A 121,031-nucleotide genomic window follows, 5' to 3' on the forward strand; every position below is an offset into this window, starting at 1 on the left:
GGTGCCTGGAACGTAAGCACTCAAGTTCATGTGGCTGCTGTTTTTATTATCATTATGGTTTTGATTACATTACATAAGCGCCCAGGAAGTTAGGGCGGAGGCTTCAGAAGTCCTCTCCCAGCCCTGACATCTTACAAACGGGATAGCTGAGGCGTAGACACGTCGTCTAGCAAAACAGTAGAACCTAGAACCTCTGGCAACCAGCTAGTGTGTGAACATCTTTATTACTCTCCCTTGTCTGTGAGCTTTTCAAGAAAAGTTACTGAATTGTTCCACCATCGCTTCTCAAAGCCTAACACAAACCCATGGAAGGAAGGGAGAGGGGGCGGCAGGGAGGACAGAAAGCTAATTCTTGACTGGTGTTAGAAAGTGCAAATTTAGACACAACCATCACAAGTGTTGACCCTCTTAAAAGATAGTGGCTCTGACCCTGGCCGCAGGTGGCAGACGTAGGGAAAAGCCCCACTACAAATAAATTTCTTCAATTTTGCCATCAGAGAACTAGTCCCTAGTATCTTTAGATCCTTTCACTGTTCTAAGCATCCTGCTCAGTTACAAAGAGCCTTGTAGGAGATGTATTAGAATGGTGTCTTCACCCTGGGCCAGTGCTTTAAATGCACCCATGTTTGTGTTTGGTTGCTTCAGTCTTGTCTGACTCTGCAACACTATGAACTAAAGCCTGCCGCGTTCCTCTGTCCATGGGATTTTCCCAGCAAGAATATTGGAGTAGGTTGCCACGCCCTCCTCCAGGGGACCTTCCCCACCCAGGGATCGAACTAACATCTCCTGCATTGCAGGTGGATTGTTTATGGCTGAGCCACCAGGAAAGCCCGTTAAATACATTGGATTTAGTTTATTGTCCTCTGGAGAAGAAAATGGCAACCCACTCCAGTATTCTTGCCTGGAGAATTCCAAGGACAGAGGAGCCTTTCCAGTCTGAAGGGGCCCTTCCTCTACATAGCAAAGCTTAGCCTCCCTCTCTGCCACCCTGGACTGTCTTTAAGCAGGGGTCTTCTGGTAAGAACTGTGTGGAACAATACAGTCACCACTAGCCATGTGTAGGTATTTAAATTTAAATTAAATAAAATTTAAATTCAACTCCTGAGTTCCTCAATACAATTCAATTCCTCAGTCTTGCTAGCCACATTTCCTGTGTTCAGAAGCCCCATGAGGCTAGTGACTTTTGCATTGTACAGCAGAGAAAGAAAATTCCATGATCACCTAAAGTTCTTCTGGAACTTTCTTTTAGAGAACATAAGATGCTAATTTCTTACACCTTGCTCTGTCCCTTTTCATCAGCTGTTCCCCTCACTTGGAGATGCCTCCAAAGTGACTTCTAATAACTGGATAAGGTCCTTGAAAGGAGATAAAGTACACACAGCAGCCACAGCCTAAGGGAATCAGGGAAAACTTTCCCTAGAGGAAGTAGTTGTGTTTAAGCTGAGAGCTGAATTCTGAAAGGAAAGTAGCCCAAGTGAAGTGGAGAGGAGAAGCATTCAAAGAGAAAAACTGTAGATGTGCACGGGCCTTGAAATGAGATCGAGGAGTGAGGTGGTTTCAGTCTGGCTAAAACTGAGAGTGCAATGGAGGGAGAGGCAAGGGATAAGGCTGAGGAAATATTTTATTTGGTTCCTTTCTTCCTTCTTCCTGGGAACTTTTCTCTAGCCAGAGCTTATCTCACTGTCTGCGATTGCTAGAGCCTCCTGTTGGTACTCACCCACTTAGAGCAAAACAAAATGTGATGTCCAGCCTCTACGATTGCCCCCAAGATCCTTGCCTCCTGGAGTTCATGCCCTAGTGTAGTCCCCCCCCACCCAGGTGAATCAGAGCAAGTCTGTGTGAACAATAAGTTTGGTCGAAGGGATGGCATTTGACTTCTGAGGCTAAGTCATAAACTGTTCTCTCTAGAGGAAGCCAGCTGCCATGTCACCAGAACATCAGAGCAGCCTGCTTAAATGCCCAAATGGAGAACACTGATGACTTTAACTTGAGTCTTCCCACCCCAGGTAATCTGCAGCCCCAGCTGGGATCTGGACCACAGCCTTGTGAAGGATCCCAAGCCAGAACCGCCCAGCTAAGCTGTGCCTCAAGTCCTGATCCACAGAAACTATGAAAGATTAAAAATGTTTATAATTGTTCTCAGCTTCTAAATTCTGAGATAATTTAATTACATAGCACTAGATAACTAATGCAAAAAGGAGAATATTAATAGTAACTAATAATACTTAATAGTAATTAATATTAATAGGTTAACATTAAGTATTCTCTACGTGTCTAGCATTCTTCTAAGCACTTTAGAAAAATATTTAATTTAATCCTTGAAAAAATTCTATAAATGAGATTATGACCCCCACTAAAGAAACTGAGGTATAAAAATGTGAACTAACTTGTCCAAGGTGACACAACTACACAGGCAAGTGACTGACCCATGATTCAAACCTGGACTGATTTCAGAGCCTGAGACTCTGTGTTGTACTCAACAAGGTTGCAAACGACCAGGGGAAATAAGACAGAAGTATTGACTGATGCAAAGTAGAAGGCAAATACGCAAACAAATGGTCAGAGGCCTGTGACATCTCTTCCAGGCAAGGATAGAAGTTACCTTTTGGAAGAGACTAACTTAAAGATGGGAAAATATTTCTACCACAAGAGAAGAGATTTTCAGGCAAAGGGGATGGTATCAACCAGGCAAACAGTGGGTGAGGGCTTCCTCTGTGTTGCAGAGAAAATGTGTAGAATCTCTTCCTCGCACAGAGACTGGGTATAATGGAGGAGATGTCCCTTCAATAAGTGTGAATCTGCAAGAAGACTAGCCCGTTCCTCTGGGGGTACACAAGAAGAGGAGATGGAAGATGGAGACAAAAGAAGAATGGGAAAGAGAAAACAGCTGAGACTGTGTCAGAAAAACATGTGCAAGGATCTTTTTGTAACCCCAGAGAGAATGACTTGGGTTTGGGCCATCCCTCTGAGATGATCCTGTGGAAAGCGAGAAGAGGAGATTGAGGAAAAGAACAGAAAATCCCACACACCATCTACAAAGGCTGAAGGGCACAGAACAGGCTGGCTTAAAATGCCAAGAGAGACTTGGAGGCTCTTTGATGCTCATGGTCTCTTATTCATGCTTTTTAGTCCTTATTTGTAGATCACAGTAGGTTCCAGAATGAAGCTGAGGTAGGGGAAGGTGGACAATAAGGGGGAATCCAGCTTTCCAAACAAATAAGAGAAAGCGTCACATATCATCAAGGTTAACTCTTTCCCAGAGACTTTCAAAATCTAAATTTAAAAAATGTTTTATTTTATAAAGAAATATAGCCAATTAATAATGTGATTGTTTCAGGTGCACAGCAGAGTGACTCAGCCATACATATAGATATATCCATTCTCCCCCAAACTCCCCTCCCATACAGATTTCCGTGTTGTATACAGTAGGTCCTTGTTGGTTATCCATTTTAAATATAAAGATTGTGTGTGTGTTTTTTTTAATTAGAAATAAGTGCAACAAAAAGTCTGCTCTAAAAGACCCAGGGTTGTTTTCTGTGATGCCACAATGGTGGGGTGGCAGCTGGCAGCCATGCAGGGGTGAAGACCAGAGTTAGGAAAATAGACTGGCAGGTACTGCCTGGGTGGATGGCTTCACGAAGTTTGCTGCAATCCTGGGGGTGCATTTCAAACTGTGTGAATGAAATGGGAATTTATGAGGAGGGAGAGGTACTCCATTGGGCTTCCTTGGTGGGTCAGTGGTAAAGAATCCGCCTGCCGGTGATAAGATGCTGGTTCAATTTCTAGGTAGGTAAGATCTCCTGGAGAAGGGAATGGCTGCCCACTTCACTATTCTTGGTTGGAAAATCCCATGGACAGAGGAGCCTGGTGGGTTACAGTCCATGGGGTCACAGAGTTGGACACGTCTTAGCAACTAAACAAAACCAGGGTAGTCCGTAGGATCCAGGACTCTTAGTTCTGGAGGCCAGGAGTCTGAGATCAGGATGTAAGAAGGCCCACAATCCCTCTGCAGGCTCCACAGAAGAGTCAGTTCTTCTGCCTCGCCCAGCTTCTGCCAACTGTCAGCATTCCTAGACATGTGATTGCATGCATCGCTCCCATCTCTGCCCCTGTGGTCATGTTGCCTCTTATGTCTATCACATCTCTCTTGACCTTACTCTTAAAAGGACACTAGTTATTGGATTAAGAGCCCATCTGGATAATCTTGGGTGATCTCCTTAGCTCAAGATTCTTAAATTACATCTACAAACACTCTTTTCAACAGGAAGGTAACAATAACAGGTTCCAGAGATTAGGATGTGGACATATAATTTGGGGGACTACTATTAAGCCCATGATAGTAATTTAAATTGTTTTATGAGAACTGTGAAACTTTGCAAATATTCCATTTCTCATCAGATTTTCACTCTCAAGTTTTCACCTCAATTGATGTTACTTGACTGAACTAATTATTATGTGCATGCTTTTAGGCTAAGTTGCTACTATGATGGAGAATTCCCTTGTAGTCCAGTGGTTAGGACTCTGAGCTTTCACTGCAGAAGGCCTGGGTTCAGTCCCTGGTCAGGGAAGTAAGATTCTACAAAGCTACTTGGCAAGACCAAAAAGGAAAAACCAAAAAAATCACTATGCTGGTTGCCAAATGGTAGTTTTCTAATTCCATCAATCTTTTTACATTTATCAGGTGGCTTCCTATGATAAGCAAAGAGTTGTCTCCTCTCATTTATTCATTTTTTTAGTTATAATAATTTTGACTCACTGATTCCTATTTTATCCAGTGGGTTATTTCACTCCTATCATTAATTGCTACCTAATTAATCTAGACTTGGCCAGTGAGACCTTCTTCAAGCTGGCTCCTGCATCCTTTGGACATGTCTCCATCATTCTTGGAGCACTTCTTTATTTTCTGGTACAAAAAGGTATTCAAGGCTCATCCTGCATTTCCCTTTCCCAGCCCTGGAAGTAAGCATTTCTCCCAGAAGTCCCAGTTCCTTTTGGTGGAGAATGCTACTTAGGCATCTAGTTGAGGCTGCTAGGGTGTTCATGGCCATTGGGATGTCATTGCCGGGCCCTCTGGGCACACGGATAGATCTATATATTTATTTCTATATCAATATCTATAAAACTAGGAGTTCACAGCTTCCAATTCCAATCTAACACTGGAGGATTCATTTTAGTTTTCTCCTTTTCTATACACATCACTGTCCAACAGTAAACCTGGTTGTCATTCTCCTCAGTATATTCTTTTTTTTTTCTTTGTAGGTTAAGAACTTAATTAAACTACAACAAGGTCAAGGGCAAGAATTGCAAATCCATGTTTGCAATTCAGAGATTTACACCAAGCTACCCTTTTAAATTAATACTGGTTTACTGTCCCAATGCATAAGAAATTCACTGACTCCATAGACATTTGTTTCTATACTGAAGCCATGTCAGGACAGATCAAAATCAAATATTCAGGTGCCTACTACATACCAAATCCTGAGTGAGATACTTCATGGGCTTTTCCCACATTAAAGGTTTATAACAGCCTCAAAAATGATTTTTGACAAACTCATTCTTCACTCTCAGTACATTCATTTATTCTATCAATCTCCCTAATACTCAACCGACCAATCAGCAGTCCCTGTAACAGGTTCCTTTCTCACTTCCCTTGGGCTCTGACACCCTGCACCAGGCTACTTTCCCTCAGCCCCTGGCAGATACCTACTTTTCTTGGCCACACTTAACTGGTTGGAGATTGAATTATTCCAGAAAAGTGAAAGTTGCTCAGTTGTGTCCGACTCTTTGCGACCCCATGGACTATATACAGTCCATGGAATTCTCCAGGCCAGAATAGTGGAGTGGGTAGCCTTTCCTTTCTCCAGGGGATCTTCCCAACCCAGGAATCAAACCAGGGTCTCCTGCATTACAGGAGGATTCTTTACCTACTGAGCTATCAGGGAAGCCCCTATTCCAGAAGGAAGGGTAAATATCATTAGTATTTATAATAATAGTAGTAATTTAAAATTTTTTTAATGTCTGATAAATAGTATTTTATCAAGCAGTTCAAAGACTACAGGGCGAGTGAAAAGTCTCTTGAGATGTTCTCCCCCACCCCAATAACCCGCCACAGCTAGGTGGAGCTTCATGAGTTTCTTGTGAATCTTTTCAGATGTTTATTATGTGTTTACATGTCTCACCTGTTGTATTACAGCTGTTCTTCTGCCTTCTGTCCTGGTTGTTCGGTCACTGAGTTGTGTCTAACTCTTTTGTGACCCCACGGTCTGTAGTCTGCCAGGCTCCCCTGTCCATGGGATTTCCCAGGCAAGAATACTGGAGTGGTTGCCATTTCCTTCTCCAGGGGATCTTCCTGTCTCCTGCATTGCAGGCAGGTGCTTTACCGCTGAGTCATCAGGGACCTTCCAACAATTTATTTTCAACAAAAAATTGTTAGTCGCTCAGTCACATCCGACTCTTTGCGACCCTGTGGACTGTAGCCCACCAGGCTCCTCTGTCCACGGGATTCTCCAGGCAAGAATACTAGAGTGGGTTGCCCTTTCCTTTTCCAGGGAATCTTCCCGACTCAGGGGCTGAACTCTGGTCTCCTCCTTGGCAGGCAGATTCTTTACCATCTGAGCCACCTGGGAGCCCCATTTTTAACACAACTGCCAGGGTTTTTAATAAGAGCCTGTCTTGCTCCACCCAACTAGTTACATTCCACTCAGAGTAAAAGCCCGGAGAAGGCAATGGCATCCCACTCCAGTACTCTTGCCTGGAAAATCCCATGGATGGAGGAGCCTGGTAGGCTGCAGTTCATGGTGGCGCTAAGAGTCGGACACGACTGAGTGACTTCACTTTCACTTTTCACTTTCATGCATTGGAGAAGGAAATGGCAACCCACTCCAGTGTTCTTGCCTGGAGAATCCCAGGGACGGTGGAGCCTGATGGGCTGCCGTCTATGGGGTCGCACAGAGTCGGACACGACTGAAGCGGCTTAGCAGCAGCAGCAGCAGCAGCAGCAGAGCAAAAGCCACAGTTCTTGCCATGGGTCCTAAAAACACAATCTGCCACTCCCCTGCCCCATCTCCTACCGTCACCCCTCCTCCCAGCCCTTCTTCAAGTCCTCTGGCCTCACTGACCTTCATGATGTACTCTTTAAGAAAAAAAAAAATCATATTTTTTTATTTCTGCCTTTGCTGGGTCTTCATTATTGCTCGGGCTTTTCCTTAGTTGTGGCGAGCAGGGGCTACTTTCTAGTTGTGGTGTGCAGGTTTCTCATCGCAGGGGCTTCTCTTGTTGCAGAGCGCAGGCCCTAGGGCACAGGCTTCAGTAGTTGCAGCTCGGAGGCTCAGTAGTTGCAGCTCCCGGGCTCTAGCGCACAGGCTCAATAATTGTGACGCTTGAGCTTAGCTGCTCAGCATATGGGATCTTCCCAGATCAGGGATTGAACTTGTGTCTCTTGCATTGGCAGGTGATTCTTTACCACTGAACCTCTAGGGACACCCATGATGTACTCTTAATCTGTGAGTACACTCCTTAGGAGGGTGCCCAGCTCTTCTATCTGCCTAGATCCCTCTTCCCTGGGATATCCATGTGGCCCTCTCATCCCCTTGAAGACCATCTTCTCAACAAGACCTCCTTAGGCCTGTCACTAAGTGACATTGCACTTTCCACCTTCCCCTGAACTCCCGACCACCTCCTTTTGTCCATTACCCCACTGTTTTCCTCCCAGCTCTTTTCATCTCATATCATGTCATTTCCTTTCAAAATTATGTGTATTACATTTTTCTGCATCACTGGAACACAAACACCCCAAGACAGAAAACTCTTTTGTTCACTGGTTTTTCCCAAGGTGCCTTGAAGCCTTGTGCAGCATCCATACACCATAGGATCTCAGTAAATAGTTTGTTGCATAAACATATACTGAAGTAGTTCTTCTTGGCTTAAATTCCTCTTAAAAGGGAACATAGTCTTCTACAATTTTTTTGTTTTTACTTTTTACTCAAAAATATGTCTTGGGGGTTTTCTGTTTTATTTTAGAGATCTTAAAATCTTGCTTTGCTTAGTACTTTGACGTATAGATAGAATATTATTTAAGCAGTCTCTATGAATCACATATACAGCTATCCAGTTTTTCTCTATTGAAAACAAGATCTTCCGTAATTCAAATCTCAGTGTCCTTCTTTAAAAAACAGAGGCAGTATTCATCTCATAAAAGACTGAGGATTAAAAGTGATCCTAGGGTAGTACCTGGCAAATCTTTTATTATGTTTTTATACTATTATTACTAGCTGTGTGGCAGCAGCTACTACCACAAGCCTCTACATGACCATTTCTCTGAAGAGTAATTGCTGGGTAGGAATATTTTTAAGCCATACTGCCAGTGGACCTCCTTAAACAGTACTGTCACCTTCTGAAAGTATGTGACTGTCCACGCACTTGTGGACTCAGAAATTGTCACCAGTCTGAGGACTAAGCAGAAAACCTCTGTGTTGTTTTGATTTTCATTTCCAAGATGTATTTGTTAGTTGGAACATTTTTTCCTTTTTTTTTTTTTTTTGCCAAGAGTATAGTTTCATCTTTTATTCCATCTTAGTGAAGCTCACAAACTTTCCAGATAACTCTGAATCACGTTGATTGGATCTATCTTCTGGGTTGACACAAGGTGTATCACTTCTGCAATGGCCTATTTGCACGTGGATTTTGTTACTGTCATCACTCAGAAATGTGGAATAGAAAGGTGGGGAAGGGGTCAGCTTCCATCATCAAAGTCACAGACTTAGAATCTAAAGCTGAGCCCAGGAAATTCCTTGAGTATTTTAGGCCAGGAACTGGTCTATAGAGTTAGTGGTGAGCCATGCACACAGGATCCTTGCCCTCTTGGATCTTACTGTCTAGTGGGACAGAGAAACATGAAGGAAGTAGACTACTAAGTAAAGGCCCAGGATTTATAGATTGTAGTAAGTTCTAAGAAGGAAATATACAGGATAATATGGTATGAAAGCCATGTAGGGAAGCCATGTTGAGTGAGGTGATTAGAAGTCTCTGAAAAGACAATGTTTCAGATGAGACTTGAAAATGAAACTTTGTACATACCTTTAACATCAGTTCAGTTCAGTTCAGTTCAGTTGCTCAGTGGTGTCCGACTCTCTGCGACCCCATGAACCGCAGCACACCAGGTCTCCCTGTCCATCACAACTCCCGGAGTTCACTCAGACTCACGTCCATCGAGTCAGTGATGCCATCCAGCCATCTCATCCTCTGTCGTCTCCTTCTCCTCCTGCCCTCAATCCCTCCCAGCATCAGAGTCTTTTCCAATGAGTTGTAGGAGCATGAAAACATTTTTTTAACCAAAATCAGAAGGAAAAATTCATTTTATATTGCAACCCAGTAAACATACACTGATATATAACATAAAATATGATTACATCAAATCAATAAAACATATGACTTTGTAAAATAATACCTATCTTAATATGCATTCTGATATTCTATTTTTTTAAAGCTGGCTGTGACTTTTTAAGCCGTTTGTAGCATGAAACACACAGCTTTGGTACATATTTCTCATATGAAATTGCAATTATTTTTGTATTTATCTTCTCACCTAAAGTGTAAACTATGTGTAGGTTGGGGTTGGATCTTATGAATCATGTGTCTCCAAAGCTTACTAGGGCACTTAATAAGACAGTCAATAGATATTTATTGAATGAATAAATGAATACAAGGGCCTATAGCTTTTGATTGTCCTTTTCCGATATTGATCCAAACATTAATATTTAGCTAAACACAAGTCACTTGGGTAAATTGTTGAATCAACTGGATGCCTGTATGGAAATCAATGAGGGTTAACTCTCTCCATACCTGAAACTTAATTCAAAATACATAGTGCATCCTCACATGACTGAGAGAGAAGTAGTGTTTCTTGTGTTTCTCCTTAAAAAGGCATTAATCTACCCTCATGACCTAATTGCCTCCCAAAGTTTTAACACCTTCACATGGGGTTTAGGATTTCAACATATGAATTTGGAATGGGACATAAGTATTCAGTCCATAACAGTATAAGACTTAAAACTATAAAATTTCTGGTAAAATACACAGGAGAAAAATCTTTGCCACTTGGGACAGGCAATCGTTTTTCACAACATAAAACAAAAAAGAAAAAGTTGAGAAATTGAACTTTACCAACATAAAGTCTTTTGCTCTTATAAAGACAAATTGAGAAAATAAAAAGACATGACACAGGCTAACAAAAAATATTTGGAACATATGTATCAAAGATTTGAATCCAGAATATGTAAAGACTCCCCAAACTTAAGAATAAGACATGAAAGACCAAAATTTTTAGAAATGGGCAAAAGGTTTGAACAGATTTTTTTTTACCAGTGAAAACATCTGAATGTTAAACAAACACATGAAAGGATGCTAAACATCACTGCGTGCATGCGTGCTAAATCCCTTCAGTCATATCCAACTCTTTGTGACTCTATGCTCAGCAGGAAAATGCAACTTAAAATGAGGGACTACCCTGGTGGTCCACTGGTTTTCTAAGACTCTATACTCTCAGTGCACGGGGAATGCTCTGTCCCTGGTCAGGGAACTAAGATCCCACATGCCTCGTGGCACAGCCAAAACAAACAAACAACAAAGACAACAAAAAATAAAGCCACACTAGACTGGCTAAACTTAAACAGACTGTCCACACAATCTCGGCAAGAAACCTGGAGAAACAGGAACTGCTAGTGAAAAAGTTAAGCAGTACAACCAACTTGCAAAATGGTTTAGCAGTTTCTTAGAAAGTTAAACATACATTTACCTTGGAACTCAGACATTCTAGTCCTAAATTTTACCCGGCAGAAATGGGAAAATAGGTCCAAAGACATGTTCATGACTTGTTCACTTGTTCGTGTCCATAGCAGCTTTAATTTGTAATAGTCAAAAACTGGAGACAAGCAAACCCATCAATAGGAGGATAAAATAAAAAGGAATGAACAATACATGCAACAATATGGATGAATCTCAGTTATGCTGAGTGAAAAAGGCCAAGCAAAATAGAGTACATAATGTATGATTCCATTTGGGGCTTCTCAGGTGACACTAGTGGTAAAGAATCCGACTGTCCGTGCAAGAGCACAGGAGACGTGGGTTTGATCCCTGGGTTGGGAAGAAACTTTGGATAAAAAAATGGCAACCCACTCCAGTATTCTTGCCTGAAAAATCTCATGGACAGAGGAGCCTGGCAGGCTACATACAGTCCATGGAGTCACAAAGAGTTGGACATGACTGAGTATGCACAATTATTAGTCATGGTTCCATTATCCAAAATCCAAGAACCTCATAAATAGCTATCATTTTAAACATTTAATACACCAAAGTAGATATCCATCCTTTTATTCTTTTCTTCAACTCTGTGTGTTTGAAATCATTTCTTTTTTTTTTTCTTTTGGCCACATTCCCTGATGAGGGATAGAATCTTTGCCCTTTACAGAGAAAGCATGGAGTAATAACCACCCACTAGACTGCCAGGAAATTCCTTTCTTTTTTTTTTTTTTTAAACTCGTGTCTTCTATTTTTTTTCCAATTATTTCTAATAATAGTCATTTAGATACAAGAGAACTCAACTTCCTAATGTGACATTTAGACTCATTTTTTCACTAGAGCCAAAGCAGATATCCTGAAAAAGAAGATGCTATTATTTGGATAAGATCTAAATGCTCAGTAAAGAGACAGGCACAGGTATTCCTAGGAGTCTCCTTACAGTCACAGCCTAAGAAGACACACTCACGTGTTGCCTGGTCGCCTCCACAAGTCTATGGGGACCTCGGAGGTGGGGAATGGTGGTAAAGCACTCTTGCCCAACAGTTAATGAGATTGTATCCTCTTTTCTCCACTTCCCACCCCCCACCCCAACTCATTCATTCATATTGGATTGCCGAGTCATTTCTGGCATGAAGGCTTTATTTGCTTAATGGCAGTTCTCAATGAGGGAGGGTGGGGTTTGAAGGAAGGATGATGCATTCTCATTAACCATTGGGCAAGAGTGCTTTACCATCATCCCTCACCTCAGTTATTTTAAAATATACACCAAGGGAACAATTTTCTTGATATGTTGACCCATGTTGACAATACTGTTTTTCAGTTGGACACAGAGACCATGTATTTTTCCACAGTTGAAATGATTCTATTGGAATGACATGAAAATTTTATGGCTGGAATCCTAGAAGGATGTATGGTTTTCAATAAAATATTAATGAAAAAAGCATTGTTAGAGTCACACACTTCCCTTGGCATCATTTAAGCCTTTGAATCCAGAGCTATTTCTGGGTTTTTCACTCACATGAGCCAATGCATTCCCTCTCCCTCTCTCCCCCTGTACCAATTTGAGTTGTATTTGCTGTCACTTGCAATTTAAAAAGTTTTTAACAATACAGAAATTGGCACCAGGAGTGGGGTTGTTTCTAGGCAGTCAAAATCCCACAAATGTCCACAACAGAGACATAAAAGAGAGATTATGGAAACACAGAGCATTCAAGTAGAAAGGAACTCAAACATCATCTGACCTGATCATGTCATTTTATGGACAAGTAAATAAATTTCCAAGGAATTAAATAAATCACTATACTTTCAGTGAATGAGACTTTAAAGGATAGGTTATTACAAATTGACACACAAAGCATTTGTAGGAGAGATAGCAATAGTTGTTGAAAACAACACTCAAAATAAATATAGTATGTTTTATAGCTTCACTGATAGGAACTGGTCCCAGTTCATGGTGCAGCAGAATCACTTATTTTCATTTAATATTCTTGGAGCACAAGAAATGCATTAGCCATTAAAGTAGGTAATGCAGAGCACGGAACAAGATCAGCAAGAACTGTACCCTCAAAGAACTTTGTATCTAGTGCAGGAAGACAGAAAATTAACTCAGAGTTTTACGCAAATAAGTGTTGTTGCTGTGATAACACATACTGCAAAGAAAAAGTCCAGGATTCTATGAGGGAATATGAGGGAGAAAGGCCTTTATGTGGGGGATCCAAGGAAACTTCCACAAAGAAAGGAAATTTAAACTGAACCTGAAAGATAGTAGAATTTGCCAGGTGAAATTTTAGGGTGAATGATTCCAAGCAAGTGTAAAGCCCCTTGATGGGAAAGAGCTTGGCTTCCTAAAGAAACAGAAAAACAAATGCGCATTAGTGTTCATTAGTGAAAAATTAGTGAAAACCTGAGTTAACTAGTGGAGTGAGAAAGAACTCAAATGCAGCCAGGGAGATAGGTAGGAGGTAGATGTGCAGAGACTTTTTGAGAACTTTGGAAAGGAGCGTGGACGTTATTCTAGGAGCGAAGAGGGAAAACACGGAGAAGCTTTTCGCAGGATGGGGGTGGTTTATGGTTTGGAAAGTTCCAGACTGAATTCAGAGCAATAAAAAAAGGCATTAAGACAACAATCCAGGTCGGAGAGAACAGAAATACAGGAAGTTACAGTTTGAGTAGAGACAACAATAAAAAGAGAGGAAGTTGACTCAGTGACTATTCTGGAGGTAGAAACATACACTTCCTTTTGCACTAGTTTAGGTTGTTCATCAGAGAAGGCAATGGCACCCCACTCCAGTACTCTTGCCTGGAAAATCCCATGGACAGAGGAGCCTGGTAGGCTGTAGTCCACGGGGTCGCTGAGGGTTGGACATGACTGAGAGACTTCACCTTGACTTTTCACTTTCATGCATTGGAGAAGGAAATGGCAACTCACTCCAGTGTTCTTGCCTGGAAAATCCCAGGGACAGGGGAGCCTGGTGGGCTGCCATCTATGGGGTCGCACAGAGTCAGACACGACTGAAGTGACTTAGCAGTAGCAGGTTGTTCATCAGAGAAGACAATGGCACCCCACTCCAGTACTCTTGCCTGGAAAATCCCATGGATGGAGGAGCCTGGTAGGCTACAGTCCATGGGGTTGCTAAGAGTCGGCCACGACTTCCCTTTCACTTTTCACTTTCATGCATTGGAGAAGGAAATGGCAACCCACTCCAGTGTTCTTGCCTGGAGAATCCCAGGGATGGCGGAGCCTGGTAGGCTGCTGTCTATGGGGTCGCACAGAGTCGGACACGACTGAAGTGACTTAGCAGCAGCAGCAGGTTGTTGGCACCATCTATCACTTGCAATTGGAAGAGACGCACAAAAATTGGTTACCACGAGTAGGGTGCTTCAGTGGGGACATGATGATTTAGTGATGAAGGAGATATGAAATGAGAGAGAGGGAAGGAACAAGAGTAATGAGCAGGTTTCTAGGATAAGGTATGGGGGCAGGGGGGTAGATGTTGGTGACATTGACAGACTTAGGGACTAATGAAGGTGGAGAAGGATGCAGGACATTATGACATCATGAACAAGGTTAGGAAGGCTGCTTGTGAATTATGTAAGAGCTAAAGGGTGTGATAGGAACAGAAACAGGGTAGCTTTGGGAATGGTAAAAGCACTGATAGTGAAAGTTGCTCAGTCGTGTCCAACTCTTTGTGACACCATGGACTGTAGTCCGTGGAATTCTCCAGGGCAGAATACTGGAGTGGGTAGCCTTTCCCTTCTCCAGGGGATCTTCCCAACCCAGGGATCAAACCCAGGTCTCCTACATTGCAGGCAGATTCTTTACCAGCTGAGCCAGGGAAATCCAAGAATACTGGAGTGGGTAGCCTATCCCTTCTTTAGCAGATCTTCCCAATCCAGGAATTGAACCGGGGTCTCCTGCATTGCAGGCGAAGCGACAGATAAAGCTTTTCCACCACTCCAGTACTCTTGCCTGGAAAATCCCATGGACGGAGGAGCCTGGTTGGCTGCAGTCCACGGGGTTGCAAAGAGCTGGACACGACTGAGCGACTTCACTTTCACTTTACTCCTCTAAAAAGACAAGAAAGGCAGAACTTCAGCATGTGGACCCTCTGGTGAGTAAACATCTAATCCCATGACAGATTAATACATAAAAATGCCATGTTTTTCAATCTGATACTCTTTAAAAATCCATCAGCCATTTGTTTACTGGAGGCAAGGGAGCCACAAACAAAGAATTTTTGGAATTTTGAAATTTCGTGCTTTTGTGTTTGTTCCTCACAACAATCTGTGAGGAACCACTGGCCCTGTTCCAGTGTGTGAGAAGTCTGAAGCACTAAAACAGTCAAAAAGTTTGCCTGGGAACCTCCCTGGCTACCCTGTGGTTAGGACTCTGTGCTTTAAATGCAGCAGATGCGGGTTCAATCCCTGGTTGAGGGACTGGGATCCCGGATGCCGGGTGACTTGGACAAAACAAAGCTGTCTAAGTCACAATCAGAAAATGACTGAACTAGGATTTAAACTCAATGCTGTCTAAATATAGAGCCTGACTCTCATATCTCACATAATTATTTGATGTGAGGTCCTAGTTATTCCAGAAAACCTTATCATATCCAGATACCTTAGCATTTTTAAATGTGTTAAAATATAAGGAGGAAATTCAGTAAATGAACAAAATACCTTCTGACTTTTAAGAGTCTAAGGATTAGGGATTCAACATTCAGAAAACGAAGATCATGGCATCCAGTCCCATCACTTCATGGGAAATAGATGGGGAAACAGTAGAAACAGTGTCAGACTTTATTTTTTGGGGCTCCAAAATCACTGCAGATGGTGACTGCAGCCATGAAATTAAAAGACGCTTACTCCTTGGAAGAAAAGTTATGACCAACCTAGATAGTATATTCAAAAGCAGAGACATTACTTTGCCGACTAAGGTCCACCTAGTCAAGGCTATGGTTTTTCCAGTATGGATGTGAGAGTTGGACTGTGAAGAAGGCTGAGAGCCGAAGAATTGATGCTTTTGAACTGTGGTGTTGGAGAAGACTCTTGAGAGGCCCTTGGACTACAAGGAGATTCAACCAGTCCATTCTGAAGGAGATCAACCTTGGGATTTCTTTGGAAGGAATAATGCTAAAGCTGAAACTCCAGTACTTTGGCCACCTCATGCGAAGAGTTGACTCATTGGAAAAGACTCTGATGCTGGGAGGGATCGGGGGCAGGAGGAGAAGGGGACGACCGAGGATGAGATGGTTGGATGGCATCACGGACTCAATGGATGTGAGTCTGAGTGAACTCCGGGAGATGGTGATGGACAGGGAGGCCTGGCGTGCTGCAATTCGCGGGGTCGCAAAGAGTCGGACATGACCGAGTGACTGAACTGAACTGAACTGAAGGATTAGGGGAAAAAAAAAACCTTTATACAGACTCGAAACTCTTGGTACGTTATTTTTTCATTATGTTACTAGCTAGTGGTTAAAGCGTCTGCCTGCAATGTGGGAGAACCTGGGTTTGATCCCTGGGTCGGGAAGATCCCCTGGAGAAGGAAATGGCAACCCACTCCAGTATTCTTGCCTGGAGAATCTTGCCTCCCTGAATCCTCCCACGGAGGAGCTTGGTGGGCTACAGTCCATGGTCGCAAAGAGTTGGACACGACTGAGCGACTTCACTTCACTAGTAAGTCAGATTCAGTTTTTGCAAAATAAAATTTAAGAACATGAGAACTATTTTCACATTTTCTGATTTTTCTTCATTGTATATCAAACACCAAGCACCTTTAAAATGCAAATAACATAACTTCCAGTGTGGTATTTTATAAACAAAGAAGATTTTTAATGATTTTTTTTTTAAAAAAAGGCAAACTACATGCTAAACCAAATTTCTTTACTGGCTGAAAGGACTTAAGTATTACTATTTAATATTATCTTACAAAAGAAAAGAAACACACTTCCAAAATAACACCAAAAGACAACACTTTTTAAAAAAGTTTTAATTAAAAAAAGTAAAACAGGAAATGGCATTTAAAAATGACAAGATAGTAAGTAAATTGTATCAGTCCTTTTAATTTGCTGTAATAATTCCTTTTTTATTTGGAGTGTTCTTTATCATGCTCATTTTGTCCCAAGGAAAAGTCACTAAAAATAAGTTTTCCAACATAAAAAATGCATTCAGGTTCTCCTTGGGAGCAATAAACAATGGGGGCACTTTTCAGTGACAACACAAACACATAAAACTGATGAAGCAGAAATTGCACTGGATTCTTACATGTTCGTGCATATGATGATACAAACACAAGTGCTTTTATCTTGAAGACTCAAGAGAATATTTCCAGTTTTGACTTGTGAAATTTTCTGCAGTTGCCAGAGAAATCTCATTAGCTTTATTGGGTTGGCCAAAAAGTTCATTCAGGTGGTGTTGTCTTTTGGGGGGGTAGTAACCCAATAAATGCCAGCGCAGCAACTGTGAAATGATTTCACCTCAGGTGTCACTATCAATGATTCTTCAATTCGTAGAGCACAACAAATGCTGGGTCTTTCTTTAAAAAACATGTGAGGTGTGTGTGTGTACATATATTGTGTGATTTTTTTTTTTTTAAGTTTTTGGAAAACTGTCACCATAAAGATTTGATTTTAGGATTAGAACTTAGTTCTGTCCGCACAGGGATCCCCAAGTGCCGTGGCTCTGCCACTGATGCCAAGCATCTTGGTCCCACTGAGAAGCTAACAACAAAGGCAGGAAGGGAAATGCAAAAATGAAAAAGAGGAAGATGAAAAAGAAGGAGAGAAACGAAAGACATAAAAATGATTGCTTCCCATACTAATAAACGAGGACATCATGATTTGCACTCTTACGACATTAAACATAATTCTGAATTCAATAATGAAATCATGTTCATGTTGGTTTATCCAACACATGAGATTTATCTTTTCTGTATAAATATTAAGCAGTATTATATCTAATCCTAAGTTTGTATGTAGTGCCATCTTCAGGGTGGGTTGGAATGATTACTCCATTATTAGATCATTATTCTGTGACTGTGAATAAGGTTTTGTATGGTTTGCTTGTTATATAAACATCATAACTGCAATGAAAACAGTACAAACCTCTACAAGTCCATATAAATATCCATGTCGACAACAAATTCAGGAAAAGTCACAACCATTTGAAGTGGAAGCACTGAATATGGAATAGGCATTTCAAATAAATAGTTAAGCCTGGAGCAATATATCCTAAATGCTAAATTGTCGTTTTGAAAGTTGAAAGGAAACTTAGATTTTCTAGCCAATTTTTCAAATATTGGAATTTCTAATGTATGTCATAATTTCTGAGATTTATATTGGGAAAAGAAAAATTCAGCAAGAAAAATATGGTCGGAATTTCTAGTGATTTGCTATTGAAAGTCTCAATATCCATGCACACAAAAATATTACATTTTGCTATTAGAAAGTGTTCTTGCATTCTCCAATGGTACTCTGTAGTCATGTGTTAAGCAGAATTTTAAAGGAAACCAGAAAAGGACAGGACAAGATAGGAGGGTAGAAAAAACCCAGTTTCAAGCTCATCCCACAGATGAGCAATGTGCCAGATGGGGCAGTGTTCCCTTATGGCAGACTTCAGACCACAAGTTTCAGGAGACCGCTGTATTAAAATCTGTGGTTATCATATTTCAAAGGTGTTAATGTAGTAGTTTTATGGAAATTATCAAAAGTAGAGAAAATACTGCCACATGGGTAACATGCTAACTATAGAAAATAATTAGCACTTTTAGGCAGTGGGGATTGGAAGATCAGTTTTTCTAAATTCTCCACCAAACTCATCTAACATTTTTCAGAATACAGCAAAGGAATTTCAAAGCAGAAAACCACACCAAATTCTAAGAATTCATGGTCTCATAATGCATCATTCTAGAATGTTCTTGCAGAAGGCAATGGCACCCCACTCCAGTACTCTTGCCTGGAAAATCCCATGAATGGAGGAGCCTGGTGGGCTACAGTCCATGGGGTAGCACAGAGTTGGACACGACTGAGCGACTTCACTTTCACTTTTCACTTTCACACATTGGAGAAGGAAATGGCAACCCACTCCAGTGTTCTTGCCTGGAGAATCCCAGGGATGGGGGAGCCTGGTGGGCTGCCGTCTATGGGGTGGCACAGAGTCAGACATGACTGAAGCGACTTAGCAGTAGCAGTAGCAGAATGTTCTAGAGTCTTATCACTGATCTTTGCTTGAAATCCTATTGTGTATCTTCAATAGAACCAATAATTGAAAGTTGTCGGTAAACCTGGCTCATACAGGAAAATGCATTGCTGTATTTCAGGTATTTACAAGCAGATGTTTTTGTGGGACTTGCCAAGAGAGGAAAGAAACTACTTCAGGTCTATGAGCCACCAACAAATCTGAATGGCATTGGTGGGCGTTATGGGCCACATTGAACAAGCAGGAAGAAAATTTGAATGGAAGTCAGGGAATCATCTCACATCCTGGCTCTTTCACCAAAACTCCATTTGTGGGTATACAGGATACACTTTCTCCATCCAAAAGACAATCCAGAAATTCTCCCACAGGCTTTAGAAATCAAATAATGAATGGTGTCACCTTTAGTGGTAAAATGAGGAAACAGCAAAATACAACAGCAAAGATAGAGTTTCACATCATAATGGTAATTTCCCGTAACATAAATAACAAACCACAGGCCATCCAGCTTGTCAAAAGGAAAGTATGGGTTATTACTCAACCATTTTAGATTTAAATTTGTTACTACTGTACACTGCTGCACACTAATGTTGATTGATCCTGATACATTCTTTGGTAGTGCTGAGGTTTTTGTATTTTTTTTTTTTTCATGGTAAGACTTTTCCTGCTGTTATAGAACCCATCACTCAGTCATGTCCGACTCTTTGTGACCCCATGGAATGTAGCCTACCAGGCTCCTCCGTCCATGAGATTTTCCAGGCAAGTGTACTGGAGTGGGCTGCCATTTCCTTCCCCAGGCGATCTTCCCAATCCAGGCATCAAACCCGGGTCTCCCACATTGCAGGCAGACGCTTTACCATCTGAGCTGCCAAGGAAGCCAGCCCTATGATATCCTATTGCCTTTCAATATATAGGATATCTATTATATTTGCATTACCAAAACAAAACATTTTCCTTTTAAACCTTCAGATAGCTGTCTGTCTGTGATGAAAAATAAAAATTTTGTTCCTCAAAATTTCTCTGTAAAACAGGATGTATCTTATACATATCTATGCGTCTTATAGAACAGTAATGATACCGGATATGTTCCTTGTATTACAATTTCCTTATTTGCCCAGTGCAGATGATGCAGGTCCCTACCAAGTTCATTAGGCTGTTGCAAACATCAAGGAGGTCAATTATACACATGTTGGTAGAGATAAATAAAGCATTATGCAAAATGCCCTTATGCTAATAGCAGCTACTAGGGATTAAGTTAGATCCCTTTGGGCAAAGAATATAGAACTTCCTGTACTGTAGCTAGGTGATAAGACCTGCCTGGTTCCTTGGCTCACAGCTAGATAACCCTAGAGAAGGAAACAAAAAAAACCAACTGAGATCTTTCTAAGGCTGGTAGGAAGATGAATTTTCTTGCCAATGGAATCCACTGAACTGTTTATTCGTACATATTATATTCCAACTTGGCCTTTAATTTCCAACTATTGCCCAAGAGTTTAAAAAGACATGGCCACACCTACCAAAGAGATGAAATGCTTTTGTTTCTGGGTAAACACAAAATCACATCTCTGCTAAATAGACTCCTTAGGTTTAACAGCAGTACTGAATTTCTCCTTTCAGAAGCTGAATAGACATGTCTTATGACTGGGAAAAAGATGCCTGGATAGGATCACTGACTCAATGGACAGGAGTTTGAGCAAACTCCGGGAGATAGTGAAGGGCAGGGAAGCCTGGCATGCTGCAGCCCTTGGGGTCGCAAAGAGTTGGACACGACTTGGAGACTGAACAACAACAAACAATTTTTCTTAAAAAACAAAAAACCCAGATATGCTTCACCCTTTATCACTGCCCAATTAGCTAAAATTTGAATGCTCCTGCCATATTATTTTTTAAGTAGAAAAGGATAGCTTTATTGCTTTGCCAGGCAAAGCAGGACATAGCTGGCTCCTGCCTGAAAAGCTAAGTGCCTCAGCCTTAAAGAACTGATTAGTGGCTACAGCCCATGGGGTCGAAAAGAGTCAGACACGACTGAGCGACTTCACTTTCACTGTCTTTATAACAATGGTTCAAGGGTGGGAGCTCTGACAAGACTAGGGTGTGTGCACAGCTTGCAAACCCTTAATCTCATCTCAAGCGGTCTCCTAATCTTGAAGGGCTTCTTTGTCCCAGACACATTTTAAATAAAGCACTGTAAACATAATCATTTTGTCTAAATTTTTAGCCTCCTACATAAAAATCTCAGCATAGGGTTCAAGCTTTACTTAGACTACCTGTTTTAGATACGTTTTATGATGGAAAAAGACAAGCGGCAAATAAATACAGAAGTAGGGGGAAAAAGGCTACACTAAAAAATCTTTTCCCTAGTTGATAGGATTATGGCTGATCTCATCTTGATTTTGGTCCACTGATCTATAGATTCCTCTAAAATTTTTAAAAGTTTGTTTGCTTTATAATAAGCATGTATCACTTTTATAGCAAGGGGTGGGGGGAACCAGTTGCATAGAAAGAGTCTCAAGAAAATTGGATAAAACGCCACAACAGATGTCACTGCCATTGTCTCCAACACTTGGGAACTGGAAGGCCCGTGAGAGTTCCTTTTCACAGCTAGCTCAACATGCTTCAACAACGTTAAGTGAGCAGTAATACCATCAAAAAAAAAACAACAGAGAGATAAATAGCATTTTAGGAGAAACCTAAAGCACATTTCCTTTTAGGGGCAACTAATTTAGCAACACTTAACAAGGCTTTTAAAACTCAACTGTCATAGAGCACCATGAAATATTCACATAAAAGAGACCCAGGCAGCTTGAGGATGAATATTTCCTCGTTCATGAGATGCCTAATTGACTTGTGACAACATGAAGTACTCAGTGCATCTGGTTGGGGCCAACATGGATGATGACGTGTTTCTCATAGGCCCTTTTCATTGTTTTCTCAATTTGCTTCAGAAAAACTTGTGGAATTCGTCCACATAAAGTGTGCACAGTCTCCAAAAACTTCAGCTGAAGAGGGTAATACATGGATTGAAAGAGATTGTCTTGAAAGGGAAACTGAAAGATGAGTGGGGGAAAAAAAAAGGAAAAGTTTATTTTAGTTATTCAAATGCCATTTAAAAAGGAAATAACTTACTGGGAAATGACACAGGGAATTACTGGAAACATGCAGTCACAGTTGGTATGTTTTTAGATACAGTGGAAAGGACCTCTAAGGACCAAAGTCCAAACCCTGATTCAATCCTGTACAACCCCAGGCCATCATTTACCCTTTTGGGGGCTCAGTGTCTTTACTTTAAAAACAAAAAAAAAAAGATGACTTATTTGTGTTCTAAAAGCTTTTAAAATTTAAGAGTTAAGTATTGGGTTGGACAAAAAGTTCGTTTGGGCTTTTTCCGTACCATCTTATGGAAAAGCCCAAAGGAACCTCTGACCATCCCAATGTATTTCCCAGAACAGGGTATTCTATATACCATGCTCTTGCTGAGTAGATCAAGATTTGAGTATAAACAACAAGATCTTAACTATACAGCACAGGGAACTATATCCAATATTCTGTGACAAATATAATGGAAAAGAATAAGAAAAAACCCCCACATATGTATAACTGAATTACTTTGCTGTACAAAAGAACACAACATTGTAATCAACTACATTTCAATAAAATCGAAAAAATTCAAGTAGATACTTGAAATCTACTACAATAAAACACTGAATTCTTCGTATTTCTTTGCCTTTATAGCAATCTTAATAAAGGAACTACAGTGATCTTATCAAGTCCAGAGTTTAACAACTACTAGTGAAATGTATCATCAGTGAATTTTATTTTAGTAATTTAGGTACTGAATATTTGTTGTTGGTTTTATCTCACTTCATACTTTAAAAAGATTATCCTGCTTTCCTATGGAATATGTCTGTATTCTCCCAAACAAATCTTTCAGACTACCTAATTATGAGCATGAGTCAAGTTTTATTACAATCTCAGCAAAAGGGAAAAGGCCTCCCGTTAGGTCAAGTCAAAGATTCACTGTTGGCAAGGACATTTTAAACAAAAAGACTAGAGAAAGGGGAAAAAAAAAAAAAAAAAAGGAAAACAAGAATGATGAAAAGTCAGAATACTGTTGCCTGACAGCAGAGTGGGTGGGTGTGTAGTTTCCCAAAACAAGTTTTAATCCATTAAAGTTCATCAGAAATATTGCTTAAGCAAGTTTATCAGAAACGTGATTTTCTTCCCAAAAGGAGGTTAAGGTTCTGTCCGAGACTATGTTTGGAACACTTTTTCTTTCACAGCGCAATTTAGACCACTGATAGACTTCTGGGGTTTTCCAGACGGCTCAGTGGTAAAGACTCCACCTGCAGATGCAGGCAATGCAGGAGACGCAGAAGCTGGTTCGATCTCTGGGTCGGGAATCCCCTGGAGTAGGAAATGGCATCCCACTCCAGTACTCTTGCTGGACAATCCCACGGACAGAGGAGCCTGTCGGGCTACAGTCCATGGCATCACAAAGAGTCAGACACATTGAGCATGAACGAAAACTTTCCACTACTGTCTCCCCCAGTGACAGGAAAAGAATAGGTCCAAACAATGGATTCATCTCTGATTCCTCTCTTTCCCCATATCCTTCATCTAGTCCATCAGCAAGCGCCGTCAACTCTGTCTCCACAACGTATCTGGAATCCAGCCCCTTCCTCCCATCCTCCTAATACCGCACAAGTACCTGCCGGCCCCATCTCTCACCTGGATGGTGGTAATCAGCCTCATAAGTAGCCTTTGAGTCTTCACTGTTGCAGCCCTTCCACCAGTTACCAAGCAGGTATTTTTAAAGCATAAATCAGAGCACATCATTTTCTTGCAGGGGCTTCCCACTGCAATTAGAATAAGGTTCAAACTCCTCTCTTTCCCCAAAGGTTCAATGAGATCTGGAACTCTCTATGCTCATCTCCTGCTCTTTCCCCTTTTCTAGTCATCCTGGTTACTGCAGCCTCTTCCCACAAACTTATTCCTGCCCCAGGGACTTTTCCACATTATTTCTTCTACTTGGCAGGATCTCCCCCTAGATTTCCCCAAGGCTGCCTCCAGGGATCAAGGCTCAGGCTGGGCAGAGGCATCCCTGAGGACCTGAGCTTGTGAATCCTCCTCTCCATCCAGGATGGCCATTACTCTGCTCTGGTCACCTTTTAATCTCTCACTGTCTGAAAGGACTTTTATTATTTCTTGGTTTATACGAATATTGTCTGGCTTTATCCACCCAGAATATATGCTTCATGAGAAGCAGGTTTTATCAGTCTTGGTCTTGTTGATTTCTGAGTTTCCTAGAACCTAGACTGTTCCTATGTTAAACAGGCTCTTCACAGATGATTGTTGAAAAAATCATGGCAGGATGTCTGCTTGGTACCTAACTTTCCTTGGGTCATAGTGCGAGCAGATCATACTTCCGCTTCACAGAAACATACACGCAGGGTTAGGGTGTGTGAATATGAGTTGGGGGGAGAAAAGGAGAGGGGATGGGATGGGAGAGGAGGAGGGAAAGAAAGAGAAGGGAAGGAAAGAAGGAAGAGGGAGGAGAGGGGAATATTTTCAGAGAAGAAGAAAGCAAGGAAAAAACTGAGAGGTAAGGAAAAAAAAAGTGTGAACCTGTTATCATGCAAACAACTTCTACTGTTGAGCACAACTCTACATCAGGCACTGTACTAAAAAGTGTAAACACCATCATTATGTTGAATTCCAACAACACCTTTTAGAAAATATTATCCCCATTTCACAGATGAGGAAACTGAGGCCCGGTAAGGCAAGAAGAGGCTTCCCTGGTGGCTGAGTGGTAAAGAATCTGCCTGCCAATATAGGAGATGTGGGTTTGATCCTTGATCCAGGAAAACTCCCCTGAAGAAGGAAATGGCAACCCACTCAAGTACTCTTGCCTGGAGAATCCCATAGAGTCTAGAGTACTATAGTCCATGGGGTCGGAACAAGTTGGACATGACTTAAAGACTGAACAATAAAAACAAAAGGCAAGAACAGAGAGCTAGTAACTAATCACCAGAAAGTGATAATATTGGGATCTGAACCCAGGTCTAGTGATGCCCAAAGCCAAGCCCTGACCAGGTTGCACTGTAGGGCACAGTGGTTGAGTGAAGAAATATGTCTTTTTATGATGAAGTCTGTCCATATTTACCGAAGTTTCAGGATGGGGTTAGTGACAGTCCTGATTGAAATGAATGAGAATTGAAGGAGAATTGTCTTTTTAGGTCCAACTGAGGAAAATCAGTTAGTGTATTAGCCAGGATCCTTTATGAAACATTTATTTGGCCTATTTTCTGATCCACCCAGAAAACAAACAAGACAGACTGTAATTCTAGAAGCACAGTTGATCAATCCCAGACCAGGGCTGACAGACCACAGAACAACTGAAGGCGTGGTTCTGATGTCCACGTCTGCGGCAGTTTTCTTTAACTTCCATGTGCACTCCTGAATGGGTCTGCACCTGGAGTCAGTGTCTGAATACCTAAACGTGATATCACTAAGTACAGAACACATTTTCTATGTAATTAAATCAGCAGGAACCTGGGGAAGAAAGAAGTATTAGCTTATAGGTACATGAAATATTTTCCCTCCACAGAAGACAATTCTGGAGATTCTAGAATTGGAGTTCTCTGGGATTCTCTCTGCGTGCATGCATGTTAAGTGGCTTCAGTTGCGTCCGACTCTTTGTGACCCTATGGACTGTAGCCCACCAGGCTCCTCTGTCCATGGGATTCTCCAGACAAAAATACTGGAGTGGGTTGCCATGCCCTCCTCCGGGGGATCTCCCTGACCCAGGGATTGAATCAGTGTTCTCTTATCTCTTGCTTATTGGCAGCTTTGCAAAATGCATATTTTCATACATGCAAAAATGTATGAAATATTACTATATTGCAGGGTTCACTCCCACTTCACCCCTACCAAAGCCCGTTCACGAATCATAAGGGTTCTTGGATACTCAAGAAAAAACCCTCTAATAAAATCTATAGGCTGTATGTCAGGGGTTGGCAATTTTTTGCTGTAAAGGGCTAGACAGTAAATATTTCAGATTCTGTGGGTCATACAGTCTATCACAGTGACTCATCTCTGCTTCTGCAGCATAAAAGTGGCCACAGACAACACATACGTGAATGGCTGTCACTATGCCCCCACACAACTCTATTTATGAATCAAGAAATGCGAATTTCATAAAACTTTCTTATGTCACAAACTATTCTTCTGTCCATTTTTCCCCAACTCTTTAAGAAACCATTCTTACCCCACATGTCTTGCAAAAACAGACCAGATTTGGCCCAATAATTGGCCCAAGTTGGATGACCCCTATAGTCCTGTTTTTGGGAATGAAAGCTTCAAAAGAGAAATCTCTGAAAGTAGCTGTTGCTGGTTTTCCCCCAGGAACTTCAAGGTGAAAGGCAATGTGGAAGGCTACATTTCCAAAGTATGTGAGTTATAGCAGGCAGGACTTGACTGGTTACTTCAGTTTGGCTCCTTGCCTAACTGACCACCTAGACACTTTGTTCGTTCAACAGGCTGGAGCTGGCGACCAGGCAACATGCTTAGCTTGAGTTGAATAATATAATTTTATTTTTATTGTATTATGTTTACCCTAACCTATGATCCTTTATTATGGCAAATGGCACAGGGTTTCTCTTTCTGATAGGACATTTCCACCTTCAGTGAACTTATTTCAGGGGAAAAAATGAGTGACTTATTTGGAAATAATAAGTCAAGAGTGAATAAGGTATAGGATCAGGTAGCAAGAGGCGTAATGTGACTGACATTGGGGAAAACTGGTGTAATTCAATGCTTCTGAGGAATTATTTGACCCTCAAAGGGATGGGTGACCAAAGTGCGTGCTCTGCATCACACTGATAAGCCTGCTGAATGGGGACGAGAACACACTTACATCTCGGATCGCCTCATAGAGTGCTTTGAAAGTTGGCTGCTTCTCGTCATGGTAGACACCTCGATTCCCATGCAGGACAGACACACCTTCCCGCTCTGCCTCTCTGCAATTGCTTCCATACATGCAGTGATCAGGACGGTAGTTCCACTGGCAGGGGAACACGTAGAGACACTCTGGAGGTGCCAAGAGAAAGACACGATCAGTGCCAGTGATGAAACCCACATTTCCATAAACTGCACACCACACAGGATCTCAAGGCACGTGAGTGATTGGTGACCCGTAGCCCAGGTTTTGCCATGTTTGTTAACAGTCTGAGTTCAGGAAATGAAGGATCACGCATTAGTGATGTTGGAGGCCTTACCCCGAAGAGGAGGGTAATACAGCAGCTTGGACAAGAAGGCAAACAACGGCAGCAGACAGCCTGGGACAGAAACCCAACTCTGCGGATCAGAAACAGTGCAACCTAGGTCCAGTGACTTAATCACCCTGTGTTTCAGTTTCCTCATCCACAAGATGGATGTAATAGGATTGCCCCGTTATTGATGATTCAGTTTTTTTAAAGCATGTGTAACATGCCAAGCACTCAGCTGTGGCCTATAGCGTTAGCAGTTACAATCAACTCTTTGGAAAGGTTTTGTGAAATAGACCAACCTGAAAAATTAGAGTCAAGAGTGAGGCAAAGGTTCCTCTTCAGATTAAAAAGCAAGCAACCGATAGAAACAAAATGAAGGAAAACAAACAAAAGACTACAATAGCAAAACAAAAAACAACCCATCCAACAAAAAAGCAAGCCAAAAAGAGTTCCCCAACCCCCCAAAAAGAAGTCCCCATGTCCCGGTGACTATGTACACTGAGGGTGAGCATGTCCATTGTGTACTTGTGTGTCTGCATCTCTAAGTCACAGGTTCTTAGCCAGGGGTGATGCTATTCCATCTGGCAGTGTCTGGAGGGAGACACTGGTCATCACAGGTGAGGCTGCTATTGGTGTCTAGTGTGTTGAGACTAGGGATGCTGTAAACATCCTCAATGAACAACACAGCCCCCACCACAGCAGCAGTGCCAAGGTCAAGAAACTCAGCTCTAATCCTGTTGGATTCAGTAAATTTCCTCTTGGTGACTAGGATTACAAAATTAGCAAAAAGTTCATAACCCTCAAGCTTCCTGGCTCCTCCTTCCTGTGCCTTTAAGGGCTGGGCCTAGAGGAGGATGAATGAAAGTTCTCTGCAAACATGCGTCACTCATCATGAGAAAGACCTTTGTGAGAACACAGGAGGCCTGGAGCAAATCAATTACCCACGTCAGAAAAGCATTATAAAGATGTGTTCTTGGTTAGGTTGCTGGTATTTCCTTCTTACGGAAAGGACTGCTGCTTAGAGGTTATTTACAGAAAGCTTCAACATGGAAAGCAAAGAATGAAACCATCACTATACATCCCCTCTGGCAGACGGTGTGTAGTATTTCTACCTCTCAAAATTTACAGGCCACTGTGGAATTCCCTGGCAGTCCAGTGTTTAGGACTTGGAACTTGCACTGCCAAGGGTGCAGGTTTAATCCCTGGTCAGGGAACTAAGATCCTGCAAGCTGCATGGGGCAGCCAAAAAAACAAAACAGAATGAAAAAGTTACAGACCACTGTGACACCGAAGCACCTTCTAATCCCTAATTGTTCACAAAACACTGTGAGATTTTCCTTTTCTTGGGAGAACTCCATTCCACCACGATGCTCCTCTTACTTGCATTCACCTCCATGCTTGCACATACGTAAGCCACACCTGGGGGAGAGTGGTGCTTATCCTGAAATCATACTATCAGGATGTGAATCCCAATTCCTTTATTAGCTGTGTGACTTCCCTGTACTTCAGTGCAGAGACTGGATGTGAGGATGGTGGGAGTGAAAATATCTAAATGTACTTTTGTGCTTCTGCACTGCAGCCTGATGCCAGCACAATAGCTGCCCCTTTTAACCCAAAGAGTCACTTGACTCCTTTCTGGTACCTCCCTGGTCTTTTGGATTTGCAGCTCCTGCTTAAGCACCTGCCAATAATCTCTGCTGCATAAACTTCCCTAGACCCTATCTCTGATTTGGTAAACACATGGATTGATGGAATCAACACATATTTATTGAATGCTTGCTATATGTACAGGTCCTGCCTTCATGGAGTTTAAGGTTGGTGATGAATGCTTTTGCCTCCTCCTAAGTAGTGAAAGGACTCTACTACTACTACTGCTACTACTACTACTACTACTACTACTACACACACACACACACACACACACACAACCCCCCCAAACAAACAAACAAAAATCCCCCAATTTTTCCTTTCTTTGCAGCCTTAGAAGACGAAGCATTGTTCAAAGGTGAAAAACAAACACACGGAGGCTAAACAATATGTTACTAAGTAACCAATGAATCACTGAAGAAATTAAGGAGGAAATTTAAAAAATACCAAGAGACAAACGACAACGAAAACACAATCCAAAACCTATGGGACACAGCAAAAGCAGTTCTAAGAGGGAAGTTTATAGTAATACAATCTTACCTCAACAAACAATAAAAGTCTCAAATAAATGACCTACTCTTACACCTAAAGCAACTAGAGAAAGAACAAACAAAGCCCAAACTTAGTTGAAGGAAAGGAATCATAAAGATCAGAGCAGACATAAATGGAAGCAGAGATGAAGAAAACAATAGCAAAAACCAAGACTAAAAGTTGGTTCTCCGAGAAGATAAAAACAAAACTGATAAACCCTAAGCCAGATTCATCAAGAAAAAAAGGGAGAGGATTCAAATCAATAAAATGGGAAATGAAAAAGGAGATGTTGCAATGAACACCACAGAAATACAAAGGATCATAAGCAACTACTATGAGCAGCTATATGTCAATAAAATGGACAACCTAGAAGAAATGGAGAAATTCTCAGAAAGGTACAACCTTCTAGGACTGAACCAGAAGGAAATAGAAAATATGAACAGACCAATCGCAAGTACTGAAATGGAAACTGTGATTAACAATCTTCCAACAAAGTCCAGGACTAGATGGCTTCACAGGCGAATTCTATTAAACATTTAGTTTAATATTTACTTAAATATTAAATATTTACTCTAATACATTTAATTTAACGTCTGCCCTTCTGAAACTTCCAAAAGGATTTGAAGTGAGACAGATCCATACATTCAGTAGGTTCAAAATGGACTTCTACCATCTTCTAGCTCTAAAACCTTGGGTGATTTGCTGAGAAGCCTGACTTCAGTTTAGGAGCACTTGTTGTTGTTTAGTTGCTAAGTCATGTCTGACTCTTTTGCAACCCCAGGGACTGTAGCCCTCCAAACTCCTCTGTCCGTGGGATTTCCCAGACAAGAAAACTAGAATAGGTTGCCATATCCTTCTGCAGGGGATCTTCCCCACCCAGGGACTGAACCCTCGCCTCCTGCATTGACAGGCAGATTCTTTGCCTCTGAGCCACCAGAGAAGCCCTTATCATTTGTCACTCACAACCTAAAAGCAGAGAGGCTGAGAGCAAGTTCTGGAGTCAATCTGTTAAGACTGAATACCGCACTCTGCCATGAGTTGCATGAACTCAAGCAAATCACACAATTTTTTCTGGGCCTCAGCTTCATTATCCATAAAAGGGGGAAGAATTGTAAGTATCACTTGTAGGATTTGAGGGCGTATTAAATGAGTTCATGTCCAGAAGTACTTGGAACAGCGCTCAGCACATAGGAGGCACACCGTACATGTAAACTGCAATCATTACTATTAACACTGTTATTGCTATAACAAGTACTACCTCATTAGGCTGCTAGAAGGATGAAGCAAGATAACTTACATGGAACGAGCCTAGCATAGTTCCTGACACATAGTACATGGGTGGCAAATGTTTTTTAGCAATTGCCTCTAGACCTGCAGGTGGCCAGGCTTTCTTAACCTTTTAGGAGTCACAGACCTCTCTGGGAATCTCATGAAGGCTTTAGATTCTGCCTTTGGAAAAATATACGAAGAATATTTGCTTACAAGTTTAGGGTTGTGTAGATCTTCTAAAGACCAGCTAAGAAACCCAGCTATTGAAAGCCACATGTGAAATTTGGCCCAGGCAGAATTCAATTAACCTGTTTACCTTCCCTTCAGAATGTTCCAGGGAAAGAAATGCAAAACACATTGAGAATAGAATTGAAACAAGTATTTGTTCACCACAATGCAAGGCACTGGTGTCACTGGGTGATAAGGCGCTGCCTCTGCCCTTGGGGAATCTATTCTCTTGTAAGGGAGATAGTATAGAAATGAACACGTTTTATCAGAGTTCATAGAAAGGAAGGCATTTCAGTAAAGCTTTATTTAAAGTCAGACATATAGTAAGGATAGGATTCTGACAGAAATAGAAGCTTGCAAGAGCTTTGGAGGAGGAGAAAATAGCCTGATGATGGTGAAGAGTTGGGAAATCAGAGTGTGTTTTAGAAAAGATAAGGCATTTAATTTTTCAGAGCAACTGGATTTCTGCAAAAGGGTAAGGTAATGGTAGGAAAGTTGCCATATAAATAGACTTCTTTAACCTAAGATAGTCAAGAAATATAAATCTATGTATTAGGTTGCAAGTAACCAACTATAATTCTAACTTGTGAGGCAAAATAGTTTTTTTTTTCCTTTGGAAAGAGAGGAGATAGCTCATTTAAAAAAAAAAAAAATTGGGTTTCCCTGGTGTCTCAGATGGTAAAGAATCCACTTGCAATGCGGGAGACCCGGGTTTGATTCCTGGCTTGGGAAGATCGCCTGGAGAAGGGCGTGGCAACCCACTCCAGTATTCTTGCCTGGAGAATCACCACGGACAGAGGAGCCTGGTGGGCTACAGACCATGGGGTTGCAAAGGGCAGACATGACTGAGCAACTAAGCTCACACAGCACAGCTCATCAAATCAGAGAGAAAGCTGAACCAGGGCAGTGAGTGGGGCAGCTCCCGGGATGCAGGACTAATGAATGTCAGCTTCTCAGCACTGCTGTCAGGATGAACCAGCCTTGCCTACTTTCTGTTCTTGGATTCCCAGACTCAGGTTCCCAGGAGATGGTCTGATGGTTTACTGCAAGCCAGGGGCAGGCACGGTTCTAAGACTGCATGGGATGGGGGAAGAGTTCCCTGAGAAATTCCCCTGAGAAAACTGGGTGCTGTTAGTAAAAGAAAGGGCAATCAAGAGTGCACAGGCAAAAATAACAGATGTGCAGCCTGGGTGGGAGGGGAGTTTGGGGGAGAATGGATACATGTGTAAGTATGGCTGAGTCCCTTAGCTGCTCATCTGAAACAATCACAACATTGTTAATCAGCTATGCGTGCGAAGTCACTTCAGTCATGTCTGACTCTTTTGTGACTCTATGGAGTGTAGACCACTGGGGTCCTCTGTCTGTGGGATTCTCCAGGCAAGAGTACTGCAGTGGGCTGCCATGACCTCCTCCAGGGGATGTTCCCGACCCAGGGATCAAACCAGTGTTTCTTACGTCTCCTGCATTGGCAGGTGGATTCTTTACCATTAGCGTCACCTGAGAAGCCCATAATCAGCTATATCCCAATATAAAATAAAAAGTTTAAAAAAACCAGATGTGTTTTTTTATTCACAGATACATTTGATGTGGGTTACACTGTGAAACCTCCAAGTAGTTGATGTGTGACCAGCATCCTGGGGTGGGTTGAAGATGGTAAACTTCTAAGACCAGCTGATGAGCATGTCGTATGGATTACTCATGGTAATTTGGCACATAATCAATAACTATTCCAAAATGAATCTAGTTTAAGCAAGATTATCACAGCTGTCAAAACCTAATGTTTAAAAAAATGACAGCACCATGAAATGTGCAAGTTATTTTTTTCCACTGTTGAGGAAATAATACAGTGAATGGTTTTTAAATTCCAAATCCCCAATGCTTTAAACTCCTGCAATTTATTAAAAAAAAAAAAAATTCCAGCCACTCTCTCTGGGTTTTTGCTATTTTTCCTCTCCATTTTATATAGATAAAGCAGGTCATTAATTGATTATTTATGAGATTAAAATCCCTTAGTGATCCCTTCAGGAGTCTATATTTATTTCCACAGCCTTCTAACTATTTGTAAAGGACTATGTGAATTGATCGCTCCTTAAATTTCTGATCATTTCCTACTCTTGGAGTCTCTAAGATGATCGAAAAGCTTCTGATCATTTTCAACTTCCCGGTGAAATAAGCTTGCTACTTACTTACTATATTCTGTCAACAGATCGGAGGCTGTTTGCACTCCTCAGAGCAATTTGTTTGTTGTCTTGTTTTTCAATGTCTTATTCTGAAACTAAGCTTTCCCAGCCTCCTCTTCTTCCTTCTTCCAAAATGCACCTTGTTCGAGAAAAGGGCAATGCGTTCCTCCATGAAGTCACCTTTGATCACACGATCTGAAGAAGCAACCTTTTCTCCCCAGCCCTGACAGTGGCTCGCTCAACCCCACACTCGTTTCCTTCACAGTATTGATCACAATTGGTGATTCTGAATGACTCGTTTCTATTCTCTGCAAGTCGATCTCTCCCAATAAAAGGTAGGTTTGGTAAAAGGAGGAACTCTGTCTCCTGGCCCTGGGGCTGGCACCTGGTAGGTGCTCAAAAGATAGCTGCTGAATGGGAGAACAAAAGCTTATACCTTCCTCCAGCCTCTGTATCTCTTCTCTTTCTCTGCTTTCTTCCTCTCCTTTCTCTCCCCACCATCCCTTCCTCTCACATTCCTGACTGTGCTCTTTCTCTTTGATTGCCTTCCCCTTTTCACTTCAGTCTATTAATCCCATTCCTCCAACCAGTCAATACACCAAACTCCATTTGGTCTTCAAAGCACCATTTAAGGTGCTAAGACTCGCACTGCCATCACTTGATGAAGACAAAGTAGACACAACTCTCTCACAAGGACCCAACAATCTTCATTCTTGCACTTCAGATCAGAGTTCATGAACTTCCCAGACAATGATCCGTTATCAGTTTCCAGGACAGGCTTAAAACCAAATTGCTGGGCCTGTCCACCCCAAAACACACTCATAACTGCCAGCTGCTGGGTGTTTTGGGTGAGTGAGTAAATAGTGGGGTTGTCCACCAGGTGCAAAACTCCAGTGACCCAGACGGGATGAGAGAACAAGGCCTGACTGGGCCTTTGAAGAAGCTTGTTCCATGTGACTGTGTGTCTTGCTCCCTGTGGCCCCAGAAGATCCTCCTGACTCCTTCGTATCAGATTCAACTCATGGACGATCTATGTATATATTCCCCTCGTGTTTCAGCTCCTCTCTCTCTTCCTGGACAGAACCCTACCACTTCTGCTGTGGTTGGATGTCCTGCCTTGTCATCTGTACTTAGCTGGTTTCATTTCCTTTCCTGCCCACATGCACTTTTCTAGAAACTGTTTCTGAAGAAGGGACATATCCAGGTAGTCATGTTTGAGAGAGAAAAAAGGCACGTGATCTTGTTCCTCTGGCTCCTCATGACTGGAACAAGGGCAGTCTCCTCACCCAAAAAAACAAAACTGGTTTAGAGCTGGCTGGGAATCAGTTGATAGGCTGGACCAGAACAATCTCCCTCTCTATCTTTCTCTCCTTCAAGAATCTAAGACATTAAAAAAAAAAAAAAACCTATCATCATTGGTATGGACTTATAAGGTTCTGTTGACCTGATGTTGGGCCATGCACAAGCAAAGAATACTGCTAGAAAGATGGAATGGAATCAGATGAGCAGAAGCAATAAGACGGATACCCTGAGGCCTCTGAGGGATGAAGAAATCAGCTTTGGTCCTGAGCAGCTGCCTAGAGATGGTTCTCATGAGGTCTGGTATGATTTGACCCATGTGTTCATGGGACTGACACCTGGACCCCTACTTAGTTGGTCTGAATAGAATTTTATTCCCTGAAACCTAAGTATATTTGAATCTAAGCACATCTTTCTAAATAGAGTTCTTTGTGAGCTCTTGTCAAATTTATCCTTTCTACAGAACTCTGCTCTTGACTCAAATTCACCTATAAAGATGTGAGTTCAGTCGTCCATTTCTTGATGAAACTGCCTCAGCTCACTGCCAGGAAAAGTCCTGTGGGATGTTACCTGTGTGTCTCCCACGGGTTTCAGCTGTCACCTCGTGAGTCAGTCCAGTACTCAGCACGACAATTACACACCCACAGGCATTTACTATCTAACCATAGCAAGAGTTTCACAACATTTTTAAGCTAATGACTTGTAAACCTGTTTTCATGATATGATTGGCTACAGGAAGCTATAAGAAAGCTATATGAAAATATTCTAAATATGGGCTCAGGTTTTGTGTGTATTGCTTCACCCATAGCAACCCAGAGAATCATAACAATAAGCATGTTTATTTCCTGAGTCATGGCCAATTTTCTCTTCCTCTCTCCTTTCCAGGGATAAAGGTAACACCCTTTTTTTTTTCCTCTTCAAATACTGTTTGTTCTGGTTTATAGAAAGTGCTCCCAATCAATATAAACAAAGAAAAACCTTTAATATGATGGATATCACTGGATTTCAGGTCAAAGAGCTCATGTTTGATAAAGGATCTGAATAAAGCATGAAAGATCAAAGGCAGGCCATACAAAGAACGCTCAAAGAGACACCTAATACTTACTGACCTAAAGTTAGGAAACTCAGTTATTTACTTGCTACTGCTCAGACTCAGGATTCAGAACAACTTCCTAATTATTTTATAAAATCCTTGTACTCAATGGATCTAAGATGGGCAGTGGAGCGCCATTAAATTCAGCTGGTTTTCAGATTAATTAAAGACACGGGTCTGGGTCTAATGGCAGAGCTGCTTGTGACCGCCTTTAAGTATTATTTACTCACTGATCATGTCCTCAAATACTCTGCAACAGGCTAAGAGGCTATCTGGGGAGGCAACTGCGCAGATCTTTTGAATCCCTCAGTTTGGGAATATGGACAGATAGGCTACGGAAGAGACTTTAAGCCACACAACAGAGAAGGAAAATGCAATAAAGCAGTGGTCCCCAACCTTTTTGGCACCAGAGACCAATTTTGTGGAAGACAATTTTTCCATGGACCAGGCTTGCTGGGGTGCGGTTTTGGGATGATTCAAGCAGATTACATTTATTGTGCACTTTATTTCCATTATTATTACATCAGCTCCACCTGAGAACATCAGGCATTAGATTGGAGACCAATCCAATGGAGACTGGGGACCACTGAAATAAAGGGCAAAATAATGCAGGAGAGAGACACATTTGGGGAAAACTGCACAGCTCTTTAGACACCCCCCTCAACTAGGGGACCTTCCCCTCCCCTACAAAGGCATGGGGCTGGAGCTGGAAAGGCCTGGGCTTGTACCCCGGCTCTGGCACCATTAGCTACGCCACAAATTATTTAACTCTCTCTCATTTGGTACCTTTGTCTGTGAAATGGGGATTCTATCAGTGTCCCTATGAAAATTAAATAAGAAAATGCTCAGAACAACACCTGACACGCAGTAAATAATCAACATCAGTCGTCATTCCTTAGCTTCAGGCTCTTGGCCAACATGCTGCCAACATCTGCTTCCTCCCCGCCAGGAATTTGGAAGTGGGATGAAGTTAGTCTTTCCTTGTGGCTGGACCTGGAGTGTGAAACTGTGGTATTGTGCTGCGAGCACAGATTGAGAACCTTCGAAGAGGGGAATGCACAGCCTCAGTGGGAGAAGGGAAGTCCAGCCTGGGCTGCTCAGCCTTTTCCCTTCCTTGCCTGTTTCAGGTCTTCCTGCTCTAGGTTTCTACAGGACACCAGTTTGCTCATTTAAAAACGTATCCTTTGTGTTTAGACTAATTCCAGGGGCCTTTTATTTGTAGCCAAGAGTCCTACTCACTATAACTACACCTAGAAAAAAAAGACGGAATCTGCTTAAGAAGAAAAAGGAGGAGGGGCTAACTTTAAAGTCCCTGTTGCCATCAGAGTGAAATGGATTAAAACACGCCATAAACCAACAGCCAACACACCCCCTTCATCACAAGAGTTAGTATCGGGAATCTTTCCCAGAAATGAAGTCCATTACCTATCAACCTGCTTTTTTCCTTTTCTAGGATTTGCTCCTTTTTGATTCAAAGACATATGAGATTAGGATTTATTTCAGAATTTTGTTAAAAAACCAAATATAGGTACATACAGAGACAGAAGTCTTAGAAAACAGGAGCCTCTATTTCAGGATTTTTTTTTTTTTTTGGTCACATCGCTTGGCTTATGGGATCTTAGTTTCTGACTGGGGATCAAACCCTGGTTCAGGGTGGTAAAAGCCCAAGTCTTAACCACTGGACCACCAGGAAATTCTCTATTTCAAGATTTTTAAAGACCAAGGAGAGTCCTAAGTAGGTTATGGTGAGGAGTGATTTTTTCCCCCAGAGATCTTTCTCAAAGAGAAAACATGGTTTTGATTTCAATCACATTAAGTAAGACTGTAGTAAAGATGAAAGAAAAGGCAATGTTTAGCTTTAGGCATCAATGTAAAAACACAGACCAGAAACTTACATCCCCCTTCCTTCCCCAAGTCCACCAAATCACTGACTTGAAGAATTTCTTTGCCTCAGGTGGAAAGAAAGAGGGATATGTATTTGTGGTCCCTCTTCTACATTGTTTTAACCCTGAACAAGTCCCTTCACTGTCAGGATCCCAAGAATCAAGTCCCGTCAATCTAGCAATTGTTCAGGCTATGGAGGGCCTTGCGCTTAGACTATAATGTTTTCATTTAGGTCTGTGCCACTCACTTATTTTGCCTGTAGTTCTTCAAAGAATGGCATGGCAAAACCCAAAAGATATTCTTGAAAAATGGAGCCCACTGTCGGAGGTTTCAACATTTGACCTTTTGTGTTGGCAGTGAGAGGACGGCCCACATGAGACCCCAAGGGCGGATGAAAAGGCCCCCTTTGCAGGGGACACAGGCACAATTCAGGGTCTGCCAACACAGCCCAGGCTGGAATGTGTTCTGTGGGCTGAGGTGGGCGAACTCCTCCATGAACCACATTCTTGAAAGAGAACCTACCTGGGTTGAAATAAAAAATAATATTTAATAAGTCCTGGTCTCCCCACGTGATGGCATTCTTGTACTTCTGGTAGAGAGGGTACAGCATGTCCTCCCAAGCCAAGCCTGTTGAAATCATGCTGTTCTGGAAAAGACAAAACCATCACAGTGGCTACGGCATGGCAAATACATCTGATCTGCTGAGTATCGGTGTACAGGGACGAGTTCTCCCCTGTACTTTCTGCCCCCCAGAGTGAAAATGAAACCAACAGAGGAAGGGTCCTGCTGGCCTCAAGGCATAGGACAAAGCAAAACTAGGCCTGGAGCCTGCAGGTGCACACATGGATGGCAGACGAACATGGAACTAGAAGCGGGCCTATGGCTTCTCAGAAAAGCAGGCCCCAGATCAAACCTTTCTTTGTTACACTAAATTCTTGCCTCTGAAGTGAAGGAACAAAATACAGATACCATAATCAAGGTATCTTAAGGAAAAATACCCTTTCCTTATCTCACAACAATTATTTATTTTTAAGATAAAAGCAATATATTCACACTAAATATTCAGACAGCACACAAAGATGTAAAAAGTAAAGATATTTTTTCTTCTGCTTCCTACAGTTCCCATTCCCACTTTCTCTAGATAGAGCCACAATTAATGGTCAGTTTCTTAGGTATTCTTCTGGAAATTTCTAAGGCATAAAAGGAATCACACCCTATGGTACCATGTTTTGTTGCATTTAAATTTTTTCACTTAATATTTTTTTAGAAATCTTACTTATCTTGTAGATTTACCCTTTAGTAGGAGGGTAATTTTTTTTTTTTGACTTGTTCTCTACTGATGTTCACTTAGGTTCTTCCAGTTCTTTGCCAAGATAAAAGCTGAGGCCTTGTTCATTTATCTCTGTATATTTATGTAAATTTATCCCTAGGGTAATTTCGAGAAGTTCTCCAAGGTTTTTGAAGGCTGAGATACACACAGGGTTTAAAGATGGAATTCAGAAATGCAACGTAATCTTCCAGAATAGTAACTCTGTTGAAGAGTGTTAAATTCCATAATCACCTGGGATTTTCCTAAACCAACAAATATTCTGTAACTTTCCAAATGCCTTTCTCTTTCCTGGCTTCTACAAGCCATCTACTTCTAAAGTCAATACACTGACACTCCAAGAACGTCACGCTGAGAAGACAAAGTCTTGATGTTTAAAAAAGGAAATATAAACTACTTTCTTACCTTGAACTGGGCACTTCTTATCCGAGTTAAATTCATTAGCATGACTCCTGAGTTAACTCCCGCGGAGCCATAGAAAGGGTGCCGGGCAAAGCGGCTATACCAGCCAATCTTGGGGATTTCATGCTCGGGGGCCATGGCTGCAAGCTGCGTTGAATTAAACTGCCTCAGAAGCTTCCAGATGTCATCAACAGGTCTCAGAAAGAGAACATCGGTGTCCACGTAGAGAAGGGAGTCCACATCCTTTAAAATTACCTTTGTATGTATTGGGTGAGGAGGGAAAACATGACAAGTCAGAAACAAAGGAAGTGGCCTGAGAGGTCAACACTGACACTGATTTCACTGATTAACGCAAATTCTACAAGGGGTATCACTCTTAGCCCCCATTCCTTTCTTCTCCTTGGACTTCAGGGAGAAGCGTCAATCAAACGGTAGATGCTCAAAGAAAGATCAATCTTGACCCAGACTGGTGCAGTTCCAGGACTCTTGACTATATTTGGCAAGGATTAAAATTCCCAGGAGAAGGCAATGGCACCCCACTCCAGTACTCTTGCCTGGAAAATCCCACGGATGGAGGAGCCTGGTAGGCTGCAGTCCATGGGGTCACTAACAGTTGGACACAACTGAGCGACTTCACTTTCACTTTTTACTTTCATGCATTGCAGAAGGAAATGGCAACCCACTCCAGTATTCTTGCCTGGAGAGTCCCAGGGATGGGGGAGCCTGGTGGGCTGCTGTCTATGGGGTCGCACAGAGTTGGACACGACTGAAGCGACTTAGTAGTAGTAGTAACAAACTTCCCAGGGAGTGAAAATATCAGCAAATGACTACTTTCTTCTTCTTCTTCTTCTTCCAGGCTTTCTTCTTCCATCCTCCAGTAAGGCCATCTGTCTTTCTCTTTTAGTTTTTTTTCTTGGAAAATCTAGGGCAGGCACTAGAACACTTGAAGCTGGACAACTAGACTAGTTCATGCCAGGCTTTAGGGTAAATACTCTGTCTCTGGATCCACTTCTCTCACTATTGCTGGGTATGGCTCTGCATCTTTTTGAAATAATATTTTCAACTAAGGTTTAGACTTGGAAATAGGCAAAGCAAGTCATTGGCCAGCTTTGTCTGCAGGGATTGGCAAATGCTTTTGTCTACATGGCTAGGGAATAATATTTTAGGCTCTGTTGCAGCTACTCAACTCTGCTGTAGGATAAAAGTAGCCATGGACAGTGTATAAACAAATGAGCATGGGTGATTCAGTAATACTTTACTTGGGAACACTTAAATTCGAATTACATATAATCTTTAGATGCCGCAAAACCTTCTTCTTATGTTTCTTTCATCAACCATTTGAAACATAAAAGACATTCTTGACTCAAGGGCTCTGGTTTGTCAACCTCTGTTGTAGATCATTCAAGTCAACCACCTTAAGTAAATAAGTTCTCCTTTGCTAAATGCTTATTCACTTACCAGAATTGTGCCCTGGGGTCTGAGACTTCAAAGACATTGTCATTATAGTAATAGGGTTATTTACCTTGTTTTGTTATTGTCCCCCCCAAATTTAGAAGTAGCTTAACCAAAGAAGGATCATCATCCTAAAACCATAACAACACTTGTTACGGCCTGAGTCTTTCTAAAACGCATATGTTGAAGCCCTAACGCTCAATGTGATGGTATTTAGAGATGGGGGTCTTTGGGAGATCATTACGGTTACTTGAGGTCCTGAGGGTAGAACCTTCAAGATGGGATGCGTGTGTGCGTGCTCAGTCATGCCTGACTCTGCGAACCCACAGGTGGTAGCCCACCAGGCTTCTCTATGGGATTCTCCAGGCAAGAATACTGGCGTGGGTTGCCATTTCCTTCTCCAGCAAGACGGGATCTGTGTCCTCATTAAAAGAGACATCAGACAGCTTGTGTCTGTCTCTTACTCACTCACTCTTGCGCTCATCTCAGTCTCGCTCTCTCTCTCTCTTTCTGCCATGTGAGAGCATAGTGACAAGGGCAGCAGTCTGCATGCCAGAGAGAGGGTTCTCACCCTTATCTCAGACTTACAGCTTCTAGAACTGTAAGAAAATACATTTCTGTGGTTCAAGTCACCCAGTTATGGTATTTTGTCATGGCAAGTTAAGACAACATTCCACTGAGATCCTAATATTTAAAATTGATGAACACCATATGACACCGGCATCATGGAGATTTCAGTTTTGAATAATTTAAAAACTTACACGATTAGTTGTAACATTTATCTTTCCTTCCTCGTGTCGTAGAGGAATAGAATTTACATGTCAATAAAATGAAATAAAAAACAATGATCATCTGCCATGTCACAACAGATTATCCAAATTAAAGAAATATACGTAACCTTGTTAAATACTTTGTAAATACATTAATCATTGCTGGGAATTCCAGCACTTATCCGAGGAAAAGTTCTGTTAGTAACAATACTGCTGCTGCTGCTGCTGCTAAGTCGCTTCAGTCGTGTCCGACTCTGTGCGACCCCATAGACGGCAGCCCCCTGGCTCCCCTGTCCCTGGGATTCTCCAGGCAAGAACACTGGAGTGGGTTGCCATTTCCTTCTCCAATGCATGAAAGTAAAAAGTGAAAGTGAAGTTGCTCAGTCGTGTCCAACTGTTAGCGACCCCATGGACTGCAGCCCACCAGGCTCCTCCATCCATGGGATTTTCCAGGCAAGAGTACTGGAGTGCGTTGCCATTAAATTAGAGAGTTTAAAAAAAACGTGAACTGAGATATTCAGTGATAGATATACAAGAGATTTTAAAGACATATTAACGACATTAAAAAGCATGTCAAATATCTCATTATGATTTTATAATGATTATAGGTTGAAATGATAAAATTTTGGATACACTGAATTAAAATGTTATTAAAATTAGTTTCATGGTTTTTCTTTTTCAACACAAATGCTACCGACTGAAAAATTACATAGCTGTGCAGATACATTTTCCTTTTACACTACAAATGGTAGCATAGGACAAACAATGTCTCTAGTCTTCTTGCTTTCTTTTTTTAAAAACTTTTTATTTTGTACTGGGGTATAGCCGATTAACAATGCTGGGACAGTTTCAGGTGAACAGCGAAGGGACTCAGCCATACACGTGCATGTCTCCATTCCTCCTCAAACTCTCCACCCATCCAGGCTGCCACGTGACAGTGTTGCTTGCTTTTTTATTAACCAAAACAATACATGTCGGAGGGCTTTCCACTCAGTACATAGAGATTTTATCTACTTATTTTTATGTATAGCGTTCTACTGTGTGGATCTACCATAATTTTTTTAATCATCTGAATAGAACATTTAAGTTCTTCTCAAGCTTTTGTAATCACAAACAAGGTCACAATGAAAAAAAATCCTCATCTTAATTCATTTCAAGTATACAACACTTTGGTGGGCTCTTTTTGGTATACAGATCATATTTCAAAATAGACATCTAAAAGTAGACTAATGATACATCTCAGGGACAGCACGGCGGATAGTCCTTAGGAATCTTGAGTCTGGCATTCCTGAGTTAAAATCCAGGCATCATGAGCCCTGTGACTCTGAATGAATTCCTCAGTCTTTCCAGGCCCCAGTTCCCCATCTGTAAAAAGTGGAAAGCAAGACCTCTGCCACTACCACCCCTGTCCCTGGATTGTCACAATCATCCAGTGAATAAAAGACACAAGGAACTTGGTACATAGTAAGTACTCAATAAATAGCCGCTCAGCCTGGGGGGAGAATGCATACATGTATATATATGGCTGAGTCCCTTCACCGTTCACCCGAAATTATCTTGTTAACAATCTATTATACCCCAATACAAAATAAAAAGTCAATAAATAAATAAATAGCCACACTGCTACTATAAGGAGTTTCTGTGCTTTTTCTTTGAAAATGTTGACTTTAAAAAAAGTCACAACCTAATGTTGAGAGTTATGTTTTATTCGGCAGAAATTTCTAGGACTAAAGCCCAGGAGGCAGCATCTCAAGTAGCCCTGAGAGAACTGGTTCAGAGAAGGTGGGAGGATGCAGCGGGGGGCGGGTGAGCGTGGGGTGGGCAGGAAGGAATCAGGTTATACAGAAGTTTGCAACAAAGCCCACGTAGTTTGAATATCAAAAGAATTTTTGTGATTTAAAGAAAACCACGTATCTCAAATGAAGGAATTTAGCGGTTTTCTATATATAGGAAGATGCAAGAGTCTGGGCTCACGGAAACCATTCCTTTCATATGCATCTCAGCTATCTGGGGCCAGTGTCCTGAGTATTTCCCATTCTGAGATCCTCAGTGCTCACCTTAGGGCGTGGTTGCAACCTGAGGGCTGCCTGATCTCTCAGGTATTCTCCTTCCTGAATGCCCATAGGGCTCAGATATTCACATTTGGAGGGCTGGAATGGCTGTTGACTCTGACATCCTTGCTTACTGATATGGCAGGAAATACTCCATTTCTCAAAAACTTCAAATGTAGTTAGTTACCATTCGCATCAGTGGCCACAGTACTTCAAAGCATATGTTGACCATAAAGTGTTTTTATACAAAGTCTAGCAGAAAAAAAATGGAAGAGTTTGAATCTTTCTAATATAATCCACTTATTACCTTGACTGAAAACAAGAGCACAAAAGGCCTCTTTACTCTTTATCTGAGAAAAAAAAAATAAAAACAAAACAGGAGAAAAACCCAACTCCTTCTATAACATTGCATCTCCTGAGGCTAATTCTGCAGCAATTATTGGTGGTATTAATTTGAAGAGGATCACTGTGGCCACGTTTTAATGGGCAGAGGAATACTTACCGAAAGGGTATAAAATCAGCCATTCTAATTCCCTTATGGAAATTAGCACTAGAAATGAGGCCTTTGGTTTCTAAGAGAAGGGCAAAAAGAGGCATAGGCACAGATAATAGCTATTTGTATACAAAGCTGCTCTGGTTCCATTCATCATCCCAACCTGGGCAGCTGCCTCGGGGAACCCTGCTGGCTCTCTGTGCTAAGTAAGGATCAAAGGCTGGCCATGGGCAGCAAGATTATCAGGGGCCACTGGCTCTCATTCAAGTTCATTACTTGCTCCAACCTTACTCTGACTTTGACAGCACAACTCTGGCTGGAAGTTTTGGCTTTGAAATCTAATTACTTGTGTTCAGATTCTGTTTCTACTACTAACTATGGTCTTGGGCAAGCTGGTTCAAGCCTTCTAAGCCTTATGTTCCTTATCTTGTAGGTGGGATCAGTCACTCACTTTAGAGTGCTGTCGGGATGATTAAATGAGATAACGCATGTGAAGCCCCTGGCACACACACAATGAGGACTCGACAAATGCTATGTGATAGTCTTTCTGTCTCACGCTCAGGAGGGCTAGTTCCTTGACTCACAGCCCAGTAACTGGCTGCTATAGTGGTAGCAGTAGCAGCAGTAGCAGCAGTAGTAAAAGAATGAGGCATATTATCTGTTCTCAAGGAAGTTTAGTTGGGAAGGCAGATAAAGCAAGTAAGAGGTGCTAATTAATGGTAGGGGTAGCACAGAAGCACTAAGAAGGTCCCCCTAAACCAGTCTGGAGTGAAAACAGGGAAGGCTTCCCAGAAGAAGTGACATCTAAGCCAAGAAATTAGTAGTGAAAAACAGGGCAAAGAGTGTTAAAGATAAATAGAACAGCATGTGAAAAGTCCCAGTAACCAGGAGAGAACAACGCATAGGCAAGTTGGCTGATGGGCCCGAAGCTTAAAGCAGGAGAGCCAGGAGCCAGGGGCGGGGAGAGATTAGGCTGGTCAAGTGGGCAGGGGCCTGATCAGGACCTACGCAGACAAATTTGAACTTGACCCTGAGAGCAATGGGGAGATGTGAAATAATTTGAACCAGGAATTGAGGTCTGATGCTTCCTCTCCTACCCTCATCGCTCCCATCCAATCCTCAGCAAGTCTCACGCACTCTTCCTCCAAAATACACCTGAATTTGCCCATCTCTCTCCCTTTCCGCTGCCTCACCCTCAGTCCAAGGCACCATTATAGCTCTCCTAGAATTCTGGAAAGGTCCATTCACTGGCATTCCTCCTCCAACCTATTCCTAACAGAGTAGCCAGAACAATTTTTTAATCTCCAGTGTCATTTCTTCTTGGACCCATGGGTTATTTACAACGGGGTTGGGGTTGCTTAATTTCCAAATATTTGGGATTTTCCAGATATCTTTTTACTATTCGTTTCTAAGTTAACTTCCTTATACTCAAGGAGCATACTCTGCATGATTTCAATCCTCTCCCTTTCACTGAGACTTGTTTTATGGCCCAGCATTTGGTGAATGCGGAAGGTTTATCCTGCAGTTGTTGGGTGGAGCATTCTATAAATTCTATAGCTACCGTTTAGGTCAGCTGGTTGATAGTGTTGTCAAGGATTTCTAGGTCCTAACTGATTTTCTGTTTACTTATTATAACCACAGGAGCTCTATGGAGTTCTATCTTCAGACACAAAGAAAGAGTGGAGAAATATGAAATTACTGCAAGTTCATTTACATCAACAGATATGATTTGGGAGCCATCATTAATTTTCACACTAACAAACAATTATAAAAAAGGAAGAGTGCTGAAGTCTCCCACACTGACTGTGGATTTGTGTACTGCTTCCCTGGTGGCTCAGAGGTTAAAGCATCTGCCTGGAATGCGGGAGATCCGAGTTCGATTCCTGAGTTGGGACGATCCCCTGGAGAAGGAAATGGCAAACCCACTCTAGTACTCTTGCCTGGAGAATCCCATGGAGGGAAGAGCCTGGTAGGCTACAGTCCATGGGAGCCTGGTAGGCCCCAGTCCATGGAGTCACAAAGAGTCGGACACGACTGAGCAACTTCACTTCACTTCACTTCCATTTCTCTAAGCATGGGTTTGCTTCCTACAGCTGAGAGCTCTGTTATTAGGCTCCCAGGTGCAGACTCATTTAGAGTGGAATATGATCCTGATGGATTGAGCCTCATATCATTACAAAAGATCCAGAGGGCTTTTTTAAAAACTAATATTAGATGATACCACTTTCATCTTTAAACCTCTTCAAGACTTTTCACTGCACTTTCATTACACATGAACCATGGTCCCTAAAAGATAGACATACTCTGACCCCGTGGGGCACCGAGTTCCTATCAGTGGTGATCTTTCACCTCCTAGCACAACACTGGCTTCAAGGCCTTCAGCTTTTCATTATGGCTCAATAACTGCCAAAGTCAAAGGGCAGGGAGCAAAACAGACTTAATAGGAAGCCAACAAACTTCCATTTCTCTTCCTGCCTATATATAGCCAGAGTTTCCACTGTCAGAGAAACACTTACACCTTTGCTTAGTTAGAAACTAACACATAAGTCCACCACTTTCAAAAAGAAAACATAAACTAGGAACTATCCTGTTTAACAAAGGAATAATCTTTTGGAAAAGGATTTTTTTGTTTTTTGGTTTGTTTGCTTTGTTTGTTTGTTTTTGGCCATGCAGCATGGCTTGTGGGATCTTAGATCCCTGACCAGGGATTGAACCCGGGCCACAAAGCCCTAACCATTGGACAGCCAAGGAATTCCCAGGAATCATCTTTTGGAATGGTCTCTCTCACTTTATTCCCTAAATTCAAAGCACCCAAAATGAAGAAGATAAGGTGCTCAAATCTGCTGAAAAACAGTGTATCTATAGTTTATGAAATACGTGTGCAGCTCTGATGCTTTAGTTTCAAGGTTTGTGAGCTCTTGTTTTAGACAATTGCTTAAAGTATCAAAACTATGATTAGCGTGAAATTAATGATGCCCCCAAATCATATCTGTTGATATAAATCAGTTAACAGTAACTTCACATTTCTCCCCCTTTCCTTGGCTCTGGAGATTAAGTTCTAGGGAGCACCTGTGATTTAGGATAAACGTCATCCCAAGCCTGTGAGCAAAGTGCTACCAACAGATTGCCGCATGTGAGGCAGAGCTTTCCACTTACTATTTTTGAATGCCCAGCTCTAACTCAGCCTGCAGGTATAAGCTCAGGTGTGACCTCCTCAGAAATGCTTACCCAAGAGCCTCCTTCCTCTTGCCTTCCAGCCTCTCCATCACACCACTATACTACCTCTGTCCAGAACCAAATTATTTTCCCGTCTGTTGCTTGCCTTCCCCAATTAGAATAGAAGTTCCATGAGGGCAGGGACCTTCTAGGTCTAGTGAACTTCTAAAGTTTGTGGGCCTAGTGCAATGCCTAGTAGACATATTAGGCATCAATAAATATTTATCCAAAGTAATGACTTCAATCACTGAGCTGTCTCAAAACCATTGTAACTTTAAATATGCTTCAAGGCTGATTGCAGAAGAAAGGACAGGTCCTGAGAAATGAGAAGGTCTGTGAATAGTTGAAGAATAAAAGAACCATGTTCCTGAAGAGAAAACCAACGTAACGCCAACTGTGCTAAATATCGTTCTTTTGCTGGTGTGGTCCAGGGTGTCGCTCTCCAAGTCTCTGTTAGTGGGGCAACTAAGTTGCTAAATATGTATAATATCCCATTTCCTTACCTCTCCAGGATTTTATTTTATTTTTTTCTCCAGGATTTTAAAAAGACCCTAAGAACTGAAGGAATAGAAAGGGAGCTGGAAGAGGCTAAATGGAGCAGGAACCTATGGTTCTTGCCCCCTGTGACCTCTGCCTGCCTTCTGTCTGTGAAAAGAGTTTAGCTAAAGAATAAGTTTAATCTGAGAAGTGAGAAAATGCAGAAACAAAGGAAAACAGCCCGATGAGCTGAAATAACTGTTTCGTCATTAAGCATAATTAAGGATATTTAGTTCCTTCTCAAGGCCTATAGATAATATTTTGAGCTATATCCTGTGAGCTGTCTTCCAGACACTGAAACCTCCACCAGGTGGGAGAAGTTAACTACATCGTGACCAGACTGTGGTCACGACAGAGGCGGCCACAATTCTTAGAGATGGCCTCAAGGAAATGGGAACAAACAGACCCCAGAACTAAAGATAAACTGTACTTAACACTCAAGGTGACACTGCTCAGACCACTGATCACCAATTTCATGATGACTGTTAGACCAGACTGTGCAGTTTCTGCATGCCCCTCTCTCTGTCTATAAAAGCCTCCCCCTGCCCACAGCCCACCATTGCTGGCATCCAAAATAAAGCAAACTTTCCTATTGGCTTTTGAGTGGCAAGCAGTGGGACTCTCCATTGCTGGTTACAAAGGGAAAGGGCAGAACTGAAGCAAAAGCAAAAAAAGCCATGTAGATTTCAGCAGAACTGAATTCCAAAGGGGGGATCTTTGGTAGACGATGTTAGTGATAATCAGGATAGGGTTAAAGAGAGTTAAAGGAGAAGATGGAAACAGAAAAGAGGAAAAGACATCTCAAGCAAAAAAGAAACACATCTTTTATTCTAACCAATGGAAGACATTTACATTTATGAAAAACAGAGACTTGAATATAATTAAAATAGCAGCAATTCATTTGTACAGTCTAAAAGTCACAGTCTCCATATACACTGTTAGATCATGACTAAACGAATGATGGTCTCCATGGAAACACACAAGAAATGCAGACATTGTTTAACTCTGGGAAGATGAAAAAGTTCTGGAGATGGTGATGGTTTGCACAATGTACTGAATGCCACAGACCTGTACCTTAAAAATGGTTAATTAAAGCATTTTACATTATATATACCTTGCTGTGTGCTTAGTTGCCCAGTTGTGTCTGATTCTTTGTGACCCCATGGACTGTAGCCCGCCAGGCTCCTCTATCCATGGGATTCTCCAGGCAAGAATAGTGCAGTAGGTTGCCATTTCCTTCTCCAGGGTTCTTCCTGACCCAGGGATCGAACTGGAGCCTTTCACGTCTCCTGCATTGGCAGGCAGATTCTTTACCACTAGTGCTACCTGGGAAGGGGTTAGATTCTGGGGCAAATGTTTGCAGTCCCCAAGCCCTTCTCATTCTACGAAAAGATAAACTGGATAGAAGAGGATTTCTGGGGCTATTTGGACTTTTTCCTCTGGAACCAAAATTCTTGTTTCCAAATCAAAATCAGAACAAAAAGGAAATTTTACATTTCAATATATATATGCAACTTGATCAAAATTAATTCCTTTTTCTTCCACCATTCTATCATATTCTTTTTCAAAAAATCTACATGGACCTATCTTGAAGCTATTACAGGGAAAATAATTTTGGGTGAAAGGGAGAAAGACAGGTAATGACAAAGATGTCCACTGATGGCTGGGTAACCTCTAAGAGATCCTCTAGTAAATAGAGGTGGCAATCTAAGATAAGAATTCATGATTTGGAATAATGCTGAAAAGTTAAGAAGTGAACTTGTTCAGAATGCACAGGGCCCTGAAAAACCACGCTGAGGGGTTGCCCCGACTTGATCCTATAAGACAACAGGGACTCTGGGCTGAGAATCCACATGAGAATATCATTCAAAAACTAAAAAAATCCAGGAGTGGCATGCACGAGGGAAGGGACACAGATAGCAGGGAAACAAGAAAATAGATCAGTACAATCATCCTTTTCTCTATTATAATTGTAGCATTTATTGTTTGTTTTAATGTAAATACACCCAGAACCAGAATACCTCATCAGAAAGAGGCCAGCAACTTCTGTGATCCTTTGTGATTCTGGCATGTCTGTATATCCTTGCAAAGGTGAATAAAAAGTTTCCATACATTATGAAAATTATTTGTTTCTCTTTCTTACTGGTTTGCCATTTTAAAAACTGTATAAATTATACAAACTCATGCTTGAGTGTTATAAAAGTATGGACAATTCAGCAATCCACAGCATAAGAAATTCAAATAGTTCTTTTTCTGCCTCTCCCCAGCATCCCATCACTCCATGCTCTTATACCCTTTCTTCTTTTTTAGAATTAACTAACCATAACCATTCAATGAACTTCACCCCACCTCAGGCAGTTTCTGCATATTTAAATATATATATATATATATAACCCTTCCAGGGCTTCCCTGGTGGCTCAGTATAAAGAATCTACCTGCTAGGCAGGAGACGCAGAGGACTTGGGTTTGGTCCCTGGATTGGGAAGGTTCCTGGAGGTGGGCATGGCAACCCACTCCAGTATTCTTGCCTGAAGAATCCTCTGGGCAGAAGACCCTGGCGGGCTACAGTCTACAGGGTGGCAAAGAGTCAGACACGACTGAAGCAACTGAGCACACACACGTGACCTTTTCAAGGCCAGGAATTCAGATCTCAACCCAACTGCGGCCTCCTCAGACAGCTCCACTCCCCATCATTCCTAAAATGCTTTCATTTTTTCTCATTATGCTTACTACTATCTGAAATTAGTTTGGGTTTGATAAGTATTGTTGAATGAACGCTTTTATATATGATGTTTGTGTATGTATATATACACACACAAATGCACATAGTTTTGGAGTTTCTAAAATTAAATTAGGGTTGATTTACAATGTTGTGTCTTTCTGGCATACAGCACAGAGTGATTCAAATACATATATACACACATAGTCTTTTTGTGTGTGTGTGTGCGTGTAATAAAGTTTTATTAAAGTATAAAAGAGATAGAGAAAGCTTCTGACATAGGCATCAGAAGGGGGTAGAAAGATACCCACTTGTTAGTGTTAGCAGTGAAGTTATATACACTCCAGTAAATCCAAAGAATGTCTGAAGGTTGTAAAGACCTCACCAGACCTACTCCCATAATTTACATTTTAAGATAACAGAATTAGCCAGAAGGTTTAATCCAGAGACTGTCCTCAGGCATAATACATTGTTGTTATATAATCCTAAAGAATGTAGAGAAGGAAAAAAGTTTGTCCTTTCTCCCTCCTTGAGAATTCCAGACCCCTCTCTCCTTGGAGACCCCTAGACTTCTTATCAACCTGCCTAGGAAATGACTCTCATTCCCCCCTTTTCTTTTAGGAGAATTATGTTGCCTAGGGAAAAGGGGCGTCGTTCTGGTTCCATAACTGCTTCCGAGCTGAGAAGGGGCATTGTCCCTAAACTGGGGAGGCAACATATTCTCCTAATCCTCATATTGAGGATATCTGATCCAGGGGCCCCAAAGAGTAGTTGGAGGAAGGTGTAGTAGTAGCAGGAGTTTGAGCAACCATTTGTAACTTAAAAGCTTTCATGCGGCTAGAAACAAATCCAGTTATACAATTACAGATGTAAGGCAACACAGTCATTAAAACAAGTTAAAATCAAAATTAAAAGTCACATTAAGTCCATAGTTAAAGTTCAACATACTGCACCAGTCCATTTTAGGTTTGGTAGGTGTCATCAGATGAAGAAGAGGCATCACATGTAATTGTTGTCGAAGGTATTCACAGACTTGGAGAAAGTCCTTTTTTTGAAGTGGAGATGTCTACCACGGGAAGCCTTCCACTGATGAAGAGAATCTTTATAACCTCCTTAGCCTGTTCACTATGACAGAGAAAAGCCTCAATCCATCCAGTAAAAGTATCTACCCAAACTTGTAAGCAAGAATATCCATTAGCTTTCGGCATATGAGTAAAATCAATTTCCCAGTCTTCTCCAGGATACTTCCCACTTCGTTGTAATCCAGATTTTGCTTCCAAATCAGCAGTCACCACGGCATAACCTGCTTTGCGCTTTCCATCCCGAACAAAAGAACTGCCATCGTGGCCATGCAGTATCGCATAGGAAGACCAGGTGTGTCTTCTTTAAGCCCTTGGGATCGAATCTATCCCAGTTTTTCAAGATACAGTTCAAAGGAGTGAGGCTGAAATTGTTAGCTGCCATCTTGTCCTGAAGGATCCCGGACCAGCCCCCAAGATGAAAGGTTGTTGTTGAATCACGACGCCGGGATTCTTGGCCCCCAGAGGAGAAGAACTCAATCCGGGGCCAGAGACGAGGCTTGATCGCTCAGAGCTTTTGTGTAATAACATTTTATTAAAGTATAAAGGAGACAGAGAAAGCTTCTGACATAGGCATCAGAAGGGGGTAGAAAGAGTACCCCCACACATAGTCTTTTTGACATTCTTTCCCATTATAGTTTATTATAAGATATTGAGCACAGTTCCTATGCTAGAGAGTAGGACCTTGTTGCATATCTACTTTGCATACAGTAGTTTGTATCTGCTAATCTCAACCTCCTCATTTGTCCCTTCCCACCTCTTTCCCTTTTGATAACTAACCATGTTTGTTTCCTATGTCTGTCTGTTTTGTAAATCATTTCATTTGTATTGTATTTTAGATTTCACATTTAAGAGACATCATATGATATTTGTCTTTCTCTGACTTACTTCATATAGTATGATAATCTCTAGGTCTATCCATGTTGCTGTAAATGGCATTGTTTCATTCTTTTTTATGACTGAGTAATATTCCATTGTATATATGTACCATATCTTCATCCACTCATTTGTCGATGGACACTGAAGTTGTTTCCATGTCTTGGCTCTTGCAAACAGTGCTGCTATGAACATCAGGATGCATGTATTTTTTCAAATTAGAATTTTCTCCATATACATTCCCAGGAGTCAGATTGCTGGATCTTATGGCAACCCTGTTTTTAGTTTTTTAAGGGACCTGTATACTGTTTCTCACAGTGGCTACACTAATTTATATTCCCGCCAACACATACTTTGTAATTATCTACTTTGAGATATGTCCCCTTAGCTATAGATGTGCAGAAAACAAAGAACTTTCTGTTTGACGCTATATGTTCTCAAATATCCTTTATACCATTAAAATAGTTTAAGATAAGGGAGAGAATAACAAACACTTGGAAAGTATCATTCCTCTATAGCTTTCTTTTGTCCTGTTTCATTGCAAATCTGTACAAAAATAAAAATCCACTCGATTAATTAGTGATTCACCACTTACACTGTTTTGAGATTTTAAAAGAGGATCACTAAATTGCTAGCTTAAAATGCACAGGAGATCAGCTGGGTGCTCTGTGATGACTTAGATGGGTGCAATGGTGGTGGTGGGGGGTGTGGTGGTGGTGGAAGGTAGGTCCTGAGGGAAGGGGTATGTGTATAGGATACACTTCCTTGTACAGGAGACACTAACACAACATTGTAAAGTAACTGTACTCCAAGGGGGGGGCGGGGGGGAAGAAAGCATTATAATGCCCTCATTCTGAAAACACAAAACAAAACAAAACAAAACACGATAACTTATGTACCAAAGAGGTCATTGTGCTTGTCTGAAAATGACAAAAATGTTTTAAAGGTGTCATGCCAATAAATAAATAAATAAAGCATACAGGAGAAAATTAAAGTATAGCAATTTTTATTTTTGCTTCTGTTGTGCCCTCTTGTGGAATGACATATAACTTGCATATTCATTTTTGTTTAGTTTTAACAAAGAGCAGATTGTACCTGTGTCCTTGCTACATTTACACATGTTCCTGTTAGGTAGTTAGAAAAAGGAGTCCAAGATGGCGGTTGGAAGAATCACATAGAAGGCAAACAAACAAAAAGCCCAGGAAAGAGGAAGTCAAGAACCAGTGCCAGAATCTACAGTGGGGAAACATGCCCCCTTCCTTGATTGGCCTTGAGTGTATATCTATTTGCATTCCCTTCCCTGGTTGGTGGCAGGTACAAGCCCTATTTAGCATAAGGCTGGACCAATCAGGCTCCAGGGGGAGGTGACAGAAAGTATGAAAGAGGAAAGCTAACAGAGGTGGAGGCCACTCCTTTGGGATCAGCCTGTTTCCTTTGGAGTCAGCCTACTCTCATGTCTCAAGGGTGTACTATCTGCTGCTTAACAAAATTCTGCCTGCTTGAGCTGCAGCTAGTCTGTTGTTTCACATGTTTGCTACAAGGAGATAAGAATCGAGGGAGAGAAATAAACTGCCTTGACATTCCCATCAATGAAGTAGACTCTTCCAATCAGTTTAATCTTTGATCACTATGCAAACAAGATTCAGATTGCCTCTGAGTTGAGCAAATCAATGATAGCTTTGTTCAGGATAGTTCTCCTAAAATTCTGGCTTGTCAAGCTTGTGTTTGGTCTTCGATTTCATCATCTCAGCTGTGGGGCCAACTGTTCTAACTGCATGCAGGCCGTTTTGCACAGGCCTTGCATTCCTGAAGGTGTCTGGTTTCTCTGGCGTGCTCTGAGATACTGGCTCTCAGATCTTTCATCTGTTCCCATCATCCCTTTGGCTTGCTTCCTCCTCTTATCAGGTGTTGCAATCCCAGCCAGCAAGTACATACTATCTTCTCTTGCTGGCTGCAGACATCCTGTTAGCCATGGCAACTGTCTTTAAAGCAGAGTCCAGTTTCTGAGTCAGATGGTGCCTTCTCAGAGACTGTACCCTCTGCTAGGGAATTGCTGGAAATAGGATCATTGGTTTGCAAGCAACTATAGTTCTTCACTTGAATTGGACTGGTTTTCAAAGGATATTTTCCTTTTCCTTGTATATGAGAATGAAATTCAATTAACATTTACTGAATATTTACGGGGTTCAAGTCTGGGCACTTTATAAGCACTGAATCTTCAAATCCTCTCTAGGATGCTTTGATGAACTTTGTAAAGCCCTGTCCACTCATTCATGCATCCAATCATCCAGCTTCCCTCCTTCCCTCCCTTTCCTCTATCCTTCCTTCCTGCTTTCCTACCTACCTTCCTTCTCATCCATACCATCCAAACAGTTTTACTGAGTACCTTCTGTTAATATGTGCAGTGCGCTATGTGTTGGAGATCAAAGACTTTTCCCCTGGTAGGACTTAGATGCCAGTGAGAGGAAGCAAAAAATAAAACAAGTTAGTAAAGTATAGATGAAACTTTGAAGACAGTAGCAGAGAAGGAAAAATATAGTGAGGGAGGGGAGCAATTTTAAATACAATAGCCTCACTGAACAAGTGAGTCTGAACGAAGACATGTGTACTATTTTTATACCCAGTTAACAGATGACGATGGAAGATTCATGGGAATCTTCCAAAGGAGGTAGTTTGGAATATCCTGGGAATCTTTCTATAAATACAGAAGAAAAATTTGGCATTTAGAAATTGCAGGAAGTTGGACAGAATGACTACACTATGGGATAAACTTGGGCTTCAATCCAGGCTCTAAGATATACCCCAGGAAAAAAATAAGGTAAACTTCCCTTAACTTCAGTTTCCTCCTTAGAAAAAAATGTTACAAATCAGTACATTCCTCAAAGAACTGAGAAGGGTTGACAAAATCATCAATCCGAGGATCTTATCATGTGTTTGTATAACAGTCACTGTGTGGTCTTTGTGTCACTGTGTGGACCACCTATAGAGTTCCCTCCTTTCAGTGGCACATCCTGAAGACCTATCTTAAAGCCTCATTTCTCAAAGTATTTTCAATTGTACCCCACAGTAAGAAAGGCATCTATATCACAATAGTATCACAATACTAGAATGTGCACATATAAATACATAAAACAGAAACATTTTCAAAAATATTATTTGTCTTACTATAGTAATGCATGTCCTTTATTCAATTCTACTCTACTTATTTAATTTTTAAAACAGCTGATTATTATCTACAAAATTGATTTCAGGAATTACTAGTGGGGGACTTTCCTGGCAGTCCAGTGGTTAAAACTCCAAGCTCCCATTGCAGGGGGAATGGGTTTGACCTCCTGGTCGGGGAACTAAGATCCCATACACCAGGCAGCATGCCCCAAAAAACCCCCACACAAAAAGAGTTACTAGTGGGTAATTTTCTTAGTTCCCTGACCAGAGCCCTCAGCAGTGAAAGCAGAGTCCTAACCATTGAACCAGCAGGGAATTCAGTAGTGGATACATTTCTACTAGAATCACAGGGGTTGAGCAGTTAACGATGGCTTGGTAAGTAATTAAATATAGACAAACAGATATATGGACAAATAAATAAAAAATATTTATCCTCCCACATTTCCTCCCTCTCACAGCAAACAATTCCAGTTCTTTGAGTATGTACCTTCACGTCTCTAAATAACACACTAAAGGAAAAAAAACTTAATTCTTTGAATTTACAGCACTTTGACACCAAATGTACGGGGCTTTTCTCCACACCAACTAATTTCCCAGCACTTCCTTTGGACACCAACTGAGTGTCCTACAATTCAATTATGATACTATCTGAATTAGTAAGAACTACCATAGTTAGTTACCAAAGGTTAAGGGTCCAGTCCCACAAGACTGCCCTCCCCCTTCAGATGCTAATCATAAGTAGTGGTCCCCAGGTTGCCTACACTTCTGTCTGACTTGACTACAAATCGGAGGTTCCCATGATCCCCTCCTCAAGTCTGATGATTTGGTATAACGGCTCACAGAATTCAGGGAAACACTTATTTTTATGGCTTGTTGTACAGAATATAAAAAAGGATTCAGATGAGCAGCCAGAAGAAAAGGTACATAAGGTGAGGTCCAGAAAGGTCCTGAGCCCAGGAGTTTCTGTCTCTGTGAAGTTTGCACCACTGTCCCAGAACACGGATATCTTCATCAACCCAAAATCTCCCTGAACCTCCTTCTTTACATATTTTTATGAAGGCTTCATCACGTAGGCATGATCAATGATTAACTCAATCTCCAATCACCCTTTCCCTTTCCTAGAGAAAGGGGTTAGGGTTGGAAGCTCCAAGCTTCTAATCACGGCTTGGCCTTTTTAGTCATCAGCCCCTATCCAGAAGCCCACCAAGTCATTTCATTAGGACAAAAGACATGCCTATTACTCAGGAAATTCCAAGGGACTTAGTGTCTGTCTACAATGTGGGAGACCTGGGTTCGAGCCCTGGGTTGGGAAGATCCCCTGGAGAAGGAAATGGCAATCCACTCCAGGACTATTGCCTGGAAAATCCCATGGACAGAGGAGCCTGGTAGGCTACAGTCCATGGGATCGCAAAGAGTCGGACACGACTGAGCAATTTCACTTCACTTCACTTAGGATCTCTAGGGAGATATTTCTTACTATGTCAGATACGTCTCATCTATTGACTTCCTACCTTAGAAGAGAATTCAGATCCTTTCCACAAAAACTATCAACTCCATAACACCACTCACATACACATCTCATCTCCCAATCTAGCAACATCAAAATATCATTTTGATCAACACACAATATTATCTTATGATGATTATTTAACATGATTTCCAATTAAGCCATGGAGCAAACCATGTGACTTTCCCCTTCAGAATAACTTTTTTTTCCCTGAAATTAATAACTGTTTTTTTTTTTTTTTTCCTGTTGTGAATTTGCTTAGTTGTCTATACTTTAGGCAAAGTTTCTTCCACAGCTTCCTGATTCCCTCTGATCAGGATGTTCTGCATCTCCCTTCCCCTGAGACTCCTCTCAGGCCTCCTTTGTGTGGGATTGTCTGCTTCCTGGATCTCACATCTTTATCTTTCTGAATGTACTCCTTCATTTTGGTGGAGCACATTATTCAGAGAGAAGACTGATGGGGGTAAATATTTTGAAACTATGCACATCTAAAAATGTCTTGATTCTACCCACATGCCTGATTTGTAGCTTGTCTGGTAGGGAAACTAGGTTAGACATAAAACTGCCTCTGAATTTAAAGGCATTGCTCCAATATTTTAGCACTTCCTCCACTGCTGCTGACAAGTTTGAAGCCCTTCTGATTCCTGATCCTTTGATGTGAACATCCCCCAACCCTCCACCTTAATGACACCTAATACATTCTTCTTTTTCTCACTACTGTTCTGAAAATTCAAGTTTTTGTTTCACTCAATCTAGTCTGCTGTTGAACCCCTCCATTGAATTTTTCAGCCCAGTTATTGTATTCTTCATCTCTGTGAGTTCCATTTGGTACTTTCTTATATTTTTCCTTTTTGTTCAAAGTCTCACTTTGTTCATGCATTGCTCTCCAACCTTAGTGAGCATCCTTATGACTACTACATTAAACTCTTCAGTTCAGTTCAGTTAAGTCGCTCAGTCGTGTCCGACTCTTTGCGACCCCATGAATCGCAGCATGCCAGGCCTCCCTGTCCGTCACCAACTCCCAGAGTTCACTCAGACTCACGTCCATCGAGTCTATGATGCCATCCAGCCATCTCATCCTCAGTCGTCCCCTTCTCCTCCTGCCCCCAATCCCTCCCAGCATCACAGTCTTTTCCAATGAGTCAACTCTTCGCATGAGGTGGCCAAAGTACTGGAGCTTCAGCTTTAGCATCATTCCTTCCAAAGAAATCCCAGGGTTGATCTCCTTCAGGATGGACTGGTTGGATCTCCTTGCAGTCCAAGGGACTCTCAAGAGTCTTCTCTAACACCACAGTTCAAAAGCATCAATTCTTTGGCGCTCAGCCTTCTTCACAGTCCAACTCTCACATCCATACATGACCACTGGAAAAACCATAGCCTTGATTAGGTGGACCTTAGTCGGCAAAGTAATGTCTCTGCTTTTGAATATGCTATCTAGGTTGGTCATAACTTTTCTTCAAAGGAGTAAGTGTCTTTTAATTTCATGGCTGCAGTCACCATCTGCAGTGATTTTGGAGCCCCCCAAATAAAGTTTGATACTGTTTCTACTGTTTCCCCATCTATTTCCCATGAAATGATGGGACCAGATGCCATGATCTTCGTTTTCTGAACGTTGAGCTTTAAGCCAACTTCTTCGCTCTCCTCTTTCACTTTCATCAAGAGGCTTTTTAGTTCCTCTTCACTTTCTGCCATAAGGGTGGTGTCATCTGCATATCTGAGGTTATTGATATTTCTCCCGGTAATCTTGATTCCAGCTTGTGTTTCTTCCAGTCCAGCGTTTCTCATGATGTACTCTGCATATAAATCAGGTTAATTACTTATCTACATTTCATTAAGGTCTGTTTCTGGAGTTTTATCTTTTCCTTTTGTTTGGAGCGTATGCCTCCGTGTCTTCACTTTCTTTGACTCTGTGCTGGTTTCTGTGCATTAGATGAAACAGCCATCTCTCTGCCTTTTTTAATATATATTTATTTATCTGGCTGCACCGGCTTTATAGTGTTGTTCAAGTCTTTTATTCCCTTGTTGATGTTCTGCCTACTGCTTAATCCATTATTGAATGTGGGGCATTGAAACCTCCTAATATCATTGGTGAAGTGCCTATTTCTTCCTCTAATTCTGTCGGTTTTTGCTTCAAGTACTCAGGGCTTTTACATTTTACATAAATGCAAAAACAGTGCATAAATGTTTACAACTGTTATATTTTCTTAGTGGATTAACATGCGCATGGCAAAATATGCCTGTTTTTCTCTACTAATGTTGCTTTTTAAATTCTGCCTTATCTGATGCTGGTATAGCCAGTCCAGCTTCCTAGTGGTTGCTGTTTGATTGACATATCTTTTCCAACTTATTTGTATTTTGAACCTGAGGTATGTCTCCTGTAAACAGTACATAGTTGGATTGTATTCTTTATCATCTGTCTCCGGCAATTTCTATCTTTTGATTGGACTTCTACCCATTTTTATTTAATGTGATTATAGACAGAGCTGAATTTATGTCTCCTATTTTTGTCTTCAATATGTATCATGTCTTTTTTCATTACTCTAGTCTTACTGTTTTCTTTTGCACTGAGTATTTTTGAATTTTAATACATTTTAATACATTTCTTTTCGCCATGCTTTTTGAGATGTTTCCTTGGTGGTTGCTCTAGAGATTATCATATATGTCTTATCAGAATACACCTCAGATTTACACTACATTCCAGTGAGATATACAAATGTCAGTATATCCTCTTCTTCATTTTATAACATCATTGTATTACATTATATTATCATTATTATATTATATTACATCAATACTGTTATAAGCCCAACAGTATAATTGCTACTTCATATAATTTTATGTGTTTTAAAGAAGCTGAGAGAGGAAGAAGAACAAGTATATATTTATGGAGTTTGTTATATTAACTTTTTCATATGACATTTTTAATTTTGTTCATTTGTTCCTGTGGATTCAAGTTACTATCTGCTGTCATTTTCTTATTCCATATAATTTTTCTTCATCTAACCTCCTTTGTGCTATTATTATTAAATATATTTTAACAGTACAAATCCAAAATATAAACATAACGTTTTACACAATCATTTTTAAAATCAATCAAGAGAATAAAGGGTAAGAAACACTCATTTATACTTTCTTTTGCATTAATGCCTTTGTTATACTCTTTTTTAAACATGATTTTTTAATCACTGTCTGGAGTCATTTGCTTTCAGAACTTTCTTTATTCTTGTGGTTCTGCTGTAAATGAATTATGTCAGATTTTGTTAATTTGGGAGTGACTTTATTTCACCTTCAACTTAAAAACTATTTTGCTGGATATAAAGTTTTTGGTTGAGGTTCTCCCCATCTTTTGGCACTTCAAATAATGTTATCTCATGGTCTCAGGGTATCCACAAGTTTTTGCTTTTTCACTTTATGGCCACACCATGCGGCCTGTGGAATCTTAGTTCCCAGTGCGTGAGTGCTAAGTCGTTTCGGTTGTGTCTGACTCTGTGCGACTCTACGGGCTGTAGCCCGCCAGGCTCCTCTGTCTGCGGGATTCTCCAGGCAAGAATACTGGAGTGGGACGCCATGCCCTCCTCCAGGGAATCTTCCCAACCCCGTGATCAAACCCAGGTCTCCTGCATTGCAGGCAGATTCTTTATCGTTTGAGCTGCCAGGGAAGCCCAAGAATACTGGAGTGGGTATCCCCTTCTCCAGGGGATCTTCCCAAGCCAAGAATTGATGGTAACTCAGCTGGTAAAGAACCGCCCTGCAATGCCGGAGACCTGGGTTTGATTTCTGGGTTGGGAAGACCTCCTATAGGAGGGATAGGCTACCCATTCCAGTATACTTGGGGCTTCCCTGGTGGCTCAGATGCACTACCAGGGAAGTCCCCACAATTTCTAACGAGAAGTCGGCTATTAATCTTATTGGAGTTGCCTTACATGTGACAAGTATTTTTCTTTTACGGCTCGTAAGACTTTGTTTTTGTCTTTCAGGGTTTTTACCATGATTTGTGTGTGGATCTCTTTGAGTTTATCTTACTTGGAGTTGATTTTCCATGTGTAAATTGTATTCATCAAATTTACAAGTTTACAACCATTATTTTTTCAAAAATTTTTTCTATTATTTCTCTCTCTCCTTTCCTTCTAATGTTGCCATCATACGTGTCCTGGTGGGTCCAATGGTACTTCACATCTCCAAGTCTCGCTCAATTTTATTTGTTATTTTTGCCTGTTCTTCGGGTTGTATAATCTTAATATTTGATTATTTTCAAGTTTACTGATTATTTCTACTTTAAGTTCAAATAAATAGCTGATTTTTTCACTTCAGTTATTTTACCTTTCAACTCTAGAACTTCTATGTGGCTCTTTTAAAAAAAATTAAATTTCTTTACTGACAGTCTCAATTTTAAAAAACATCATCATCATATCTTATTTTACTTTTTTAAGCACAGGTTCCTTTTATAGCTTGAATATATTTGTAATGGCTTCTCTGAAGTCTTTTTCTACTAAATCTGACAGCTGGGTCTTCTCACCAGTCAGTTTCTGTTGCCTGCATTTTTTTCCTGTGAATGAGTCACACTTTCTTCTTTATTTGACTGCCTTATAATTTTTTGTTGAAAAAAATTTAGGTGATATTTTTAGCATGTTAATATATTTTAGCTTGATAATACATTTCAGGATGTCTTAGCAACTTTGGATAACTCTCCCCTGCCCACACTATACCCCACTAGAAAAAGTGCAGGGCTTGTGGATGTTGTTTATTTGTTTAGTATCTTGACTGGACTATTTCAGTGCAGTCCACTTCATCTTGTGTGTGAAGTCTATAGTGTTTCCTCAGAGGATGCAGCCTATAAATACCCACGGTCACCCAAGATGACAGTGGTTTTTATCAGGGCTCTTTTTGATTGACTATTCCTCTAATCTTTCTCATAAGCTGTTCACCACTGTTGGTATTATAACCAGCTGTTCAGTTCAGTTCAGTTCAGTCACTCAGTCGTGTCTCACTCTTTGCGACCCCATGAATCACAGCATGCCAGGCCTCCCTGTCCATTACCAACTCCCGGAGTTTACCCTAACTCATGTCATTGAGTAGGTGATGCCATCCAGCCATCTCATCCTCTGTCGTCCCCCTCTCCTCCTGCCCCCAATCCCTCTCAGCATCAGGGTCTTTTCCAATCAGTCAACTCTTTGCATGAGGTGGCCAAAGTATTGGAGTTTCAGCTTCAGCATCAGTCCTTCCAATGAACACCCAGGAATGGTCTCCTTTAGGATGGACTGGTTGGAACTTCTTGCAGTCCAAGGGACTCTCAAGAGTCTTCTCCAACACCATAGTTTAAAAGCATCAATTCTTCGGTGCTCAGCTTTCTTCACAGTCCAACTCTCACATCCATACATGACCACTGGAAAAACCATAGCTTTGACTAGATGGACCTTTGTTGGCAAAGTAATGTCTCTGCTTTTTAATATGCTGTCTAGGTTGGTCATAACTTTCCTTCGAAGGAGTAAGCGTCTTTTAATTTCATGGCTGCAATCACCATCTGCAGTGATTTTGGAGCCCCCAAAAATAAAGTCTGACACTGTTTCCACTGTTTCCCCATCTATTTCCCATGAAGTGATAGGACCAGATGCCATGATCTTAGTTTTCTGAATGTTGAGCTTGAAGCCAACTTTTTCACTCTCCTCTTTCAATTTCATCAAGAGGCTTTTTAGTTCCTCTTCACTTTCTGCCATAAGGGTGGTGTCATCTGTATATCTGAGGTTATTGATATGTCTCCAGGCAATCTTGATTCCAGCTTGTGTTTCTTCCAGCCCAGCATTTCTCATGATGTACTCTGCATAGAAGTTAAATAAGCGTGACAATACACAGCCTTGACGTACTCCTTTTCCTATTTGGAACTAGTCTGTTGTTCCACGTCCAGTTTTAACTGTTGCTTCCTGACCTGCATATAGGTTTCTCAAGAGGCAGGTCAAGTGGTCTGGTATTCCCATCTCTTTCAGAACTTTCCACAATTTATTGTGATCCACACAGTCAAAGACTTTGGCATAGTCAATAAAGCAGAAATAGATGTTTTTCTGGAACTCTCTTGCTTTATCGATGACCCAGCTGTTAGCCTTCACTAATTCCAGCTGATTGCTCTTCTGTTTTTGACAATGGCCTGAGCATGAGTTGCTCCATAGGATGATCCATTAAATTCAGGCACATCTGAGGAGACAGTTTTAGGAGCTGGTCTTTGGACTTTGTTCTGACCAGAAGGGCACTTTTTATATTTCTTCCCCTGGTTCTCCCTTGTAAACTAACTGGCCTATAGTTTATTTAGCTTCTTGCTCTCATGAAGCTTTCTCTTAATGAACGGAGCCTCTGAAACCTTGGCCATTTTTGCCTGGAATTTAAGCTTCTGAAAGACACTGCTGGTAGAGATGAGAAATGCTGCACCCAAGAAAATACCAAACCCCTCAACTGGGTGCTGTGGAGGAAAGGATTCCTATGTTCTTGACTGAACTGAGTTGGGTTTCCACCATGCTAAGCTAGAAGGGGAGAGGGAGGGAGTGGGTCATGGCTCAACTGGCACAGACTCTCACTCTTTCTTATTAAGTTTTAGTAGATTTCTTGAGTAAGAAATCTGTTTCTTCATTTGCTTAGGCCATTAGGACAGTTTCCAAAGATTCTAGATAGTTGTTTTAAAAATAATGTTCTGGGACTCCCTGCAAGGTCCAGTGATTAAAACTTTGCCTTCCAATGAAGGGAAGGTCTCATAAGCCTCAGGGCCAGAAGCTGCCATTTCAGATGTCACCACCCTGCCAGACTCTTTTTTCACTGCGGAGAAGGCAATGGCACCCCACTCCAGTACTCTTGCCTGGGAAATCCCATGGATGGAGGAGCCTGGCAGGCTGCAGTCCATGGGGTCGCTAAGAGTCAGACACGACTGAGCGACCTCACTTTCACTTTTCACTTTCATGCATTGGAGAAGGAAGTGGCAACCCACTCCAGTGTTCTTGCCTGGAGAATCCCAGGGACGGTGGAGCCTGGTGGGCTGCCGTCTATGGGGTCACACAGAGTCGGACACGACTGAAGCGACTGAGCAGCAGCAGCAGCAGCAGCAGCAGCAGCAGCAGCAGCTAAGTTTCTAGACCATGATTCTCAGGCTGCTTCAAGCAATCATCATTCTCACGGAGTGAGCCTAGTAAAGGACTACAAGAGAGACAGAGCCCTGGCGACATTACAGCAGCCTTTGGATCTAGTTGTGCTTGAGATCAGTCCTCTGATCTGGACGCCACAGTCAGATAAGTGAACAAACCGCCTTTTCTGCTTCAGTTCAGTTCAGTCACTCAGTCGTGTCTGACTCTTTGCAACCCCATGGACTACAGCATGCGAGGCTTCCCTGTCTATCACCAACTCCTGGAGTTTAGTCAAACTCATGACCGTTGAGTTGGTGATGCCATCCAATCATCCGATCCTCTGTCATCCCCTTCTCCTCCTGCCTTCAATCTTTCCCAGCATCAGGGTTTTTTCAAATGAGTCAGTTCTTCGCATTAGGTGGCCAAAGTACTGGAGTTTCAGCTTCAGAATCAGTCCCTCCAATGAACAGTCAGGATTGATTTCCTTTAGGATGGACTGGTTGGATTTCCTTGCAGTCGAAGGAACTCTCAAGAGTCTTCTCCAACACCACAGTTTAAAAGCATCAATTCTTTGGCACTCAGCTTTCTTTATAGTCCAACTCTCACATCCATACACGACTACTAGAAAAACCATAGCCTTGACTAGACGGCAAAGAAAGGCAATGCCAAAGAATGCTCAAACTACTGCACAATTGCACTCATCTCACACGCTAGTAAAGTAATGCTCAAAATTCTCCAAGCCAGGCTTCAGCAATACGTGAACCGTGAACTTCCAAGCTGGTTTTAGAAAAGGCAGAGGAACCAGAGATCAAATTGCCAACATCTGCTGGATCATGGAAAAAGCAAGAGAGTTCCAGAAAGACATTTATTTCTGCTTTATTGACTATGCCAAAGCCTTTGACTGTGTGGATCACAATAAACTGTGGAAAATTCTGAAAGAGATGATGGGAATGCCAGATGGGAATGACCTGCCTCTTGAGAAACCTATATGCAGGTCAGGAAGCAACAGTTAGAACTGGACATGGAACAACAGACTGGTTCCAAATAGGAAAAGGAGTACATCAAGGCTGCATATTGTCACCCTGCTTATTTAACTTCTATGCAGACTACATCATAAGAAACGCTGGGCTGGAAGAAACACAGGCTGGAATGGAGATTGCCGGGAGAGATATCAATAACCTCAGATATGCAGATGACACCACCCTTATGGCAGAAAGTGAAGAAGAACTGAAGAGCCTCTTGATGAAATTGAAAGAGGAGAGTGAAAAAGTTGGCTTCAAGTTCAACATTCAGAAAACTAAGATCATGGCATCTGGTCCCATCACTTCATGGTAAATCGATGGGGAAACAGTGGATACAGTGGCTGACTTTATTTTGGGGGGCTCCAAAATTTGGAAGTAAAGTTATGATCAACTTAGACAGCATATTAAAAAGGAGAGACATTACTTAACCAACAAAGGTCCGTCTAGTCAAGGCTATGGTTTTTCCAGTAGTCATGTATGGATGTGAGAGTTGGACTATAAAGAAAGCTGAGCCCCAAAGAACTGATGCTTTTGAACTGTGGTGTTGGAGAAGACTCTTGAGAGTCCCTTGGACTGCAAGGAGATCCAACCAGTCCACCCTAAAGGAGATCAGTCTTGAGTGTTCATTGGAAGGAGTGATGCTGAAGCTGAAACTCCAGTACTTTGGCCACCTGATGCAAAGAACTGACTCATTTGAAAAGACCCTGGCAAAGATTGAAGGCAGGAGGAGAAGGGGACGACAGAGGATCAGATGGTTGGATGGCATCACCAACTCAATGGACATGAGTTTGGGTAAATTCTGGGGGTTGGTGATGTATAGGGCGGACTGGCGTGCTGCGATTCATGGGGTCACCAAGAATCGGACATGACTGAGCGACTGAACTGAACTGAACTGACTAGATGGACCTTTGTTGGCAAAGTAATGTCTCTGCTTTTTAATATGCTGTCTAGGTTCGTCATAGCTTTTCTTTCAAGGAGCAAACACCTTTTAATTTCATGGCTGCAGTCACCATCTGCAGTGATTTTGGAGCCCAAGAAAATAAAGTCTGTCACTGTTTCCATTGTTTTCCCAGCTATTTGCCGTGAAGTTATGGGACCAGATGCCATGATCTTAGTTTTTTGAATGATGAGTTTTAAGTCAACTTTTTTTAAAAATCTCAGTTTTATTTATTTATTTATTCTTTAATCTCAGTTTTATTTATTTATCTATTTATTTAACTTTCAATATTGTATTGGTTTTGCCATACACTGACATGAATCCACCATGGGTGTACATGTGTTCCCCATCCTGAACCCCCCTCCTACCTCCCTCCCCATCCCATCCCTCTGGGTCATCCCAATGCACCAGCCCTGAGCACCCTGTATCATGCATTGAACCTGGACTGGTGATTTGTTTCACATGTGATAATTTGCAAGTTTCAATGCCATTCTTCCATATCATCCCACCCTCACCCTCTCCCACAGAGTCCAAAAGACTGTTCTATACATCTGTGTCTCTTTTGCTGTCTCACATACAGGGTTATCATTATCATCTTTCTAAATTCCATATATATGTGTTAGTATACTGTATTGGTGTTTTTCTTTCTGGCTTACTTCATTCTGTATAATAGGCTCCAGTTTCATCCACCTCATTAGAACTGGTTCAAATGTATTCTTTTTAATGGATGAGTAATATTCCATTGTGTATATGTATCCATTTGTCTGCTGAGGGACATCTAGATTGGTTCCATGTCCTGGAGTTTTAAGCCAACTTTTTAATTCTCATCTTTCACTTTCTGTGCTTAGCTATTCATAGTTGAAATTGAGTTTCTCTCACAGGTAACCAAGAGTTGTAACTAATACCCTGAATGTCAAATGTTTAATAACGTGTGAGCAAATGTGGAAAACTTGTCCAACAAGATTGCTGTCTAGGGTTGTTTTCATGCGATCTTTTATGTAGTTAACTTCATCCTGATAATATAATGCCTCTTAGAGCTTGATGAAAATATACAGACATCATTTATGATGATGCAAACTGATGTTCCTCTTAATAAGGCTTTTTAATATATTCTTATTTGCCTGTCAATGTTTGTTGAAATACAAAAGGTTCTTTCCAAGGAAGTCTCAATTGCTAATTCTGAAACATATTATTGATAACACAAAAACCTTACCTTAATTATAAAAAGTTCTAATAAAACAAAGTTCTAATAAGCCAAGTAAACCTCTCTTTTCCCTCAACATATGGCAGATGCATTAGAACATTCTAGTGGGCATAAAGTTTTCCAAATACTGGAACCAGATAAAGACCTCTTTAACAAACTATAAGTGCAAAAAGGGAAGGTTATATGTTGTTGCTCTTGATGTTATATAGAAAATCTAGGTAATTAAGATTTTTATATGGCATGGTATTACTTTGAAATATTAAAGAATGGGTAAGTTCGTAGGAAATACAGTTAAAAAATTCTCAGGACATATTTATGTTTTGTGAATTCACATCACCTTTTCTTTCTTTAATAGGAATTAGTGAGAGTTTATGGGCTTCCCTGGTAGCTCAGCTGGTAAAGAATCTGCCTGCAGTGTGGGAGACCCAGTTCCATTCCTGGGTTGGGAAGATCCCCTGGAGAAAGAAATGGCAACCCAGTCCAGTATTCTTGCCTGGAGAATTCCATGAACAGAGGAGTCTGGATAACTAACAGGGACTGAAACTTGAGTCTCAGGTCTCCTGCATTGGCAGGCAGGTTCTTACTATTAGAGCTACCTGGGAAGCCCAGGATCTGCAGAGGGGAACATTATTGAGGAGATCGGTCTTTATAATCAAACAGGCACATTGTGTAACAAAATGTGGAGATTCAGTATAAAATCTCACTAGTTCCTATTAAATAGAAAAGGTGATGTGAATTCACAAAACAGTTGTTCTTACAAAAGTAAAGCCTTTTTTGGCTTTTACTATGCAAAAAGGGAAAAGTCCTCCAGGATCAGTTTGAAAGGACAGATTTGACTTATCTGTGGTTGGCATATTGTTTTAAATACTTTTGAGCTTCATGCCTAAGGAGCTTCATCAAGTCACCTGTTAGCCTGCACTAATAACGGTCCTTAGATCCACTGTTCACAGAAACAGAAAAGTTAACGACCATTGATTGATTTAGGACTTCATAAATCTTGAATTGGTGGGATCTGAATTCTACTAATTGTACGTGAGAATCTAATAGGTTTGACTTGCAAAGGTTCATGCTCTGATTAGTAAAATCTTACCTGAGAAAAGGGCTTCCCTGATAGCTCAGTTGGTAAAGAATCCGCTTGTAATGCCAGACACCCTGGTTCGATTCCTGGATTGGAAAGATCCACTGGAGAAGGGATAGGCTACCCACTCCAGTACTCTTGGGCTTCCCTTGTGGCTCAGCTGGTAAAGAATCCTTCTACAATGTGGGAGAACTGGGTTTGATCCCTGGGTTGGGAAGATCCCCTGGAGAAGGGAAAAGCTACTGACTCCAGTATTCTGGCCTGGAGAATTCCATGGACTGTAGAGTCCATGGGGTTGCAAAGAGTCGGACACGACTGAGCTACTTTCACTTTCACTTACTGAGAAAAGGTTTCATCTACAGACGACACCGCCTCAGAAGAGGTAAGACTGATTCTCAGTCACTGGACTGACCAGGGCCAGAATGTTTGCATTTTAGAATCTCCATCTCCTCTGCACTGACTGAGCAGCACCCCTGATTTGGTTTTATAGAGACAAATTTCAAGGAAAACATCACCTAGACTTTATTTCAAATTACCATGAAGATCAATATATCTCACTGATGTCCAGAAAAGCCATGTTTATAATCTTCTGTTACGATATACAACTCAGGGAAAGTAAATGTCCTGTCAACCACAATCTCTCTTTATTATTTTTAAGAAGGGCTAGTTTCCATTATCAAAAGCAGATAAGGAATTCCAGCACTCATTTGTCATTCAAAATGGAATAGACTTGTTTTGTGGGGAATGAATGAAAACCATCATGTGGTAGGTTTGTTTTTTTAATAGTGGCAGTAAAGTCACAATTCAAGGTCAGGGAAAATTCAAATGTCTTCTCCTGGGTTGTTACTATCTTTCTGGTAGGTTGGGGAGACAATTTTCCAATAATAACTTGGGGTTTCTTATATTTTCCCGTTAAAACACTTGAGCAGAGGCTTGAGATTTTTTTTCTTGTCTTCTCAAGTAGTTTTCATAACACCAACCCAGAGGTTTTAGCTCTGATTTAGGGTAGTTGCTTCTTGAAAATGAAGTGAAAGTGTTAGTCGCTCAGTTGTCTCCGACTTTTTGAGACCCCTGGACTGTAACTCTCCAGGCTCCCCTGTCCATGGGATTCTCCAGGCAAGAATACTAGAATGGAAAAAAATAGAAAAAGAATACTAGAATGGGTTGCCATTCCCTTCTCCAAGGGATCTTGCACACCCAGGGATCGCATCTGGGTCTCCTACACTGTGGGCGGATTCTTTACCATCTGAGCCATTTCTTACTTTGTTTCATGCAGTGACTCCCATGTCACAACCTGTACTAAAGGCTGTATCATGTGAAAAACAGGTCATTTAGTAGTCAGTGAACTTTGCGCAGCAAATCGCCACTAATAGTACATCCAGGTTGTATTTCTTTTTCACGAGTTCTGAGTAGGAAATGCTAAAAATGCCATTTGCCATTTGGGGTTTCAGACCAACAGATGGTAAGGCGTCCTTGTGTGGATGTTTCCCAGGTATCTCAAAATCAAAATATGACCCTGATTAAACTTATCTTCTCCCTTTACAAGTAATGATATTTCTTTACAGCATTTTCCATCTCTTAAGTTTTGTTTTTACATTTTTTGGGTTTTTTTGGCCCCACCGTGTAGCATATGGACTCTTAGGTTCCCAACCAGGGGTTGAACCCATGCCCTCTATGGTGGAAGCACAGAGTCTTAACCACTGGATCGCCAGGCAAGTCCCCTTTTCCATCTCTAAATAGCACTACTATTATACACTTCCAGGTGACGAAATGGTGAGGAGTCTGCCTGCCAATGCAAGAGACACAAGAGATGTGTGTTTGATCCCTGGGTCAGGAAGATCCTCCGAAGTAGGAAATGGTAACCCACTCCAGTATTCTTGCCTGGAAAATTCCATGGACAGAGGAGCGGCAGGCTTCAATCCATGGAGTCACAGAGAGTTGGACACAACTGAGCTCACACATACACACACATACATTGTATAGGTTGAACTAAAAGAAACAGCCTTTTTTGTAGGTCGTAAATAACTGAATACTGGCAATTTCAAACAGATCAACTTTAAAAGCTGTTCAGATCAGAAACCTTGGTGAAATCTTGATCACCTCCACTTCAACTCTCACAGCCAGCTACTCATAGGGATGGAGGCATGGTCTGCATCCATCTCAAAGGCAACCAACTGCCATAGCTGAAGTCAGTATTAATTGGTCTCAGCAATTCCACTATCCATACTATAATGAACCAGTAAATCCTTTTTTTTTCCCCCTAAATATGTATTTATTTATTTGGCTGTGCCAGATCTTAGTTGTGGCATGTGGAATCTAGTTCCCCGACCAGGGATTGAACCCAGTCCCCTGCATCAGAGCATGGATTCTTAGCCACTGAACCACCAGGGAAATCCCTGAATCCTCTTCAATACCCAAGTCAGATGACTTCACTTCCAAGCTAAGAATTGTTCAGTGGCATCTCACTGTCCTAAACACAAAGGTCAGACATTCCAACATGGCTTATAGAGTCTGCAAGCTCCAGACCCTGTCAACCCCTTCTATTCCACCACACTCTGTTTTCAGTTACTGGAATCTTCTATCTTCTCAAACATGTGCCTTCCTACTTTTGTAGTAGGGCCTGTGCACCTACTATTCCATTTACCTGGAACCTTTTTCTCTCATTACTTCTCAGACTCTAGTCACCTAGTGACCACCTCCTGCTACTTCTCCTTCTTTCACATTTCAGCATAAAAGCCATTTCTCAACAGAACCATCTAGATATCCCCCAGATCAGAGCGTAACCCTATGTTACATACATCCATGAGTTGTTCTCCATCTCAGCATGGATCACATTTCTCAGTTCTTGTTCATTTCCATGCTAGACTCAAACTCCAAGCAGGCAAGATCAATAAACAACTATTAAGGATTTGCTGTACAGCACAGGGAACTCTACTGAATACTCCATAATGACCTGTATGGGAGAAGAATCTAAAAAAGACTGGATATATGCTAGTTATAACCGACTCACTTTGCCGTACAGCAGAAAGTAACACAACATTGTAAATCAACTATACTTCAATAAAAATTTAAAAAAAATTTAAAAAGACCATGGTGTCTTGTTCACTGCCATATCACCATCATGAAGCCAGAGCTTAGCACCTAATGGGCACTCAATAAATGTTTACTGAAAGCATGACCTTCACAAATGTCAAGGCTGCAATTCACAAGTCAAAGCTGCCATTCTGCTCAGTGATATTGTCAGTTTTAGTATAACTTTGGTGCTTTTCTATTTAGGATTTTTTTAAAAAGGAAACAAAGACTTTCAACTTGAACACTCCAAATGGAAAAGTGAACTGGAACTCTGGACCTTCTCTGAATTATTCCCTAGCAAAGGTACAGCTGGGCTTCCCTGGTGGCTCAGTGGTAAAGAATTTGCCTGCCAATGTCAGAGACGTGGGTTCAATCCCTGAGTCAGGAAGATCCCCTGGAGAAGGAAATGGCAACCCACTCCAGTGTTCTTGCCTGGAAAATCCCATGAACAGAGGAGCCTGGCAGCTACAGTCCATGGGGTCGCAAGAGTCAGACACGACTTAGTGACTTAAGCGACAACAGCAACATGGTGACATCCAGTAGTAGTTCTTATTATAAGAGAAATAACGATAATCTAAAATAACATTTATTGAGCAGCAACTATGTGCCAAGCTTATGGAGGAAAGTGAGGCTTAGAGAAGTTTAGAGATTTAGTGAGGTCCACAGAGCTAGTAAATGTGGATCCATAGACACAAAGATTCATAATCAAGAATGCTCTGGATACTCTCAGTCCCTCAGTCTTTGAGAAAGACAATTTCTCAACCACAGGGAACTTCTCTGTACACCCTGATCATTAGGAGCATCAACTACAAAATCTAAGAGGAACATATTTTTCACTGTAACCACTGTAATTAAAATGTTTCTAAACAAAGGCTAGTTAATTCCATGATGTTTCCAAATGCAATTCTCTCCCAAGCAGCATCTTATTAAAAGCAGGTGTTCCTACCGGAAGAAAGAGTCTCTGGGCAGCGCAGGGTTTGAATAATTTCTTCCATTCTTGAGGGTTTCCAGCCGAAAATGTGATGGGGTAGATTCTGTGCTCAAACTTCTTTGTATATGAGTCAGGCCACTGTCGAAGCTGAAAAAGATAGCAGGGAAGGGGAGGGTGATTAGACCCCAGAAATATGGAAAACACCTAAAACTTCTGAGTGGCAATGTAGAAATTATTCAGGTAGCACGCACAGAAGTTTAACTTTATCACCACAAGTCATGCTCACTGACTAGACCACTGTTAAGATTTAAAAAAATAGCATCCAGAGTTGGCAAGGATGATGGGAAACTCGCACCTAAATGCTGGAAGGGTAATTATAAAAAAACTTCCAACAGGGCAATTTAGAAAGTGGTAATAACAAACCCCAAGACAGAGGTCCAGGGACTTTCACCAAAACATAGTTTTTAGTAAAAAATAAAAAACAAAACAAAAAAATCCCCTTGGGAACAAATTAAATACTCAGTAATAAAGAACTGGGAAAATGCATTATGATGGAACTACACAGTGGACTATTATAAAGGGTGAGAACAGGGGGCACAAGTGGTAAAGAACTCGCCTGCCAATGCAGGAGACGCAAGAGACGTGGGTTTGATCCCTGGATTGGGAAGATTCCCTGGAGGAGGACGTGGCAACCAACTGCAGTATTCTTGCCTGGAGAATCCCATGGACAGAGGAGCCTGGCAGGATACATACAGTCCATGGGGTCGCAAAGAGTTGGACACAACTGAAATGACTTAGCACGCATGCATATGTGCCATTATGAAAAAATAGTTACAATATATAGTTAGGTTTTAGAAAAAGAAAGTCCAAAAAGAAATTTATAATATGGGTCTATCACACAGGGGAAAATACATGCGTGTATTTTGCATGTAGGGAAAAATCTGAACAGACATGCACCGTACTGTTAAAAGTGGGTACCTATGGAAGTGGGGTGTCATTTTCTATGTTTATATTTCTGTATTCTTCAAAACTTTTATAGGGAGTGTATATTACTTTCTCTGCTTATATTAATCTTATAATAAAATTATTTTAATCAGTAGACTTTATTTTTCAGAGCAGCTTTATGTTTACAGAAAAGTTGACCAGGAAGTACACAGAGTTCCCATATATCCTCTCTCCTTCCCTTTCTCATCCCACAGTTTCCTCATCATTAACATCTTGCATGAATGCAGCACATTTGTTACAAGTGATGACCCAGTATCAATACATTATCAAGTAAAGCCCATAGTCTACATGAGGAGTCATTCTTTCTATCACCCAATTTTATGGGTTTTGACAACGGCATGATGTTCTACACCTACCATTACAGAACGCCAATGTCTCATGCACCCCACCAGAACAGGCTCGTGGCTGTCCCCACTTCTGTGTCCTACTATTTTCTGGTTCTGAGTCGGGGGCAAAGTTAAATTGTATATTTGATTGTGAACTGCCTGAAGAGGTTAAGAAACCAACCAGCTGACATTTTCAACCTTTATATTAGGAGATGACAAAAATGAAACTTTCAAATATTAAATATCAACAATGTAGGTGGTAAACACCAATGTCTACAGCTTAAAAAAACTCTAGTTCTTAAACAGTTAAAAAAAAAAATCTATTTCAATAAAACAGCACTTGTCCACAATGCAGTTTCCAGAGGAATCATGATGGCAATTAGCATTTTGTTTTGTTCTGACGCTGAGGTATGTGTCCCTGAGCCTCCCAGAAAGTTACCACAAGACACTCTGGATATTCCCACAATGCCTCAGTGTTGAAACTAACTGACAACCCTGAGAAGGAGGAGATAACCTGCCCCTACACACCAGCATCTCACATGGCTGAGCAGAAGCCAACTGCTGCTGATCTATAGTTTTAGGGCTAATACAGTACCCACCAGACAGAAACATTCCAAGGAATCTGTAGAATCTGATACGGCCTCACACTTAAGACTCCACAACAAGCAGAGCAAGAATCATCTGATCCTTCTGTGTATCTATGAGAGATTTTTGCTTGATACAAATGAAGAAATTGAAGCTGAGAAACATTGTGACTTATGAAAGAGCCAATGGTTTACATCTAAACTGGCACCATAACCTCAGCATGAAAAAAAACAAACAAAAAAAAAAACAAAAAAAAACGGGGCCATATGCCCTGCTGTGATTTTTAACACCCTATTATAATTTCCTTTGCAATTGGGCTTCACTGGTCTAACAAAGACCTGAGGAAATAAGCCATCAAAGGGATAAAGTCATCTGAGCAACGCAAAACAGAACCCAACTGCACAAGTAGCTACAAAATTTTCCCATACAATAGCTCCTAATTTATAACGTCCCAAGTACTATGGCTCATAACAAATTACTCCAAAACTTAGTAGTACAAAACAACCATTTATTATGCTCATAGATTCCAAGGATCAAAAAAATCAGACAAGGCACAGAAGGGACGGCTTGACTTTGCTTCACAGTGTCTGAGGCCTCAACTACAAGTCTTGGAGGCTGGGGGCTGCAATCATCTAATGGCCTGTTCTCACATGTCTGGTGGTGGAGGTTAGTTACCGGCTGGGGACCTGACTTCTCTCTGTGTGGGCTTCTTCCTGCGGGTGAATTTGGACTTTCTCACTGCATGGTGGCGAGGTTCCAGGGCCAGGCATCCCAAGAGATAGCCAGGCAGAAGCTGTATCCTTTTTCGCCACATAGCAGGACATCTGGCATACTCTATGTTATGTACACGTACATCTGTGCTCGTGCCCAGTCACTCAGTCGTTTCTGATTTTTGTTCCCCAGGTAGCACAGTGGTAAACAATCTGCCTGCCAGTGCACGAGATGCAAGACGCGGGTCCAACCCCTGGGTTGGGAAGATCCCTGGAAAAGGAAATGACAACCCACTCCAGTATTCTTGCCTGGAAAATTCCATGGACAGAGGAGCCTGGTGGGCTACTAAGCATCCATGCACACACATATTACGTATGTAAGCGTATCTGTATTAGCTCTTGCCTTGTAACAAAATGACCCTAAAATTTACTAGCTTAACACCACAAACATGCATTATCTCACATCATTTCTTAGGGTCAGGAATCTGTGAGCTGGGGTGTTCTGGATGAGGAGTGAGGGTGAGTCATCTGAAGGCTGGATGGGGTGAGAAGTCCTGTCTCCAAGCTCATGTGCATGAATGTCAGCAAGAAGTCTTCAAGCCTTAACACATGGTCTTCTGCAAGGGCTGCTCTGACATGAGAGCTGGCCTCCAAGAGAGAAAGAGTGCAACCAAGATGGAAGGTGCAGTGCCATTTTAGATCTAATCTCAGAAGTGACATAGTGTCACTTCTTCCCTATGCTACTGTTCATACAGGCCAGCCCTGGGACAGTGCAGGAGGAGAGTACATACAGATGTGAATAGTAGGAGGCAGGATCGAGGGGGCCCTTCAGAAAACACAACCTGTTACATATCTGTAATTATATATATACATCTTCCTTCTCTTTTTAAGATTTAAGTCTGCATTCTGTTCTGTTCCATTCTCATGCCCCAGCTTCTAGCATGTAGTAGGTACTCAATAAATACTTGTTCAATGGATGCTATATGTGACCCGACTAGTGTTGGCCCATAGCCACTTTTGCTCCATTCCTGCACAGAGCATACTTCTCAGCCCCTTTGGAGTTGGGTGGGTCTTGTGACCGGCTGCTGCTGGACAGTTAAATAGGAACAGAAATGTCAGTGTCAAGAGGAGGGAGTGAAAGGCACCGTGGGGATCTGATAGTCCCTGTCTTTCCTTTAGTGGCATCTCAAGAACTGCAGAGGCCAAATGTTCCAGCAGGTGCCAGCTACATGCAAGAACGGTCTCTGTCAACTCTGGTCCCAGGCTGACAGGGCCATGTGGAGAGGCCCTCTGAGACATTCAGCAGGCATGTGGAAAGTCTCTGAGCTTTCGGGAAGTTGTTAGTGCAGCCTGACCTAGCCTATCTTGGGTACAGATAAGCATCTCTTTTTATCACTCCCACTGGTCCCAAGTTGCAGAGGGGGAAGTTCAGTTCAGTCGCTCAGTCGTGTCCGACTCTTTGCGACCCCATGAATCGCAGCACGCCAGGCCTCCCTGTCCATCACCATCTCCCGGAGTTCACTCAAACTCACATCCATCGAGTCGGTGATGCCATCCAGCCATCTCATCCTCTGTTGTCCCCTTCTGCTCCTGCCCCTAATCCCTCCCACCATCAGAGTCTTTTCCAATGAGTCAACTCTTTGCATGAGGTGGCCAAAGTACTGGAGTTTCAGCTTTAGCATCTTTCCTTCCAAAGAACACCCAGGACAGATCTCCTTTAGAATGGACTGCTGCTGCTAAATCACTTCAGTAGTGTCCGACTCTGTGCAACCCCAGAGACAGCAGCCACCAGGCTCCCCCATCCCTGGGATTCTCCAGGCAGGAACACTGGAGTGGGTTGCCATTTCCTTCTCCAATGCGTGAAAGTGAAGTTGCTCAGTCATGTCTGACTCTTTGCGACCCCATGGACTGCAGCCTACCAGGCTCCTCCGTCCTTGGGATTTTCCAGGCAAGAATACTGGAGTGGGGTACTATTGCCTTCTCCGTTAGAATGGACTAGTGAAGCGCCCCCAAAAAGCCCCCAAGACTTGCCCAAGATCAGGCAGCAGGTGAATAGTGGAGCTGAGTTTTGAATCTGAGTTTTCTGTCTACTAGTTTGAGAACTAGTCGAGTTAAGTTTTTGGATATTTGGGTCAGAAACCTTGAACTGACATCAGATGAGTTAATCACTGAGACTCTCTAAGCCTCAATGATCTCAGTTAGTAAAATACGGATATTTTATTAGTTAGCAAACTACGGATATGGTTATTAACTTTTTCAAAGGATTGCTATGAGGATTAAATAACAGTAAATCATAAGCCCTTGATAAAGGCTATTCTATTTTTGAAATTATGATTACTATTATTATTATTAACTATAATTCCCATTATACCACAGTTTCAGAGAAGCTACCTACATGTGTTTCAATGTTTTTGCTTGCCCCTTCCCCTGATGCAGACCTTTTTCAAGGTATTTGCCAATCAATTTCAAGTCCCAAGGCAGTTTCTTCCCTGGCTTCTCTAGGAGAGGATGTCAAAGTGACTTTTTTTTTCTTTAGAAATCATAATACATTCTCTAGATTTCGGTTATTAGTCTCTAGTCACCCAACATTCTGCTTTGGCCTTTCTCATCAGTGTGGCTACTCGGATGGCAGGATGTAGTCCCGGTGACACAGTTGGTAGATACAAAACAAAACAGCTGCTGTCTCTGCCAGCACTCAAGAACTCACTGCAAGAGAAGCCTCGCCAGGAAAACAAACTCGGTTTATAGTTGCACATGCAACAAGCTCAGAGAAAATAGCTATTTCCAAAGCACTCCTGTACTGGGAGGGAACTGTTACTTGTTCCTCAACACAGGAAGAGTACACACATATACATGCATATACATATACATACTCAATCTCTCAGATACATAAATACACATACACACACCTGTATATGAAAAAAATATGGAAGAATTACTCAAAAGTGTTGACTCTGATAGTTTCTTGTGTGGGGAAGAAGGGTAGCAAGGACTTCTACCTTTTATATTTATAACATCCCGTTTGAATTTATTTTGATGAGCACATATTATTTGTCATTCAAAAAATATATATACACAAATAAAAATAAGCTACGTGACTCCCACTGAGAACAGTGTCAGTAACACCAGGAGGGGTGGAGCTCTGGGTCAAGTGCTTCAAGTGCATCATCTCATTTGATCCTCATTTAATCCTCCCCGTCTCTCTCTAAGGGGGTGTAATTATCCCTATATTATAAATGACAACTTTAAGGCTCAGAGTCAAGTGTTCGTGGGCACACAGCTGAGTATTCAGTAAAATACAGTAGGAAACAGGATATGCATGTCCCACAGTACACTCTGTCTACACTCAGTAAATACCGTGCCACAATTTCTGCACAATCACCTGCTTATCAAACTCAGGCTTCAGAGATTCCTCAGTGAAGATGTGAAATTGCATCTTCCTGTGGCTAAACAGCACGGCAGATTTGAGCATGACAAGCGTCTCCTCCAGACGATTGCCACAGGCCACCACTGCCAAGTGGATCCAGAGCTCGGGCGGCAGCTCAGCTTGGAAACTCCTGAGTTCTCCAGGCCTCCTAGAAAGAAGAAAAATAGGTGAAAGCCATTATTAAACTCATTAAAGAAAAATAAAAGCTAGTGGAGGGTTAGAACATTTCAAAACATGAACAGGCACAATCTGTTATACTTTATAAAGTGATAAGCATTTTGACAATTATTCCTGCTTACAGAAAAATACCCTTTATTCCCATATTTATCCTGGCAATAGCAGGATGAGTCACTGTTTGGACTGCTATAGGTGTCTGAGGCTTTTTTCCGCCAGCATTCAGCTGTCTAGTGCCTGCTGGCTGCCTACTGGCCCATGTTTGGAAATGGTATTGCTAAACTCTGACAGCTGACACAGGGCTGTGGTGCTCCCACTCACATGGGCCATGGAAATTAGATTTGAATGCAATTTGAACAAGACGAGGGTGGACAGTGGCTTTCCCATGTGAAACGAGCAACATGATACTCCTATCATCTGGAGGGTTTTAGGCTGAAGTGGAAGGCATGACCACCGGCCCAAAGGAAAATCATGCAAACCCAGGAGGTAAGCAAAGAAAACAACACATGGGGCCTCCATGACATCTTGGGAGAGTCTCACAGAAACAGGTGTTAATCTTAATCATCTCGCTCAAGACTGCTGAGCTGGTAGGTATGAAATTCAGCTTCCAGCGTGAAATGTTTAGTAATGAGAAGCAGGCAGGAGAGAGGACAGGTTAAGCTGAAAATTACCAAGGTATCAAATACCCAGTCAACAGCTGAGAGGGGAACAGAGTCCAAGAGTCCAGAATCATCTTCCAGCTATTTCCTCGTAATAAAAGATTTGTTCCAGACAAGGAGACACAGCCAAGCCTCAAACACACCACTGAGAAACATTTGCAGGCAAGCTGGAAGAAGTTGGCCTGGAAAAAGGTGCCCTGAGACAAATGAAACTAATTTACTTGCACAAAAGATCTGGAGACCAGGGGAGCTTGGATGTGGAATGCTACCTTCCGTCCAAAAACTTCGAGTTCAATCAGCGTGCTGCTCCATTATTCACTGCTCGCTCAAATAAAGGCGGCCGTGCTCCAGATTTCTTTCACCAAGAGGAAAGTTGAAGATGTGGGTGGAACACTTTGGAAGACTTTCCAGTTTGATTACTTAAGAGCATGCTGAGTAGAAGCATGGCCTCCTGGCTTAGTTAGGTCCAGATGCATAGACTTACTCAGATTCCACTAATTTCAGGGATCAGAGGAGAGGACAGTAGAGATGTATCTTCTGAGACGTCCATGTCCCTTCAACTCCCTGCTGCTACCTGATGAGGTATCATCTTCTCTCACCAAGATCACTGTGACTCCCCCTAGATGGTCCACCCGCCTCCAATCCGATCCTTAACCCCATCTATGATTTCTCCTTGTTGGGGTCAGAGTCACGTTCTTCTAAAATGCAAACAGGATTGTGTTATTCCCTTGATAAAAGTCATGTAAAGGCTCCTGACTGCCTTGAAGATCAAATTCAAACTGCTGATTGTGGCTTCTGCTTAGGTCTCTTGTATCCGCCTCCAGCACCTGGAGCCTTGGTGGACAGCCATTCATAATCACAGTCACACTTAGGCTGCAGCTCTCCATCTCATTTCTAGTCATCTTCAGATCCTAGCACATGCAGTATCTCTCAGAAATGCTCTTCTTGGCTCTCTTTTCCTTGCTCACTCCATCCCATTACTCCATAAATCTATATGAAGTGCCTACTATGTGCCAGACACCTTTCTGGGTACCAGGAAGACAGCAGTGAACAATACAGATCAAAATGCCTGCCCTTGCTGAAGTTACATTCTACAGATGGTAGGCGAAAGACAAAGAAACAATACCAGTCAAAGCAAATAGTAAGTGAGCAACTCACAAAGAAAGTCATCCAGCAAGCAGGAAATACAGGGTGGAACCATGAGAGATACAGGAGTGTCTGATGGTTTGGAACATACTATACATTGCGAAGTCAGGGAAGTAAGTCCTCACTGAGAAGCTGAGATCCGATGACAATCTGATGGTGGGGAGGGAAGGAGTCACATGCTTTTGTGGGTGAGGAGGATTCCAGGCAAAGGGGACAGCCAGACCAAAGGCGCTAAATGAGAAGCATGCCTGGTGAATCCAAGAATCCTTGCCTTCAGGACTCAGATGTCTTCTCTCCTTCAGCTTCATAGATGGACTTTCATACCTGCTATTAAAGCCAACTCCCAACTAATTTATATAAAGGGATGGGAAGGATGTGTCACAGATAATGCCAAAATCACAGTCAATTAAGAAAAAGTCAGTCAAAATACCAGCCAAAATATGCTACAAAAACATTTAATGCATACTCATTTGCTTAAAATTATGCTCAACATTTAAAAACACAAGTATCCACAGGTACTTAAAATAGTAAATGTAACAGCTTAGCTGTCTTAAATATGAGCCATTACCCCACCTCCAAAGAGAACAATTCCACCTAGTTTAGCTTTACACTTTGGACTTCTATGTGAATAAAATGTCTTAACCTCAGTAATCAAGAGAATACTAATTCAAACAATAAGGAGATTCTATGTTGTTTTGGACTGGTGAACCTTAAAAAATAAAAGTTGGACCATATATGTTTCAGAGTGGATGTGGAGGTGGGGGACACCTCAGATGCTGCTGGGGCAATTTAAGTTGACCTAAACACCTTGGAAGGAGAAGGCAATGGCATCCCACTCCAGTACTCTTGCCTGGAAAATCCCATGGACGGAGGGGCCTGGTAGGCTGCAGTCCATGGGGTCGCGAAGAGTCGGACACGACTGAGCGACTTCCTTTCACTTTTCACTTTCATGCACTGGAGAAGGAAATGGCAACCCACTCCAGCATTCTTGCCTGGAGAATCCCAGGAATGGGGGAGTCTGGTGGGCTGTCATCGCTAGGGTCGCAGAGTTGGACATGATGGAAGCGACTTAGCAGCAGTAGCAGCAGCAGCAGCAAACCCCTTGGAACGCCTTTTGGTCACATCCGTCAGGAGTGAAGATACATATACACCCTCACTCTTCTGGTTCCACACCTGCATATGAGCCCTGAAGAAACTCTTGCACATTTGCATAGGACCCATGCAAGAATGCTCACAGCAGTCCTATTTATAATATTGAAAAGTTGGAAATAACTTTCCTGTCCATGCACAGGAGAATCATGAATATATTTGACAAGTGTAAGTAGAATACTGCAGAGCAGTGAAAATAAACAATTCAGAAGGTCATGTACAAACATAAGGACAAACAGGAAAAAGAGCAGTTAGGTAGCAGGAGAGAGGTAGATTGAGACAGTTTGGATGAAGCTCAAAAACCAGCAAACACTGCGTGTTATTCACAGACATATGGAGTAAAACTCATCATGTTATGAGGATGAGAGACATCAAAGACGAGGCAGTGGTTACTTCCGGGCACTTAAGTTTTTATTTCTTAAGATGAGAGCAGGGTACACAGAAATGCACGATGTAATTGTCTGTATTATTCATGTGCCCAAACTATGAGACAAACACTTTATTTTCTTTTTGATTAAAAAAAGCTTGCACTTCCCTGCAGCACAGCAGGCCACTTTTCTTTGCAGGCTTCAGTGATTTGGGCCTGCATGGTACACAGAGCAGGGGCTGGGCCCTGCAGTTCTTTTTGGTGTCTGGTGACAGGTACTAAAAAAAGACAAATAAAGCTTCTCTTGGTGGCAGTTCAAGTATCGGTGGCTGGGATTTAATGAGACCTTTGCTGCCCCCTACTCTGTTACTTCTCATGTTACGTTAAAAATCGCAGGCTTCAGGTAATAAGCATTTGTGTTCTGTAGCCACAAGGAATAATCAAGAAAGGGGACTGAAATGGTGTGCCTGCCACCAAATCTTATCAGTGGGACACAAGCCCCTCTCAAATGTCACCTGAAGACCCTGCAAGGGTCAAGGGATGCCCAGGCTACAGACCTCAGACTTCTAAACCCCTTGAGTTGCCAGGTGTTGGTGGAGAATGGGAGATGGGAATTGAACTGCTCTGATTGATGGCTAACTATGCTCTTCTTTACATTTTATAAAAGAAGACTGGAGTAGACATTTGCTATCCAGTTTTACAGGCCTGCTGCTGGGGCTGAAGCTGATGGCAACCAACTCAGCTACCGCACTGGTAGAGCCTGGATGGGGGTCAACAGAAAGCAGAGCCAAAAGGAGGCAGGTCAGATCTCAAACGGCATAACTTGGGCACCTGAATCCAGGTGTATGGCTTTAACCCTGGAAGGTCATTGATAAGCCAATATATTCTTTTCCCTTTAAGTCAGTTTGAAACAAACAACTTAGCAATCAAAAATGAGTCTTTACATAGGTCTTAGAAATAGGTTTCAGATTGCCTTAGACTCAAATGGCAACCCACTCCAGTACTCTTGCCTGGAGAATCCCATGGAGGGAGGAGCCTGGTAGGCTACAGTCCATGGGGTTGCAAAGAGTCGGACACGACTGAGCAACTTCACTCACTCACTCACTCTGCTTCTCTTCTCACCTTGAGTCATCCTTTAAATGCTCCATGAATCCATCCCCTCTCTGAGGCTCACTGGTTGGATGACATCAACTCAATGGACATTAGTATAAGCAGGCTCCAGGAGTTGGTGATGGACAAGGAAGCCTGGTGTGCTGCAGTCCACAGGGTTGCAGAGTCGGACGTGACTGAGCGACTGAACTGAGGACCTTCATGCAAATTTTCATCGTTCTACCAGTGTCATAGGTGGGAGAGACACCAGGTACCATCTTGAGCGGGGGATGCCCAAGCCTGACTGCATATCATCATCACAGGAGGTGTCTGTTAATATTATAACTTCCATCCCAGAGAGATTCTGATTCCGTGGGTCTGGGGTGAGACCCCAGAGTTTGCATATTAACACACTTGGACTACAAGCATCGGAGTCCATCTCCAGCCAGGAACTCATCACCTGAGTTGACCTCTCACCTCTCCTCTCTCTCCCTAACTCTTCCCCTCCCCTGCAGGAATGAAGCTCTATCCTCTGCCTTTTCTCCGGGTCTTCTCTTCACCTCTTGCCGCCTTGTGAGGATGCCACCTCCCCAGTCGACCCCTCGAGTGCAGCTCTTCTTCCTGCCCTGTCCCAGGAGCCTCAGAAGCTGGTTTCCTCCCTGCTCCTCCCTAACACATTTAGACACTATCTCCACGGTGAAGTCTGTGGATGCAACTATTCCATCTTCCTTGTTGGGGTCATCTCTCAGCTGTCCGGTCACTCCTCTTCATTCCCTGAACAGTTGAGCTTCTTGCCCACAGTACATCTCCCTACCACAGTCCTTGTCAACATTCTTGTTATTGTCTAGTTGCTAAGTCGTGTCCTACACATTTTGACCCCCATAGGCTCTTAGGGACTTCAATGGCTCTTTAAAAGATGGTTCCTGCATCCTGATCCTTCAGTTCTGTGAGCTGAATACCCTCCACCTTTTCCTTCTCATGTCCTGAGACACCTAGTGCTGTGCTTACATCCTGGACCTTCACATACACTGATGCTTCTGGAATGTTCTTCCCTAGGGCTTCCCTGGTGGCTCAGTGGTAAAGAATCTGCCTGCCAATGCAGAGACTCGAGTTCAATTCCTGGGCCAGGAAGATCCCCTGGAGAAGGAAATGGCAACCCACTCCAGTATTCTTGCCTGGGAAATCCCATGGACAGAGGAGCCTGGCGGGCTACAGTCCATGGGGTTGCAAAGGGTCGGACACGACTGAGCGACGGCACAGCTCTTTACAAAACCACCTCCTTCTCTTTCGACAGTAGAATGACACTTCTCTGACCACCTCATTGAAGGAGCACCTTCCCTTTTCTTTTCTATCAGGGTCTTTATCTCATTCCAAAAACCTACCTTGTTTGGGGATTACTTACTCTTTCATTGTAATTTACAGCAAGCACACAATATTATGTACAGTCAACATAAGGCAAGGTAAATTTTAAAAATCCTTAGAAAAAAGGTTGGAATAAAACACACAATGTATAGTTTCAATTTTTAAAATATAAAACATTATGTGTTGAAATAATAAAGTTGGTACATGAAAAAAAATCCTTGCCCCATAAAAAAATTTTTTTTGCATGTTACAGTCTGGTCTTTATTCCACCAAATAAAATACATACTAATGGTGTACATTCAATTTTATATTCTACTTTTTTCATCCTTCTCCTTCTGCCTTTTACTTTTCCTGTTACTTGTTAAGTCTTCATGACCATCATTTTAACTGGTTATCTGACTAAAACACCATGGCTTACCATTTCTTTTGTGGTGGTTGTTCTTAATTTTTCTCAAATATACATATATTTGTGTGTGTGTGTGTGTGTGTGTGTGTGTGTGTGTGTGTACATATAAAATCCTGCACTAAACATGTATAGGTCAATAGATTTTATTTTCCCTTTTTTGCATTATTTCCTTACACTACATTCCCAGGAAGGGATTTACTGGGTTAACAGCTATTTTCCTATCAAGGATGTAGTAATTTCGAGTTTCTCAAATTTACCAAAGAGTTCTTAGAAAACATCCAGACTATGAGAAGGAAACCAAAGAACATAACAAACATTAGACCAGCCACCTCTGAGCTCCCTGTATGAGGTAACCGTGGAGTTGACAGCTGAAACAAGATGAAGCACGCTTGCACGTGACATCAGTGCCTCCAAACTCCTTGTGTTCTGAGGAGGTGATGCATAGACTGGAGCTATCCTTTAGACATTGCATCAAATAACATTGAGTCTCACAGGAAGAAGTTATTCCATTTTCAGTTCTTTTCCAACAGCGTCTTTTTCAACAGTGCTAATATGTCTTTCTAATGTTGCCTAATTCTCCTTTTCAACCGAGAAGACAGCAGGCCTCAGCTAGAGAGCCTTTAGCAGGCAAGAGTACCAAGTTACAAATGAAAAGCTGTCTTGTTTTCTTAGCGTTTGATTTGACGGTCCACTTCTATTTATGTGATTGCTAGCAATTGATGTCAGTGATATAAAGTTTTCTTTAAAAACAAATATAGTATGAATATGGAGAAATCTGAAGCCTCAAGCACAACTGGTGAGACTGCAAAATAGTGCAACTGCTTTAGAAAACAGTCCCTCAAAATTTTAACTATAGAACTACCATCAGTCAGTTCAGTTCAGTTGCTCAGTCATGTCTGACTCTTTGCGACCCCATGGACTGCAGCAGGCCAAGCTTCTCTGTCCATCACCAACTCCTGGAGCTTGCTCAAATTCACGTCCATTGAGTCAGTGGTGACATCCAACCATCTCACCCTCTGTTGTCCCCTTCTCCTCCTGCCTTCAATCTTTCCCAGCATCAGGGTCTTTTCCAGTGAGTCAGTTCTTTGCATCAAGTGGCCAAAGTCTTGGTAGATCAGGTGGTAGTACAGAACTACATATGACCCAGTGATTCTACTGCTAGGTATCCACCCAGGAGAAATGAAAACAACTGTCCTCACAAAAACATGTACATTTGTAAATGTTCCTAGCAGCATTATTTACAATAGCCAAAAAGTCCAACCCAAGTGTCCATCAACTGATGAATGAATAAACAAAATGCCATATACCCATATAAAGGGATATTATGTGGCAATAAAAAGGAATGGAGCACTGACGCATCTGTCAACATATTAGAACCTTTAAAATAGTTTATGAAAATATAAAAGACTACATGTTGCATGATTCCAAGTGTACAAAAAGTCCAGGATAGGAAAATCCATGGAGACATAAGGCAGCTCAGTGGTTACCAGGGACTCACAGAAGGGGAGAAGGGGGAGTGACTGTTTCATGGGTATAGGGTTTCTTTTCCGAGTGATGAAATTGTTCTGAAACTGGATATCAGGGATGGTTGCACAACTCTGTGAGTAAACTAAAAATCTCCACATTGTATACCTTTTAAGGGTATTTGAGTTATATTGCAATAAAGCTGCTATTAAATAAATACACAAAGGCACACATTTATAACAAGGATAGATTTAAGTTTTTTTTTTTTTTCTTTTCAAGTTAGCATACAGCAGTATACTCTTAAAAACCATGATGCTGATGTAGGAATGACTGAGGTTTGGAAAATGCCACCCTCATTGTCCTGGTTTATGCCCACCCTGTGATCCAATGAAAAATGATGCTCAGAACAACAGAGAAGGCTCAACTACCTCCTCCTCACTGCTGGAGACAAGTGTCTCCTTAATTGCTTAAAAGTCTCAAGCGTGTGACTTAATTAAACTTCAATTTCTGGAGTGTATAAATAATGAAATACGGCATTTATGTGTAGTGCTATTTACTTTGAAGCCTATTACTGCAAAACACACTGAATTATTAACGAGAGTAATTGCTTCTACTCAGACCCTCTTTTCTGCTGTCTCCTGCTACCTCTGTTATCAGGGCTTCTTAACTGACAGGCTAAATTAACTCAGGTAAACCTGATGCTATGATATGGGCTGGCAGTGTGAGCTGGACAGCAAATCACAGCCTGAACCAGTACTGTTGGTGTCTAGTTTTAATAGGGAGGGAAACAGAAATATGAGGGGGGAGGTGGGAAGGAAAGGAAACAGACAAATTTTAAGATTTGAGTTGAATATGCTCACCCTAGGGAATACCTGACCTGTAGAATGCTCTTCCTTCTACCCCTGTCCCAGTGGAATCTCTTTTAAGATGAAGCCATGGCTATTTGAACATGGAGATTTGCAAATGAGGCCACAGTGGCAGTTGAAAAAAGTGGAAATACCTTGATTTAGCTCCTAGCAAAAGAGTCTGGTGATGGGTGATTATATCCATGTTAAGTGTTGGCAGCCAGAGACACTAATGAAGTTCCTTGCAAACTACAGGTCTGGGAACACATAAAACCCCTGACAAAAAATTTCCACACTGAAGCTGTGAGTAGAGCCTTTACTTAGCAACCCAGACATGACGCTCAGGACTGCGCTAACAGCTAAATCACTTTTAATGACCCATGGTTTGGAGTTAAATCAACAGTCTTTAATCTTCCAAGACAGACAGAAAAGCTGACATTTGCCTTGAAGTCCCTGCATTACATGATCAGTGTTGAAACAATGCAAAAATATCTGCTATGAGGGGGAGGCTTAATAAAATCATTTGATAAGTGAATCCAATTATTAATAATTCATATTTTGCTTGGATCACGACATTTGAAACATGGCTGTGTTCCTAAACAAAGTCTAGCTCTAAAGAACAATAGGTGTCAAGGCCCAAACTTGGTGATTTTGTAAGTGTGTGTGTCTGGTTTTCGCCATCGTTGTACACATATACACGGCTTATGATTAGGAAGTAGCAGAGTCAGGATTCAAACTCAAGACTCAAGAAGCCTTGCTTTTCGTTATTATGATGTATATGGGACCACATACAGGTGAGTCAGAAAAGAAGCCCCCTCTACGCACATAAGCCTTTATCTTTACTTCGTGCTCCTGATTCAGTGATCTGAAGGTGAACTGGATTTCAGTGCCCACTACAGCCCCGCCAGGTGTGACTCCCATAGCATACCTGCACCATCTCTTCCTCCGTAATCTATCCACTCACCCTTTGTTGTTGCTCAGTTGCGTCCAATTCTTTGCAGCCCCATGGACTGCAGCACACCAGGCTTCCCTGTCCTTCACCATCTCCCAGAGCTTGCTCAAACTCATGTCCATTGAGTCGGTGATGCCACCCAACCATATCGCCCTCTGTCATCCCCTTTTCTTCCTGCTACTGCTGCTGCTAAGTCGCTTCAGTCGTGTCCCATTCTGTGCGACCCCATAGACGGCAGCCCACAAGGCTCCCCCATCCCTGGGATTCTCTAGGTAAGAACACTGGAGTGGGTTGCCATTTCCTTCTGCAATGCACGAAAGTGAAAAGTCAAAGTGAAGTCGCTCAGTCGTGTCCGACTCTTCACGACCCCATGGACTAAAGCCTACCAGGCCCCTCCGTCCATGGGATTTTCCAGGCAAGAGTACTGGAGTGGGGTGCCATTGCCTTCTCCAATCCTTCCCAGCACCAGGATCCATTCTAATGAGTCAGATCTTCACATCAGGTGGCCAAAGTATTGGAGCTTCAGCTTCAGATCAGTCCTTCCAATGAATATTCAGGACTGATTTCCTTTAGGTTTGACTGGTTGGATCTCCTTGCAGTCCAAGGAACTCTCAAGAGTCTTCTCCAACACCACAGTTCAAAAGCATCAATCCTTCGGTGCTCAGCCTTCTTTATGGTCCAATTCTCACATCTATACATGACTACTGGAAAAACCACAGCTTTGACCATACAGACCTTTGTTGGCAAAGTAATGTCTCTGCTTTTTAATATACTGTCTACATTTGCCACTTGTCCTTAGCTGAGGTTATACACAATTGCGTTCATAATTCTTCTTCTAAAATTTTAGGACACTGCCTGGACTAATTCTCATTTCAGTTTTCCCCCTTATGATTGTTCCTGACACACAGGGAATTCTATTTCTCCATCTCCCTTTTCTTTTCAAATTACGATGTTATTGAGATTTTTAAAATATGAACCGGCAGCGCTGGTTTGAAATAAATGTCTGGTGACATATGAGGGGGAAGAGTGTGGATTATATATTCCATGAATGGGCACCTCTATTTCATTCCTCAAGAAAGAGCATGAGGGACCTAAAGGAAGGAAAAGTAGTTTCCTCAACTAATTTCCATCTTCTTATGCCTCAGGCCAATAAGGGGTTTTTAATTTTTATGATAATTAATATACTTTAAATTGTTTTATCAATATGCAAGTAATGCATACATTTAGCATAGAAAAAAGCAAAATATAGACAAGCAAAAGAAGGGGTACCCAATTTGATAACCTCTGTTAACATTCTGGTATACCACTTTCCAGGTGGTGCATTAATAAAGAATCCGCCTGCCAATGTAGGACATGCAAGAGACGCGGGTCCAATTCCTGGGTCAGGAAGATCCCCTGGAAGAGGAAATGGTGACCCACCCTAATATTCTTGCCTAGAAAATTCCATGGACATAGGAGCCTGGCAGGCTACAGTCCACGGGGTTGCAAAAAGTTGGACATGACTGAGCACACAGGCAGATACCACCTTCCAGAGATATAACCAATATATGTGGGTATGTGTTTATAGATACGTAAATATGTAGAAGGCATTAAGGTAACTTTTATAATCTGCTTTTTCCCTTATAAATTTAAAAATTTTTCAAAGTTAAAAGAAAAGAGATTTCATTAAAGGTATCTTCTTCAAAGGGATTCTGGAAAGCAAGCAAACAGTTCAAATTTTAAGATATGTTCTCAAATACAGTATGGTTGCAAGCAAAGATCAAATCATGTCTGAAGCTAGTCTATACACTGAACTTTTAAGTTATGTGAACCAATAAATACCCTTCCTTGATAGTTTTTTTAAAAAAGCAATACAGATCTAGTTGTACATAGACCTGGCTTCAAATTCTAGGTCTGTGACTTGGCTGTTCCATCTCTTGGGCCAACACTTTCACCATCTCTAACCCTCAGGTTTTCCATCTGTAAAATGGGCTTATTGATTCCAGTGGTTCTCTGCTTTTGGTTTTGGTGTTTCTTACTAGCATCCACTTCCAGGTGTTTCTGCTAAGGACATCTCAGTTTTCTTTGGGGGGAACCTCAGTTCTCAGTCCATGAGGCTGGGATGGGCTGAAATATCCTCCCCACCAGGTGAGGCCATCAGGGATCGGGTGCGCATGGGATCCAAACCAGAGCAGCGGAGGCAGCCCTGGGACTCTTGCTGGATGGAGTCTGGGACTCTTGCTGGATGGAGTCTTTCCCTTCAAGGTTACTAAAGGAGGAGGACACAAGTCCAGATCCGTTGGAACTATCACACAGAAAAAGAACTGACCGACAAGTGTGGCCCACACAGAAGGAAGCAGAGCTAGAAAATGAGGCAAGATGGCCAGATGGGCTGCCCGGATGGCTCAGGGGGTAAAGAATCTGCCCGCCACGCAGGAGACACAGGAAATACGGGTTCCATCCCTGGGTTGGGAAGATCCCCCGAAGTAGGAAATGGCAACCCACTCCAATATTCTTCCCTGAAAAATCCCATGGACAGAGGAGCCTAGGCTACACTCCAAAGGGTCACAAAGAGTCAGACACGACGGAGTGACTAACCAAGCAAGACAAGACAGACGTCCTGGATACATCTGTGACTGAGCGTGATCTCCTTTGCAGTTTTAATTGATCTCACAATTTCATGAGCTAGTAAATCCCTTTTTATGAGTAAGTGATATGATTATGATTAACCTGAGGAGCTGGGATTCCATCACTTCTAACTAAAAAAAATACTGCCTATCCAATATCAGTACCCATCTCTTAGATTGTTATTAAGATTAAATGAAATAATGTGGCAAAATGCTTTCTATAGTACCTGAAATGTTTTAAGTCATCAATAAATATTTGTTATCATCATCACTATTATTAAATATTAACTTAGATGCATCAGAAGCCTTCATTTTTCTTCAAATCCTTTATACCCATGCCCCAAATGGGCAAGGCAGAGCAGCAAAAAACTTAAGTATCAATACTCAATTATTGCAAATCAGGTTTGTAATGTTTGCCCACTTTTTAAACTTCTCAGACTTTAACATCAAAGTCCATTACCCCATTTCTCCTGAGATGATATTTGATACTTGAACAATAAGGCCTGTTACTTTGGAGCAGCGTCAAACAACTGGCTCCTTGTAATTCCCACAAAATTGAGAGGAGAGAAAGCAGAGCAAGGGTTTAAGCCCAAGCAGAGACACAGGCTCCTGAAGAGCAGTGTCTGTGGACAAAATCCTGCATTTTGGTTCCTGAAGACACTGCCTAATTTCTGCAAACTCTTCACTCTGCTTTTCTAAGCTCAGAAACAATAGTTTTTCTGCCCTTGAGCAGAAGTCAAAGCTATAGATGGCCAGACTTTTGGGTTCTCAAATTCTCCAGAAAAATCTATTTCCCCAGCTTTTACTAAGGACCAGGTCACTGTGTTAGGATAGCATTCGCTATACACAGAGGCTGTCTGCATTTCCTCAAGACAAAACCCAGTGAAAACCCTGCCTGAATCCACATCTTAGCTCTGGTTAACATTTGCTGAGAGCTTCTCGTGTTGCAGGTTCCGTGCCAGCATTTGACTCACATTGTTTCATTTCCTCCTTGAACTTAGGAGAAAGCCTAGATTTGCTGAGGAGCACTGACTCATTCAAAGCTACACAGCCAGTCAGCTGGATCTAGTTAGGATTTAGTTTCTAAATAATAAAGCAACCAGGATGAGAACAGTACCCAGAACAGCACGTCACAGGCCGAGGGATCACCATGAGCTAGGCCTGTGCTTGGTGCTTCAGAGCATTATTATTATTTTAGCTCTTTGGACCTCAATTTTCTCTCATATATAAGGAAATTGCATTTTAAATTACCTGTTGTCCATTGGCCTCCTACGTATGGAAAGCGTGGACTCTAAATTGTACGGCTTTGAGTATTTATCAGAAGATGACAGTCTTCTGTGTTGCTAAAAGAGGTCAGGGGGGAAGTGGGCATCTAAAGATCACCCTCAAACACACCACAGCTGCTCCTGGCTGCCAAAATAGCACGGAATCCAAATAAAGGAATCAAATCAAGAAACTCTTCTTTCTGGGGCAGTTGTCAAAATTTCATGATATAAAATATACCAAGTGCTGGGCAAGTTCTGGAGAGGAACATGAATTCCATCTTCAAGTCTGCCTCTTATTTTCTTTTTTGAAAAAGCATTTTAAATGGTGATAAGAGGTGGTGCTGGTGGTAAAAAATCTGTCTGCCAATGCAGGGGATGAAAGAGATGCGTGCTCGATCCCTGAGTTGGGAAGATCCCCTGGAATAGGAAATGGCAACCCACTCCAGTATTCTTGCCTGGAAAATTCCATGCACAGAAGAGCCTGGTGGACTATAGTCCGTGGGACCACAAAGAGTCGCACATGACTGAGCACACACACACTCACAAGACAGATGTAACAAAGAACTTTACCTCTCATTTTCTTTTTTTTTTTTTTTTTACCTCTTATTTTCTTACAGTAAATTGTATCATGAAGAGAAGTATTTCCAAAGAAAACAAATCTGTTCTCAAAGGTTCTTCCAAGGAAACTCTCTTGTGAGTTTCTAGGAGGATAAGTGTCAATACGGCCACCAGTCATGAAACTTTCTAAAGGTGGTAAAGTCAGGTGCGACATGTCTACGTCGGTCAGAATTCTTTGGTGGTGAGTGACAGAAACTCAATTCACGGAAGTTAGGACAGAGATTAGGGCTTCCAAGAGGCACAGTGGTAAAGACTCTGCTTGCTATTGCAGGAGACGCAAGAGATCCGTTTTTGATCCCTGGGTTGGGAAGATCTCCTGGAGGAGGAAATGGCAACCCACTCAAGTATTCTTGCCTGGAGAATTCCATGGACAGAGGAGCCCACGGGCTATAGTCTATGGGGTCACAAAGAATCAGACACGATGGGCCAGAACAGCCAGCAGAGGGCAGAAGCTGGCCTTGGGAACTATGTCAGCACCCACCCCACCCCCACCCCAGTTGCTTGGCATTGCTTCTCAACCCTCCTTGTCATCCTGGGTCCATGAACTCCCCAGCTTTCTCCATGCCAGAGACAGAGCTGCCAGTCCCTGAGTTTCCTATCATGCAGTTCCAGCCACTAGAAATACTTTTCCCTTATCCTGTCTCTCTGATTGCAATGTTTTAAATCCCCCACCCCCTAAAGGCTCTAATTTGGCTTAGGAACATATCTCAGAATCACCTGCTGCCTGGGACAAGGTCAAGGACACAGGATGGCAGCTCCAGGGTGTAACGGACCTTCATTTCCTGGGTGGCCCTATAGCTGTTCCCTTTTTCCATCATCAGTAGCACTTAGGTTTTGATGTAAAGAACCATCTGCTGCTTCTACTACTTCTGCTGCTAAGTCGCTTCAGTCGTGTCTAACTCTGTGCGACCCCAGAGGCGGCAGCCCACCAGGCTCCTCCGTCCCCGGGATTCTCCAGGCAAGAACACTGGAGTGGGTTGCCATTTCCTTCTCCAATGCAGAAAAGTGAAAGTGAAGTCGCTCAGTCATCTCCGTCTCTTAGCGACCCCATGGACTGCAGCCCACCAGGCTCCTCCATCTGTGGGATTTTCCAGGCAAGAGTACTGGAGTGGGGTGCCATTGCCTTCTCTGAAAGTACCACCTAGTTCCATTAAAAGGAGTTTAGGGACTTCCCTGGCAGTCCAGTGATTAAGACTCTCTGCACTTCCAGCGCAGGGTATGCAGGTTTGACCCCTGGGCAGGGAAGCAGGATACCACATATGGCACACCATGGCAGGGCGGGAGGGGATTTTGGTGGCAAATAACGGAAATCTCAACTGCAGCATACAACAGGAGGGTTCAAGATGGGTCAGGCCTCCAGAGCTGTGGTTCTCAGGGTTCAGCACTGTCCACAAGGATCCACAGTCTCTATCTTTCTCTACTGCCCAGAGTGATGACTTCAGTCAAGGCTGGTTTTCTGAGGATGGCAGTGACACCTGGGACTGTTTATTATCTTGTTCATATCTAGACAATAAAGTCTTTTGTCCACTAACATAAGTCTTTCTCTTCCTGCTGATCAGGCCAGCTTGGATCATGTAACACCTGTAAGACCAGTAACTATTTCCAGAGAAATGAAATTATATCTTGATCCTGGATATACAAAGATTACACTATGGCATGGATAGGGATGTCATGGTAGGTTTAGACCATTGCCTGGAGGTACACCTCACTGTCAAACTGGGTGTGGGATGGGAAAATAGAGGTCAGGTGCCAACCACAACGTCTATTACTTTATCTCCACCTCATGGTTCAGGCATATTTGGCCTCATCCCTAACTTAAGTGGTGAACCTCGCTTGGTTTACATCAATTAGCTAATCCCATCTCATCCCTCTATTCCTTTCCATTTCCTCATCCACACTGTAGGCATTTAAACCAAATAAAGCCAATAAGATGGGAGAAAACTTTCACTGGTGCTTCTAGGATATAAAAACACTCCCTTTCCCAGAGAATCAAGGAAAAGAGGTTAGAATGATCCATGTGGTAGCAGATTACAGTTGGAGACATTAAGTATAAATCCATGTTTAACTTACACAGAGATGGTCATGCATGGAAAATTTTATAAGTACATGTACATACATAGGTTAGTACACACATATGTGTTTTGCTCTCTCAGCTGTGAAGGCTAAATGAAATGACACCCCAGTAGCAGCAAACATATTGAGTACCCAAATCTTGGCTTCTAATACCATTTTCCAATGAGAGAAAGCAGGTCTCCTAGAAGAAATGACTGATTTTATGACTGAAGCAGGAAACACAGGAGGTGAGCCTGCAGCTCTTATAGTGCCAGAGAGTAAGAAAGTGCCCAGAAAGACAAGAACGAAAACAAAAATCGAAAGCACAGGGACGGGAGCATGTCTAAAGGGCACAGCAGCCAACTGTAAGAGCTACTAATGACTTGAACTGAAATAATTTCAACAACAAAATAAGGTCATGATGCAGTGTAACTCAAAGTATAAAATATCGATGATTCTATACTGATTTATAATTGAACAAATTAATAAATGGGGGAGAAGAAACACAACATGTCCCACACAAAAGAATTTCAAATGAATTATATATAGATATTCCATACTCCCTGGAGAAGGAAATGGCAATCCACTCCAGTATTCTTGCCTGGGGAATCCCATACAGAGGAGCCTGGTGGGCTACAGTCCATGGGGTCACTAAGACTTGAACATGGCTGAGTGATTAAGCACGCTCCATCCTCAAGGAGGGGGAACACAACTCCCCACTCCTTACGTGGCAGCTGTGCAGTGTCTTCCTTCTAAAGAGTACGGTATGGAGACAGGGCAAGAGTAAGTCTAGAAACACTATCTCAGCCAGGTGACCAAAGCCAACATTAATTCATGTTGATAGCATATACACTTGATATGATGTGATGAAATGGCACTATATCCCATGGTTTTTTCTTCTGATAATTCATAACCCCAGAGTCACCCTGAGTAAAACATCAGACACATTCCTATAGTGAAGCATCTTACAAAATACCTGACTAGTGCTATTCAGAACTCTCAAGGTCATCAACAAAGAAGGAAAGTCTGAGAAACTGTCACAGCTCAAAGAGATGTCACAACTAAATGTAACGTGATGTCATAGATAAAATCCTGGAACTGCAAAAGAGCCATAAGTAAAAACTAAGGTAACCCAAATACACCAAACATTAGTAATAACGTATTGCTATTATTTGGTAAATTACAACAAATGTATCATACCAGTGCCAGATTTTAATCAGAGGGGAAACTGGGTACAAGATATATGGGAACCCTCTGGACTACATACTCCCCAATTTTTCCACAAATGTCGCTAAGTTGTGTCCAACTCTTGGACCCCCTAGGACTATGGCCTGACAGGCTCCTCTGTCCATGGAATTCTCCAGGCAAGAATACTGGAGTGGGTTGCCATTTCCTTCTCCAGGGGATCTTCATGACCCAGGAATTGAACCTGGGTCTCCTTCATTGCAGGCAGATGATTTACCAACTGAGCTATGAGGGAAGCCCTCTAAAAAAATTAAAACCTATTAAAAGAAAAATATTCCCTCTCTTGAAAGGATGTTACTATTAGAGATCCTCCCTAAAAGGTGTAAGATTGTTTTGCATATTACTAAGTAATATGCAATTTTATAATAGAAGCAAAGTCTTAGCATAGTGCTGGCATAAGGGGGGTGCTGCACTCATTCATTCATTCACTCACTCAGCCAATATTTACTAAGCACCTACTGAGCGCTCATCTCTGTTCTAGGTGCCAGCCGTAAACTGATTAACAAGACATGAAGCGTGCATGACGGGGGAAGGAGCAAAGCAGTATTTTCATATAATGATGAGTGCTATTAAAACAAAAAAACAGGAGAGCAAGGAGGTAGAGGATGATGGGCAGGGTCCCAGCTGGGAAGACTCCTCTGAGGCGAAAACCTGAAAGCGTAAACCTGAAAGAAATGAGGAAGCTAGCCACACAAGGACAGGAGCAAAGAACATTTCAGCATAGGAAAAAGTAAGCCGTGCTGGCCAGAGTGGTTGAAGCAGAGTGAGTGAAGTGGGGAGGGGTAGGAGATGAGGTCAGAGAGCTAAATGGGCCTGAAATAGGGTTCAAAGGCCACAGTAAGAAGCTGAATTTTACTGTGTATGATGTGAAGTTAGCGACTGGAACCAGCAAACTTTCTGCCACATTAAGATTATTTCAGCAGCTGTATAGAAAATGGACTGTAGAGGGCGCTAGAGTGGACACCCCAAGTCAAAGAAAAGCTACTGCAGTGGTCGGTCCATGGCAAACCACCGTGTTCAGGAGATGGGTGGCAACCGTGAAAGTAGTAGAAACGGTGGGACTCGGGTTCTATTTTGAGATAAAACCAAGAGGACTTACTAAATGAATACACGGAGAGGGTGAAAGAGGGGTCTCATCAACAAAAATGAACGTGAAACTAGAATCTGCACTCACAGTGACCAAGTATCATAGATGGTCCTCAGGATCTGGAGATCTGTAATGTGCTCTGGGGTGACCAGTTAATTATAGGTTGGCCACAGACCTGGCATTTTGCTGTATAACATAATCCCTCTTTAGTGAGACCTTTATTCAGGCTTGAACCCTTTGAAAAGACTTCTCCAGAGACCAAAGGGAACTGCAGAAAGTGCTGTCTTGATGAGCAGATATGCTCGCCTCCTCTCACTGGGGCAGCTGTGGAGGCTGCCAAATATGTAATGCGTTTTTGTGTTGTCCTCCCTCTTCCAAACTCCACCTACCATTGCACAATGAGTACCTGGCTCAGGACACATGCGCAATAAACATCTGCTGAATGACTGTGGTATAAAATCACAGAGGGGCTTAGACGTAGCCCACGTCTCCCTTAGAAGCCATATTTTTATGGCTTCTAGAGAAAACAGCACTATCCAGGCTAAATCAAAAGACAAAGAATAGAAGTTCGGGAGAGGGCGGAGGCTGACTAACCAGCAGTTCTAGGTCACGGCCAATAAATGAGAAACAGAGTGGTTTTGCAAGACACAACACAAAGGGCTAAGCAACAGTCCTTGCTGGGATTTTGCAGCTGAACTTGATGATCTCATCACAGGACGGTCAAATGGCAGAGCTGAAAGAGATCTTAGAAAATTTGTGGATCGACTCTCATTTGACAGAGATAGAAATTAGGGTGAAATGGTTCCAGAATAGAACCCAATCCTCTGGACTCCAGACGACACATTCTTTTCCTATCACACTGATGGGCACTTATATTAAACTTCCTCTTCTGTAGGCAGGCTCAAAGGGTATTCAGAAGCAAGCTGGAGAGACAGTCTTCTGAAATCAAATCTAGTGTAAAGTTCTCATTTTAAGATTCAGTTCCATGAAAAAAAACATGATCCCTCTTGATAAACTCTTCCTCTTATCATTCAAAGAAAATAACACAGCCCATCATGGTTCCCTTTTTGACATGGCTGCCAGGAAGCTTAGAGCTAAATTGAACACTTAATCCCTCACAACAATAGTGGCCTTAGTTTTAGACAAACAGTACTTATTTCCCACCTCCTCTTTATGACTTTTCATGTTTCATAAGTATTTCAATGGCCTTATTGTATATGTGTCAGTTACTGTTAGTCGTCTCAAATTTGTTTGGGAAGTCAGCCAGGTCTAAATCACCAAAAAAAAAAATAGAAGGAAGATTTCATTTCTCTTGTGCCCTGGAACCGCTACTTAAGAGTGTGGTGTCTGTTTTCAGATTCCACCCTTGACCTAAAAGCTCAGACCTCACCTCCTGGCTTTATATTTATGGAAAGGGGAGCCCACCACAGGACAGATTGCATACAAATGACTACTTATAAAATTGTAGGGTCTGCCTGCTAACTAGGCAAATCCCTGGAAACGTCTCTGAAATGAAAACAAGATGTGGAAGGAGAATGCCATGCTTGCTGTGCTGACGTGGCAGCAGTTCACTTACACCACGACCCTGCAGGGAGCAGTATAGCCCTGGAAGGATGGTCAGCAGGTGGTGGACTGGGTCTCATCCAGCCCCACCATTTCTGCTGACTACTCCCCAGGCCTGAGATACCAGATCACGCATGCAGCCTTCATCTCTTCCGGATTCTAGCCACATCAAGAGATTAAAGCACTCATTTTCTGAAAATACGAGGCTTACTTTTCCCTCCCTAAAATGAAATTCCTCCTAAACCACAAAAATTTAACCCAGGCAGGATTAGCAAAGCAACAAAGGCGTCCATGCAAAGATCTTTCCTCCTGCTCCCTTACTGCTTCTGTCACCATTCCTGTCCAGGTAGCAAGAGAAACCTTAAGAAGTCCCCGAAAATGTCAACTTTGCCAGAGGACTTCCACATTTATGCATTTGAGCCTGAGACTTCCTGTGGCTTTTTTGTTTTTCACTCTTTCCTGACTTTGAAAATTTTGTTCTTTATTCTAATGGTGTTGGCCATGATTTCCACGATAATCTACAAGATATGTTCAGAAGAAAAATGACTTCAGGAGGTGCTGTTGCTCATGGAAATAGTCCTTCCTGAAAACATCCATTTGGATTCTGTTCGTGATCTCTTCTGAGTCAGAGCCAATTTGTCCAGATAGAGACAAGAAGATGCTGCCCCAGTGTTTCCAACACCTTGAAGGATGAAGACAGTTCCAAAAATTGGTCACATTTCTTTAGAAAAGATCTCAGGAAAATGGTGAATGCAAGCAAGCCTCGTGTTTGACATGTGTACTAGTACTAAATGGCTCAACCTGGACCCAGACTGCTGGGATATTTAACCTCACCTTGGAAACTGAGACAAATTGCTAAACCTTGTATAACATTTTCCTCATCTGTAAAATGGGGATAATATTAGTGCTTGATTAGTGCTTACTTAGAGCAGGCTCTCAAAGTTTGGTGTGCATCAGAAACAAGAGGAGGGCTTATTAAAACACAGATTACTGACCTCATCCTCCTGATTTCTTACTCAGAGGGTCTAGGGGTGGAGTGGAAGAGGGGAGGGGTAAGACTGATTTCTAACAAAGCCCCAGGTAAAGCTAGTGCTGCTGATTCAAAGAGCCCCTTGGGAGAATCACTATACTGATGGTGTAATAAGAATTATAACCTGCATTAACAATGACTTTTAACGTATTGAGGTTAACACTATGCCTTGCAAAAAGTTAGCCATGACAAATGGTGTCCAGTCTTATTACCTTCCAAGCTGTCCCATCAACTTACAAATCAGAGCAACCTTGTAGTTAAACTATATTAGAACCCATTACAAGAAACCTTAGTACCTAGAAGAGAAAACCCTATTTAGTTCCTAACAGAAATATCCTTACAGAGCAAATACATTCATAAGAGCAAATACATTCATAAGAGGTTATAAATGGTTCCAAGTACTCAAAAACAATCGTACAGATTTTTGCTCCTAAAACTCATCCCTACTCATCTGTACATCTCTTACCAGGCAGAAGAGAATGCTGACACAGCTACTTACGCAGGTCTCCTGACTTTTCTCTCACAGTAAAAACGTCAAACCAGATTTAGTCACTATGGTCAAAAAGAAGTCTTCCAGTCATTTCAAGTTATTAGGGAGCCCAGCAAACGTGGACGTTGCAATTGGCAGTTAGAAACATGAACAGCCTCAAAAGGGTAGAGGAAACAGACGGTTACAAGACAGGGGGGATTGTTAAAAAGCTCTCTCCACAACAAAGGAAATGAAGGCAAATCCCTAACCTGCAGGCGTTCCAGCGACCAGAAGGCCAAAGATAAAACGCTCTGATGAAAAGCTGTGGCGGGTTAAGCTCTGTGTAAAGAAAGGGGATATCAAACAGAATCTTGATGGCTAAGATGTTTTCCTTGCAGGACTCTGACCATACAAGCGTCTGAAAAAGAAGGAATAACAAGGAAACCCCCACTGTCTTTCCCGTGCCACGCATCACTCCCTCCTAGAAGAACACTTCTTTTTAACACCCTCAGGTAGAGTGGCTCTTCTGTTCTAAGCACAGGGCAATTCGAGGTTCAATAAGAAACAGCCAGTACTTTGCAAAAATCTAACTTTTCCAACTCAATCAGATCTAAGTTTTTGGTTTAAAAAAAAATCTCCAGTGAAATATGAGAGTTAGATAAAGCATTCTTGCATCACGATGGCTTTTGAGAAATTAAACAAAGGACGCAAATTTGGAAAAATGAAAATATATGGTTTTGCCCGGACAGTTAAGAATGTAACATGCCAATCATTTCCCCTGACACTTTGCTTTCCAAAAGGTACGTGATGACTAGCACTGCGCTGTTAACAGGATTCCAAGAAGACGATTTTTCATTTCCAGCAAGGTAAGACATAAAAGTGGGCAGCCCGGGGGTGAACTTGGAGTTTGTCCCTCCAGCCCACAGCCTCCCTTGGACTTGACACGGGTGGAGGGAGGGAGGCACGGGTCCACAGATGGGATTCTGGGGCTGCCACGACTCACCTCGCCGACTTCTTCAGGCTCACGGCCCCCCGACGGCCGGCTCGGGGGCGCAGACGAGGAGGCCGGCGCCGACGAGCGCTCGGGCCGGCCCCCGGGAGGGCGCTCCAGCCCGGGAGGCGCGCGGGGGCCGGCGCGGCGCGGCGCGGCGGGGCGGACGCGGGGCGCGCGAGGGGCGCTGGGGGTGCGGCGCGGCCGGCGCGCAGGGACAGAAGCGCGAGCAGGAGCGCGGCCAGCGCGAGCAGGAGCAGCGCCGCCGCCTTGTTGCGGAGCTTCATGGTGCGGCGCGGCGGCGGCGGCCCCCGGGCGACCGTGCCCCTCTGAGCATCGCGGCGCCCCGGGCGGCGGGGCGAGGGCAGCGGCGCGCGGCGGCCGCCTCCTCCGCCCGCCCGCCGGGGACTGGGGTCCCGGCGGCCGACGGGCGGGCGGGCGGGCGCGCGACGGAGGAGGAAGAGGAGGGAGGGAGAGAGGGGGAGGCGTGAGCCGGCCCGAGGAGGGGCAGCCCGCGCCTACCGTACTGTGTGGAGTAGCTGCCCGTTTGCCCACCCGCCGGCAGCTAGGCGCTCGGTCTTCTGGTAGGGCCGCCTCAAAACCCCTTACTCCTCCATTCCATCTATCCATTCACCCATTCTCTCCCACTCCGTTCCATTCCCTCGTTTACTTCCTTATTTCGCTCATTCACTCTTTCATTCCATCCCCTGTTCATTGTATTCCCTCATTATCCCTTGTATTTCCCCCGTCATTTATTTTTATCCATCTATCCACGCACTTGCGCAGCTACCCACACGTCCAATCAGGCCGGGACATCCCTGTCCCGCTTGGCCATAGGTAGGGCCTGGCACTTGGTAGATAGCTGTAAGATAACATGACTCCAGCTCCATAGCGTCTAAACAAGTTACAGAGCGAATCTTGGAGTCTGGATTTGAAATTTGACTCTACACCTCACTGACTAGGTGATCTTGGGGAACTTGCACAGCTCTCTTGAGCCTTTATTTCCCTCCATGCAAACTGGGATTGTATTGCTCTTCTTCACAGAGGTGTTGTGTGGGCCTTTCTTAAAGCATTCGAAGAAACTCACACAGTGCTTAGCTCACAACAGGTGCTCAATAAAACTTATGTGATAATTAGTACAATAAAACAGAGCTTGTAGTATATACAAAAATGCACGCTTTCTGACATAGATTTGAGACAGAGTAATAAGTTCACCTGACCTGCCTCTTGAGAAACCTATATGCAGGTCAGGAAGCAACAGTTAGAACTGGACATGGAACAACAGACTGGTTCCAAATAAAAAATGGGGTACGGCAAGGCTGTATATTGTCACCCTGCTTATTTAACTTCTATGCAGACTACATCATAAGAAACGCTGGGCTGGAAGAAGCACAAGCTGGAATCAAGATTGTCAGGAGAAATATCAAAACCTCAGATATGCAGATGACACCACCCTTATGGCAGAAAGTGAAGAGGAACTAAAAAGCCTCTTGATGAAAGTGAAAGAGGAGAGTGAAAAAGTTGGCTTAAAGCTCAACATTCAGAAAACGAAGATCATGGTATCTGGTCCCCCATCACTTCATGGGAAATAGATGGGGAAACAGTGGAAACAGTGTGAGACTTTATTTTGGGGGGGGCTCCAAAATCACTGCAGATGGTGATTGCAGCCATGAAATTAAAAGATGCTTACTCCTTGGAAGGAAAGTTATGACCAAGCTAGATAGCATATTAAAAAGCAGAGACATTACTTTGCCAACAAAGGTCCATCTAGTCAAGGCTATGATTTTTCCAGTAGTCATGTATGGACGTGAGAGTTGGACTGTGAAGAAGAATTGATGCTTTTGAACTGTGGTGTTGGAGAAGACTCTTGAGAGTGCCTTGGACTGCAAGGAGATCCAACCAGTCCATCCTGAAGGAAATCAGCCCTGGGATTTCTTTGGAGGGAATGATGCTGAAGCTGAAACTCCAGTTTTGGACACCTCATGCAAAGAGTTGACTCATTGGAAAAGACTGATGGTGGGAGGGACTGGGGGCAGGAGGAGAAGGGGATAACAGAGGATGAGATGGCTGGATGGCATCACTGACTCAATGAACATGAGTCTGAGTGGACTCTGGGAGTTGGTGATGGACTCTGGCATGCTGCGATTCATGGGGTCACAAAGAATCGGACAGGACTGAGCGACTGAAATGAACTGAACTGAAGTGAAGATCTTTTTTGTACAGTTCTTCTGTGTATTCTTGCCACCTCTTCTTAATATCTTCTACTTCTGTTAGGTCCATACCATTTCTGTCCTTTATCAAGCCCATCTTTGCATGAAATGTTCCCTTGGTATCTCTAATTTTCTTGAAGAGATCTCTAGTCTTTCCCATTCTGTTGTTTTCCTCTATTTCTTTGCATTGATTGCCTAGGAAGTTTTTGTTATATCTCCTTGCTATTCTTTAGAACTCTGCATTCAGATGCTTGTATCTTTCCTTTTCTCCTTTGCTTTTCACTTCTTTTCTTTTCACAGCTATTTGTAAGGCCTCCCCAGACAGCCATTTTGCTTTTTTGCATTTCTTTTCCATGGGGATGGTCTTGATCCCTGTATCCTGTACAATGTCCCGAACCTCCATCCATAGTTCATCAGGCACTCTATCTATCAGATCTAGTCCCTTAAATCTATTTCTCACTTCCACTGTATAATCATAAGGAATTTGATTTAGGTCATACCTGAATGGTTAGTGGTTTTCCCTACTTTCTTCAATTTAAGTCTGAATTTGGCAATAAGGAGTTCATGATCTGAGCCACAGTCAGCTCCCAGTCTTGTTTTTGCTGACTGTATAGAGCTTCTCCATCTTTGGCTGCAAAGAATATAATCAGTCTGATTTTGGTATTGACCATCTGGTGATGTCCATGTGTAGAGTCTTCTCTTGTGTTGTTGGAAGAGGGTGTTTGCTATGACCAGTGCATTCTCTTGGCAAAACTCTATTAGCCTTTGCCCTGCTTCATTCCATATCCCAAGGCCAAATTTGTCTGTTACTCCAGGTGTTTCTTGACTTCCTACTTTTGCATTCCAGTCGCCTATAATGAAAAGGACATCTTTTATAGGTGTTAGTTCTAAAAGGTCTTGTAGGTCTTCGTAGAACCATTCAACTTCAGCTTCTTCAGCTTCTTCTTGAGACTTTAACAGCCAGAATTATCAGACCAAGTTTCTAGAAGTTTCTAACTCTGCTTCCAGGGCATTCCATCATAAACCTGAACCATGAGGGCTCCTCCTCTTATTATTTATCGTGAACTGATAGCCAGTGTTCTATTAACTTTCTTTTCAGCTTGGCCATGGAACAAAGAACACTAGTTATGGCAAAGTCTCTGAGATTCTATAAGATTCCATGTTGCCTTCTAAATCACCCAAATTCAATTCTATTCCAAATGGTTCTCATATTAGCATTACATTTTAATTCTTTGAGGGATTCTGTTGTATATAAAGTTCTAGGAATGAGAACATATAAACACTTGGAACCTCTGGTTAAACACGCACCTGGGCGATTGCAGGATGCAGGCTCAAGGTGTGTATGGCAGATGTTGCACAAAAAATTCACTGATTCTCACCGAGGGAGAGGTGCTATCTCAGGAAGGTGCATTTTGGAATTGTGGAAAGGATGTTTTGGGTTGTCAATAACTGGCAGATTCTATTGGCGCATGCTAGACTTCCTACAATGCTAGGACACTCCAGTAACACAAAAGATCTTTCTGGGTTGGGACTTCTTTGGTGGCCTAGTGGTTAAGACTCTGCGCTTCCACTGCAGGGGGCATGGATTTGATCCCTGGTCAGGGAACTAGATCCCACATGCCACAGCCAAGACCTTTGGTTATAGTGTAACCAAATAAATAAATAAAATATTTTTTAAGGAAAAGAAAAGTCTTGGGGCAACTGCCAACATGGCGATGCTGTGGAAAAACATTGGGTTAGGCTAAAGCTTGATGTTCAGGCCTTCCAAATTCAGAAATGACCATTATTATGTTGGTATGTGGCCAAGTGAAGCAAGAATTTCCACACTCTGTCTTGCCACCTCTTCTCTTCCTGTAGGAGACACGCGCAACAAGAATAAAATGAGGCCAAGTCACACTTGACTAGCAGTTAAGGTTTTGGTCTCAAATACCAAAATCGAACTTGGGCCAGCTAGGTTTGAACAAACGGAGGACCCTGATTTATTCAGCCTTGCTGGACCAAAGGAAAGGCCTGATTTACTTCCTTTTCCTGAGTTCAAATTCATGGTTTGGTTACCGCTCTGACATCTAATGTCATTGAAAAAGGGTTCCAATACATTATCTAGGATTTACCCAATTTTTCACTTGGATATCTAATATACCAAATGCTTTTTTTATTTTGTCTCTCCATCCCAGAAATCTGTTCTTCCACTGGGAATTTTAACATGTCTAGATACCCATTTGCTCAAGCCAGAAATTAGGTAGGAAGCATCCTTGGTTTCTCTGCTTACCTCACACTTGTATTGGTTATCTATTGTTGCATAACAAATCCCCAAATTTGGTGGCTTAAGATAATACACATACAGGGACTTCCCTGGTGGTCCAGTGGTTAAGACTCCACCTTCCAATGTAGGGGATGTGGGTTTGATCTCTGGTCAGGAAACTAAGATTCCACATACAACTAAGCTCACATGGTGCAACTAAGCCCACATGCCTCAACTAAGACTAGAAACAGCTAAATAAATAAATATTTAAAAATATATTATACAGATACAATCTCATGCTTTCTGTGGGTAAGAACCCAGCAGAGTGTAGCTGGGTTCTCTGCTTCACAGGCTCTCAAAAGGCTGTAATCAAAGTGTTGGCCCAGGTGTGGTGGTCTCAACTGAAGGCTCAACTGGGAAAAGATCTGCTTCTAAGACTCACATAGTTGTTGAAAGGGGTGGTTTCTTTCAGGTCACTGTATTGAGAATTTCTGTTTTGATGACTCTTTGCCAGAGACTGCCCTCAGTGCCTTGCCAGGTGGCTCTTTCTATCAGGGTAAGGACATCAGAAGAGCTAGAGAGAGAGAACACAGAAGTGACAATCTCATTATCTATTTTAGGAAGTGACATTCTATTGCAATGCTGTGTTCTTCTTATTAGAAGCAAGGCATTAAACCCATTCTACCCTTAAGTGGAGAGGATTACACAAAGACCTGAATACCAGGATTACTGGGAGCTGTTTTAGAAGGCTACCTCCCTTACCTCCCATATCTGAGAGTCAGCAAATTCTGTCAACTCTGCCTCCAAGGTGCAGTTGGCATCTGTCCACTTTTCTCCTGAGTTGTCAATAAGGATTGTTTGACAAGACCAAACCTTGTCCAGTTCCTCATGGTCTTGTTCTCATTGTATTTCATAAAAATTATCCCCACTCCACCCCTCGCTACCTTAAATTGTATGATGTAGCTCTTTTGTGGCCTAGAAACCTCCTTGCTTTTCCCCATGCCTTCTTCCAATCCTTAAACCAGAATAATTTTTTTAAAAACATATACTGAGTCCTATTTCTCCTCTTGGGCTTCCCTGGTGACTCAGCTGGTAAAGAATCTGCCTGCAATGCAGGAGATCTGGGTTCAATTCCTGGGTTGGGAAGATCCCTTGGAGAAGGCAACAACTACCCACTCCAGTATTCTGGCCTGGAGAATTCCATGGACTGTGTAGTCCATAGAGCTGCAAAGAGTCAGACACGCCTGAGTGACTTTCACTTTCACTTTCGCCTCTGCTTATAACTCTTCAGGGATGGCAAGAAATTCTTAGCTATAATGCCAAAGGCACAATCCATGAAAGAAATGATTGATAAGCTAGCTTTTATTATAATTAAAAACTTCTGTGAAAGACAAATGCAAGAGAATTGGAAGATAAGCTACAGACTGAAAGAAAAGATTTGCAAAAGACACATCTGACAAAGGACTTATTCAAAACATGCAAAGAGCTCTTAAAACTCAGCAATAAGAAACAACCTGATTTAAAAATGGGCTGAAGACCTTAATGGAAACTTCATCACAGGTGATATACAGATAGCAAGTAAACGGATGAAAAGATGCTCCACATTCTGTCACTGCTGCTGCTGCTGCTAAGTCGCTTCGGTCATGTTAGACTCTGTGGACCCCATGGACAGCAACCCAGGAGGCTCCTTTGTCCACAGGATTCTCCAGGCAAGAATACTGGAGTGGGTTATTCTGTCACTGCTGCTGCTGCTGCTGCTAAGTCACTTCAGTCGTGTCCGACTGTATGTGACCCCATAGACGGCAGCCCACCAGGCTCCCCCGGCCCTGGGATTCTCCAGGCAAGAACACTGGAGTGGGTTGCCACTGGGGAAATGCAAATTAAACAATGAGATACGACTACGCACCTATTAGAATGGCCAAAATCTGGCACGACCAAATGCACATGTCTGGCACGACCGACACGACCAGTGCTAACAGGGATGTGGACCAAGAGGGACTCATGCACTTCTGGTGGGAATGCAAAATGATACAGCTTCTCTGGAAGACAGTTACAAAATTAAACATACCCTTACCATACAATCCAGCGGTCTTGCTCCTTGGTGTTTATTTAACTTGTGTCGGTACAATAACCTGCACTTGAGTGCAGGTAATTAGTAATAATGGCTTTATTAGTAACTATGAAAACTTAGAGGCAACCAAAATGCCCCTCAGCAGGTGATGGATAAATAAACTGTGCTGCGTCTGTCACTTTGGGTGATAATGGTGTGCCAGTATGTATTCACTGGGTGAAAGCATGTACCCCTCTGGTGCTGAGATGTTGGTGGAGAGAAGGCTATGTACGTGAGGAAACAGTAAGTATGTCAGAATTCTCTGTACTTTCCCTTCAATTTTACAGTGAGCCTAAAAATATTGCTCTTAAAAAATCTATTTTTCTTTTTAAAAAGCAAGCAGATAAAGGATTTTTCATGCAAGTACTCTGACTCTACTGTCTGTGTTGTTAATCATGCCCCCTCCACCCCCTGCCCCAAAGTGAAAGTGAAAGTTAAGTTGCTCAGTCGTGTCTGACTCTGCGACCCTGTGGACTATAGCCTACCAGGCTCCTCCGTCCATGGGATTCTCCAGGCAAGAACACTGGAGTGGGTTGCCATTTCCTTCTCCAGGGGATCTTCCCGACCCAGGGATCGAACCCAGGTCTCCCGCATTGGAGGCAGACGCTTTAACCTCTGAGCCACCAGGGAAGCCCCAAGGATAGTGTATATATGTAGCTTGAGCAAAGAGAAGGGTGTAGAGTGATCTGTAAAGATGGTAGCCAGTAAGTACCTCAGTTGATAGGAGAGGAGGCTTAGGGTCATGTCTATATCAGTCAGAAGGAGCAGAAGAGAATCTGACTAACTCTCACAGGTTCTTAGGAAATTTTGTGGAATGTTTAAGAGTTACTGAAATTCATTTATGGAATATTTTCATGGAGAAGGAAATGGCAACCCACTCCAGTGTTCTTGCCTGGAGAATCCCAGGGACAGGGGAGCCTGGTGGGCTGCCGTCTCTGGGGTCTCACAGAGTCGGACACGACTGAAGTGACTTAGCTTAGCTTATGGCTTTCCAAACTTTAATGGGTGGACACATTATCTGGAGCTCTTGTTAAATGTAGATATCAATGTTGTATATCTGAGCCATGACCCGAGAATCTGTATTTCTAATAAGCTGTTAAACGTTGCTCCTGCTGCTGGTGGTGATTCAACATTTTGAGCAAAGGCTTGAATAATAAAGATATCTTTATCTTACGGAGTGAAAAACCCAGAACAGATGGAGGACAGGGTTGGAAGGAAATGTTTTCACTGAAAACCTGCTGTGAGCATTCTTGTATTTGTCCCCTGGTGAGCACGGGAATATGTGTGTGTTGGATATATATATTAGGAGGTAAATTGCTGTATTGCAAAGTAGGCATAAGCTTAGCTTCAGTGGATGCTACCCAACAGTTTTTCCCTGTGATTGTATCAACTGACACACCTACCCGCAACACATGAGGGTTCTTTCTGCTAAACATTCTCTCCAAGTGTTTTGTTTTTTTCATTTTAACCACTCTGGAGACTGTGTAGTGGCATTTCAATGTGGTTTTAATTTGCATTTCCCTGAGCACTAGCGAAGTTAGCATCTTTTCATGTATGTACTGGCCAACTAGATCTCTTATTTTATGAAGTCTCTGCTCCAGTCTTTTGCTCATTTTTCTGTTGAGTTGCCTTTGATTGATTTGTAAGATTCCCCAGAATCTGCATAAGCAAACCTAATCAATAAATATCGTTTCATTTTTAAGTGTAAATCTTTGGCTCCCTTGGCATTTATTCTAGGTGATTTTGGGGGCACTTTATTTTGCCTTTATATGGTTTTCTCAACACTTAAACTGCACAGTCCACCTTTCCCCATCAATTCTAGATGCCACCTTGGTCATGTGCTGCATTCCTAGGTGTATTTTTGGATATTTTGGAGTTTTCTATCCCATTCTCCTTGTCTGTTTCCCATGTTAGCATGCAATTTTATTTCCTTAGAATGATGACATGTTTACATATCTAGCAGGATGAGTTTCATTGTTTTAGAGCTTCCCAGGCCATTCTTATTTATTTTTCCATATGAGCTCAGAACTAGCTTTCTCATTCTAAAATTCAAAAAAAGCTTTATTGGTATTAAGAAAAATTTATAAGTTAACTTACAATGAATTAACAGCTCCACGATGTTGTTTTTCCAGTGGAGTATAACTAAATGTCCCTCATTGGTTCAGTTGCTTCCCTGGAGAAGGAAACAGCTACCCACTCCAGTATTCTGGCCCAGAGAATTCCATGAACTGTATAGTCCATGGGGTTGAAAAGAGTCTGACATGACTGAGCAACTTTCACTTTCCTATTGGTTCAAATGTTATTTGGTATCCTTTGAGGATGCATAGACTTCTCTTGATATGTTTCACTGACCGGGTGGGAAAACAAGGAAAATCTCTGAAGCCAAGAAACTGTAAGAAGGTAAGAAACCCAAGAGACTATTCAGCATTGTAGTGAAAATTTTCTTTGGACAGGAAATAAAACCTAGAACCTAAACAAGCTGTGAAGTTAGAATGGGGACATTTGAATAAACTGGGTTCCCCAAAGAGTGACACTCTGTGACTCTAACAGTCAAAGCTATATAAGGCAGCACTCAGCTGAGTGATAGTGTTCTATCAGGTCCATCCCTAGAATTCTCAGGGTCTGGGGTGAGAGTAAAATCAGAGAACCCCATTATAGCACAGGTAACTCCACTCAACATTCTGGGATAACCTATTTGGGGAAAGAACTTGAAAAAGAATAGATACATGTATACGTATAACTGATTCACTTTGCTGTGCACCTGAAACTAACACAATGTTGTTAGTCAGCTCCCATTATTGTTTAGTCACCAAGTTGTGCCTGACTCTTTTGCAACCCCATGGACTGTAGCCCGCTAGGCTCCTCTGTCCATGGGATTTTCCAGGCAAGAATACTGGAGTGGGTTGCCATTTCCTTCTCAAGGAGATCTTCCCAACCCAGGGATCAAACCACATCTCCTGCATTTCAGGCAGGTTCTTTACTGCTGAGTCACCTGGGAAGCCCACACTCCAATTTAATATAAAAGTTAAAAAAAAAATGGAGACCCACCTATACTTTGTTTAAATATTTACAGGTCAAACTATCCACTGTCAAATAGCATATGTTCTATGCTTCTGCATGACAAATGTATTTTGATAGCAACCTTCAGGTTCAGGAGGAACTTCAAGATTTCTTCACATATGCTTGGAGGTGGTGGAGTGCAAGTCCCCAGCCCCAGTCTTGAGCTCATCCCCTCTTCCCTCCACCTGTATTCACATGCTCAAGCTTCATCCACTCTCCTGCAAACACCTGCCCTTTGGCCACCCTCAAGCCTAAGGGCATGTATGCTAGGGGCAGTTTGTCTTCAGGAGGGCCACTTAGCAAAGAGGCCTGCACCAAGATGAGGTTCAGGACCATTTAGATTGGAAATTGCAGAGTCTTGGATATCCAGGGTATATTCCAGGTAGAGGAGGAGCCAGGGCTCTGGATGGGCTCTGCCTGAGAAAGGCCAGAGTGGGACCCAATAAAACAGGGGGCCTAGCAGAAGCCATCAGACCCGAGGTTTGAGGATAGTAGAGGTCCTTACGCTGATGAGGGAATGTCTTGGCAGAAACTGGAACAGATTGTGTAGCTATGACATAGGACTTTAGATGCCTCGGTAGATGCTGGTGTGGAGAGACAACTGTGTCTGAGGACCACGCAGGACTGGACACCTGCGTGTGTCTGAACAGACACAACTCCAAGGTTCAGATGCTTCCTCAGGCCCACCCCACTCTACTCAGTTCTGTGATTCTTGGAAAACTTCCTAGAAGTAAAATGACACCTTGGGGTGAATTAAGGAGGTGGAGAAAAACCTGAACCCCTTGAGTCTACACCAAAAGAGATTAAGGAAAAACTCTGAAGTGACTGAGTTGACCACAAATTGATTTGGCAAACTGTTGCCAGACAAAGAAATTAAATTCAGACAAGGAAGAATCAAAGTTACATTTTTTCACACCTGAGTTGTGTGCATTGAAAGTTCATACCTAATACAGCTTGTACTGGTGCTTCTTGGGTTCACTAGGGTTTTAAGATCCATCTAATTTTTTTTAAATTAATTTTTATTGCAGTATAGTTGCTTTACAATGTTATGTTAGTTTCTTCTGTACAGAAAAATGAATCAGTCATACACATACATATATTCCCCTCTCTTTTGGATTTCTTTCCCATTCAGGTCACCGCAGTGCATTAAGTAGAGTTTCCTGTGCTATACAGGATGTTCTCACTAGTTACCTGTATTTTATACATACTATCAATAATGTGAAAGTGAAAGTCGCTCAGCTGTGTCCGACTCTTTGCAACGCCATGGACTACAGAGTCCATGGAATTCTCCAGGGCAGAATACTGGAGTGGGTAACCTTTCCTTTCTCCAGGGGATCTTCCCAACCCAGGGATCAAACCAACATCTCCTGCATTGCAAGCAGATTCTTTACCAGCTGAGCCACAAGGAAAGCCCATCAATAGTGTGTATGTGTCAATTCCTCCCACTTCCCCCTTCCTCCCTTGGTATACAAATATTTGTTCTCTACATCTGTGTCTCTATTTCTGCTTGCAAATAAGATCATCTATACGATTTTATACTCTGGCCACCTGATGCGAAGAACTGACTCATTGGAAAAGACCCCAATGCTGGGAAAGATTGAAGGCAGGAGGAGAAGGGGACGATAGAGGATGAGATGGTTGATTGGTATCACTGATTGGATGGATATGAGTTTGAGCAAGCTCCGGGAGTTGGTGATGGACAAGGAAGCCTGGCATGCTGCAGTCCATGGGGTCACAGAATCGGATACAACTGAGCCACTGAACTGAACTGATACCATTTTTTCTAGATTCCACACATACACATTAATATACAATATTTGTTTTTCTCTGACTTCACTCTATAGACAGTCTCTAGGTCTGTCTATGACTTTACAAATAACCCAAGATCCATCTGCTTTTTAGAACAACCTGACTCACAGTTCATGCCCCTCTCATCACAGGGACAGGGGAAGAAGCTCAGAACTCTGGTCTGAATAGAATGTGGTGGTCCCGTGGGGGATTGCATGATGACTGACAACATGGGACTAGAGGGGACTATTGATATATGGCTTACAAATAAGTCACTTCAAGGTCACTTCGACCAGTAGTTCTCTTGGTGAAATCAGAAAAAATTTTTGCTATTTAAGTGTGTGAATTTTTATCCAAAATTTCAGTATATACATATTAAATAAAGTTAGACTTTTGAGAATTTTTGCTGTGAAACTGGACGGTATGAAACAAGGCAACGTTGAAGGAAGACTAACGCTGCTATGTGTTATCATGCTCCAGTCAGTTCTGATTACAGCAAGATGGTGTTGGCACTTGAAGTCATGTGATGACATAGAGTAGAAACCTAAGAAATGGTTCTGGACAGTGTTCATCTGTACTGTGAATGAAAGAATGCTTTTTAAGTCAGTGTGGAAGAATGGCTTTGGGGTAAACAAGTGCCAAAATACTTTCAGGATGGACTAAAAAGTTGAATATAAACAATTAACCGTAAAGAGGTGAAAGAAAACAGAAGTAAATAGTTCCATGAATTTAGTTTGAAGACAGCTTTTGTGAGCATAGCCAAAGTCATTCTTGTTTATGGCCAAGAAATTGGATGTAACTGAATTATATAATCACTGAAATAAAATTTTTATCAAATCAGATAAACAAATGATGATATACTGATTCAATGTAATGTAGTCACATAGAATGGAGAAGGCAATGGCACCCCACTCCAGTACTCTTGCCTGGAAAATCCCATGGGCGGAGGAGCCTGGTGGGCTGCAGTCCATGGGGTCGTGAAGAGTCAGACATGACTGAGCGACTTCACTTTCACTTTTCACTTTCATGCATTGGAGAAGGAAATGGCAACCCACTCCAGTATTCTTGCCGGGAGAATCCCAGGGACGGAGGAGCCTGGTGGGCTGCCGTCTATGGGGTCACACAGAGTCGGACACGACTGAAGCAACTTAGCAGCAGCAGCAGCAGCAGCAGTCACATAGAAAGGTTTTTCTTGACATAATTAATTTTAAAATGAGCTATCAAAAAAGTATATACTGTTTAACTTTATTATAAGAAAAGACTCTACATAATACCTAGCTAAAATGTGTAGAACATTAATACTCTGGTTATATCTGAATGGTGAATTTGTATTTTTCCTATTTTTCTGCATTTTCTTATTTAAATAAACAATCTCCACAAAACTCTCAAAACTTCTGTGAGACTTCTCTCTACTAACCAATCTTTACTACTTTTAAATTTAAAATTTGTGGAAGCAGAATTATTCACAGTAGTCAAAAAGTAGAACCAAGCCAAATGTCCACTAATAATAATAGATAATAATAATAATAATAGATAAACTAATATGGTATATCCATACAATGGAATACTATTCAACAATAAAAAGGAATTAGCTACTGATTCACATTACAGGATGGGTGAACTTCAAAAACATGCTATGTAAAGGAAGCCAGACACAAAGGGCCATTTATTGCATGGTCCTATTTACCTGAAATATCCAGAAAGGCAAATCTATAGAGACAAAAGTAAATTATTTCTGATCTGCAGCTCAAGGCAGGAAGAAGGTTAACTGTAAATGCACAGAGAGATTTTGCTGCAGGGAATAGAAATATTCCGGAAGTGGATTAAGATGATGATTGCTCAACTCAGTAGTAAAAAATGCTGACTAGTACACTCAAAACAGAGTGAATTTCATGAAATGTAATTTATGCCTCAAAAAAGTTTTTTTAAAAAACTTAATGGAGAATTTGGTGAAAGTTCAGAGACTAAAAGATTTAGAGGTTTTATTGTATTTTGGTTTTAACGTGGAAGAAAAGGATGAAGAAAGAGTGTTTAGAGACTTCACAGCTGCGAAGGAGAAAATCTGGCTATATACACCATGGTTATCTGTCCAGATATTTAGGATGGATATACCATGGTTTTTTGTTTTGATGCCAGGGAAGAAAGTTTATCTAGATTTAGACACAAAGAATCATGATGCTATTTCCTTAACCAACTGTGGGTTCCTGGAGAAAAGAACCTAAGTCCTAGCCTTAAGTATTAACTTTTGCCACCAACCTGCTATGTGACCTTCTCCCAATCACTTCATTTTTCTGAATTTCAGTTTCTTTATCTTACAAAAGCATGAGTTGTACTAAATGGTTCTGCCCTGTTCAGCTGCAGAATTCTTTTCCTGGGCATTCACCCCTCTCAAGGATTGCCCTAGAGTCTTATCTAGTCCTAATGCTTGTTGTTTCAGTTTTTGTGTCTTCCACATCAGATAAAGTGACCTGGTTCCACCCCATTTATCTGTACTTTTTCCCCTGGGAGCCTTTGCTCAGATAATTTAGACTTGTCAGACTTATCAGGAATGAGATTTTTCTAATTGTTCAGCCCCCTACACATTTCTCTATCTCTGGATCTCTCTGACTGGATTTTTACACCAGATTGTCTTTCATTGCTATTCTGTTTATCCCCTGCTGCATTGCCAAACCTCCCTCAAATCTTACAGTCATTTTCTTAGGCTGATAATTTTGTGTGTCAGAATTAGGGCAGGCACAATGGGGACGGCTTGTCTCTCTTCTGATGTAACTGGGGCCTCAGCTGGGGTGGCTCAAATCCTAGAGGTGGCTGGGATGGGCCTGTAAGCTTCGAGCTGTGTTTCTGGCTAACAGCAAGATTCCTCTGTTCTTCTTCCTGTGGTATCTGCTGAGGCTTATATGTCCAAGATGGCTTCTTCACTCTTGAAAACGGTGCCTGGGCTGGGATGGCAGAGGCAGTCACTGCTGGCCACACAGCCTCTCCAAGTGGCAGGTTGGGCTTCCCCACAGCATGGTGATCTCACGGGTAGCTAGATTTCTTGCACGGTGGCTGGCTTCCTTTAGAGCATGTGTTTCAATAGTCTGGTTGGAAGTGGCAAGGTTTTTTTATGACCTGGCTCTCCAAAGTAATGCAGTGTTACCACTGGTACCACAGGGCCAACCCAGCTTCACACTCGGGTGTGGGAAGATGCAGCTTTGGAAACTGGCTACTGCAATTGCTAATTCTTCTGTGTTTCATTTTCACAACTAGAGTCTAAATTATTTGAAGTTAGAGATCATTTCTTTCATCTTGTATTAATCTCTTCTCTCTCTTCCTCCTAGATCACCAAGAACAGAAACATGTGTTTTATAGATGGTGGACTAAGTGAAGTCGCTTAGTCATGGCCGACTCTTTGTGACCCCATGGACTGTAGCCTACCAGGCTCCTCAGTCCATGGGATTTTCCAGGCAAGAATACTGGAGTGGACTGCCATTTCCTTCTCCAGGGGATCTTTCTGACCCAGGGATCGAACCTGGGTCTCCAGCATTGTAGGCAGACGCTTTATCGTCTGAGGTACTAAGACAGGCAAAGGACTAAAGGTCGGATAAACTCAGAGGTCCCAATCCTGACTGTGTTACTTATAAGCCATGAGACCCAGAAAGTCACTTAACCTCTTTAAGTCCAAGTTTTCTCATGAATAAAATGAAGGCACTGGTAATATGAAGTCTGTTTCCTCCCAGAGCTGAAATAATGACATTGTTTGCAAAACACTTAGAAAAATGACTCATATATAATAAGCAAACAATAAATTTATTGTTGATTAAATTTATACCATAAGTTTATGATAACTTGGGAGAAGTATTACCTAGAGGCAAAGAGAAAAGAGCATAAGCATTATTTTCCAGGATGAAAAACAATTCCGTAAACTGTGATAATGAAGGCAACAGGTTCTGTTCTCACTGGCTGGAGACCTCTGATGCCATGAAGACAGAACTTAAAATTTTCTTATTTCTTCATGTTTTATATAAAGAGAGAAGACACTTAACTGGCTACAAATTATGATTTTCAAAAATCACCATAAAAATGTTGTTAACTACTGAAGTGATTGAAGCAAGATGAGTGTAAATAAACAAAACCCACAAGGAAAAATATTGATTTGAAGCAGAGAAAATGTCAATGCAGGAAAAATAAGTGTAAGTAGAAAGTGAGGGATGAATGAACGCTTAGAAACGTTGCAAAAACCAGAGTGCAGAATGGAGAAAAGTGAAGGGAGAAGACTGGGAGACGGTTTCAAGGCTATGTCTTAATTATGTACCATTGACAATGACATAATTACTACCTACATTCCAAATGCCATGGCCTCTGGTTGAAAAGGATGTACTTTTATTTAGGAAAAAGATAACTAACATGAACTCCCCTGGGAAAATAACATAAAATTACCCAGTTATGCTGTTTTAACTTTACAGAGAAATGCTTATATCAACTTCATAGAGAAGTACTTATAATGAATTTACAATAGACATAATCAACAGAAATTGTTTCAAATTGTAGGGGACCTATTTTCCTCCTCCTTAGAGCTCATAGTTTAGCTTAGTGTTATCTTCAGGAGGTTGGTTTTCTTCTGAGTGACTGCAATAATCCAAAGGCATTCAGGAAAAAAGAGAGTCTTGGCAACAGTCTTTTAAAAATATTGGCAAATTCATGGCTTCCAGACCCCTTGGTGAAGGAACACCAGGAAATGACACTGCAGAAAACTCAGGGAGCTGTTGAGTTAATTTTAAGAATGTTGATATTGAAAGTAAAGTGGGCATTCCAGTCTATTTGGAAGAGTGGACCTGTAGCACAAACAGCATCTTATGTTGGGGCTCCTGGGAACAGACTGTAAGAAGGACCACTGAGTGCAGATGGTTTTGGAGGGGAGGCTCTTTGGAGACACACCTGCAAAGAGAAAGAGGCACGGGACAGAGGCCCACAGTGCCACTGCAACCAAGGCCTCTGCCAATTCTGCAGGGAGCCCTGGAGCCGGAATGGCTTTCAGAGTTACTTGTCCCATCTGAGGTAAGGAACCCAGGACCTTTGCATCCTGCATTAGCCTCATGGAAGTGGGTAACTTTGGACGAGGCACTACTCTGCAGTCAAGGACAATGCCCTGTGAAGGACATGACTGTGAGCCATCAGCAGTCTGTATTCCCAGCATCCAGGGGTGAGTCATCTCTTCTGATCATTTTCTAGTCATGCACAGGAGTTCTTTTATTATATATTGATAAATTTCATACAGTAAGTTGCTCAATCTTATATATGCGTATGGCTCTCTGAATTTTCCATATGTATATATCCACGTAATTCTCACCCAAATCAAGATATAGATTAAATATTCAGCACCCAGCAGGCTTTCTCACACCTCCTCCCAGTCAGTAACCATCCCCACAAAAGGAATCACTGTTCTCACATCTGTGATCATGGATTAAGTTTTGCTTGTTTTGAACTTCATATAAATGGAAACATCTAGTATGAACTCTTTTGATTCTAGTCTTTTTTCCCCTGACATATAAATGTTCTTTAATAACTCTCTTATCTGCATGATTTTATTACTTAAAAAGGCAGAGGGTATCTATTTTTTGGATTTTTTAAACTTTTCACCATCTTAAAAAGTGAAATTTTGTTGATTTACAGTACTGTGTTAGTTTCAGGTGTATAGAAAAGTGGTTTGTATATGTTTGTTCTTTTTTCAGATTTGCTTCCATTTTAGATTATTACAAGATATTGAATATAGTTGCTATACAGTAGATTCTTGTTGTTTATCTATTTTATACACACAAGTGTTCATCCATTAGTTCCAAACTCCTAATTTATGCCCCTTCTTTTACTTTTCAGTAACCCTGTTTGTTTTCTATGTCTGTGAGTCTACTTCTGTTTTGTAAATAACTTCATTTATGTCATTATTTTTTAGTTTCCACATGTAAATGATCCCGCATATTTGTCTTTAACTTACTTAGTATGAAAATCCCTAGGTCCATTCATGCTGTTGCAAATGGCATTATTTTATTCTTTTGTTGTGGGTCAGTGGTAAAGAATCCACCTGCCAATGTAGGAGATGCAGGTTTGATCCCTGGGTGGAGGTGATCCCTTGGAAAAGGAAATGGAAACCCACTCCGGTATTCTTGCCTGAGAAATCCCATGGGCAGAGAAGCCTGGCAGGTTACAGTCCATGGGATCTCAAAAGAGTTAGACACAACTTTGTGACTAAATAACAATACTCCATCTTCTTTTGGATCTGGTCTTTTTAACTTAACATGCCTATGTGATTCTACATGTTGTGTATAGCTATAGTCCATTCTTTCTTATTTCTGTTAGCAATATTGAGTAAGTATACCACAATTTGTCTATTCTACTCTTGATGGGCACTTGAATTGTATCTAGTGTAGTGTGCAATGGATAATACATCTCTGAACTCTCCTGTGCCTGTCTCTTAATGGACAATTACCATTCATTTCTGTTATGTATCAAAGAGAAGAGTTGTAGGGGGCTAGGGCATGCATATGTTTAGTTTTAGTAATACTGCCAAACAATTTTTTAATGTTCACTTCAGTTCAGTTCAGTTGCTCAGTCATGTCCAACTCTTTGTGACCCCATGGACTGCAGCATGCCAGGCCTCCCTGTCCATTACCAACTCCCGGAGTTTACTCAAATTCATGTCCATAGAGTCAGTGATGCCATCCAACCACCTCATCATCTGTTGTCCCCTTCTCCTCCCGCCTTCAATCTTTTCCAGCATCAGAGTCTTTTCAAATGAGTCAGCTCTTCGCATCAGGTGGCCAAAGGGTTGGAGTTTCAGCTTCAGCATCAGTTGTTCCAGTGAATATTCAGGACTGATTTCCTTTGGAATGGACTGGTTGTATCTCCTTGCTGTTCAAGGGACTCTTGTTCAAGGTGGTTATACCAATTTACAATCCCATCACAGTCTTTGCTGCCAAAAGAGGTACATTTAAATGATTTCTGCATGAAGGACTAAAAACACGTTCTCTGTGAATTAAGGAAAAGATTAGTTCTGTTAAGGATAGTTGGATTATAAGAACTTTAAAAAGAGTAACATTAAAACGTGTATCATGTATTCCTGTAGATATTGCAGATAACTTTTCTCCAGAAGTTTTGAAGGACTGTAAGGAATGGTAAGGGATTCCTCAAGCTGTATACATAGGTCAGGTACCCTCAACCTATTCCCTAGAAGCAGAGCGTGAGACAGAGATTCCGATGCATGTGACTCACTGTGAGGGTATTACTCAGGAGAAATCTGTAAGGAACGAAGTGAAGGAAAGGGAAAGGGGAGAAGCTGAGCAAAGATGTGGGCTCAGCGAAAATTTGCCCTTAAGAATTCTGGAGTGTAAGCCACGCTGGAGTCATCTGCCCTTTAAGGCAGTCTTCTGTACCCCATAATATTCCTCATGGTTGCGGATCTGGGGTAGGTGGTGGTGGCGGCAATAGTTACTTCCGGGAGTCTTCCATCAATCTAGGGCAGTCATTCTCAACTATGAGCTATTTGGTCTCCTAAGAGACTTTTGGCAAAGTCTGGAGATATTTGTGGTTGTCACAATAGCAGGGTTGGTATTGGAATTGAGAAATAAGAGGTCAGGGATGCTGCTAAACATCTCACAATATGCAGGGGGGCTCCCCACAACAAAGAATTAGTTGGCCCCAAATACCTGAGGTGGAGAAACCCTGAACTAAGGAAAGTCTTTGGAGAGGTCATCCCAAATGTTTGTGGCCAGTTACAGATGGGCCTCCTGGATCCATGAAGAATACCTGGGCAGGGCATCAAAACAGTACCTTCTGTAGATGTCTTTTATATATATGACAGAAAACAATAAAGGAAGCTTAAAGTGCAATTTGGTTAGCATTTCTCCCATGGTCTGTATTTCATCAAATGGAATGGGACTAGCATCTTGGAATGTATGTTGCTAAGCCCTTAGCTGAACTCTGCACAAAAAATGTCAAAACAAAACAAAAAACACCCTAGGATTAGCTGTAACTGTTTTAGGTTTTTTTCAGAACTTTATTGAGCTTGCATACAATTGGAATTGGACTAAGTCTTAACTGAAATACCCATGATTGTGCTCTTTTATTGCTAACACTGTGCTCTTTTAACAGCTGTGACTTGAATCGGCTAAAAGATTGGTGCAAAGATAAAAAATAGTAACAATAAAGGGGTTTAAAAAACACTGGGCACATCACTAGTGTCCAACTCACGCTCATGTACCCTGTTAGGCCCATCCCTTAATCCTCTTTTACAATCCAAATTTCAGGGCTTCCCTGGTGGCTCAAATTGTAAAGAATTCACCTGCAATGCAGGGAGACCCAGGTTTGATCCCTGGGTTGGGAAGAACCCCTAGAGAGAGGAATGGCTACCTACTTCAGTGTTATTGCCTGGAGAATTCCACGGACAGAGGAGCCTGGTGGGTTACAGTTCATAGCTTTGCAAAGAGTTGGACATGATTGAGCAGCTAATACTTGCTGTCTATCCAGGAATTCATCCAAGCCCTCTTAGAATTAGTTTATAACTCAAAATTGCAAAACTTCAGATATCTAGTCCCACTGTATATAGAAGGATAGTTGTTTTTCAAACTTCAAAATGTGTTATCTAGTTTGTATTCTAACTTTCATATTTTTATTCTAGTTTTTTGATCTTTGCTTATGATTTTATTGGTCTCACTTTTTTTCCCCTCTTGAAACAAA

The 121,031-nt window shown here is 42.0% G+C and overlaps 1 protein-coding gene across 3 annotated transcripts; it reads right to left on the minus strand.

Annotated features, from left to right (window-relative positions):
• On the minus strand, positions 19,620-101,232 carry GXYLT2 (glucoside xylosyltransferase 2). 3 transcript variants are annotated; one of them, XM_018038393.1, is made up of 7 exons: positions 100,925-101,232; positions 78,329-78,521; positions 72,336-72,467; positions 39,115-39,366; positions 37,905-38,028; positions 26,900-27,072; positions 19,620-22,031 (listed from the first exon to the last, which is right to left on the minus strand). In XM_018038393.1, exons 1-7 carry the CDS (start codon positions 101,197-101,199, stop codon positions 21,849-21,851), a joined length of 1,332 nt encoding a protein of 443 aa, XP_017893882.1. In that variant the 5' UTR covers positions 101,200-101,232; the 3' UTR covers positions 19,620-21,848. The 3 variants fall into 3 exon arrangements, with proteins under 3 accessions (XP_017893882.1, XP_005695781.2, XP_017893883.1); XM_005695724.3 differs by lacking the exon at positions 100,925-101,232 and adding an exon at positions 100,191-100,901; XM_018038394.1 differs by lacking the exon at positions 100,925-101,232 and adding an exon at positions 78,673-78,749.

The sequence above is a fragment of the Capra hircus genome, chromosome 22 (genome assembly GCF_001704415.2).
Source record: "Capra hircus breed San Clemente chromosome 22, ASM170441v1, whole genome shotgun sequence".
NCBI classification, from domain to species: Eukaryota; Metazoa; Chordata; class Mammalia; order Artiodactyla; family Bovidae; genus Capra; species Capra hircus.

Coding starts and splice junctions, on each gene's coding strand:
- GXYLT2 (XM_018038393.1), bottom strand. CDS start 101,199: ATGAAGCTCCGCAACAAGGCGGCGGCGCTGCTCCTGCTCGCGCTGGCC. Junction 72,468..78,328: donor AGCCTGAGTTTGATAAGCAG/GTGATTGTGCAG, acceptor TATCTTTTTCAG/CTTCGACAGTGGCCTGACTC. Junction 22,032..26,899: donor TCTATGAGGCGATCCGAGAT/GTAAGTGTGTTC, acceptor CTCATCTTTCAG/TTTCCCTTTCAAGACAATCT.